At 40.9% G+C, this 124,981-nt stretch overlaps 2 protein-coding genes across 14 annotated transcripts; one reads left to right on the forward strand and one right to left on the reverse strand.

Annotated features, from left to right (window-relative positions):
* Positions 1–1,092: 1,092 nt before the first annotated feature.
* Positions 1,093–50,950, forward strand: CROT (carnitine O-octanoyltransferase). Of its 9 annotated transcripts, none has more exons than XM_080667052.1 (19): positions 1,109–1,163; positions 1,768–1,857; positions 5,075–5,170; positions 7,733–7,868; positions 22,475–22,599; positions 24,110–24,291; positions 24,452–24,576; positions 31,467–31,575; positions 34,121–34,214; positions 34,498–34,623; positions 37,308–37,409; positions 44,925–45,008; positions 45,087–45,194; positions 45,620–45,750; positions 46,781–46,904; positions 47,763–47,841; positions 47,929–48,022; positions 48,136–48,255; positions 49,544–50,950. In XM_080667052.1, exons 4-19 carry the CDS (start codon positions 7,754–7,756, stop codon positions 49,662–49,664), a joined length of 1,839 nt encoding a protein of 612 aa, XP_080523178.1. In that variant the 5' UTR covers positions 1,109–1,163; positions 1,768–1,857; positions 5,075–5,170; positions 7,733–7,753; the 3' UTR covers positions 49,665–50,950. The 9 variants fall into 9 exon arrangements, with proteins under 9 accessions (XP_080523174.1, XP_080523178.1, XP_080523177.1 ...); XM_080667051.1 differs by having other exon boundaries at positions 1,111–1,345; XM_080667054.1 differs by having other exon boundaries at positions 1,137–1,320.
* A 2,353-nt stretch (positions 50,951–53,303) lies between these two features.
* Positions 53,304–116,550, reverse strand: ABCB4 (ATP binding cassette subfamily B member 4). 5 transcript variants are annotated; one of them, XM_080667058.1, is made up of 28 exons: positions 116,376–116,550; positions 116,090–116,175; positions 112,476–112,530; positions 109,674–109,824; positions 103,447–103,504; positions 101,993–102,184; positions 100,740–100,911; positions 99,341–99,465; positions 95,999–96,170; positions 93,153–93,266; positions 91,981–92,091; positions 90,410–90,535; positions 87,007–87,210; positions 86,124–86,294; positions 81,074–81,235; positions 76,213–76,389; positions 73,380–73,526; positions 71,155–71,259; positions 69,490–69,567; positions 68,112–68,195; positions 66,938–67,141; positions 63,197–63,297; positions 61,303–61,443; positions 58,588–58,744; positions 57,388–57,585; positions 55,786–55,992; positions 54,114–54,260; positions 53,304–53,558 (listed from the first exon to the last, which is right to left on the reverse strand). In XM_080667058.1, exons 2-28 carry the CDS (start codon positions 116,167–116,169, stop codon positions 53,352–53,354), a joined length of 3,846 nt encoding a protein of 1,281 aa, XP_080523184.1. In that variant the 5' UTR covers positions 116,170–116,175; positions 116,376–116,550; the 3' UTR covers positions 53,304–53,351. The 5 variants fall into 5 exon arrangements, with proteins under 5 accessions (XP_080523184.1, XP_080523185.1, XP_080523186.1 ...); XM_080667059.1 differs by having other exon boundaries at positions 116,090–116,171; positions 116,376–116,438; XM_080667060.1 differs by lacking the exon at positions 103,447–103,504 and having other exon boundaries at positions 116,376–116,450.
* Between the last annotated feature and the right edge of the window lie 8,431 nt (positions 116,551–124,981).

The raw sequence follows: 124,981 nt of genomic DNA on the forward strand, positions 1-124,981 counted from the left end.
AAATGTAAAATAGATTAACCTGTGAAACTAAGTTAACTACATTATGATCTTCCTCTAGAATAGTGGTTCTCAACCTTTCTAATGCTGCGACCCTTTATACAGTTCCTCATGTTGTGGTGACCCCCAACCATAAAATTATTTTCATTGCTACTTCATAACTGTAATTTTGCTACTGTTAATGAATCGTAATGTAAATATCTGTGTTTTCCGATGGTCTTAGGCTCTACAGCAGCGGTTCTCAACCTGTGGGTCGCCTAAGACCATCGGAAAACACAGATATTTACATTACAATTCATAACAGTAGCAAAATTACAGTTATGAACTTGCCTAGAACTTGCCTAGCTCCACTCTGTTGAAAAAAACTTTGTTTTTTGGCGCGATCTCGTGAATGACTTCAAGCTTGCAGTGTGAGCATCCCTGGGGGCTCGGGGACCTTAGGCACCAGGAAGACCTGGAGAAGGGTAGGGAGGCGGGGATGCGCAAATGCTGCAGCACGTCTAGCTGGGCGAGCTTCCACCTCAGTGGGTGAAGGTTCAGAGAGGCAAGTAGGGACGCGTGGCTGTTCCCGCACAGGGTGAACAATGAGATTCCTTTAGAAGGCATTGGTATAACTTCTTGCTTTTGGGGTTGCGGAAAAAGTCGCTCTAGGAGGGGGAGGAGCGGCTGGTAAACCCGAGATGTGGCTACAAGAGGAAGGGAAACGGGGCCTCGAGTCTTGAACAAGTTGGGTAATAATGGGTCAGAGCCATCGTGTCCTGCGTCGGTCCCACAGGGTTAGGTACCTGTGTGGGCGGAGGATGGGGGGGCGAGACCCGCCGTGTCCGGGCCCGGGCGCTGTGCTCCGCCGGCAGCAAGTAACTAAGCGCTGCCAGGCCGGGTGGGGACCGTTCACCCGGCATTCTCCAGCCTTCCCCAGGCCCGCAGCCTGGAACCTGCCCCAGCTCCAGGCACCCGCGGGAGGCGGGGCCGGTCCCGGCAGAGCGCAGGCCCGGTCCCGCCTTCGAATAGGGGCGGGACCTTCTGGGTTTCCATCCAATCCTCCCTCCCCGGTGGCCGAGGGGGCGGACCCTCGCAGCTTTCCACCCAATCCCCGCTCCCCGGTGGCCTTAAGGGAGCGGGCTGGTGCAGCTGTCGGCTGCGGCGGAATGGGCGAAGGGCGCGGCGTGAGTGAGGCCCCCGAGACTGCGCTCCCCCTTCCCGAACCTGTCCGGGTGGGGGAAAGTTAAATGGTGTAGAACAGAGTGAAATAGTGTAGGACGGCGCCGGTGCTAGGACTGGGCCCGGTAGGGTCAACGGGCATCTCGTCTGCGGGGTCGGAAGGTACCCCTGATGTCGGGCCGCCACGGTACGGGTCCGTCGCGGTGCGGGGTTGGATTTCTCTCTCTCTCGGTGGCCTCCCGAGGGTGCAGAGCTGACCTTGGGTTGGGGGGCGGAGTCTCCGAGCTCGGGTCGCTCCCTGCGCCTCCGTCTCCAGAGCCCAGCCTTGAACTCTGTCGCCTAGTACCCTGTGGACCTAATGGAAGGCAGGGCGGTTGTTTGCAAACTAGTGAACCGTGTAGTAGTTTTTATCCAGTTCTCTAGCAGATGGACTTTTTGAGTATGTTTGCTGTGCTTTCCCCAAAAGTTTGAGTCTTGGGGCCTCCCAGCCTCTAGATTGTCTGTCTTCCACCTTCTTTCACCAGTTTTTGTTAATACCCGCCCCCTCCGCGCCACCCCCCCCCCCCACCCCCGTTCCGCAATTAGTAACTTGTTTCTTTCTTCCCACAGTCACCAGCCTAGTTCAGCCCCCTGTGATCTGAAAACAGAATTGTTGCAACAGGCTCCTGGAACTCCTAAACAACTCCTCTTGGTGTTCTGGTATGTGGCAATGAGATTGTTATGTTATTGTTATTATTTTTATTTCTTGTTTCTGGTTCTCTTTTCCACTTTGATTTTACATCTTTTGGCTCCCAGGAAGCCCACTATAATTAAATCCAGTGTCATCATTTTCTTATTGCATATCTAGGTTCTTCTGGAATTATGTTATTTAATTGAATCTTTATGGTTGAGAATTTAAAAAAAAATTCTTCATGAAAAAAATCTGATAATTCTTATTTTAATCTGTACCTCTTGGTTAGTTAAGACTCGAGTGGGTATGGAATTGGTATTCTTTTTTTTTTTTTTTTTTTTTTTCGGGATTGGGGGCCAGGCAGAAGCCCAAGAGAGGACTCCGCCTTACTGTGGCCTTGCCATCCTTTTTTTTTTTTTTTTTTTTTTTTTATAAATTTTATTGATTTTTTACAGAGAGGAAGGGAGAGGGATAGAGAGTTAGAAACATCGATGAGAGAGAAACATCGATCAGCTGCCTCCTGCACATTGCCTACTGGGGATGTGCCCGCAACCAAGGTACGTGCCCTTGGCCGAAATCGAACCTGGGACCCTTGAGTCCGAAGGCCGACGCTCTATCCACTGAGCCAAACCGGTCAGGGCTGGAATTGGTATTCTTGGTCTCAGTTTCCTAGAGTCTGAGGAATACAGAGAATAGCTTTTCTTTTCTTTCTTCTTTTTTTTTTAATATATCTTTATTGATTTCAGATAGGAAGGGACAGGGAAAGAGAGATAGAAACATCAATGATGAGAGAGAATCATTGATTGGCTGCCTCCTGCACGACCCCCAATGGGGATCAAGCCCGCAACCCAGGCATGTGCCCTTGACCGGAATCAAACCTGGGACCCTTCAGTCCGCAGGCTGATGCTCTATCCACTGAGCAAAACCAGCCAGGGCAAGAGAATAGCTTTTCTATATATGTGTATTAGGTTCCTATTGCTGCCATAACAATTTATCACAAACTTAATTAAAAAACACAAAATTATTATCTCACAGCTTCTATAGACCAGAAGCCTGGGTGGGTACTCTGCTTAGGATCTCACAAAGCTGAAACGAAGGTTTCCTTAGGTCTGGGTTGTTTTCTGGGGGCTCTGGGAGGGAATCCGCCCCCAGGAGGCTGGCTCATTGAGGTGGTTGGCAGGATTCATCTCCCTGCAGCTGTAGAACAAAGGTCCCCATTTCCTTCCTGGCTGTCAGCTGGGGCCTCTCTTCCTTCCATAAGACACCTGCCAGACAACACCTTTCGTGGTTGTAATCTGACTCTTCTGTCACCAGCTGGCGAAAGCTTCTTGCTCCTAAAGGCTCAAGTGATTAGAGGAGGCTCACCTGGGTAATCTCCCTATTTTAAGGTTAATTGTGCTGTGTGAAATAACAAAATCACAAGCAGGGAAGTGAAAAATCTCATAATCACAGGTTCTGTGGATTGGGGTGGGAGGGTGGGCATCCGGCGGGGGGGGGGGGCATTCATAGAAATTCTGCCTAGCTAGCATAATATGGTCATCTTAACCGGATTATTTTAATTTTGTGCAGTATTGAAAAAACAAAACCTAACAACAGCTTTGTTTGATTATATGATTACTAGAGGCCAGGTGCACGATATTGGTGCGTGGGGGGCGGGGGTGTCACTCAACCCGGTCTGCGTCCTCTCACAATCCAGGACCCCTCGGGTAGGGTCCCTAGGCCTGGCCGATGATCAGGGCCTATGGGACTTTCCTTCCCCTGGCTGCTGGCAGCTGGCCCCGCCCCCACCGCTGCCACTGCTTGCCATCTGTGCATGCTCCCCTCACACCACCCCCCCACTTCCCTCTGCCTGCAACAGGTGTGAGGTGCAATCGCTTGGCTTGCCTGGGCCTCCTTCTGTGGGGCAATCGATCACAGAGCCCCCCAATCGATCACCCTGCAGAGGGTGGCCTGGACCTCCTCCTGAGGGGTGATCATGGGGTCCCCCAACCAACTGCATTGCACCTGCCTTGGCTGGCCTGGTGTCAGTGCATGTCATAGCATGGTCATCCAGAAGGTCATCCGGACAGTTGTTCCGCTGTTCAGTCGTTCGGTCGATTTGCATATTACACTTTTATTATTATAGACTAGGGGCCTGGTACACAAAATTCATGCTCTGGGGAGGGGTCCCTCAGGCCAGCCTGCCCCCTCTCACATACTGGGAGCCCTCAGGGGATGTCCTACTGATGGCTTAGGCCTGCTCCCTGTTGGAGCAGTCTGTCTTCCCTTTGTGGGAGGCAATTGGGCTGATCAGGTGAAGGTGCCAGCCCCATCAACCCACTACTGCAGCCACTGCCAGTCACCACAGCCACCAAGGTATTTTCATCAACATGGACTCCAGTCCCTTCACCATGAAAAAATGACAACTTTCTTTAGGCATTTTCAAGATGTGCCTTTCATAAGATATGACATTTCTTTCTTTATTTTTCTTTTTATCCTCACCTAAGGATATGTTTCCATTAATTTTTTCCCCTTCCCTCCGATTCCAGGCTCGGCCACTTCCCAAGCCTACAGCCTCCACCCCAGGCTGTAGGTTTGGGAAGCGGGCACCCCCACCCCCCGCCCCTCCGATCCCAGTCTTGGCCCCTTCCCAAGCCTACAGCCTCTGCCCCTGTCCCCCAAGCCTAAAGACTCCACGGATGGCCGGCTGGGAGTGACCTGGGTGCCGAGGAGGTTCTGGGGACCCAGGTATGTATACAAATTAACCGCCATATTTATTGGGTTAATTTGCATACTCACTCTGATGGCTGTGGGCGTAGCGGTGGTACGGTCAATTTACATGTTTCTCATTATTAGGAAAGATGCTCTCTACAGTTACGGAAATGGAGTTAAAGTTAGTTGCCTAGACATTTGCCTAGAAAGTGGCAGAGTTGGTATTTGAACCCAGATCTACATTTCCATTAGGTCTAAAGCCATGTTTATGGGTAGTCAAAGTGAAGTGCAGCAAAAGTCATCAGACAGGAAGAGGCTGAGGAACTATGAGAGCTCTACTGTATCACATTTTTGGATTATATCTTTATATTAGTGGTATAGGCTAAGCTCTTCTACCCTAACAAAGGAAACCCAAAATACAATGGTATAAATAAGAGAAAAGGGTTTTTTTTGTTTTTGTTTTCTTTTCATAAATCTAGAGGGAGGAGTACGGGGCTAGTAGGAAGATTCTGATAGCCTCATTACAGGCATCCCTCGTTTTATTTCACTTCACAGATTTTTTACAAATTGAAGGCAAGACCCTCTACCAGCAAAAAGATTACAACTCACTTTATTGCCGTGGTCTGGAACCGAACCCACAATATCTCTGAGGTATGCCTGTACATTATGTCTGTACATGGCTTCCATAAATGGGCCCAAGGTGCTCTTTCAGTTGGGACTGCCTGCTAGGCAGTGAGGAGAGAAACCACATGTATCCCTTTAAAGGGGCATGACCTGGAGGTGACACACACATCACAAAGCCATGCTGAGCTTCAAGGGAGGGTGGGAGAGCTGTAGCTATGTAGCTGCCTGTCCAGCAAAAACTCGAGATTCTGTTAAGAAAGAAGGGGAAATTATATTGGCTGAAAAGAATCTCTACCATACCCTTGTTTTTGATGTTTTATTCTGTAACCTTCTATGAGTGGAATATTTTGTTTGTCTTTGGTATTAGTTTTAAAAGGTAGTATTTTAAAGGAGAGGGAATTCTTATTCCATATTAGTGTTCCTTGATTTCTCAATTGCTATTTTAATATATTTTATTGATATTTTACAGAGAGGAAGGGAGAGGGATAGAGAGCTAGAAACATCGATGAGAGAGAAACATCGATCAGCTGCCTCCTGCACACCCCCTACTGGGGATGTGCCCGCAACCAAGGTACATGCCCTTGACCGGAATCGAACCCGGGACCCTTCAGTCCGCAGGCCGACGCTCTATCCACTGAGCCAAACCGGTTTCGGCTCAATTGCTATTTTAATATATAATTACTTTATAAAGGCTTTTTTGAGAAATCTCATTTTTCACTTAGCACTTGTATGCCTCACTCACATTTTGGGTTAGTTTGAATTTTCTGATGAAAATTAGTACATTTGTGGAAAATGTTCAAGATTGCTTTGGGAAAGTTGAAACCATTCTGTGTAGGTCTCCTACCATCTGCACAATTAGATTACAGCAGTCTGTCATGTGATTTTATGTATTCTGTAATATTCTTATATATTTGCTCTCCAAAGTTTTCTCAGCCCATTATCCTCTTCTATACATCTGAATTCTACCTACTCACTTAGATCTACTGCAGGTCCCCTCCCCGACTATTATGTAGCATTATATAGGGGGAAGACTGTAGTCACAGATCTGGATTTGAGTTGTTGCTTTGATCTGAGGCAAGTTACCAAGTCTGTCTGAGCTTTGGTTTCTTCATTTGTAAAATGGCAGTGAATGCCACCTTTCAGAAATAATATGAAGATTAGGGAGATAACACATTTTCTGTAACACCTACTGCAATATTTGGGAAATAGAAGGTGCTCAGTAAATGATAATTTTCCTGGTCCTACTGCTTACTCCTTGACTTGTAGCAGTTTGAGTTGTGGGGTAGGAAAAATACTTTTCCTTCTACCATTCTAAATTCTTCGATTTGGTCCAATAATCAAATTGACATGAAACAGAGTAACAGGAGAAAGTAATCAGATTTGTTACGTATGTACATACTGAGGTTCTGTAAGAATGTGGGCCCCTGAGGACAGATCTGGCAGTTGAGGCTTATATGCCATCTTGAGCTAAAAAGAAGTGGGAGGTTGTGGCATGGGGCTTCCAAGGGCAGGGAGGCAATTCATGTGGAGATAGGAAAGCAAGTGTTTGGTAAATGAATGTTTGCTGGGCTATCTTTAGCAATGATCAGATGCCTTGCTAGGTTCCTCCCTGTATATCACACTTAACTTATATCTATATATATAAAAGGCTAAGTGACCGACAATTTGTCCATCCGACTGACCGGCTGGTACATATGACATGCATTGGCAATCCTATATAATAAAGAGCTAATATGCAAATAGACTGAACAGCAGAACGACCGGTTGCTATAATGTGCACTGACCACCAGGAGGCAGACACTCAATGCAGGAGCTGCCCCCTGGTGGTCAGTGCGCTCCCACAGGGGGAGCGCCGTCCAGCCACAAGCCGGGTTCACAGCTGGCAAGCACAGTGGAGGTGGTGGAAGCCTCTGCTGCCTCCATGGCAGTCGGACATCCCCCAAGGGCTCCCGAACTGTGAGAGGGCACAGGCTGGGCCAAGGGATCTCCCCCGCCCCTGAGTGCACAATTTTCGTGCTCTGGGCCTCTAGTTTAAAAATAAACGTTGACTCGCCCATGTGTGATACATATAAAGCTCTTGTTGGTGCCAATTGCACGCCTGTGTTTTGAACTGTCATTGTTGATTGTGAATTTGGTTGGCACTTCTATTATAGAGAAAGGGCAAATAGCGATATTAAAATATTTCTTCTAATCAATTTCCTTTCAATGTACATGAATCCGTGCACTGGGCCACTAGTTTAATTATAGTTATCTATTGCTTTCCTCCCTGAAGCAGGTCCTCTATCAAATTCTTTTAGGTTGTTTGATAACCTAAAAGTTTTTCCTGAGTCTTTTGTTTCTTAAAAATAATGAGCTTAAAATAATCAATATTCCAAAAAGGCATATTTTGGGGTGGCAAACTTGGCTTTCCTTCAGAGTCTATACTTTTTAAAAATGGGTTCTCTCACTGACAAGTTTATGAAGTTATTAAGTACGAGGACCAAGCTCTGAATATACTGTGGTACCTAAATACTGATTTAGTGAATTTGAGCTACCATATATAAGAATATTTATGAGGCTGAAGTTGTGAATGCTGTCTTTTTTCTTTAGTTTTCCTACTGTGATTGCATCATGGAAAATCAATTGGCTAAGTCAACTGAGGAACGAACATTTCAGTACCAGGATTCTCTTCCATCACTGCCTGTTCCTTCACTTGAAGAATCATTAAATAAATACCTTGAATCAGGTACGTTTGTAATCTTTTAGTATAACTGTTGTTAGCAACTTAAAAAACTATGAAAGTATTAGAAGTTGATGAAAATCTAATTGCTTTTTCTTTTGGACTCATGATAATTAAATATCCTTAAAATGTCCAAATTTTTCTCTTATGTTAATTTTTCCATAGTTTGAAAAGTCAGATAGTACCATTAGGCTTACAATAAAAAGTAGTAGTTCTCTGCTTCATCCCCCCACCCTCTGCAAATCCCACTCTCTCAAGCTAGCATTTTTTAAATATTTTATCTGTTTATTATGTTATCTCCAGGCTTAAACTTCTTATGCTACTATTTCATGGATTTTTTGGTTGTTGATATTATGAATTAGTTCCTAAAAATATGTGGATTTAGCTCTCTTACACCCCCTAACCTCTCCCCCACCCCAACATATATACAATCCAACATATCCATTTTCCCTCTCATTTTCTCAATATAGTTGTACAAATCACCAGTTGGGATTAAATTAGTATTCACCTGATTTAATTTAGGGTTTCACCTGATACAAATCAGTATTTACCTGAATTGATTTAGCTGACCATTTAGGGTTTATGGTTTTGCAGTTATTCACATGCGAACCATTTGGTGAACTTTGATTACCTTTTTGCTGCATTCTGCCCCCGCCCCTCCCCCCTCCGCGCCCCCCCCCCCCCCCCCCGGCCATTTTTCATTTGCTTAGTTTGGTTTGTATTCACAACTAATTCACTGCCAAACACTTTAATACACTGAGAATCTCTGAATATATTTAAATACATAAGATATTCTTTCAGTTTCACTTTTTTTTTTTTTTCAAATTTTTATTAAGGTATTATATGTGTACATATCTTACCATTGCCCCCCACCCCCACCCCACTCCCATACATGCCCTCACCCCCCAATGTTTTGCATCCGTTGGTTACTCTTATATACATGCATATAAGTCCTTCAGTTGATCTCTTATTTCCCCCACCTCTCCCTAACCTTCCCGCTGTAATTTGACAGTCTGTTTGATGCTTTACTGCCTCTGTAACTATCTTTTTGTTCATCAGTTTATAATGTTTTTCATTATCCCCAAATGAGTGGGATCATGTGGTATTTTTCTTTCATTGACTGGCTTATTTCACTTAGCATAATGTTCTCTAATTCCATCCAAGTGCCTACAAATGGTAGTAATTCCTTCTTTTTTACGGCAGCATAGTATTCCATTGTGTAGATGTACCATAGTTTTCTGATCCAGTCATCTGCTGATGGGCACCTAGGCTGTTTCCAAATCTTAGCTATTGTAAATTGTGCTGCTATGAACATAGGGGTGCATATATCCTTTCTGATTGGTGTTTCTGGTTTCTTAGGATATATTCCTAGGAGTGGGATTACTGGGTCAAATGGGAGTTCCATTTTCAGTTTTTTGAGGAAACTCCATACTGTTCTCCACAGTGGCTGCACCAGTCTGCATTCCCACCAGCAGTGCACGAGGGTTCCTTTTTCTCCGCATCCTCGCCAACACTTGTCGTTTGTTGATTTGTTGATGATAGCCATTCTGACAGGTGTGAGATGGTATCGCATTGTTGTTTTGATTTGCATCTCTCGGATAATTAGTGACTTTGAGCATGTTTTCATGTGTCTCTTGGCCTTCCTTCTGTCTTCTTTCGAAAAGCTTCTATTTAGATCCGTTGCCCATTTTTTTATTGGATCATTTATCTTCCTTTTATTAAGTTGTATAAGCTGCCTGTAGATGTTGGAAATTAAACCTTTATCAGTGATACCATTTGCAAATATGTTCTCCCATACAGTGGGGTTTCTTGTTGTTTTGTTGATGGTTTCTTTTGCTGTGCAAAAGCTTTTTATTTTGATGTAGTCCCATTTGTTTATTTTCTGTTTGGCTTCCATTGCCCTAGGGGCAGTATCACTGAAAAAGTTCTTTTGGCATATGTCTGAGATTTTGCTGCCTGTGGATTCCTCTAGTATTTTTATGGTTTCCCGTCTTATATTTAAGTCCTGTACCCATTTTGAGTTTATTTTTGTGTATGGTGTAAGTTGGTGATCTAGTTTCATTTTTTTGCATGTATCTGTCCAATTTTCCCAACACCATTTATTAAAGAGACTGTCTTGACTCCATTGTATGCTCATGCCTCCTTTGTCAAATATTAAATGCGCATATTGGTTTGGGTCGATATCTGGATTCTCTATTCTGTTCCATTGATCTATATGTCTGTTCTTGTGCCAGTACCAGGCTGTTTTGATGACAGTGGCTTTGTAATACAGCTTGAAATCTGGTATTGAGATCCCTCCTACTTTATTCTTCTTTCTCAGGATTGCTGTGGCTATTCGGGGTCTTTTTTTATTCCAGATGAATTTTTGGAGAGTTCTTTCTAGGTCTGTGAAATACGCCGTTGGTATTTTAATGGGGAGTGCATTGAATCTATAGATTGCTTTGGGTAGTATGGACATTTTAATGATGTTGATTCTGCCAATCCATGAACATGGTATGTTCTTCCATCTGTTTACATCTTCCTCTATCTCTTTTTTCAGTGTCCTGTAGTTTTCCGCATATAGGTCTTTTACCTCCTTGGTTAGGTTTATTCCTAAGTATCTTAATTTTTTTGGTGCGATGGAAAATGGGATTGCTTTTTTAGTCTCTCTTTCTGTAAGTTCATTGTTGGTGTATAGAAATGCCATAGATTTCTTGGCGTTAATTTTGTATCCTGCTACATTGCCGAATTCATTTATTAAGTCTGTCAGTTTTTTGATGGAGTCTTTCGGGTTTTTTATGTACAATATCATGTCATCTGCAAATAAGGACAGCTTTACTTCTTCTTTTCCAATTTGGATGCCTTTTATTTCTTCTTCTTGTCTAATTGCAGTGGCTAATACTTCCAGTACTATGTCAAACAGGAGTGGTGAGAGTGGGCATCCCTGTCTTGTTCCTGTTCTTAGGGGAAATGGTTTTAGTTTTTGCCCATTGAGTATGATGTTAGCTGTGGGTTTATCATATATAGCTTTTATGATGTTGAGGTATGATCCTTCTATTCCCACCTTGTTGAGAGTTTTTATCAAGAAAGGGTGTTGGATTTTGTCAAATGCTTTTTCTGCATCAATTGATATGACTATGTGATTTTTATCTCTCAATTTGTTTATGTGATGTATCACATTTATTGATTTGCGGATATTGAACCATCCTTGCATTCCTGGGATAAACCCTACTTGGTCATGGTGTATGATCTTTCTGATGTACTGCTGGATCCGATTTGCTAGAATTTTGTTGAGGATTTTGGCATCTACATTCATGAGGGATATTGGCCTGTAATTCTCTTTCATTGTGTTGTCTTTATCTGGTTTTGGTATTAGGGTGATGCTGGCTTCATAGAAGGAGCTTGGAAGTGTTCCTTCCTCTTGAATTTTTTGGAATAGTCTGAGGAGGATAGGTTTTAGTTCTTCCTTGAATGTTTGGTAGAACTCTCCTGTGAAGCCGTCTGGCCCCGGGCTTTTGTTTGCCGGAAGCTCTTTGATGACTGCTTCAATTTCTTCCATAGTTACTGGCATGTTGAGCTGTTTAGATTCTTCCTGATTGAGTTTTGGAAGGTTATATTTTTCTAGGAATATGTCCATTTCCTCCAGGTTGTCCAGTTTGTTGGAATAGAGTTGTTCGTAGTATTTTTTAACAATCCTTTGTATTTCGGCGGGATCTGTTGTTATTTCACCTCTTTCATTTCTGATCTTGTTTATTTGGGTCCTCTCCCTTTGCTTCTTGGTGAGCCTGGCTAGAGGTTCATCAATCTTGTTTATCCTTTCAAAGAACCAGCTCTTGGTTTTGTTGATCTTTTGTATTGTTTCTTTGGTCTCTATGTCGTTTATCTGTGCTCTGATCTTTATTATTTCCTTCCTTCTGCTTACACTGGGCTTTTCTTGTTGCTCTTTTTCTAACTCTTTGAGTTGTTGGGTTAGGTAATTTATTACCCCTGTTTCTTGTTTTTTGCAGTAGGCTTGTAGAGCTATGAACTTCCCTCTCAAGACTGCTTTCGCTGTGTCCCATAGATTTTGGATTGTAGTGTTTTCATTGTCATTTGTTGTCATGATGTTTTTTATTTCTTCTTTGATCTCTCTGGTAACCCAGTCATGGTTTAATAGCATGCTGTTTAGTCTCCATGTGTTTGATTTCTTTGGGTTGTTTTTATTGTAGTTGATTTCCAGTTTTATGCCACTGTGGTCTGAGAAGATGCTTGATATGATTTCTATCTTCTTGAATTTGAAGAGACTTTGCCTATGTCCCAACATATGGTCTATCTTTGAAAATGACCCATGTGCACTTGAGAAGAATGTATATTCTGTGGCTTTGGGGTGAAATGTTCTGAAGATGTCAATTAATTCCATCTGGTCTGGTGAGTCATTTAGGATTGATGTTTCTTTGCTGATGTTTTGTTTAGAGGATTTGTCCAATGGTGATAGTGGGGTATTAAAGTCTCCTACTATGATTGTATTGCTGTCAATGTCTCCCTTGATATCCTCCAGGAGTTTTTTTATGTATTTGGGTGCTCCTGTATTGGGTGCATATATGTTTACCAGAGTTATTTCTTCTTGTTGGATTGCTCCCTTTAGTATTATGAAATGGCCTTCCTTATCTCTTGTTATGTCCTTCAGTTTGAGATCTAATTTGTCAGAAATAAGTATTGCTACCCCAGCTTTTTTTTCAGTTCCATTTGCCTGGAAAACCTTTTTCCATCCCTTCACCCTCAGTCTGTGTGCGTCTTTTTTTCTGAGGTGGGTTTCTTGTAGACAGCAGATATATGGGTCGTGTTTTCTTATCCAATCTGTTACCCTATGTCTTTTGATTGGGGCATTTAATCCATTTACATTTAAAGTTATTATTGATAGGTACTTATTTGTCGCCATTCCTATTCTTTAGCCCTGTGTTACTTCTTCGCTTCCTGTTTCTTTCTTTCTTTCTTTCTTTTTTTTTTTTTTTTTTACAGTAGACCCTTTAGCATTTCTTGCATTGCTGGTTTGGTGGTAATAAATTCCCTTAGTCCTTTTTTGTCTGTGAAGCTCCTGATTTCACCTTCAATTTTGATTGACAGCCTTGCTGGGTACAGTATTCTTGGATTCAGCCCCTTCCTTTGCATGACTTTGTATATTTCATTCCATTCCCTTCTGGCCTGATGAGTTTCTGTTGAGAAATCAGTTGCTAGTCTGATGGGGGTTCCTTTGTATGTAACTTTCTGTCTCTCTCTTGCTGCTTTTAAGATTCTTACTTTGTCGTTGGTGTTTGCCAACTTAATTATAATGTGCCTTGGCGTCGGTCTTTTGGGGTTCATTTTGCTTGGGACTCTGTGAGCTTCTTGGATTTGTGTGGGTTTTTTCTTCCCTATATCTGGGAAATTTTCTGTCATTATTTCTTCAAAGAGGTTTTCTATTCCTTGCTCAGCTTCCTTTCCTTCTGGAACCCCTATTATGCGGATGTTGTTTTGTTTCGTGTTGTCCCAAAGTTCCCTTAGACTCTCCTCCTGCCTTTTAATTTTTTTTTCTAGAAGTTGCTTTTCTTGGGTATTTTTTTCCATCTTGTCTTCTAGCTCACTGATGCGGTCCTCTGCTTCTTCTAGTCTACTCTTGATGCTTTCTATTGAGTTCTTTACAGCAGCGATGTCATTTTTCATTTCTTCTTGGTTCTTCTTCATTTCCTCTTGGTTCTTGCTCATATTGTCGAATTTGTCTTCCATTCTTTTCAGCCACCTTATGACCATTTCTCTGAATTCTTTTTCTGGAAGGTTGCTTGCCTCCATTTCGTTTACTTCCTTTTCTGGTGATGCCTGCTTTTCTTTCATATGCGGGCTGCTTCTTTGTCTCCCCATGGTCTCTCTTCTCTGGGTGTCTGGTTATGTAGTTCTCTCTCTCCTGGGTTGATTTAAAGGCACAAAATACAGCACTACCAGGTACAACTCACAAGGCACTGAACAGGAATGTATTCACGATATTAATAACCTCCAATAAAGGTGACCACCAGAGAAAGGCAAATTAGGTGATAGGAGAGAAAGAAGAAGAGGAAAAAAGAAAGAAAGAAAGAAAAAAAGAAAAAAGGAGTGTGAAAATGAAATTGGGAAAAGGGAAAGTAAAGAGAAAAAAAAAAAAAGTAAGAGAGACAAGAAATTGACTAAGAGAGAAAGGGGAACAGACTATATATATTGGGGATAAAACTCCAATAGAACAATCACTAATCCCAGCAAATGCCAGCAACAAGTGCCTGGGGATTAGTACAAACTACAACACCAACTAATATGGAGTGAGGCAAGGGAAAGCTGAAGCACAAAACAAACAAAAAAATACACAAAAGAAGAATAAGCAAAACAATCTCACAAAAAAAGCATAAAAATTGGATATAATCTACATTCAAGCAAACAACAACAAAAGGACAGAGATAAGGACAAGTTTATGGATAACTCAGACAGCGAAGGGAGAGGTGTATGTGGACTTGGAGCAGGGGATTGGAGATTAGATACGTAAGTAGGGTGAAATTTTAACAAGGGGTAAACAGAAAGAATAGGGAAAATCTAAAGCAGTAAAAGGGTAAGACAAACAGGACACTGAAAAGGGGGAGGTTAGGAAGAGAGTGATGGCCTAAAGGTAGAGTTGAGATAGAGTAAAACGATGCTAAAGGAAAGATAAAAAATAGAATGTAGAACCCTAATTCCAAAATAAAATGAAGAGAAAATAAAATGACACTTTAAAAAAAAAAAAAAAAAAAAAAAAGATAAAATAGCAGTAGTAATAATACGGATTGAAAATAAAAATGTAATCATTAAAAAGGTAAAATCAAGTGATGAAAAAAGAAAAAAAAGTTTCTTGATTAAAAGATGCAAAAAATGAAAATTAAAAAAAAAATAAAAATAAAAAAAAAATAAAAGGTAAAAATAAAATGTGGAGTAGTGAAGGTCATTCACTTCCTCTGTTTTTCTGTTTGGCACGCCTGTTTCTCAGTCCAGACAGTATTGCAGTTCCCTGCGATCCACTGCTCTTCGGTGTTGTAAGCCAGTCCTGATTTTAAGCAGGCGGTGTGTCTTAATTTCTCGTATTCCTTTATTTTTGATTACACAAGAGTCAATTTGTGATTCAGCCCCTGGGTGGCAGTGTTTCTGGATTGACTTCCGGGTCTATCTATGGCCTCTCTAGGCAGTGTTAGAGCCTTCTTTCCCTGTGGCACTCGCCACGGGCCTGTGGGAGCGGTCTGCCTCAGAGCTGACTCTCTGATGGTCACTCCCCGCTCCGATCCCCAGGTTCCAGAAAAACAACCTTCCCCTGCAGTCTCCCAGGGTGTCCCCAACTGGGTGATCCTATGTATTGGGCTTAGTAATCAGAAGCAAGGATTTGAAGAGGAAAAAGCCCAAGTGTGCGAACTCCGGGACTGCGAGTAAGCCCAGGCACCCAGGGAGCGCACGGGCTGCGCGTAAGTCTGGACTGCCTGAAATTCTTAGGGTGTCCCTGCACTTCAGATCAAAATGGGTTGCTTTTTAGAGTGCCCTTCTCTTAGCAGCTCTGAGGACCCCTTTCCACAGTCACAGATCACGCCAGCCCCTACAGCCACGGATTTTTCTAGGCACAGACTTCCCTGGTCCTCCAGCTCCCGCAAAACGCGCGTTCCTCTCTCCTGCCGGGACCAGAGACCTCACCTTATCCCAGGCGAAATCTGACCTTTCCGTGGTGGAGTGTAGATCTTCTCGGAACCCGTGTGCTTGCGCCAGTTGGGGAGCGTTGTTCTGGGGCTCGCAGCTGTTCCTGGGGTGCCGCAGTTGTGGATTCTCAGGCTTCAGATAAGCTCCACTTTCCGGATCAAGATGGCGCAGACTCCGCGTCCAAGCCCGCAGCTCCGGGAGGGGACCCAGCCGCAGTTCGTGCTGCCAGGTCAGGGGAACCCCGTTCAGCAGTCCCCCACCTCCTTCTGGAATTCAGCTGTCTCCCAACCAGCCAACAAACACTCCTTGCGCGACCCTCAGCTGTTCTTTCTTTCTGCTCCGGGACAAGGCTCGGAACACGTCTGTCTATTCCGCCGCCATTATTCCCTCCTCCTCACTTTTTTCTTGAAGGCAACCCTGTTGACACCTCTACCCTCTTGCTCCAGTCAGCGTTTCTAGAGCTGGTGGCGCAGCTGTTATCCTAGGGCTTTCCTTTGGTCATCATCCCGGAAGCTCTCTTCCCTCCTCCTCTGTTGGTGTCCCTGGCTCTTGGATTCTATCTTCCTCTTTTTTCCCCTTTCTCTTCTCATATTGTAGTGCAGTACATCTTTAGTAGCCACTTGAGAAAGGTTATCTGGGAGGAAAATAATGTAGGACCTAAAAAACATTTCTTCTACCTTCATGCTTGATTGTTTGGCTGACTGTAGAATTCTTGGTTGGAAATGATACCTTTTTGTTGTTGTTGTTTTTGAGGTTTTATTTTATTATTATTTTTTAATTTAATAAATCTTTATTGTTCAGATTATTACAATTGTTTCTCCTTTTTCCCCCCATAGCTCCCCTCCACCCAGTTCCCACCCCACCCTTTGCCCTTACCTCCCCCCCACTGTCCTCATCCATAGGTGTACGATTTTTGTCCAGTCTCTTCCTGCACCCCCCCACACCCCTTTCCCCCTGAGAATTATCAGTCCACTCCCTTTCTATGCCCCTGATTCTATTATATTCACCAGTTTATTCTGTTCCTCAGATTTTTTAATTCACTTGATTTTTATTTTTTATTTTATTTTATTTTTTAAACATATTTTATTGATATTTTACAGAGAGGAAGGGAGAGGGATAGAGAGCTAGAAACATCGATGAGAGAGAAACATCGATCAGCTGCCTCCTGCACACCTCCCACTGGGGATGTGCCCGCAACCAAGGTACATGCCCCTGACCGGAATCGAACCCGGGACCCTCCAGTCGGCAGGCCGACGCTCTATCCACTGAGCCAAACCGGTTTCGGCTAATTCACTTGATTTTTAGGTTCACTTGTTGATAGATATGTATTTGTTGTTCATAATTTTTATCTTTACTTTTTTCTTCTTCCTCTTCTTTAAGAATACCTTTCAGCATTTCATATAATACTGGTTTGGTGGTGATAACTCCTTTAGCTTTTTCTTATCTGTGAAGCTCTTTATCTGACCTTCCATTCTGAATAATGGCTTTTCTGGTTAGAGTAATCTTGGTTGTAGGTTCTTGCTATTCATCACTTTGAGTATTTCTTGCCACTCCCATCTGGCCTGCATAGTTTCTGTTGAGAAGTCAGCTGACAATCATATGGGTGCTCCCTTGTAGGTAAGTTACTGTTTTTCTCTTGCTGCTTTTAATATTCTCTCTTTGTCTTTTGCTCTTGGCATTTTAATTATGATGTGTCTTGGTGTGGTCCTCTTTGGATTCCTTTTGTTTGAGGTTCTGTGTGCTTCCTGGACTTGTAAGTCTATTTCTTTCACCAGGTCAGGGAAGTTTACTGTCATTATTTCTTCCAATAGGTTTTCAGTATCTTGTTCTCTCTCTTCTTCTGGCACCCTCATAATTCTGATGTTGGTAAGCTTGAAGTTGTCCCAGAGGCTTCTTACACTATCTTCAACTTTTTAGATTCTTTTTCGCTTTTCTGGTTGAGTGTTTTTTGCTTCTTTGTATTTCAAATCTTTGACTTGATTCTTGCATTCCTCTAGTCTGCTGTTGGGTCTCTGTATAATATTTTTTACTTCAGTCAGTGTATATTTAATTTATATTTGGTCCTTTTTCAATCTTCGAGGGTCTCATTATATTTATCGGCCTTTTCTAGGATATTCTTGAAAAGCCTTATAACCGTGGTTTTGAATTCTATATCCAGTCGTTTGTTTTCCTCCATTTCTTTCATTTGTGATCTGTTTCTTCGTCCCCCCATTTTTCACTGCTTTCCTGAGTTGGTAGGGTATCTTTGTGTGCTAGGTTTCCTATATGGCCCAGTGGGTCGGCCTCCCCAGTTAACCTGAGGAGGACACTCTTGGTGCACCCCTTTGTGGACTGTGTGTACAGCCTTGTTGTAGTTAAGTCTTGATTGTTGTTGGTATCACTGGGAGGAATTGACCTGCAGGCCAGTTGGTTGTGAGGATCAGCTGTGTCTACACTGGGAGATTTTCGGTGCTGGAGACAGCCTTATAAGATTAGCCTTGCTAGATTGCAAAAGCCTCTGTGCTCAGCTTGGAAGGGGTGGAGTCTCAGGGCAGAGCAGACAGTCTTGGCTTCCCGTCAGCCCTGCCCTTGCGTGCGAGTCTCCAGACCTCTGCCTTCCATGGTTCCCGAGTTTCCGCCTTACAGTCCAGATTTCCCCCGAGAGTGTGGGTCCCCAGGGGCTCGCCCGGAACTGCGGTTCAGTGCAGTCAGGAGCTTCCGACTCCCTTCCGCTAGGGATAACCTGTGGTAACCTCCGCAGTCAGTCTTTGTGCGCACTTGCGCCTCCAGACCCCTGCTGCCGCAGCTCCCCTGAGTCTCCGAGTCTCCAAGTCTCCGTGTGCCTTTTTCTCTACCTGACAGTCCAAACTCCCCCTGTATGAGTCTGGGTCCTTGGGTTTTGCCCGGAACTGAGGTTCAGTGCAGTCGGAACTGGGGTTCAGTGCAGTCGGGGGCTTCCTTATGCCAGAGAAAGCCAGCCAGGCACTCCGCCGCCCTTTCTCTCTGCGCGTGCGTGTCTCTGTACCTCAGCTCTTTGCCGCTCCTTCTCCGTGAGCTTTCCTCTTTCCTTCTAGTTGTAGAATTTCCACTCAGCCAGCTTTCCTGTGGTTCTGGATGGTGTCCGTTCTGTCTTTTAGTTGTAGTTTTGATATTGTTGTGCGGGGCAGCAGTTTAGGTGCTTACCTATGCCGCCATCTTGGTTTCTCTGTAAATGATACTTTTAAAGCATTTTGAAGGCACTGTCTGTTCTTCTTGAGAAGTCTAATGCTGTTCTGATGTTCAGTCCTTTATTATGTGACCTGTTGTTTTTTACTGTCTGGCAACTTTTGTTTTTATTCCTACCATTCTGAATTTCTCAATGATGTCGCTTAGAGTGTAGGTTTCTTTCATTTATTTCTATGAATACCCAGTGGGTTCTTTTAGTTTAAAAAGTTAATATTCTTTAGTTCTAGGAAATTTTTGAAATATTTCTTTGGTAGTTTTTTCCTCACTTCTTTGCTTTCTATTTCTGGAGCTATTGCTGCTTGGATTTGGGTCCTTCTAGGCTAAGCTTTGAATTTTAAAATGTTTCCCTTTCGTTATTAGTGTACTAATTGCTGTTGAGTCAGCTTTGACTCCTGGCAATTCTGTGAATGAGTGATGTCCAGTGTCCAGTCCTCAGCAGCCCGGCTCAGCTCCTGTAGACTCATGCCTATGGCTTCTTTTCCGCAGTCAGTCCCCCTGGTCTTCCTCTTTTCCTGTTGTCTTCTATTTTACCCAGTTCTGTTGTCTTTTCCAAAGAACCCTGCCTTCTCCCAAAGTAGGGCAGCTTCAGTTTTGTCCTTTTTTCCTCCATTGATATTTCAGGCAAACTACCGGATCCACTCATTCTTCCTTTATGGTGGCCCAGAGTATCCATAGCGCTCTCCTCCAATACCATGTTTCAAATGAGTCCGTTTTTTTTCCTGTCAGCCTTCTTCACTGTCCAACTTGCACACCCATTTAAAGTTATTGGAATTACAAGGGTGTGGTTGATCTAAGTATTGGTCTCTAATGACACAGCTTTGCTTTTGGTGATCTTTTCTAATTCTTCCATTGCTGCCCTTCCGAGTCTCCATATTCTTTTGATTTCTTGGCTGCAGTCTCCATTTGAATTGCTGACTGAGCCAAGGTAAGCAAAACCTTAACAATGTCGATATCTTCATTGTCTTTATTAAAGTTGTGTATTTCTTCTGTAGTTATGATTTTTGCCTTGCTGGTCAAATATAGACCTACTTTGGCATTTTCTTCTTTCACTTTCATCAGAAGTCCTTTTAAATCATTGCAACTTTCTGCCAGTAAGATGATGTCATCTGCATATCTTAAATTATTGATAGTTCTTCCACCAATTTCACTCCTCCTTCCTTTGAGTCTAGTCCAGTCTTTTGTATGACATGTTCTGTGTACAGATTAAAGAATAGGGAGATAAAGTGCACCCCTGTCTGACACCTTTGCCTGTCTCTGTCTCTCCATATTCTGCCCTGACAGAGGCTTCCTGTCCACTATACAAGTTATGTGTCAGGATGATCAAATGCTGAGGCACGCCATTTATTTTAGAGCAACCAATAGCTTTTTACGATTGATGTAGTCTAAGGCTTTATTGTAGTCTATAACCCACAGACTAATCTTTTGAAATTCTTTGGAGCACTGCAGTATCCAACAAATGCCACATGCTTGCAATTAGAGTGCCTCTTCCTTTTCTGAGTCCAGCTTGAACATCCAGCATTTCCCAAAAGGTAAAAGCCTTTGCTGCTTCACCTTGAGCATCACTTCACTTGTGTGGGAAATTAGAGTAATGGTCTTCGAGTTACTGCACACCTTGGCATCTCCTTTCTTGAAAATTGGAATGTATATTCATTATTAATGCCTTCGCCTTTTTGGTCTGTTTACTCTTTGATATTACCAATCCTTTGTTAGTTCTGCTCTCTGACTCATGTGACTTTCCTCAAATATCTGCCAACACTTAGACATTATATTTGAGTCAGACCCTAAAAAACTGAGTAGGAGCTCTGTGTGCATGGGTTTAAGGGCTTGGTGACTAGTGAGCCTTAAGTGAGCCTTCTAGCGTAATAGGGCAGAGAACTAGCAGTTCTCTTAGGTCTCACCCAAATACCAGTACTCCTTTCTCTCATACTGATCAGTTTCACCAAAGAAGATCCTGTTACCATTTGTTTAGAAGGCATAAGCCTGACTGCTGGTGTCTGGGAGCTTAGAAGAGGGAGGGGTTGCAGGACTCATTGTTCCAGGTATGCACTTTCATCATAATCCATCCCTCTTTTTTCAGTTTGAGCTAGAACCCAGATATTCTGCTTGTCTGGTGTAACTTCTCCTGAGAGTAAACCTCCACATTTCTACTGGCATTGGAGGAAGTTTTCTGGCTTCCTATACAGATGCCAGTGTGGATAGGCCAATTGCCAGCTGCTTCTTTTTTTTTTTTCTCTCTTTTTTTTTTTTTTTTTTTTTTTTTTTAAAGCATTTTTATTGATGAGGAGAGAGAGAGAGAGAGAGAGATCCAACCAGCAACCTTGGCGCATTGGGTCGATGCTCCAATCAACTGAGCCTCCAGGGCTTATTTAGTTTTTTTTTTTTTTTTTTTAAATATATTTTATTGATATTTTACAGAGAGGAAAGGAGAGGGATAGAGAGCTAGAAACATCGATGAGAGAGAAACATCGATCAGCTGCCTCCTGCACACCTCCCACTGGGGATGTGCCCGCAACCAAGGTACATGCCCTTGACCGGAATCGAACCCGGGACCCTTCAGTCCGCAGGCCGACGCTCTATCCACTGAGCCAAACCGGTTTCGGCGCCAGCTGCTTCTAAAGACTGTTTTCAGCCTCAGTTTGCCCCCTGCCTTTGGAATTACGTGTGTCTGGAATTCCTGAGCCTTTCCAGGATTATATTGCAAGAATTAGCTTGCTTCTTGGTTTGCACCTAACTTGACCCTACCTCCTGCTTTAGAGACTTTGCTCCATTCTACAAAGTCAGTTGCCATTTTCCCATGTGTTCGGTAATTTGTAAAATGTTAGCTTGACGTATCTACTGTCCTCTCTTTTTTTTTGTCCTGACAGATTTATACCTTTTTAATTACTGTCATTTTAGTGAGTTTCTAGAAGTAGTGGAGGTAAATCTATGTATTTAGCTCACTTTAAATGGAAGCCATCTGGTTTTTATATGCTTTTTAAATTCTTTTTCTCTCTTCTTTTTTCTCATCTACTTTCATCTGGAAATTCTAGTATTTTTTTTAATTCATTGATTAATCACTGTTTTTGATTATTCACTTGTACTCTTTCTGAATACAGATATTTAAAATGATTTTAAGATACAATTTTGAAAAGGCAAAATAGGACAAAAGGTAAATATTAATGTCCCAAGATTTCTAAAATACTTGTAGTTATAGTTTAATTTTCAGAGCACTAGGTTTTGATGGATTAAGAACCATGTATCTTTTTTCTTTTTCTTTTTTCCCTGTCTCTCTCTCTCTCTTTTTGGTAAAAGAAACCATTATTGTCCACAGGGCACCAAGCACTATACTTGGGCAGGCATTATACTTGCACATTGCATTTACAATGCTCTGCTTGAACATTAGTGGAAAGATGCTTTAATTTCTCTTATTTGTGGCTAAACAGGATTTACTTTCCTATTGGACTGATACTACATGATAGCCTTTGTCATTTTAACTATCATCATCCATAATGATTTTAAAATAATTTTTCAGAAAATGGTTATTAGATTACATAATTTCCACTGTTTTGTTTTTTACAGTATTTTTATTGTTGCTCTTTAGCTATTTGCATGTTGTAAACTCTAATTTATTGGACTGCTGTGATAATTAATATTCCATAATTGTTTTACATAACTGAGTCTCAATATTCGTGTAAATAATAATGAGGAGAGTTTGTGGTACCTGAGGTCTAATTACTTTAATGCATATTTTTTCTTTATAGTAAAGCCATTTGCAAATGAAGAAGAATATAAGAAAACTGAAGAAATTGTCAAAAAATTTCAAAATGGTATTGGAGAAAAATTGCACCAGAAATTACTTGAAAGGGCAAAAGAAAAAAGAAATTGGGTATGTATGTTATTATACTTAAGATTAGAAAATTGATGATGCTTAAAAAATGAAAAATAAAAATGTACATAGCTTTCGTTTTAAAATTATTACCGTAAAAATTCTTGCAGTCACTATTGTCATGATCATCATTCAGAAGAATTAATGAACTGCTTAACCCTGGAGTTCTGAGTGTTGTGGGTGGGCTACTCTCTTGTTATATGGAAAACTTGTTAAAATGCAGATTTCCTGGGACCAGTCATTCTGACGCAGTATCTCTGGAATGAAACCCAGAAATCCTTATTTTTACAACTACTCCATGTGGTTTGTAGACCAGGCTCGAGAGAAACATTTTATCCAGGTGATCGTTGCCTAAAAAACATCAAAACGCTACTAAAATAGACATATCATATTGGTGGTGTACAAGTATTGAAACAATGCATGTGAGAAAAAGGGCCATTAAAAAATTGGAGTGGGAAATGGTTATGAGTATTCTGTGTGTCAATTAGATTAACGACACATTGCTATAATAATTATTAAGGATATCAGTTTTCTACAAGGAATCTTCTTCGACTACTTAACTACTCTACTTGTGTAGTGTAAACCGAAGGATTGAATTTAAAATTACTTTAATCTAGAAATAATGATTACAGTTATTTTAGTTTTAGAAATGAAAAAGCAAGCTTATCTTTTCATCAGCCATTGGTACCTATAATGAAATAATAAAATTTTATACTTCCAGATTACTTTATTTTCAATCTTGAGCCTTCAATGAATTTTTAAAAAATTAATCTGAGAGAGGAAGGGAGGGAGGGAGAGAGAGAAACATTGATAGATGGCCTCCTGCACGTGCCCCAATGGGATCGAACCCACAATCTGGGTATGTGTCCTGACCAGAAATCAAACTGCCATCTTCTGGTATATGGGACGATGCTCCAACCAACTGAGCCACACTGGCCAGGGCGAGCCTTGAATGATTTTAATTGAATTAGGGTAAAGGTAACAAGTTGTTTTGCCTGTATCCTTTTTATTTATATCTTTTTTTGAATGACTGATTATAATTGAGGACATCAGTTTCTTCAAAAATAACTCTAGGTAACTTGATAAGATCTGCTTCTGATGCATGAAATTAAAGTGCATATAGTGAAAGAGGGATTCAGAACACTGTCTGTGAAAAACCTAAGTTAGTTTTTTTAAACCTACTCAAAAAGTTTTTATATTTCTGATTTAGTATTTGTTTTTGCTCGGAAGAGGAAAATGGTAAATCCTTTAACTGAGGATTTATTGAGGAGCTATTGTACTCTGAAAAAACACACCTAAATACATTGTCAGGTATTTGTGACTTCCAACTTGATCTGCCTGAAAGTGCTTTTTGTTTAATGTTTTTGACAATGTAGTTAAACTCAATAGTATTTAAGACCCTACAGTTCCAAAGGAAAGAGAAAAAAAAAAACACACCAAGTAAACAGTAACTTATTTTTTACATATTCATGTATTATCAGTACCATTAGGCTGATGTTCTTTATTTTAGCTGGAGGAGTGGTGGTTGAATGTTGCCTACCTAGATGTCCGTATACCATCACAACTGAATGTCAACTTCGGGGGTCCGGCGTCCCATATGGAACACTACTGGCCTCCAAAGGAAGGCACGCAATTGGAAAGAGGAAGCATAAGTCTTTGGCATAACTTGAACTACTGGCAGCTGTTAAGAAAGTAAGGAAACTTATGTGAATTTAGTATGAAATTTACCCAAAGTCTCAGGTAAAGTTGAGAAGTTTAATTTACTTAGTTGGGGATGAAAATTACAGTTGTGACTATTTGGTTTATAAGTTTTATAATTAGTTCTTAAAGTACTTACTTTCTGTTTTAATAGAGAAAAATTGCCTGTTGATAAAGTTGGAAATACTCCTCTAGATATGAATCAATTCCGAATGCTATTTTCTACCTGTAAGATTCCAGGAATTTCTAGAGATTCAATTATGAATTATTTTAGGACTGGTAAGTAGAAAATGCGGGTACTTTCTTTGGGAAAGGTATTGGGATTTGGGTAGTTTTGCTGTAGTTTCTATGACACAGTGAAACATTTTAGAGAAGATTTCTGATTGGATTTTGACTAATCAAAGGCTTTCTATGAACCTTATCTTTCAGTCATTCAGATTACTTGAAAGTGATTTATGGGAATGGATTTCCTAAACTGTGTCTTACATGGTGTTATATAAACTTGATGCTTATGTTACATCATTTAAAAATTTAAATTTTAGTTAAAAGAGTAGAATTATGAAACAGAGTATTAGGAAATCTGGAGAATATAATTTGGGTCCTGTTTCTACCCTCATTACTTCTTACCTGAAGGCTCTTTTTGAGTGTTTGCTTGTATGGGCTCATCATGCCCCTCTTCATTGTGTATTTGCTTTTCTCCGTCGTCTATGAGGTGAGAGCCTGGTATCAATCTTCTTAAAGTCACATGAAGTCAGATTGACTCATCAAAGTCTTTGTTTTTACTGTCAGTTTAATGGCAGTGTCTGCTTGGTCTCCTAGCATATCTTGCAATGGAAAATTCTGTTGTAGCAACTGCTAGTTTTGTTACTTCAAGAATATTTATTTACTTATTTTTTGTTTATCAAAGGTGGGAATTTACTCAAGAACAAGTACAGACTTTCACATGGGGAGGGGGAAAGAGTCCCAGGAATTTTATTTTTTATAAATTTAATGACCATTTATAATTACTGCAGAATTTAATTATAAACGGATATTTTTCTTACATCCAATTTTATTTAAAAGTAAATTTTCTGTAGCCAACTTTCTTGTAGTGTGAGAAGTCTGAATTTATTTTCATGTAGAACTTAACTCCTTTTTGTAAACCTCTTTAGATGCTTGAGATAATGTCCTCAAGCCTGCACACATTTACCTTGAGGTTGCAAGTGAAAGCTTTAAAAGAAAGGATTAAGGAACCTGGTTATTTATGACATGAAGTTTAATGCCTAAATATGAGTGGAAAAGATGAACATGAGACTAGCGGTAGCAAAGAGAGATAATATATACATCAGGTAAGAACTAATATCAGTAGACCTGGTTTTGAATTAAATCTTTATCACCAAGTAGTTATGTCCTTCAATAAGGCAACTCCTTTAAGTTACAGTATGTAAAATGGGGATTCATTAATTTAATGATGTGCCTCTTGATACAGTGGCTTAAGCTGTCATGGTTAGTATGTTCTTGAACTTATGGCTATGTGAAGAGGTATAGATAGGGATAAAGCTGAGGTAATAAGTAAATAAGAAATTTACCAGGGAGTTGGTGACAAATACAAAATAGAAAATTCAAATAACGTGAGTAATTGGTGGCTGTTTTAGACCAGGTAGTTAGGGAAGACCTCTCTGAGGATCTGAATGATAAGATAATCCAGCACAATTTTTTGTTGTTTAGTTCATTTATTGTTGTTTTCATTTGTTTTGTTTGTGTTGTGGAGGAATCCCCTGGGCATATTAAACTTGGCATGTTTGAAGGGCATTGTGGATGGAGCAGAATAGGCAGGAAGGAGGAGCAGATTGGAAAGGTGACTAGAGACTAGGTCATATGCTACTTTGTAAGCCAACTAAGGATTTTGGCTTTTATTTTAAATGTGAATAGATACTATTAGTGGCTTTTGAGAAAGCATGATGTGATCAGGTTAATATTTTAAAGATAATTCTACCTGCTGTGTGAAGAAAAGATTTTTTAGGAGACAGACAAGTGTAGAAGCAGGGTCAGTTAGAAAGTTGATAGTCCACGTGGGCCATAATGATGATTTGTACTAGGGTGGCCGCATAGAGTGGTAAAAAGTTATTTGATTCTGGATATTTTTTGAATTGGGCTTAGCAGAATTATTCATAGATTGGTTATAATTTATGAGAAAAAACAGATGACTCCAAGATACTTGGCTTGCATAACTAATGGGGTAGGTAGGTGTGTTGGTTCATGAGGTAGGAAAAACGGAGACGAGATATTTGGGGGGAGGAAAATCAAAAGTCCTGTAGACTATGTTAAGTTTAAGATGCCTTTTAGATTTCTAAGTGGAAATGTTAAGTAGGCAGTTAGATGCAAAGTTTGGAGTTGTGGGAGAGAATTCAGGACTGCAGATAAAGATTTAGGGATCATTATTAGCAAGCATAGAAATCATTTTAAAGCCATAAGAGTAGCTGAGATTACTTTTGGAATACATAGATGAAGATGATTGATTCTTACCAGAATCAAATACAATATTTGGTGCTCAGAGGAGGAGGCGGCAGCAAAAAAGACCAAGGTGGGAAGAAAACAAGGACAGTGGTCTCCCAGAAGCCAAGAAAATGAAGTATTTTATATAACACCTTTGAAAGGTCAAATAAGATATAAAAATTAACAGTGACCATTGGATCTGTCAACAAGATGAGGACAAAGTCTGCCTTGACAAGAGCAGCATTGGTGGAAGTTGGAGAAGGGAGCTCAGGTGGAGGAAATGAAAGCAAGCGAGTGGTGACAACCTCTGGAAATAGTGCTTTGTGAAAAAAGGGTTTTGTTTTGTTTTTTTCACAAAAGTGAAAGTTTTGATGTGCAGTGGAATTTTTTGTTTGTTCATTTGTTTTAAAAGATGAGTAATATTATATCATAAGAATGACAGAGAGAAGGAGAAATAATTTTGCAGGGGAAGGGATAAGGTGCCAAGTACACTGGGAAGATAAGAGCTGAGAGGGTCAAGTACAGAAATGGTGGAGGGGTTGGTCTTTGGTCTTCAAGAGCAAGAATGAGAGGGAATGTGGAAAGTATGCATCTGGCTGCAGACAGATGAGCCAATTTTGTTGTAGGAAAATGAGGTCTTCTGTGTTCTTTGTGTTTTCCCTGATGAAACAGGAACTGAGGTGGAAGATTTAAGGAGAAAGGAGAAAGTTTGAAATAGTCCCTTTGGAAAGTGGGGAAAGCGCACATAACTGTAGAAACGTAGTGTAGCTGAGCAGGGTGGAGTGCCCATTTGAAATGTGTGTTTATGAATTTAAACTTAGACTGGATGGTATGTTGTGGTTTTTTCTTCAACAGTTAGAGGCAAGTGCAGAGGAGAGGGTGTGAAGGATTTAAGGTGTTTTTGCAAGGGGGAAATTATAATGCTGGATGCTAGAATCTTTCCTGGATAAGGTAAAGGTTGAAGAAAGTATGCGTGCGTGTGTGCGTGCGTGTGTGTGTGTGTGTGTGTGTGTGTGTGTGTGTGTGTGTGTAGAGGGCAGCATGCAAGCTGCTATGGCTACAAAGCTAGTCTCAATAAGGAGGCAATAGTTAGAACCAAGTTGTTGCTTTTTTTTTCTTTTTTTTTTGGCTTATCACCTAAGAGACATTAAGACTAATTCAATCTTACCTTTCATCCTGTTCACCTTATTTTGCCCAAGAAGTTCAAACTTCCTATGTCGTGTCTTGTCATTGGGATTCATGCATTTGTGCATATCCTAATTTGATCCAAGGTCCCCACTACTAATTTGACCCACCCCCAAACCCTTCCCCAAACCCTTTGCTGTACTTTATGGAGCTCGTGGTCAGCAAAATCCATTATATTCTTAACCTATTTCTGGAAAGTTTCTGTTCCTTCTGAAAGGTACTGGTGCTGAAACCTGGTTATGCTTTGAGTGAACTGCTTTCCTCGAGGAGGGATTTCCCTCTTATACTTTGGTACCACGGGGCACGTAGGAGATCGTTATGTCCTCTCTTTCCTATTGCCTTGTCCATTTTTTCTTCTTACAATTTGAGCTCTTGGAAAAATGCTCTCAGGTTGTATCACCACTGCTTGTCTCTGTTTAGTGACTTTCCTTTCGATCCTTCCACTTAATTCATGGGTTGTATTAGCACCAGTCTCACTGTCTTTCCATTATTACCTCAGTCACATTCTTGATGACTTGAGCTCCCAGTTGTAGATGATCTTGCCCTCTCCTTTCCTTCATTTTCTTCCTCCTTCCCAAGCAGCAACCCACTCCCATAGCAATGCCCTAAGCCTTGTTATTATCAAAAACTCCATCATCTCTAACATTACAGGTAAAAAGCATCTCAGTCTGATACCCACCTTCTCTTCACAACTCACTTCCTTTCGCAGTCTACCTCAGCTATTTTTTGACCACATTGTGACTTACAATTCAGTTACCCTACAGTTCTTCACAGTTCCCTCCCTCCCCCCAATCTTCACTTCTTTCTGTGGTTCTTCACTGTAATCACTCCGTAGCATATGCATTGAAATCTTTGCCTACCCGCTTCTTCCCCACTGAACCCCTGACATTCATAACACTGTTTAAATTTCAATTTTTAGTTTTACTTCTGCATATCCAAGATACCTATCCTAGCAATTTACTTGGCCAGAGAAAACCACAAAACCTCATTTACTTATTCTCTCTCTTTTCCTTTCTTTCTCCCTTTTTCCCCCCCACTTACTTTTCTCAGTTAAACCTTAACTGGACCCACATTACTATCTTGCCATATTCTTTTGTCAGGTTATTCTCCCAGAAAAGGCTGCTTCATGCCTTTCTCCTTCCTTATTTTCAGCTAATGAACTCTTTTCTTATTCTCAACAAACGTAAAGCAATCTTCCCATTTCCAAATTTACCAGCCTATCTGGTAGGCAGAATTTACACCATCCCCCCCGCCCCTCCCCCCCTAGAATGGAACCAGTTGAATGTGTTAGGTTACATGATAAAGAGGAATTAAGATTGTAGATGACATTAAGGTTGCTAATGAATTTAATAAATTGACCTTGAGATGGGGAGATTATCCTGGATTATTCAGGCAGGCCCAAAGCAATCACAAGAGTTCTTATAAGTGGAAGAAAGAGGCAGAAGAGAAAAACCAGAGATAGCAGCATGAGGAAGTCATGATTTCCCCTGGATGACTTCGAAGACGGAGGAAGGGGGGCAGAGCCCTGGAACGTGGGCAGTCTCCAGAAGCTAGAAGAGTGAAGGAGACATACTTGCTTAGTCTCCAGGAGGAACACAGATCTGCTGACACATTCATTTTAGCCCAGTAAGATACATTTCAGACTTATAAGGTAATACATTTGTGTTGTTAGTGGCACTTTCCACTAAGTTAGTGGGAATTTGTTACAGCAGTCATAGAAATAGACTCTTTTAAGCATTTGCCCATCCTACAACCCCCTTGCAATACATTATTGCACAGTCATATATTTCGCCTTCCCTTTTTAAAAATGAACAAACTGACTCCTTAGGACAATCCTTCTATGTGGTGCACTGGGCCCCTCCTTCTCTTGCCTAATCAAGGACCTCGCTTTGGATTATCTTTTCTCTCTTTGCTGTGTTATCAGTTTCCCCTTCTCAGTGGGTAGTTCCAATCTATAATATCTTCTCAAAGGAAAAAAAATTTTGACCTCTCGTCTCTTTCACGTGTCACACCCCAATCAAGGCCACCATCACCTTCCACTTAGATTATATCATCTGGACCCCTACAGTTACTTCCTAATTGATCTTGCTGTATATTCTCTTTCCTCTTATAATCTCCTCTCCATATATCTGCTGGAGTAACCTTTTTAAAGTATTAATTAGATCACATTATTATTCTCTTGCTTAAAACCACCATACTTAACATTGAAAGCCCTTTCGGAAGCCAGTATGATCTGGTCCCAACCATATCTGCCTGCTACAGCTGCACTGATCTTGCTTTCCTTTAAGCAAACCAGTTCATTTTTGTTCTAATGCCTTTGTACTTGCCGTTTCCTTTGCCTGGAACTCTCTTTCTGCAAATATTTTCATGGTTCACTCCTCTTCTTTTGCTCAAATATTCCCTCTTAGGCTCATCCTGAGGTAGCACCCTTCTGTCACCCTTCTTCCAAACATTTATTATTTTTGTATGAAGCTCATTTTATTTGTTCTTTTCCAGCCTTAAAATTTTGCCAGGTTGTAGTCAGTAGAAGACAATAATAAGAGATCGTGGTGGTAAATGTAAAAGAGAAAGGGGGAGGGTTGAAGGAGAAGAGAGGAGAAATGGGTTGGGATTAGCCATGAAGGACAAGGAAAATACATGCCTCACCTCTTAGGACTTGAAGAAATAGGATATAAGGGGAGAATTAGAAGTCCTATCAGGAGATGAATAGTTGATGAATAGATTTCATGAGATAATGTGTAAAGCATTTGGCACAGTTCCTTGTACATAATATCAACCAGTAAATTTCCTTCCAGAGGCAATATATGTCTTTTCTAACTGTTCTTTCACTCCCCCTCACCCCCCTTTCTTAGAGGGAAGGAGCAGGGGTCATACAAGAAGACCCTTGCTAAAGGGACTAGTACTTGAAAAAATGAGGCTAAATCAGAATAATCTGAGGTTTATAGCAAACTAGTTCTTGGGGAGCTAAGGTGTGCCAAAGGAAACACAGAATCGGATATCAGATACCAGTGGCTTACCGGGTATTATCAGAGCCTTAAATAAAACTACAGATTGGGCAGAATTCTTTTTCTTTGCCACTCAGGCATACAGTGCCCTTATTCTTCTGAAAACTATTTTATTGAGAAATAATAGCTAGATATTATTGCAATCAACATTAGAATAATACGAAAGAGAAACTTGCTAATTCAATAGCTCTCTTCCAGGGTCCCTCTGCTACCCTTTCTCCTTCCCACTCCTATCTGTAAATAAAACTAGAAAGCCCTGCAGTAGTTTGGAATTTGTATGATTTTCAAGGTGTACAAATATTTGAAACTCCCATGGGTTTCTATATGTTTCACATTGCCCGTTTTGGGAGCATGCTGGGATTCCATCACCTTATGAGTGTTTGGTTCATGTGACATATTGAATACTTGATAAATAAAATATTGGAGGAATGTATATGCATCTTTAGTCTTGTTTAACTTTGAAAGATTTGGTTTTGTGTTTTCTGTTGTTTTTTTCCCCCCCAGAAAGTGAAGGGTATTCCCCAAGTCACATTGTAGTGCTGTGCCGAGGCCGAGTTTTTGTCTTTGATGCAATTCATGAAGGATGTTTGATCACCCCGCCAGAGATTCTCAGGTTTTCAAACTACTTTCTTGAATCTCATTAGGTGTTAAGCTTTTGCATGAGTTAAAAATAAATTCAGAATTGCCTATTTATAAGGTGACAGAAAATTAAGAATTTTATATATGCTGAATTAAAAAAAATATTTTTATCTTTTTAATTTAAATTAATTTTTCATTTTACTAGGCATATATGAATATATTCTAGTTGGGGAAAAGGAGAACATTACAAATACTACCAATTTCATCTGGTGCCCCAGAATTAATCACTGTTATTAGTTTGTTGTATTCTAGCCTTACGTATCTACTTATATGTACATATAGATTTTTTTAAAATATATTTTTATTGATTTCAGAGAGAGAGAAACATCAATGATGAGAAAGAATCATTGATCGGCTACCTCCTACATGCCCCCCACTGGGGATCAAGCCCACAACCCAGGCATATGCCCTGACCGGGAATCAAACTGTGACCTCCTGGTTCATAGCTTGATGCTTAACCACTGAGCCACTCTGGCCGGGCAGGGTGAATAATTATTAAACAATTCTGGCTCTATTCTTAATTATTGCCCTTCCCCACTATCAGAAATACTTACCAAGGTTGTTAGAAGCTTCCCCCCGAAGTGTTCATCTAGGAGTTTTATTGTTAAGGTCTTGCGTTTATACCTTTAATCCATTTTGAATTGATTTTTGTGTATGGTATAAAATAGGGGTCCAGTTCCATTCTTTTGTGTGTGCAATCCAGTTTTCCCAGCACCATTTATGTAAGAGACTGTCTTTTTCCCATTGTGTATTCTTGGCACCTTTGGCAAACTCAGTGGACCAAATATATACAAGTAGATTTATTTGGGGGCTCTCTATTCTGTCCCACTGTGTATATATCCATTTTAAAAATATATATATTTCTTTATTGATTTCAGAGAGGAAGAGAGAAAGAGAGTGAGATAGAAACATGAATGATGAGAGAGAATCATTGATCGGTTGCCTCCTGCACGCCCCCTACTGGGGATTGAGCCTGCAACCCAGGCATGTGCCCTTGGCTGAAATCAAACCTGGGACCCTTCAGAGGCTGATGCTCTACCCACTGAGCCAAACTGGCTAGGGCATATATGTCCATTTTTATGCCAACACCATACTGTTTTGATTACTGTTGCTTTGTAATATATTTATTTTGAAATCAGGAAGTGTGATACCTCCAGTTTTTTTTCTTCTTGCTCAAAATTGCTTTGGCTATTCAGAGTTTTTTGTGGTTTCTTGTGAGTTCTAGGATTTTTTTTTTCTATTTCCTTTAAAAATACAATTGAGAAAAAAGAGGGAGGAGTTTATTTTTTCATCAGTATTACAGAAATAGTTAAGGAACAGAGGGAAATATGCAAATTGAAAGTTGTATTTTTTCCCAGTTTGGAATGAAAAAGTCACAAATAAGGGATGGCTACATGTGGTGCCTTTTGATCATATATTAAGCTACATTAGCTCACTTTCTGAGAAATGCTTGGAAGCTTTTAATTGAGGTAATTTCTTAACATGTGCCATGAGGAAGTAAGGCTGAAACTAAACCTCTGTAGATTTTTGACTGATAAAAATGTATTTCTTTATGGAAGAACCCTGTTATTTACCAGCCATTTGTTTAAAAATTACATTAAACTCACCAGACTGAGAATATAGAATGCTATGGGGTGAAATAATTTATTCTTAGCTAATAGAGTCTTTAAAATATAATGGTTGCCCTAGCTGGTTTGGTTCAATGGCTAGAGCTTCAGTCTGTGGACTGAAAGGTCCCAGGTTCGATTCCGGCCAAGGGTACATGCCTGGGTTGCAGGCTCAATCCCCAGTAATGGGCGTGCAAGAGGCAGCCAATCAATAATTCTCCCTTATCATTGTTGTTTCTCTCCCTCTCCCTTCATCTCTAAAATCAATAAAATATATTTAAAAATATATAAAATATAATGGTTGTAATTAATCATAACCTGGACTACATGGTACTTAATGTTTGTTGGGTTTAACACAAATATTAATTTGGTATAGAGTAAGTCCTCTATTAAATATAAGGTGTCCTAAAAATTGTATATGCACTTTGAATAATTATTAATTTTAATGGGTTAAATCTGAAAAGAAAGAATCAGCTGTTAAAGTGTGTATACATTTTTGGGGGGGACACCCTGTATATATGTACATAGTTTTCAGCTAGATAAGATGTGTATGATATTTGTGAGATTATTTACCAGAATATTATTCAAGTTCTCTGTTGTATAAGGGATATTTACTTAGACCCTGAAAGTACATGTACATTTTAAAAGTATAAATTATATCAGCCAAATACCAAATTTATTTACTTCAGTTTATTGTCAAATATACTTTTGGTGTTAATTGATCATGTAGTTCTTTTTTTAAAAAATGATGTGGTATTGGAAATAAATTACTGTTGAGATTATAATCCCTTTCTTTGGATAATATATCAAAGCATTTAAACACTGGTAAACATTATGACCTATTAAAGGACAAAGTAGCTAGTGATCCTGCCTATGTTCTTTTTGAATCCTCTTTCTTTCATCTTCCGTAAGGCAACTGACATACATCCACAAGAAGTGCCATAGCGAACCTGACGGACCTGGGGTGGCAGCATTAACTAGCGAGGAGCGAACTCAATGGGCAAAGGTTATAATTTACACTTTTATTTATTTATTTTTTAATTGAGCTATGATTGACATATAACATTACACTGTTATCAGGTGTATAACATAATGATTCGATATTTGTACATATTGTGAAATCATCACCACAGTGTCTAGTTAACGTGTCACCATAGTTACAAATTTATTTTCTTGCGATGAGAAATTTTAAGATCTACTCCCAGCAAGTTTCAAATATCTTATTGAACCTTTTCTCTCCTGGATATAGTATTACTTAATTTGTAATATTTAATCATTATCTCCTTTAGGCACGAGACTATTTGATTAGTCTTGATCCAGAGAACTTGACTAGGTTGGAAAAAATTCAGAGCAGTTTGCTGGTGTATTCCATAGAGGATGGCAGTCCATATGTAACACCAGAAGATTATTCGCAGGTACTTAACTATCTTGTTCTGTTATTTCTCTCCACAATTTTTTCTGGAGGACTCTTGTATGTATTGAACATGAGAAGATTATTTTGTTATATGCAGGCTCTTAAAATGTTTTCTTACCTATGACATATACATGTACCAAATTGAAGCTTATAATCTATACTAGAGGCCCAGTGCATGGATTCGTGCACTGGTGGGGTCCCTTGCAATCCAGGACCCCTCAGGGGATGTTGGATAGCCAGTTTCAGCCTAATCTCCGCAGGTTCGATCCAGACAGGAGGGAGCCCAATCCTGTGTGCTGAGCGTCTGTCCCCTCGTGGTCAGTGCACGTCATAGCGATTGGTCGTCCAGTCGTCCAGTCATTCGGTCGCTTAGGCTTTTATTGATGGATAGATAAATAGATAGATAGATAGATAGATAGGTCCTATATAATAAAAGCCTAATATGCTAAGTGTCCAGTCGACCTGTCGGCCGTTCAACCAATCAAAGTGTAATATGCTAATGATATACTAAGGCCGCTCAACTGCTCACTATCATGTGCACTGACCATCATGGGGCAGATGCTCTAACCAGTAGGTTAGCTTGCTGCTGGGGTCTGGCTGATCAGGACTGAGTGAGATAGGCTGGACACACCCTGAAGCCCTCCCACGGTCCCTCCCCAGCTGGCCAACCTCCCACATCTCTCCCCAGCCCCAGTTGTGCACCGGTGGGGTCCCTTGGCCTGGCTTGAGCCCTCTCGCAATTCTGGATCCCTCGGGGGATGTTGGAGAGCCAGTTTCGGCCTGATTTGGCAGGCCAGGCTGAGGGACCCCACTGGTGCTCGAATTCGTGCACCAGGCCTCTAGTAGATATATAAAAGCCTGCGTGACCATTACAACTGGACGACCAGACAACTGGACAACCAGCCAGTAGCTATGACGCACACTGACCACCAGGGAGCAAATGCTCAAGGCAGGAGCTGCCCTCTGGTGGTCAGTGCGCTCCCACTGCCAACCTCCCACAGCCGGCCAACCTCCTGTGGTCCCTCCCCCTGGCCAGCTGGTCCCTTTGGCTCTGCTCGTAGCAGGCTGAGGGACCCCACCCATACACAAATTTGTGCACCAGGCCTCTAGTAGATAAATAATGCTTTATGAATTCTTTTCACATTGTTTAGGTCCAGTTAGGTAAATCTTGTACGTTGTTTAAAGAAGTATAACTATTGTTTGCATATCCCATATCAGTGTTTCTCAACCCTTTTTATTGAATGCATATACAGATAATTTGCACAGGTCACTGGGCTAAATGAGCTTCTCGTGCCAATGGTGACATGAGAACCTACCTATGACCCACACCAGTGTGCCTGGAAACCTTAGTTGTTGAGGTCTATCCTAAGAATTATATCAAACTGTAAGTAATTTATTTTATCACTAGGTGTTATTGAACAAACTGACTGTAGTGAGTTTAAGGGTAAATGTGGCCTTACCTTTCCCCCCCGTGGGAAAATATCATTTCCTGGGAAATAATAAAAGATGGAAGTCCATTTTTAGAAGTCTCTCTTCAATTATTTCATAATGTATTCATCAATATGAAATGATAGCAATAAAATAATATAGAATTGAATAACCTTGTAGCTAGAAACCAACTTTTCCTCTTCTTTATTTTTACTTATTTATTTTTGGCAAAAGAATCACCAAACTTCGTGAGGAAGAATATGTTTTGTTTTTTTTTTGTTTTGTTTTTTTAAAATATATTTTATTGATTTTTTACAGAGAGGAAGAGAGAGGGATAGAAAGTTAGAAACATCGATGAGAGAGAGACATCGATCAGCTGCCTCCTGCACGCCCCCTACTGGGGATGTGCCCGCAACCCAGGTACATGCCCTTGACTGGAATCGAACCTGGGACCCTTTAGTCTGCAGGCCGACGCTCTATCCACTGAGCCAAACCAGTTAGGGCAAGAATATGTTTTAATGCAGTATTTTTTACTGCAGTCTACAGTTAGACATACATTTGGACTGCAGCTCACACATGAGAACCTACCTATGATCCACACATGTGTGCCTTGAAACCTTAGTTGTTGAGGTCTGTCCTAACAATATACACGTGCACACACACACACACACACACACACACATGCTTATGCACACACATGTATATAATAGAAGTTTCACAAAACAGTAATTACTTTTACTATCTGTGATGTACTCTGATATTTATGTTTTATTTGACTCTTTCTTTTTGTAAAGAATACATACTGTGATGCACTAAATACATTTCATGACTCAACTAGTGGACCAAAACCTACTGTTTGAGAAACAGGTGTGGTGGGATCTGAATTTTGAAATATTTTTCTTGTAACTAAATTTTAATTATTGAATTTATCAAGGCCTCTTAACACTATTCAAGTTGCAAAAGCATTGTCCTTTCAATTGTATGTTCTTTAAACATTTATGACTATTGTACCAGCATTCTCTTTTATAGAGGATTTCTCGAGATTTTTAAGAAATATCTAGAGGACCAGAATTATTATCACTTGAGTAAAACTGTTATCATTATTTAAATTTGGTTTACCTGAAGGGGAAAAGTGAGACTATATTTACATATATGTACCAGTATGTATGTGTGTGTGTGTTTGTGTGTGTTTAAGATATAAATACTTACAAACCAATATTAAAATCCTTTTAATTTGGAAATATTTAATTATTTTAGGTAATTGCAATGATCCTCACTGGAGATCCAACAGTACGCTGGGGTGACAAATCCTATAATTTGATTTCCTTTTCTAATGGAGTATTAGGCTGTAATTGTGATGTAAGTAACCTACTGTAGTTATTTTTTCTTTTTTATCTTTTAGGTTGGTTTAATGGCAATAAGCTATAATATTTATGCTATGGTGTGGTAGTATGAATAAACACTTCTTCATTTTTATGTCATTATCATAAAAGGTTTAGTTATGAATTCTGCTCAGTGAAAGTAGAGTGTAGGACAAGTTCTTTTCATCTGTAGTAAAGCTGGTAGTTTGGTGTATATGTGCAAAGTTGAATTTCTTTCACCAGTAGTGTAAGCACTTTAAAATTCACTGTTGAGAATTATAACCTATTTTAAAAGATATATAGTGTTATACATATGTTCTATGCACAGAGAAATATATGTGGATATTTCTAGATTTACCTAGTAATTTTGTAACTATTTTCCCAAAATGACACATGCTCTTTAGAACATTATTTATTTACACTATGGATATTAAAATGTCTGGTATTTAATACCATTTTTACCTTCTTTATATAAAAAAAAAATCTTTGCTTATTTCTCTTCTGTTTTCCCATGCTGTTCATTAGCTCTGCCTTGCCATCTTCTGGTAGATATTCAGGAGATCTATGAATCAAGAAAATTTAAAAATCAACCTTAGTCAGATTTGCAGTACACACTTATAATCTCATTGTAACACTTTTCATAAAGTATGTAATTTGGCATAGAGTATAGTATGAGGTAGATTTTTTGTTAGTTTTTTTAATTTAAATACTTTATTTTTTAATGTATTACATATGTCTCCTTTTTCCCCCATTGTCCTCTCCCCGGCTGTTCCCACCCCCCAGCACATGCCCTCACCCCCCTACTGTCTGTGTTCGTGGGTTATGTTTACATGCATGCATACAAGTCCTTTGGTTGATCTCTCTCTCTTTTTTTTTTTTTTAATCTTTATTCAGATTATTACAATTGTTTCTCCTTTTTCCCCCCATAGCTCCCCTCCACCCGGTTCCCACCACACCTTCTGCCCTTACCTCCCCCCCACTGTCCTCATCCATAGGTGTATGATTTTTGTCCAGTCTCTTCCTGAACCCCTCATACCCCTTTCCCCCTGAGAATTATCAGTCCACTCCCTTTCTATGCCCCTGATTCTATTATATTCACCAGATTATTCTGTTCCTCAGGTTTTTAATTCACTTGATTTTTAGGTTCACTTCTTGATAGATATGTATTTGTTGTTCATAATTTTTATCTTTACTTTTTTCTTCTTCCTCTTCTTTAAGAATACCTTTCAGCATTTCATATAATACTGGTTTGGTGGTGATGAACTCCTTTAGCTTTTTCTTATCTGTGAAGCTCTTTATCTGACCTTCAATTCTGAATGATAGCTTTGCTAGGTAGAGCAATCTTGGTTGTAGGTTCTTGCTATTCATCACTTTGAATATTTCTTGCCACTCCCATCTGGCCTGCATAGTTTCTGTTGAGAAATCAGCTGACAGTCGTATGGGTGCTCCCTTGTAGGTAATTAACTGTTTTTCTCTTGCTGCTTTTAATATTCTCTCTTTGTCTTTTGCTCTTGGCATTTTAATTATGATGTGTCTTGGTGTGGTCCTCTTTGGATTCCTTTTGTTTGGGGTTCTGTGCGCTTCCTGGACTTGTAAGTCTATTTCTTTCACCAGGTGGGGGAAGTTTTCTGTCATTATTTCTTCCAGTAGGTTTTCAGTATCTTGCTCTCTCTCTTCTTTTGGCACCCCCATAATTCTGATGTTGGTACACTTGAAGTTTCCCAGAGGCTTCTTACACTATCTTCAACTTTTTGGATTTTTTTTTGCTTTTTGCTTTTTTGGTTGAGTGTTTTTTGCTTCTTTGTATTTCAATTCTTTGACTTGATTTTTGTGTTCCTCTAGTCTGTTTTTGGGTCTCTGTATAATATTTTTTATTTCAGTCAGTGTATGTTTAATTTCTAGTTGGTCCTTTTTCATATCTTCGAGGGTCTCGTTATATTTATCGGCCTTTTCTAGGATATTCTTGAAAAGCCTTATAACTGTGGTTTTGAATTCTATATCCAGTCGTTTGTTTTCCTCCATTTCTTTCGTTTATGATCTGTTTCGTTGATGCCGCATTTTCACTGCTTCCCTGAGTTGGTAGGGTAGATTTGTGTGCTAGGTTTCCTATATGGCCCAGTGGGCCGGCCTCCCCAGTTAGCCTGAGGTGGACACTCTTGGTGCACCCCTTTGTGGACTGTGTGTACAGCCTTGTTGTAATTAAGTCTTGATTGTTGTTGGTATCACTGGGAGGAATTGACCTCCAGGCCAGTTGGCTGTAAGGATCAGCTGTGTCTACACTGGGAGAAGTTCGGTGCTGGAGACAGCCTTATAGGATTAGACTTGCCAAATTGCAATAGCCTCTGTGCTCAGCTTGGATGGTGTGGAGTCTCAGGGCGGAGCAGACAGTCTTGGCTTCCCATCAGCCTTGCCCTTGCGCGCACGCGCGCGCCTTCAGACCTCTGCCTTCCCCGGCTCCCGAGTCTTCGCCCGAGAGTCCAGACTCCCCCCACAAGAGCGTGGGTCCCCAGAGGCTCGCCTGGAACTGGGGTTCAGTGCAGTCAGAACTGGGACTCAGTGCAGTCAGGAGCTTCTGACTCCCTTCCACTAGGGAAAGCTGTGGCAACCTCCGCAGCCTTTGTGCGTACTGGCACGCACGCGCCTTCAGACCTCTGCCTTCCCCGGCTCCCGAGTCTCCGCCTGAGAGTCCAGATTCCCCCCGTAAGAGCGTGGGTCCCCAGGGGCTCGCCTGGAACTGGGGTTCAGTGCAGTCAGAACTGGGGTTCAGTGCGGTCGGGGGCTTCCTTCCCCCTTCCTCCAGAGAAAGTCAGCCAGGCTCTCAGCCACCCTTCCTCTCTGCGCGCACAAAGACCCTTTGCCGTACCTCCAATTCTCTGTGAGCTTTTCTCTTTCCTTCTAGTTGTAGAATTTTCACTCAGCCAGCTTTCCTGTGGTTCTGGATGGTGTCCGTTCTGTCTTTTAGTTGTAGTTTTGAAATTGTTGTGCGAGGCAGCAGTTTAGGTGCTTACCTATGCCGCCATCTTGGTTTCTCTGCCCTTTGGTTGATCTCTTACCCCTCCTCCTCTGCCTTTTCTCTGAGGTTAGACAGTCTGTTCGATGCTTCTACATTTCTGGATCTATTTTTGTTCATCAGTTTATGTTGTTCATTATATTCCACAAATGAGTGAGATCATGTGATATTTATCTTTCTCTGACTGGCTTATTTCACTTAGCATAATGTTCTCCAGGTCCATCCATGCTGTTGCAGATGGTAAGAGTTCCTTCTTTTTTACAGCAGCGTAGAATTCCATTGTGTAGATGTACCACTGTTTTTTAATCCACTCATCTGCTGATGGGCCCTTAGGCTGTTTCCAAATCTTAGCTATTGTAAATTGTGCTGCTATGGAATATAAAAAGACCCCAAATAGTCGAAGCAATCCTGAGAAAGAAGAACAAAGTTGGAGGGATCACAATACCAGGTATCAAGCTGTATTACAAAGCCACTGTTCTCAAAACTGCCTGGTACTGGCACAAGAACAGACATATAGACCAATGGAACAGAACAGAGAACTCAGAAATTGACCCAAGCCATTATGCTCAATTAATATTTGACAAAGGAGGCGAGAGCATTCAATGGAGTCAAGACAGTCTCTTCAATAAATGGTGCTGGGAAAATTGGTCAGATACATGCAAAAAAATGAAACTAGATCACCCACTTACACTATACACAAAAATAATCTCAAAATGGATAAAGGACTTAACCGTAAGATGGGAAACCATAAAAATCTTAGAAGACTCCATAGGCACCAGAATATCAGACATGTGTTGTAACAATATCTTTACTGATACAGCTCCTAGAACAATGGAAGCTAAGGAGAAAATAAGCAAATGGGACTTCTGTTAGTTTTTGATGGCCTTCCTCTAAAAGCATTTAGTGACTGCAAAATACTAAAAAAACCTATTACATTCAGTGATTGTATTAATCAGTATTTATTCAGTTTTAGGTGATACATACCTAAATCAAACTGGCATTAGCTTAAGAAGATATTTTTTGGCATCGGTATGCAGCTAAATTTGGGTGAAGCTGACTTCCAGTGTCCCAACACTTTCATTAGAAATTCCTCTTTCCAGTTTTTGGTACTACTTTCCTATGTTTGGCTTTATATTTAGGTAGACTATCCCATTTGATTGTTGTATCCACAATCTCATGTCTTCTCAGCTCTTTTCACAGATTAGATCTATTCCCTATGGAAATAGCTATTTCCCCCCAGTGCTACCAGCAGAAGTCCTGGGTATAACGCTCGTGTGATTGTCGAGTGTGAACCTGTGCCCATTCCAGGGAATCAGGTACTCTGACTCACCTGGTCTGGGTCACATGCCAAACCTTGGAACCTAGGGGTAGAATCACTCTTATTCAAAACACCACAAAGACATGTGGTGGTTGGCTAAAAGAAAATAAAGTTGTCATTAGCACATAAAAAGGTGGAGCGACTAATGAGTAGGTAATGAAATTAGGTGTCTATTGTAGTAGCTCATCAGAGTGAAAGGCTGCCATGAGTCATTTTGAAGTTTTGTTGTCTTTGCTCTTCCTTGGAGTCCAGTGTTGACAAAATATTTCTTGTTAATTGCCTCAGTTTTCTACTCTTCAGCTCCTCTTTGATTCTTGTTCATCTGCTCTGTCTGGTTTCTATCCCCACTAGTCCCTGGAAACTGTCCTTGGTAAAGGAGCTGACTGCCGCCTGGCTTTTGCCTCCATTTCTCTTTGCCCTGTCTGCTGCAGCTGACACCCCTTCCTCATGGGGTTCTGGCACTGCCTCTTCCCAGTCCTTCCCTGTTTGTTTGTTCTCTAACTGACCTTAATAGTCATGGTTTCCCCCGTGCCTGCTGTCTTCCCTGGTTTAATGATTTCAATGGCCTTTTTTATACAGGTGCCTTGCAATTCTACTTTTCCAGTTTTACCTATTCTCATTTTTAGAGTTTTGCTTCACTGTATGTTATATTGTTACATGGGGCTGAGTTGCTCTCATCATCAAGAAGAACTCATCATCTTGCTTTCCTCCTTCATTCCCAATCCCCACCCCCCAAAAAACAACACCTTGAACTATTTTACTAATAGCACCAACATCCTGCTGTTTGCTCAAATTCAGAATGAAAAGAAATTTCATGATCTTTTCTATCTCTGAATAAAAAATATTGGTCCTATTAAGAGTGTACTAGTACATCTCAACACAACTGAGATGCTTTCGTGTAGTAATAGTAAGTATATGGACATGTTTTATGTGTATTCATTAACACCCATATATTCATAAAATTAGTCTGATTATCTCCACATGTAATCTGCTTTTAAAATTCCAGGTAGGTTTCCCTTATAACCTAAGATGTTACAGAAAATGCAATTTAACCTATGTGAAACAGCATTAGTAAGTATATACATACTGTAAAGTAAAACTGTTCTTAATTCAAGGCCCTGTTGCTGTTCTCACCCATTGGTTCTTGAATATGTGCTTTTGTGATTACGCTAATTAATCACATTTCCCTCTTGGGATTTAAAACCCTGGGGTCAATGAGCTTGTTTTCTCTACATAGGCTTTGTTGTGGGGCTTTGTGAAGGGCACATAGATGCATGTAGTAAACATTAGTTGTTAATAGTCACAGTAGTTACTGATGATTGCTGTGAGCCAGGTTCTGTAGGAAGCACTGTATAAGCATTATTAAAATCATTTTCCACAGCAGCTGTATGAGACTAGGCATTACTAGCCGATAGTGGGGTGTGGACTCAGAACCAACTTTATTTGTTATTTGTTATTTATTATTTAAAGTATGTTTTTATTGATTTTAGAAAGAGGAAGGGAGAGGGAGAGAAAAACATCAACCAGCTGTCTCCTGCATGCCCCCTACTGGGAATCCAGCCCGAAACATGAAAAAAAGTGCAGAATTCTCAAATGCCCGTATCATCTAGTGATCAAAATATGGATATCGTAAAGTATAGTAATTGTCACTTTATTTCCTGAGAAAGAACAGATATTTAAAGTTGGAAGCACCTCATTAGGTAATGGGGAGGGTGTGCAGTAAACATGAACCATCTAAAGAAAACAATTGCTCTTTGTACTGGAAGTCAGAGCAGGCATGTGGATGCAATGCGAAGGTGTTCTGGAATTGCTAAGAGCACTGTGCCAAAGCATATGGGATGGCAGACTCTCTGAAGGCTAAATAGAGGATGGCTGTGAACTTTAGGTAAAGACATAGGCCCACTAGATGAGTCAAAAAGCATAATCATTTTATTCACATATCTACAAGAGTGCTCTAAAGTGGCAGAAATAATGTTCAATGTTTAAGGACTGTGGGAAAGATGGGCTGGGTAACACGGTGTTCCAGGTTTGAAAGCTGTATCTGGAGAAAGGAATTCCAGCTAGTGAATTTTTCCATCGTTTATTTTGAAGGATAAACTTTTTGCCTCATTTTCTCCACATTCCTTTGATGGCAATTACATCAGACAGCATTTTTCTCTGTGCTGCTGCTACCACTTTACATTACATACAGTCACCATTCATGAACTGAATGTGACACTGCTAGCCTGGGGGAGGAGGAAGGGAGGCTTAACTTACAAACAGCCCACAGGGGCGGCCCAGGTTCAGAAGGAGAAACTAGGTGTCTAACATGTCACCCTAACGCGGCATAGCTCTGCTGCCCTGGACCGTGGCCATGGAGCTTAGGAGCACAGTGTACTGTTGCCAAATAGGTAGCAGCCCAACATCAGGAAGGCTCATGAGGGAGGTCAGTACACGATGCTCAAGCAGCTGAGGCCACCTGTCAGTAACAGCCACCTAACAAGACTCCCAGGTACCTGGCAAACCCCTTTTCCAACCGCGTCTCACAACCGTGTGGTGCTTTATAGATTTACAAAGAATTTTCACAGATATCACATACATTGTTTCATTTAAGATAATGGTACTAATCTCTAACTCTTACTGGAACCAGTTACAAAGAGTAAGACTAATGGATATACATCTGTTCAACTTATAATTCTACCAATCCATCTCCTGGTGGAAAGCTAATAATCACTTTCAAAAAAATTAGAAAATGTGAAAAATTCTAATGCTTTCCTGATGCTTTATTTGTTCACCTAAGTTTGACCATTTTTATTTCACTTATATGAAGGCAATGTGTGTAACATACTGTTTACAAATGAGTGCATGGGTTTGGATTGATGGCAAGCCCGTCCCCCTGGGTCTCTCATGTGCCCCATGCCAGAGCAAGCTGTAGCCTTGAACCATTGCCCGGCCTCTGCTCATAGGCGGCTGCAGGCACTGAAGCAGGTTGCACAGTGGAAAAGAAAAAGGAAAAAAAAATAGTGGACATTGCCCTGGCTGGTGTGGTTCAGTTGGTTGAGCATAGTCCCATGTACCAAGAGGTTGCTGGTTCAATTCCTGGTCAGGGCACATGTGTTAAAGAATGGAGAAAGAGTGAAAATAAAATACTGGTCAAGTTTCATCTTGATATAATGTCTTCAAAATATTGTATATTTTCATTTCAGCATGCTCCTTATGATGCAATGGTTATGGTGAGCATCAGCTATTACGTTGATGAGAAGATTTTGGAGAATGAAGGAAGATGGAAGGTATGTTAGAAAAAATATTTTAGCTTTCTTTCTCCTCATATTTTTATAAGTATATTCTTAATTCCTCCCTACTTTCAGGGTTCAGAGAAAGTACGGGATATACCACTTCCAGAGGAGCTTGTTTTCACTGTGGATGAGAAAGTATTAAATGACATCAATCAAGCGAAAGCCCAGCATCTCAAGCAGGTAGATTTTTTTTACTTTTCTTTTAGATAGTAATGCCGTCTCTTTTTTTTTACCCTATATTTTTTGTTACATTTTTTTTTTTTTTGAGAGAGAGAGAGAGAGAGAAAGAGAAACATCAATTGGTTGCCTCTCATACACACCCTGACCAGGATAGAACCCGCAACCTTTTGGTGTACTGGACAACACTCCAACCAGCTGAGCCACCTGGCCAGAGCATGCTGTCTCTTTTAACTACTGTATATAAAAATAAGTGCATACTTGGCTAGCATCTAAGTATGACAGTATGACAGTGTGAAACACTTAAATTGTAGCTCTAATGCCTTTAACTATGTCTGAATTACTGTAATGCAAATGATAATCTGACTATCTTTGGGATGTTCTCCTTCGATGATTATTCACTGTTCCCATTCAATTCTTTTTGTTAGGCATCTGATCTGCAGATTGTGGCGTATGCCTTTACACATTTTGGCAAAAAGCTAACCAAGAAGAAGATGCTTCACCCTGATACATTTATTCAGCTTGCACTTCAGCTGGCCTATTACAGACTTCATGGACGGTGAGGGACATTCATTTTCCATCTTCAGACTCTTGAACTCCAAGGATATATCTTTTCCATAGCTACTTCATTCCAATTCCCAGTGTTTTTTTTCCTACCTTTTTTCCCGAGTGTGTGTGTGTGTGTGTGTGTGTGTGTGTGTGAGAGAGAGAGAGAGAGAGAGAGAGAGAGAGAGAGAGAGAGAGAGAGAGAGAGATTGATAGACTGCTTCCTGCATGCACCCTGACTGGGATTAAGCTCGCAACCTAGGCAGGTGCCCTGACCAAAAACTGAACTGGCAACCTTTCTGTACAAGGGACGATGCTCAACCAACTGAGCCACACCAGCCAGGGCATGTCATCTCAGGTTTTCTGTCGTCAGCAATCCAGTTGCAGCTTAGCTCGGTGCCTCTGACTTCGGCTCTGTTGTGAGGTTACAGTCAGGGTGTCAGCGAGGGCTGTGTTCTCAACTGCAGGTTCTTTCAGAGAGGATCTGCTTCCGGTTCACTCACGTGGTGATTCATGGGGTTTAGTTCCTCCCAGGCTGTTGTCCAGAGGCCTCCCTCAGTTTCTCGCCACCTGGGCCTCTGCAGGGCAGCTCCCAGCATGGCAGCTGGCTTTCCTCAGAGCAAGTAGGTGAGAGCAAGAGTGAGCTCTCTGTAACCTAATCTCAGAAGTGACATCCCACCATTTGGCATGTACTTTTCATTAGAAGTAAGGCACTAAGTCCATCCCACTTCAAAGTGAAGGGCATGAATAGCAAGAGGCAGGGATCACTGCGGGGCAGGCGGCATACAGGCCACCGACCATGGACTCCAGTGTACACACCCGGACAGCGGCCAACCCTTTGAAACATTCCAGATCACACCAGGCCCTGCGTGCCAGAGTAGTTTTTATTCTTTGATATTGGAATCAGCATCTTCGTTGTTGAGAGTTTCAACTGTAGTCTTGTGTTACTAGAACTTAGTCTCTGACCAAAGCCAGCGTCATTAGATAATAACAGCATTTTCGTTAGAATAATACATTCTCTTCTTTCATTTTTTTTCTTCCAGCCCTGGTTGCTGCTATGAAACAGCCATGACAAGGTTTTTTTATCATGGCCGTACGGAGACTGTGCGATCGTGTACAGTGGAAGCCGTCAGGTGGTGCCAATCCATGCAGGATCCTTCTGCCAGTGTGAGTATTTGAAAAGAAGAGTTAACAGAATTTCTTTGTTCTCAGGGAACCTTGGTCCTTTAAGAACTAGCTTCTTTCCCTCAATTCCCCCGGGTCAATAAAATACTTTCAGACTTTTTTCGCCTGAAGTTTTCAAAACATCTGTTTCTCCATTTGCCAGGGAAGGATGTATGTGGAAAGAATAGGAAACAGGGAGCCCCTCAGAAGAAGCCCTTGGTGCCTCTTCTAGGCAAAGCATCTTCAGTACCTTGAGTATTGCACTACGATTGCTCTACCTTTAGCATCACACCAGTGAGAGGCAGACACTCCCAAGGTGCTTTTGAGAGGACGTTTTTCTTAATGTGGTGGAATGTTTCTGAAATCACAGGTTCTTGTTTTCTTATGTGAGAACCAGAACAGTTTTCTTTGTTTTATACCTTTGGAGGCATTTAGACAACGGGATAGTTCCTTCCCAGTGCTACTTTGGCATTGTATGTGTTTCTTTACTTTTGATAGACATAGTATATGTTACTTGGTGTTAATTTCATAGAACTGCATCATTATCATTTTGTATGACTATTCTTTAGTTTGAAATCAGAGTCGCTTCTTTCCTTACACTTGATAGATAATGCCGCTTCAGTGCTGCCCATAAGTTCCTGCTTTCCTGTCTCTGGAAATAAATAACAGAGATGCAGGGCACATAGGAAAGGAGAAGCAGCAGAACTGTGAGGAAGACACCGCAGCAGGTGTCTCAAGGTCTTCCTAGAAAACCCTTTCTCCTCCCCATTATCCGCAGCCTCATTTCTCTGAGCTCAGGTTTCTTCTTGTTTGGTTTCTGTACCGTTTGTTAGTGAAGTATCTCTTGATTTTTTAACACAGGTCCTTGAGAGGCAGCAAAAGATGTTACAAGCTTTTGCAAAACATAATAAAATGATGAAAGATTGTTCAACTGGAAAAGGTACTCACATTGTAATTATTCTAACTTCAACAAAATTCTCTCATGTTGCAAGTTTTTTCTAACTTCAGGTTTGGGGTTTCGTTGTAGGATTTGACCGTCATCTTTTAGGTCTTTCACTCATAGCAAAAGAGGAAGGTCTCCCTGTCCCAGAGCTCTTTACAGACCCACTCTTCTCCAGAAGGTAATAGAATGTAGTGTTTTATGTTTACTAGTTACCCACCCCCATGTTAAAAGCTCTTCAGAAACAATGCAAGCTTCTGTAAGCCTCACGTAATCTCTTTCCTTTGTGCGCAGTGGAGGAGGTGGAAACTTTGTTCTCTCGACAAGTCTGGTTGGCTATTTAAGGGTCCAGGGAGTGGTGGTGCCCATGGTACACAGCGGCTACGGGGTTTTCTACCACATCAGAGACGACAGGTGAGGCCGCTCTGCTGACCCTTCCGGAGCTGTAGAGCAAGAAAGCGATCCCTTTTGTTGTTTGTCTTTCCTACACTGTGATTCCGATTGTTTCATCATCTGCTACTTGTTAAGGGGTAATTTTTTTTTTTTAACACCACTGATTGTGTATTTCATTTGGGTTTCTGGAGTTTGAGTTAAGTTTGTGGAAAGAATAAGAAAGAAAATATTAAAGCCTGGTAGGGGAGAGAGAGGTGGGAAAGAAGATCACATGGAATTGACAGAAAGGCTTGAAGGCCCTGTTCACAGTCTGGCAGGCTCTTCACAGGGACCTTTCAGAGCCTGGGAAGCTTTATAAAAACTATTTTTTTATAAAGCTTCCCAGGCTCAGAAAATTGCGTGGTTGTCCACGGCTTTACATTGTACAACATTTTGGTTTTAACTTGAACTTAATGTATGTTTTGCTAGAATAAATTTAGTGTCTGGAAAGGAGAAGGCCAATTCCAAGAGAGTCGGCAGTCCGGTTTCTGCCCTGAGCCCATTTCCTATGTCCTTGAGCTTCCAGGGCCACTTTACCACCTGCCAGACCGGGGATTTTTTCATCAGGAGGACTGGGGAGATATGTGGAAGATGGTCCCAAGAGAGTTTCTCTCTGGCTTTCCTAGAGTAGATTTTCCCCCTCTTATATTTCTCTTATTTTATTTTATTTATCTTTTTATTCTTTTCAAGTCCTATATTCTTCTTTAAAATAGTTCAGGTTTACCCTAACTGGTTTGGCTCAGTGGATAGAGCGTTGGCCTGCGGACCGAAGGGTGCCAGGTTCGATTCCGGTCAAGGGCATGTACCTTGGTTGTGGGCACATCCCCAGTAGGAGGTGTGCAGAAGGCAGCTGATTGATGTTTCTCTCTCTCCCTCTCCCTTCCTCTCTGTAAAAAATCAATAAAATATATATTTTTCAAAAGTTCAGGTTTTATTGCAAACAATGGCATGGATTCGTATTCCACCTCATTCCATTCAGAGCACGTGCAGGAAGGTCTGTGTTAGGGGAGAGGTGGGTGTTTCTGTAATACAGCAAGGCCTTGCTCCAAGCACTGGGAGCTCTGGCCTTTGTCCTTAGTCTCCAGTCACGTGGCGCATTCGGTGTTCCCAGCATTATGTATGACGATGCCTGTACTTCCCATGCGTCAGGTTCCATTTACCTCATGCCAGGAGGAAGTCACGCTTCATATGCTCGCAGCCAGCCATGTGGAGCTGTGCGGTGTTGTGATTTTCGCCTTGCACTCAGTCGTTCATTACTTGTTCTTTGCAGGTTTGTTGTGGCCTGTTCAGCCTGGAAATCCTGTGCAGAGACTGATGCAGAAAAGCTGGTTCAGCTCATGTTCCATGCGTTCCAGGATATGATGCAGTTGATGAACACTGCTCATCTCTAGAAACTCATTATGCGTTAAGCATTTACCAATTAGACCGTGTAAACTGGGTGCTGGGAGTGGGTTGCTGAGGTGAGATAAGAAGGAGTGTCAACTTGAAGGAAATGTAGAAATTAATAGAATCATGCTCTCTAAACCTATACTGACATACTAAGTAGAAATACTATTTTTAAGCTTCCTCTGATGCAGCAACAATGCAAATTTTGATATAGAGACTATAGAACTATGCAAAGTTTAAGATAAGCCTCAACAATGCAATTCTACAAAATTTAACAATGCAAGTCTAATTTTAACTTTCAAATATTTTTATTGATACCTGTGTAGGTTATAAATTCCCTCTCTGAACATCATAGTAGAGCAGTGATTTTCAACTTTTTTCATCTCATGGCACATCAAAAAATATATTTTTTGCCAATATGACCAAAAAATAGTATAATTTTGATTCATTCACCCTGGATAGCTATTGTTCTGTTTGCTGTTGTCATTTTTTTTTTTTTGACAATCTAAGGGAAAAGACGTCAGTGTCCCTGACTAGTCAGTCATTAAAAATGCCACGGCACACTGGTTGGAAATCACTGTCATAGAGTCTATCTTTCAGGCACTTTAACCTTTTCTAATTGCCAAAGGGTATGAGATACCCGGTTGGATGCTAATTTCCCTGGAATCATTGTCTTTCACATTCGCCACGGGGATGCAAGCTTACCATGTTTGGGAAAGACCACTACAAGCTAATGGCGATTAACAAAAATAGTTCCCGCTGGCCTGGCGGGGTGGCTCGGTTGGTTGGATTGTCATCCCATGCACTGAAAAGCTGTGGGTTCAATTCCCGGGCAGAGCGCATACCTAGGTTTTGGGTTTGATCCCCGATCGGGACATGTATGCAAGGCAGCCCATTGATGTTCTCTGACATCAGTATTTCTCTCTCCCCAATTCTCTCCCTTCCGCCCTCTCCCTCTCTCTGAAATCAATGAGCATATCTCCTGATGAGGATTTAAAAAAAAAGGTTCTGTTGAACAGACAAAAAGTAAGTTGTAGTAGGGAGGTTTATACCCTCTGACACACATTTAAGAAAAAACCCTAACAAAATTCATTTTAGTATATTTTGTAATTAGTTTGTGAATATAAAATTAAAGCACTTATATTTAAAATTAGTTATCAGAATTAATGACTACAAGGATTAAATATTGAATCAGATTCTCAGGATTTTAGTGGTTGTTTTTTTTTTTTTTCTCTTCTGTTCAATTTTGTAGTTTCTACTCTCTGAAAATAAAACTCAAAATCATATAGCTTCTTGTGTTTGAATAAGTGATTCATTCCTGTTTGACCTTACACTTTCTGACCTGTTATATATTGTTGTGTAATAATCCACCCGAACTTTTTGCTTCCGACAACGTATTATTCCTCATAACTGTGTCAGTTGACGGTGCCTGTTTAGAGGTCTGCTTCTGTCTTGCCTGAGTCATGGATGCAGCTGCTGGCTGTGGCTGGTAAGTCTGAGATGGCTTTGCCCAGTCTGGGGACTGGTGGCTGAGGCTCTCTCTCCACGTGCTTCCTGACCATTCGGTGTTTTAACTGGATTTCTGCACTTGGCAGTGGGTGTTCTAAAGGGGAAAGGCAGAAGTCACAGGGCCTCTTAAGGCCTAGGCTCTGAAGTCACATTGAAGTCGCATGATGTCACATCTTTTGCATTCTATTGATTAAAACAAGTTACAAGGGCAGTCCAGATTTAAGGGGTCAGGGGAAAAGTCTCACCTTTGGATTGAGAGGAGCAGCAAAGTCAATTTCATAAATGACTTTAAAAATGTAAATAAAGCCCTAGCTGGTTTGGCTCAGTGGATAGAGCATCGGCCTGCAGACTGACGGGTCCCAGGTTCGATGTCATGGATGCAGCTGCTGGCTATGGCTGGGAAGTCTGAAATGGCTTTACCCACTGTCTGGGGACTGGTGGCCAGGACTCCCTCTTCACATGCTGTCTGACCATTCAGTATTTTAACTGGATTTCTATACTTGGCAGTGGGTGTTCTAAAGGGGAAAGGTAGAAGTTGCAGGGTCCGAGGTTCTATTCTGGTCAAGGGCACATGCCCGGGTTGCAGGTGCGATCCCCAGTAGGGGGCGTGCAGGAGGCAGCTGATCAATGATTCTCTCTCGTCATTGATGTTTCTCTCTCCCTTCCTCTCTGAAATCAATAAAAATATTAAAAAATAAAATGAGACCCTCTTATAAAAAATGTAAATAGACACAAGAGGGGACATGATAATTGTAGCAATCTGTCACATAAAAATGACAATAGATTTAATAATATTGGTTGGATGTCCTTTTTGTTCTTACATTTTCATATGTTCTGAATTTGGTAAGTCTGGTGTATTTCTTTGTGAAAACATTCAGAGTTGGCTTCTATGAACTCTGGACCTTTTCCTCACTAGTACAATTTTGTAGACTAAATTTCCAGGCACTTTACAGTCATTTGGTGTATTGTTTTTAAATATTATCTAAAGAGTTGAGTATTTTAGCAATGGGTCACCTCCTGGAAAGGAGCCTCTTCTTACTCCTGCTTTAACACGTTTCCCTACATTGCCTCAAATTAAACGTCACCCAGAATGCTCTCTACAGAGAGATTCTTGGGCCTCAACCCAGACCTACTGAGTCAATTTCCAGGGCAGACGCCCCATGATCCTCATCAGGCAACTTTGGGAACAATTACACAAGAGTAAGTTGAATTCTGCTCACGTTGAGTCACTGTGCTAATGCCCCTTGCCCCGTTTTCCTCTTGGTTAATCTGAAATTGTCTACTGATACACATGGTCACATTTGAAACATCTTTGGTAACACAGTATATGGTTTATTACAGGTAGAAGAACTTGCTTTGAATACCAACCTAAATAATTAATTTTGCTGAGGTAAACTGGGGAAAAAAACATTTCAATGTGGTTAGTTTCCAAGGGTTGCCTGGAATATTTCTTTTTGCCCTTCATCTAAATATATTTCCTTCTTGTTAGGAGAAGTGGGTTCACATCCTTGGAATATTAGTATTATTTGGAAAAAGTAATACAGTTGTTATAGAAAAAGAAATTTTTATTGGTATTTCCAGTGTTACAAATTATACTGATATATGTACAATAACTATTCATGAGTTTAAACATTTCTTTAAAAGAAATACTTAATGATATCTCTCTTTTTGCTTTACAGAATGAATGTGTGCCTGCAGAGTTACCTTGTCTAAGGGAAATTGTAATTTCTCTTGGACTATCCTAAAGCTGGGGATACATTTTTAAAAATCAATGCCCAGTAGAATAATTTGGAAACCTACCAAGGGAGAGAGTAGGCTTTTGAACAATTTATACTTTCTTTGAACTTGGGGAAAATATTCTCAAAACATCCATCTACCCAACTGTTCAGGACCATAATAACTGTCCCCATGTCTGTGGCTTCTACTAATTGTACAGCTTTATATGCCTGAAATTCGCTCTTTTCCCCCCGTATGTTTCTGAAAACTCAGGAAGAGCTAAGCTGTTTTCATATTTCATTAAGAAATGTGTCTTGATTTATAACTCCAAAATTTCAAATGTTGTAATAGCAAACCCCAGATTGGATGTACCTGTATTTTACGATGACTTATAAACTTCTTTTACAAGTCAGCAAAAGTTGTAGAATGCTTTGAGTTTATTTTTTAAGATATGCGAAAACAAGAGTTCATGAGTTCTGCGCCCCAGCCTGGACGCTGACCATGGAGAAGTAGATGCCCTTCTGCGCTAGCAGCTGCTGATGGGTGCCGTGCTCCCTGATCTTGCCATTCTGGAACACCACTATTAGGTCTGCGTTCTGGATGGTGGACAGGCGGTGAGCGATCACAATGCAGGTGCGGCCTTCTCTGGCTTTGTCCAGGGCTTCTTGGACAATCTATTAATAAATCAGATCAGAAGCCTTACCTTAATTATATAAATAGGTTTTAGCATTAAAGGAAATTTAAAAATGTTACCATCCAAGCAAGAAAATTTCTTTCATTTCTTATCTCTTTGAATATTTGCCTCTATGCCTGTGTATTAATATAATTTGACATCACATACAGTTATGTTCTTTTTAATTATAATAAAAATGGATTGTCACTATAATCTTCACAAGTAGTTACAATTTCTAACTAGTCACAAAATATTTGACTTAACTAGTTCCCTTTTATTGAGTATTGTTTTCCATGAGAATTAATATGCTAAAATGATTTATGCAGCCTTTTCTTTTGAATGCTTCACTTTTAGTGTGTTTCTAAAAGTAATACATGATCATTTTAGAAAAATTGGAAAATACTGAAAGGAATAAGAAAATATTCTACCTCAAAATAACCACTGCCTAAACTTCTATTTACTTTTTTCCGTGCTTACGTATTTTTTTTTTCATGGCTGATAGCACAAAACCCTTCTGTTTTACAGATTAAATAGGATGTGAGGTGGAAGGCCATACTTTTTCACTTTCAGTGTCCAGAGCGGATGTAGCTTCATCCAGCAGCAGGATTCGAGGTTGTCTGATGAGGGCTCGGGCGATCGCAATCCTCTGTTTTTGACCTCCTGAGAGTTGAGTCCCCTTATCTCCCACTTTTGTGTCATATTTCTGTAAGTCAGTCAACAAAAGTAATTAAGGTCCTAACCCAGCAAAATTACTAATGTTATAATGATTAAACTTTTACTTAACATAATGACAGTACTACTTACAAGAAAAAAAATTTGGAATCAAAAGTTTCTGTAACAGCTACATAGTTGTCCATTTAATGTGTTTTTTTTTACATTTAACAAAAAATTTTTCAAAATCCAAATAGAAAATGAGTGACCTTAATTCTCAATGGTATTCTGCAACAAATTCTCGAATTCCTACCATTATCATAATGTCATCTGATGTCACTGGAGTCCTAAAAAGGTTAAATGTTAATGTTTAAGGCTTAAAATTCTTTAAAAATCAATATAATTAGATGACTGATAAGGAACCCAGTTTATTCTTTTTTAAACTCATTCACTCACTTAAATATTTCCTGAGTACCTGTTATGTCCAGAACTGTGGGAAGTGTGTAAAAATGAATTCAGCTTTATTCCTATCCCGAAGGAATTAAAATCTAAAGAGAAATGCATATTCAGCATTCAATACAATTTAAGTAGCAAATGAGTAGTATAGGCAACACTATGAAAGATCACAGAGGGAAATAGAAATTGTGGAGATAAGGTGGGAGAAGGAGAAAGGGGAGGTAAATTATAGATACTTTAGTAGTTGGTAAGCTCGATATTGAGAGGACATTCTAAGCCAAAAACGCACAGAATGGATAAAAGTACAAATTGAGTTGGTTCAATTTATAGTGAACTGAATACTACTCAGCAATAAAAAGGGATGAACACATACCTTCAGGGAATTAGGCTAAGAAAAGCTCATCTCAAATGGTTATATACTGTAAGTTTATATAATGTTCTAAAAGTGGAGAGTTACAGAAATGAACAGTCAGTGGTTGCAGAGGTTGGGGGAGTGAGAGTGGGAAGGAGGGGTATGTGCTATAAAAGAACAACATGAGGGATCTCTGTGGTGATAGAATGTTCTGTGCCTTGACTGTGATGGTGGATACATGAATCTACAATGCAGTAAAATTGCACAGAACTAAATACACACATATACAAATGTGTACACGTAAGACGAAGTGTGAATGAGATCCGGGGATTGTATCAATGTCAATATCATGGTGGTGTTTTGCCATTTTGTCATTGGAGGAAACTAGGTAAAAGGTACATAAGATCCCCCTATTCCTTAACAACTGCATGCAAATCTATACTTACCTCAAAATAAAGTGTTTAATTAAAAAAAAAAGTATCACCAGGGATACTTGGCCTCAGTCTGAATGCAGCCCACCAGTTCGCAACCTGCGATACGGTGTGTTAACTTAATATCACCTTATTTGTTCTCACTACATTTGTATGAGGTAGACGTGACATAAGGACACTTGGTATCATGAAGTTCCGTGTCTTGTCCAAGGTCAGAGAGCTAGTAGATAGACACCTTCTGTTACCAGATGTTGGCGTGTGGCTTTGGGAACTGTGTGGGGCAGGAAACAGTGTGCAGTTGATCCTGATTTCACCCAAAGAAGTACCAGTTAACTTACATGGGGTAAGGTCTCGATGAAAGGATGTATGTTGGCTGCTTTGGCTGCACTCTCAATCTCATCCTGGGATACGACCCGGCTGTTGTCTCCATAAGCGATGTTCTCGGCAATGCTGTAGTCGAACAGGATGGGCTCCTGGGACACAATCCCAAGCTGGGCTCTGAGCCATTGGAGGTTGAGTTTCTTTGCCTCTTGACCGTCCAGCAGCTGAAAACCAAAGTCCACGAATTATAAGAAGGGCTTGAAAAGAAAAAACCAAGCGGATGTGGGTGCATACGGGCATCAGCAGTTTGTGAAATACCAAGCCTCATAGCCCCTACACACTTACACTGTTGGAGGCCAACATAGCCAACGGTCTTTATGATGATCATGCTGTCCCTTTCTTGGCCTAACTGGCAAAATGACAGAATATTTGGTCCTGTCTTCATATTCCTCTCTTTGTCCCTCCCTATCTGCCCTCTTCAGGCAAGGGTACCATCCCCTGCCTTTAGGAAGCCCGGAATTAGGTGTTCTACTCATACCTGCTGTCCCCAGAATGACTCCAACCTCTCAACTTGACTTTGTCCCCCTCCCGCAGGCATACCAGAACAAAATGCAGATTCTGAAGCTGGTTACCTCTGACCTACTTCTACTTCTTTCCCCTGAGATCTACCAGCTCTGACTGTTCTCTCTCTAACAGCACCAAGGACAAAAGTTCAAGGGGAAGTGTGCAAGGTCAAGAGGCAGTGTCCTTGGGAGAATGGTTTGGTTGGTGGAAGTTTTGTTTTTTGTTTGCTGTAAGCAGGAGGCATGATGCTTCCAGAGCAGCCTTGTGATGTAGTGACCGTAACGCAGCTTCCTGCAAGGTTAGAGTCACCAGAGAAGAAACAGACACAGGTTCAATTAGTCTTGACCTCTCAATCGAGAGATCCCCGCCATAGTATTAGCTCAGCATATCCACAGTGCTGAGCTGGTTTGCCCGTGTTCATAACTACCGAGTGACTGAAATGGTGGAAGCATAAGGTTTTCCAAAAAGAAACAACAAGGTTTAACACTTTGGTGACTGTCTACATAGGGGTGAGCTCCCAGGGCTAGGTCGGTGGGTGCTACCTAAGGTGATGGAAGAGGCAGGCAGTATCAGAGCCGAGGCTTCACTTATGGAAGAGAGCCAGAGCTAGATCCCAGGAAATCAATGATGAAAGCCAAACGTGAATGGACTGAAGGTGAGGGTCAAAGTCAGAGAGCCTGGAGTTCAGGGTTGGAGAAGGCAAAGCAGAAGGGGGTGGGGAGGGCACAAGCAGGCACTAGCCTGTCCTGGCAGCCTACTTAACACTCTGGCAGGAGTTTGTGCTTTCCTTTATAAACCAGGAACCGAGGGTTGACTTAGGAGGATAAGGCTGGCTCAAAAGGCCCATGGTAGATAGAGGTCAACTTCAGATTCACTATTTCCTGAACTAAATTCCAGATGTTCTACCTGACTGTTCCAATATCTGTCTGACCCTGGGTGCCAGTTTAGGGTTTGTAGAATGTGGTCATTCTATCAAATAGGATTGTGGGAATATTGGTTTAACCGCTTGAGATACTGCCTTCAGTCAGGTTACTGACGGAAGAAAGTGCACGTACCACGGTGCCGGCCGTCGGGTCATAGAAGCGCTCCAGCAGCTGGACCACTGTGCTCTTCCCACAGCCGCTGCTGCCCACCAGGGCCAGCGTCTGGCCCTTCTTCACCTCCAGGCTCAGCCCCTGCAGCACGGGCACGTCGGGCCGGGTCGGGTAGTTGAACACGACTTCATTAAATGTCACATTTCCTTCAAACTTATCCTAAAAAAAAAAAAAAAATTGTTTTAATGTTGCTATTGTAATCGGTCTGATCCTTATTGTAATAAACAGTATTATTTCAAGAAAACTTTACCAAAGACTGTAGTAAAAAGACATAAAGGTCATATTCATTGCAAGGGCTAACACTCGTTAATATGGACAGAAAACTGTTCTATAAAATGAAGATGGGAGATAGGTAACAGGTTATATTAAATAGTCGTATCATAGATAATGGTTAGGTAACCTCGATTTCTGGTTCATTTAAGACAAATATTTAGCGTTCTCAAAGGACAATCGGGAGCCTAGAGCCAAGCCAGTAGCTAAAGATTCAAAGGTGTGGGAATGTAGGGCCGTTCCCACCCGCAGGCTCAGTGGGCAGCCCCGTCCCAGGCCCTGGCAGCCTCTTTCTCTCACTCTCTTCATCTCACTCACCAACACAGCAAATTTCTCAGAACATGAGTACCTGGGAAAGTCCCAGAAAGATAGCCTCTCTCTTTACCCACACTGCTTCTTGTGCAGTAAAATGTACAGGAGCTTGTGTGGTGCAAAGAACCCTCCATCCAAGCTTGAGTTAACTTTGGAAATAGTAAAGTATACTATTACTCACTGTGAATACAGTGGCCTTCTTACCAATTGTAATTCAGTCATTACAAGGATGTAATTAAAGCCAAATTGCTCATTGCATTTACATACAGAATTACATGCATATACCTTCATGCAGTAATGACTAACAGTTTTCATAAAAATTAGCCAGTTCCAGTACATCTGGACTTTATCCTGTTTGTTCTTTTTTTACTTTTGATGTGCTAAACCTCAGAATCCTTGAAACTCCCTATGGAATTTTAAAATGCCAGGAAAGTTGGCCAAATCCTAGATCTGTAAATATCACCAAGATGAATAAATGTCAGTATAATCACTATAGACTTATCCTGGGGTCACAGCTGAGCAGACAGCAGACCTTTGGAAACAATGAACCAAGCACGCAGAAGGCAGCAGAGAACTCACAGGCCTCAGGCCTTCCTCGCTGTAGCTGTCAATCAAAGGTTGTCTTTCAAACAGCATGAACAAGTGGGCTGCCGACAGCTTGGCTTTGGCATAGTCTGGAGCAAAGGAGCTAGCGTGTCCTAGCGCCACGGCGCCAAACACGATTGCTGAAAACACCCTAGAGACCGGAAGAAGAGGGATTAAAATGTTAGCCTGCATGATTAGCTCCATGATGTTTAAAAGTCCACAGACATACTGCCCACCAGCACTGATATTTTTTTACTCCCTTAGCCATGCCCCCACCCCACCTCACCCCACATTCCTATGAAATTCCAGTAACGAAGGAGCGAAATCCACAGGCGAGGCAGGTCACCATGGAGGGTTTCTTTATTCCTTAGGTGCTTCTACTTGGAGTTCCTGTAACTTTCCACAGTTCTTGTTTTGGAAGTGGCTTATAACTGAATCTGATTTGTAATCTCAAGGAATTTTAGTAACTACAGATACCCGTTTTAGAGCTGAGGGAACTGAAGTAGAGAGCGTAAGGGGCTTGGTCAGCGCCAGACAAGAAGTCATGTTTCCTCTTGCATATACAGCCCTGACTGCCAGTGTGTGGTTTCTGCTAGACTCCCGCACAAACAACAATGACCACTGGGGTTAAAGAGCTTTGATTAGGAAAAATGAGCCTTTACCAGAAATAGCTTTTCTCTTAGAATTAAAATAATTATTGACACTACCCTGAAACAATCGTCCTAAGCTAAAGGTCTCCTTTCTAATTAAATAGTCTTTAGAGGACAGATATGGTTTATAACTGCGTTTATGAAGGGCCAAAGATTCCCAGGACCTTCATCTCCACAAAGCCATTTACTTCTGGCACCAGAGCTCCCCCAGAGAAAGGGGAGAGGGAGAAAACCTTTGTCTAGTAATAATGGAAACTTAAAACCTTTTTGCTTCTACCAAGCTTCTACATCTAGGATATTAAAATGTGTTTTAATTACATGGGGACAGGAATGGTGGGTATAGTAAGGCTCTCAAATACTTGGTAAGTTTGGTTACCAAAAATTAAATTGTCAAATAGTGATGAACCCACATGTAGTTGCCTAGCTTTCCTATACCAATCTAGCTTTAGCATGGAAGATTAAAAAACTGGCTTCCAATTATCCAGAATTTAACATGTTGATGGTAAAAATGAAACAAAAAAAGACCAATTTCCTCAGTGATATTTTTCTAGACAGTAGAAATACTCCAAGTTGTCAGTCCCCAAGCTGAGCGGCATATTTCCATTTGATCTTCCAAAACCACTTTCTACTCTCTACCCATCTCTATGTTGTACCTTCCCCGTCTGTCAGAGGCTGACCCTTCATGGACTGCTCCAACAGCTTTTTTTGTCCTCTGGCGTCTGATGGAGTTTGGCAATGAAGGGGACTGCTGGGGGTGGGAGGGCTGGAGGAGAGGGAGCCCAGGGTATTTGGTTTCTTTCTTGTTGGCTTGTTGTGTTGTTGGTATCCCTCCACCAAAGAGGACAGAAGGCACTTATTTTTTTCATAGTTATTTCAATTTCGGATGAAAAGAAAAGAACAGCTTTTAAATACTTCACCTTCCTTGTTTTGACTTTTTTTTAAATATATATTTTATTGCTTTTTTTACAGAGAGGAAGGAAGAGGGATAGAGAGTTAGAAACATCGATGAGAGAGAAACATCGATCAGCTGCCTCCTGCACACCTCCTACTGGGGATGTGCCCGCAACCAAGTTATGTGCCCTTGACCGGAATCGAACCTGGGACCTTTCAGTCCACAGGCCGACGCTCTATCCACTGAGCCAAACCAGTTTTGGCGACTTTTTTTTTTTTTTTTTTAATGGTTCCTCACTAGTGCTTCAAAATTCATCCCATCAGAGCAGAAATATGACAAATGATCTTAAAGAAAGAATGGCTTCCCTTTGGCAAGACTAGACTGCAACTTAATTGAATGTATTTAGCATATTTTGAAAAGAGGAATGTATCAATTAGAAAGACCACTGGTTAGTCTTGGAAACTAAGAAAATGGGAGAGAGACTAAGGCAAATATTGGCAAGGTCATCCAAAGTCTGATTAGGGGACAGAGCTTTTGCCAGACATCAGGCAAGCATTCCCTTCTCCTTGACAAGGCCATCTCTGGTTGCCCATAAAGAGCAAGCTATTTAACCCTCTGTTTTCAGTCTATGGTCATCAGCAACTTTCTAATTATGATTTCTATCTGCCTACATTATACAATAAGAAAATTTGCGCTCTAGCCAGTTTGGACGAGTGGATAGAGCATCCGCCTGCGGACTGAGGGGTCCCAGGTACAATTCCGGTCAAGGGCACATGCCCAGGTTGTGGGCTCGATCCCCAGTAGGGGGCGTGTATGAGGCAGCCAATCAATGATTCTCTCTCATTATTGATATTTCTATCTCTCTCTCCCTCTTCCTTCCTCTCTGAAATCAACAAAAATATATTAAAAAAAGAAAGAAAATTTGCTATCCTCGTATCTGGAGTTCTATCTAGTCCTAAAATTCTGGTTTATGATGAGCTTGGTTAGTTTTTGACACTCCAGTTATTAAACTGTCCTTGTAGTATTGATTAGATCAGCTTTCTGTAGTTGATTCAACTCTCTAAACTTATCTTAGAACAAGAGAGGAGTTTTTTCTACTCTAAAATTTTGCATAGACGTATTGAAATCTTACTATAGAATATTCTTAATATTTTAAGAATTACTTACAGAATAACATCTCTGAAGAGCATATGTCCATTCACGATGAGATAGGCACCAAATCGAAAACAACCGGCATAGGAAAAATACATAAATGCTTGTGAAATACTAAAAGTAATTCCATAGATGTGTGCCTTCCGTACAGAATTTCTGAAAAGCAAATTAGAGCATTCATAACCATCTCTTCAACTACTCCTAGCACTTTGCAGTGGAAAGAGCACAGCTTCTAAGTCTAGTTGACCTGGGTTTAACTTCTGCCCCCAGTTACATTAGTTTAAGTAAGTGACTTAACCTTTCTATGTAGCAGTTTTCTGATTTGTACAATGGGGATAACCAATATGATGCAGAATTGTTTTGAGAACTAAATAAACAATATATATAAATCTCTAGCATAGAACCTAGCTCTTAGCGGTTGCTCAAATGATAGTTGCTGACACAGATAGTCAACCCCTATGATGTAAACATGATTATTGTGTTAAAAATATTGAGGGTGGGGCTGGCCTTAGCTCAGCGGTTCCTTCGACTACAAAAATATTGAGGGTGTCCAAGTTAGCACTAAACTTTGAGTTGTCTGAATGTGATTTCTTTAATATCATTATCTTGTCTTCTATGACTAGTTATCATCTCTTATGTCAAAACTCATCTTTCTGATTCAGAAAAGTAGTGTCACTGAGGTTTACATAGAAACACATTGGGCAGTCTTTCCTCAGCTAGATCCCATCAGCCCCAATAAGTTTTTAGTATTATTTCTAATTAGATCCCATCCTTGGTATAGCTAATTATTATTCTAAATCCTCTAAAAGAACAATAATTTACTTTTAGATTAGGACGATTAGGAGGAAGGCATTTGCCAAGAGAGAAAAGTCAAAGTATTACTGATTTGGATAACTTTTAAGTTATGTACTATGATTAGTATTACAATATTAATATTACTGAAAAATTTACAATGATATTGAATCCTTAAATCACAATCAAATTAGAAATTAGCTCCAGCGTTCTATTATTCCTTAATTCCCTTGCAGTTTCAAATAAACCACAAGGTCATAAATAATGCCACATGTATATGTCAAATACCAAGTGGACAGAAAAATGTAGCTGCATGAAGTATACATAAAAAGGAGATAGAATAAATTGAGAATTTCAGATATCCATTTTCAAATCTGTAAGTGTTCAAACTATTCTAGTCTACAGAATTGTAATCTAAGTTGTATTCAGTTTTGTTAGTGTTAAAATATATTCACAACACCTGACTTAGAAAACCAATGGGGCTGATGTTGATATCTGAGGTACGCAAAATACGGTGACAGAAGGTAACTAGACTTATGACGATCATTTCATTATATATGTAAGTATTAAACCACTAAGTTTTACAACTGAAATTAATATAACATTGTAAGTCAATTATGCTTCAATAAAAAATAAAATAAAACTTATGAATTGTTTATTTCTGGAATTTTCCATGTAATATTTCAACCGGGGTTGACTAGGTTACTGAAACTATGGAAGGTGAGACCGTGGATAAGCCTCTTCTTTGGCTCAGTCCACACAATCCAAAGAAAATAAAGGTTTAAAGCAGTTCCCCAAAAACAATGTTTATCCTGACTCAGCCAGATGGGTTGTCTCTGTTGCCTGCACTGATGAACAAAAACTTGCACAGTCTTCTGGACTGCCCGATTCTTGGAGACCCAATCTATTGTTTTTAAAAGAGATAGGAAAATCTGATCCTATGGCCCAGTCGCATCAAAAAGCTACTTATTTTCAGTAAGATAATTAGCAAAAAATAAAAATGTGATCCTTACAGTTGCATTAGTGCTTGGAGCAGCAGAGGTTTATTATCTTTTGGGGACAATAACTCAGCCTTGGGCCGGCACTTGGTTCTTAGTAACAACCATATGTTCATTACCTGTAAGGTCCGTACAATTTTTCCACATACATTGATTCAAATTTTTTTTCCTGGGTCAAGGACACAACTGTCCTAATATTTTCTATCGCCTCTGTTGCAATCTGTAATGTAGAACAGATCTTGATTAGACATGGGGCTTTTCCTTCTGAAACAATGAAAAATATAAACCTTGGGGCACTCTGAAAAGAATCCTGAAGGGTTTGAAGTTCCTTCATTTTGAACGCAAAGACATAACACTGTGTTCTTTAAGGCAAGCTGTATGACACAACTGGCAATCCGAAAAGCACTTGTGGTTGTGCCAAGTACAGTGGACAAGCTTTTGTATTCCGGGGAGACCGACAAGCTTAGGCAAGAATGGTAGCCTGAGCACGAGAGCCCGATTCTGTTCCAGCCCTGCCACCAGGCAGGTACTGGACTGGCTTTAGTCACAGCCCCACATGGCTTGCTTTCTTCAGAGGGTGGAGTTCCAGAGAGTTAGGCTAAGTGATTTCTAAGGGCCCACGAGAAGTGTCCATCATTCCTCCATGAGCACATCCCTACGTAGAGGAACTGTGCACCGAGAGTTGGAAAGAAGATCCAAACTGTAAATAACATGACCCTGCCACAAATCCCTGATTGAACCGGGGACAGACCCCTGACTGATGCAGGCCAATCAGATTATTTCCTGGACCTGGAGGCAACTGCTTGAACTGAGAAGTCCTTGGATTGGGAGGTTTAGGTCACCAGGGTGTATGTGGGAAGCTGGTCTGAATACGCAACAACGGAGGAATGGAACAAATGTACAGAGGGCCTCAAAGACAACAGAGCCTATGGCTCTAAAGGAGGAGCCAGGACTTTCCAGTAACATAAGCCATGGGTGTTCCCTGCACTTCTGTGTGTCCTTACATTACACCCTTTTTACCCAGACCAGCCAGAACAGTTCTCAGATGACAGCCAAACCTCCCCTTGACTGATGTTCACTTGTCTGTGACAGCTTACCAGCCTAAATCATAGATCTGCAGCTGCCGTCTAAACCATTAGCACAAGGGACTTCAGGTTTTAATTTTAGGTTATCAGCTTTATGACTTCTACCTTAGCTCTCAGCTTCTGTAGGCAGGAAAAAGCAAGATATTTGATACTTCAGGCTGAATAGCCTTATATCTCTATTATAAATGAAAAAAACCTAACAGTAGTAATAGCTGGAGTAGAGAACACTTATTGAGCTTTTACTATGTGCCAGGTATTACCTCATTTAACTGACATGATGTTATTTAGTCTCACAATAACCCTGTGAGGTAAATATTATTCCTGCTTTCACAGGCGAGGAACTGATGCACAGAGAAGTTATGTGGCTTGCTTAAAGCTCTTGAGTTAGGGAGTAGGCAAGCAAAGACAGTCTACCTAAGACCAAGTCCAGGTTCTTAACTCATTATGCCATTCTGCTCTCCATGCTTTGTCATTTACACAAGGAGGAACTGGTACACTCAACTCTTGATTTTCTGGTCGTGGATTAACTGCTTGGAGGGTTAATTCTGATTCAGCAGGACCTTAAATTCAGTAATTAGGCAGGACCCAAGTCAAGAGGGAGGGTTACTATTCATCCTTCTCCACCCCCCTTCCCAGCAATCAACACCCTCACTACCAAGCCCTTTTTTAAAAAATGAAAATGGGAAGATATCCCGAATCCCAATGTACTTTACCCATGAATAATCCACCAGATAAATGAGAACATTTCATTTTGAGAAAAAAAAAATACAGTGATGTGGGTAGTTTTCAGAGACTTCTTTCTAACCCTCATTCTGTGTTAATCAAGAGTTGACTAAATAAACAAACTTGAACTGTGATTAAATTGCTGGTAATGAACATTTAAAATTTCCAATCTCATATTTTCTTAAAAATCACCTCGCCAGGTTAAAGTAGCTGCTAAAAATAGTTTCAGAGTGGTCAGTCTGAGTTACCCACTCTCTGATCCCTAGAATGGCAGAGTATGTATTAGCTGAAAGGACATGGGACGTTATCTGGTACAATTCCTCATTCCACAAAAGCGGAAAGTGAGGACCAGACCTCCTCTAGTATCACACACTGTGAGTAGCAAAGCCACGATTCTAACCCAAGCTTCCGTGTTCGTTTGCCATACTGCTCAGTTCTAACTGCCTTCCTCCTGCCCCAATTCTGGCAAATTTCAGTGTTCTTTAGCCATTTATAGTACAGTTCAGATTCTATTGTCTTCACTAGGTTCAAGATGTTTTCTTTCATGTCACTAGTCTAAGAAAAATGTATCTTCATTCTATCTACTGACAGTTCTCGCTTCTGAAATGGGAAAGGACACGGAGTACAAAGGAGAAAGGAAACAACACCACGTACAGGATGTTTTCTCAGCAGTGAGCTGTGACAAACAGAAGTCAAGGACATGATGCCCTGAAGTCCCACAGCCAGGAGCCCAGAGGCTCTTCAAGCACATAGGGCATCCAGGGCTTCCTGAGTTTGGGCACCATGCACCGTGCTAGTGCTCTGACTCGGGCAAGGCTGCAGGACCCACACGAGAAGGAAGGGAAGGAAGCGTTCTGATGGGAACCTGGCGGTGAGACGGACGCTGCTCTGAACTCAGCTGATGCCGTTGAGAGAGAAGGGGCAAGGCTCTCATTGGCTATCACTGGCTTAGTGGCCACAGGCTTGTTGGGATTCTACTCTCACCCCTTGCATGCCCGCGCTCTGGAGCAGGTCACTCGCCCGCTTCTGAATGCTTTCTTCCCTGTGAGTGGGAACACGGTCAGTCCCTCCTCACTTAGCTGCAGCAAAGGCCGGTTGCAGTCATGTTTGTGAAAGGGCTTTGTAAAGTCTCATGCTGTAGGAACTATCACACTACATATTCATGAATTGCTTCACCTCCTAATGTTTCAATAAAGGATAATATTTACATAAGTAAGAGTAAAAAATACCCTGGCTGTAACCTACACTTAAATTTTTAAATGCATGCACATGTAAATAACATATTTATGTGTAGGCTTAGACACATTTAAACACGTATAAAGGGGCTGTGTAATAAAGAGCTTCAAAATTAGGCCGGATTTGAATTCCAGGCATGCCTTTCACTTGTTTGATTCTCAGGTTCCACGTCGGTAAAACTGGGGTAACACAAATGCCTGCCTCATAGGGTTGTTGTGAGGATATAATGAGTTGGTGCACATAAGTACATACTTAGAACAATAATTGGCATAGTAAAGACGAAGTGTTTGCCCAATTGCCAGTATAGTTAGAATCACAAATCGAAGCGTTACTGCCCTCTGGTGGCGGTCCACCTCAATTACAGAAATCACTGCCAAGAAGCAAAGAACTTTTAAGAATCAGCAAGTTCCCTACCTTGAACAATTCACTTACATTCTCTGTTTTAAGGACTCCTCATCTGTAAAATAGGGGTGATATTTGTCCTAACAATGGCATCAGAGTATGAAGTAAAAGGTAAAATCAGCTTTGGAAATTCAGAAATTCTTTATAATGACCCCAGGTAAAGTGTTTTCTACAGGCTAAATGCTTTCCATTATTCCATGTTCAAGTTCTAGGCATTCTTAATACATGTACAGTGCTGGCAATTATTAGCTGTAGTGAGCACAAACGTTTAATCATTAAAACATTAATTCTTAAAACATTCGTGTTGCAATAAATGATTCCAATAAAACATGCCAAAAAACAATGCTCACACTAACACATAAAACACATGGCCACACACAATGCTCATGCCAACGGAAGCCCGATGTGACCCACCTTTCCAGCAGCTTCCAGTTCCTTTTTATCTCTTTTGGCATTTCCAGCCAACATTTTCATTTCAACAATTCCTGACACAGCGATAATTGGAACAACCGATAACAGCAAAAGAGTTAACTGCCAACCGTAGATAAACGATATGATAATGCCAGTCCCAAGGTTGGCTGTATTCTGTGCCATTAAAGCCAACCTGGTCCCCGTGGCCTGGAAGAGCGAGAGAGAAAGGGGGTTTAGGCTTCCTGGGTGGCAGGGTTTTGCACCTGTGCTGACATTTGCTCCCTTTCACTACAATAAATCCAAGACCCCTGTGCTTAACGCACGAGGCTCTGCACGTTTTTTTCACCTCTCACTCCCGTCCTGCCCACGTGAGCTCAGCATTGCAGCACCGAGGAAGCAGCGTCTCTGCTTGGGGACAGGCTTTGGGGCACGCACACTTTTTTGTGAAGGCAACGTTCACAAGGAAACTCCCCCCGGTGTTCTCTGGTCATGTTAAAGACTATTTGCTTTAAACGTGCAAGGGGGAAATGTAATACTTCAAGAGACCACCTGTTACAACGTGTGCACGCCCTAAGCCCGTCCACCGTGGGGCACACGTGGACGTGAGTTACTGTTGGTACCTCTCAGAAAGCAGGGCCGATGCAGCGGATGCTGCAGCAGACTCTCCCCCCTCCCCTGAGCCGTGCGGACACAGAGGGCTTCACAGCGGCAGACCTCAGCTCCGGGGGTGGGGACCCAAGCCAGGGAGAGCATGGCGTTTCCCAGAGACACAGTTACTGGTTCAGGGCCTGGCATATGACCCAAATGAGCTCAAATCAGAGTTAAGGGGAGGGTGCTCCTCTGGTGTGCGCTTTCGCTGGGTGGGGAACAAGGAAGCTGTAGCTCTGGTGACTCCTGGCAGCCGTCCGAGGGCCTGGAGGCACGGAGGCAGAGGGTGAAGCCAATGCTCCGGACTGAAAGCCACTCAGAGCCACACAGACAGAGGGCACCTGGGTCCTTCGTGACATTTTTGAGCCAGTGGACCCATTGACCCTGAAGTCTAACCTTCGTCTTTATTGTTTAGGCCTGTTTGAGTTTTGTTATTTCCAGCTGAAAGCAACTTAACAGGTGCAGCTATGCCCTATGTCTATTCAAAGCCACGTTAAAGGAAAGCAGGAGTAGAGTGCAGTCTACATACCCCTTGGACTTGGGAGGCGTCCGTTGCGAGTCTTGTAGAAAGTGCGCCAGTGCTGTTTTTGTGATCATCAAACCAGCTCATGTCCTACGACACAAAATAACCTTCCAATCAGTTCAAGAGGAAAACAAGGAAATCAGATGCAACCATGCAAACCTTCAATGCTGAGGCACGATCCACACTGACTTGGGAACTGGGGTTCCGGGGACCCTCACATGCAGCATAGAGCCCTGGTCCCTGCCCTGGGCACACGCCCTCAGAGTCCACCAGGGTCCGAGCCCGAGGTGGCTCTGCTGGGCCAGGGATGGCACCGCCGATGGGGCAGGTGTGTGTGTGGACTCATCAGAGGGCAGCTTCCTGCCAGCGTCCCCTGAGGTGCAGGTGCTGTGGGCGTTCCATCACCCAATGCTGACCACTAGCCCCACGGACACTTCCTCCTGGCCTGGCATGGTGGTGTCCCTCATAAAGGCGGGGAAGCTCTGGGCTGGACATGGCTTCCTGTAAATCCTAGGCATGAGAACATCAGCCCTGGTTTCTCACCATGTTTGTTTTCTTAAACACTAAAGAGTGTCTCTTAGGGATGATTTTAAGTATAAGCTACTCATCCGCAGCATCTTTTAGTTTCGTATCAAATAATTTCCCTACATAGCACAGTTTCAAAGATACTGAAAAAGGGTTGTAAACTCAGATTTACTAAAATACGATTCGTGCGGTGTGCCCTTTTATGAACAGGAAGGTAATCACTTCCTGTCAATCGGGTGAATATTCTGGCCCTCTCCTAAAACTTCTTTATAGAACTAAAGGGTTCGTGTTCCCACTTTCCCACCTGTCCGGCCCTGGGCTGTGAGCTTCCCCGGAGGGCAGGCAATGCTTGTCGTCCCAGCTACCAGCACACTGCCCGGGACAGGGCAGGAAACAGTTTAGTGAGTGAATAAGCGAACTAATGTGAAAACAGAGCTCAAATAAGACAGAAACCAAATAAATCACCCACATTTGGGGAAACCTATAGCTAGTATGGCCGATTGCGGTGCATGAATCCTATCAACCTCTTTTCCCTTTGTTTAGAGGCCGCCCGGAGTCTCACATGACTCGCCGGCTCGTGTAGAATACAGAGGCGAGATACGGGTCCCTGAAATGATCGTGTCCACACGGACAGAGGTAGTTGTGAAATGAACCCCCAAGCCCCCTAGATTAAGCCTAGTCCAACGAGAACCCTGCGAGGTCTCTGGATAATTGACGGACCAGGACAATTTGCAGGGCCCCGCCCAGTGCTTGTATGAACACCCAGTGGGGTGGGGAGGGGGGGCAACATGAAATAGGAACAGAAGAAGAGGCTGAAAGTGGGAAACCTGGGCAGAAGGCATCCGGTGCACACACCCACCTGTCTCAGCATCGCTTTAAAAGCCATTGACCGGAGCCTGGTGGTGAGGATCTCGCCAGCTTTCCCAAACGTGAAGCCCTGGTTGAGAAAGGAAAACAAAAGCTCCTGTGCCCTTTGCTCATCACTGCTGTTCTGACGCAAGTGGGTACTTGCACGCTGATTTTTTACATGACTTACATATTAGAGCCAACGAGTCAAGTAACACATGTCTGTGACCAAACATTCATTCAAAGTCCCAACTTAAAATTCACGTGCTGCCGAATCATGAGTATGCAATCGAGATGAGAAGCCTTAAAACTGTCCAGTTCTGGCTTCTGAACCATTCTAAATAGGTTTCCTTCTCAAAACGTTCAAGAACATCTCAGGGAGGACAATACTGTGCTTAGTCACAACTTTCAGTGTGTTCCTATTACTTTAAACAAAACAGTGAAAAGAGGAGTAACAAAATTCTATGCGGGAACGCATCTGGATCACGTGGGGAGGGAGGGAGGCAGCCTGGAGTAAGAAGCTGCAGGCAAGTTTGCTGGTTCCCAGCCACAGCTCCACCTGCTCTCAGATTGGGAACCAGGCCCCTCTCCCTCCCCAAGCATGCTTTCCAGGCAGTGTCCCTCTTTCTAATCAGATCCTGTTCACATGTCCCTAGCTGGGCCGTGTTCTGGGGCAGGTGGGAGCCTCCAGGCTCACGGAGCATTGATGCAGGTGTGTGCAGGCCACGCCTGGGAGGACACTAAGCCAGGGGGATGGTGCCCAGGGGATGGTGCCCAGGGGGATGGTGCCTGGGACTAGACCACCCTGCTCTCCTCCTGGCAGATTGCTCAAACCCAGTGTGGGCACCACAGTTCTATCCATGAGCCCACTGCTGGTGCAGCCTCCAAAACACATTTATGTACCTAGCAGCTAGGTCCGAGCTCCACGCCCTCACACACCAGGGCTAGCAACTGGGTGGGATCACTGAGATCTAAATAAATGATTTCCACATAAAAATCTTGTCTTACTTTTACTATTGGTTCAACAATAAGGGAGAAGCGGGCTGGGCCTGACTAGGTAACATTTTGCTGAATTAATGGATTGTATTGGAAGGGCCTGCATGGTGTTCACTGAGTTAACGAGACAAAAGGTATTTGGTAAAAATCTAGGTAGAAAAGTACAATTGGAGTAGGTATGCTAGTTCACTCTGGCCAGGTCTATAATATCTAAATGCAATACAACATACATGTTCTTTCAAAGAGTTCACTGATTAAGGAGGAAACACTCAGAGAAGTTGTTGATATTGTGTAGAGAGTAACAACAAAAAAAGAGGATGCTATTGTACTGTTCCCTCCCCACCCCCCACCCCCCCAGTTTTTAACTAGTTGAGTTTAACTGGTTCTTATATTCTCCTGGGGACTTGGGTCTCTTTTTCTCTTGCTAAGAGAAAACCTATGACGTGCCATGATTTAGCACACACAGGGAAGTCACAATTACTCCTGCTAAGGCCTGTCCTCTATAAACGTCCTCTGTCAACTGTGTTTGCCATTTATTTCAGTCTCAGACTCAGAAACTCCACTAGGTCTTGATTAATTGATAGTTAATCAATCTATATTAATAAGTAGTTAAAATCTAATAACAAGTCTATATCCTCATTGAATCTAGACTCCACGAGAAGACCAAACCGTAGGCACCTACCTGAAGGAAGAAAGTAAAGAAAGAAGTAATCCCCAGACCCAAGAACAGCAATGAAATCATGTTGCACTTCTGTTGCTTCACGGCATCATCCCCTGGCCCAAAAATCTACAAAAGAACACACAGAGGGCCCACCTCATAACAGGTCCCTTGCTTATTCCTCCCACAAACAGTGGCTGGAGCGTCGCATTTGAAAGACGGGGCTTTGAGATATGTGGGTTTTTATTGTGGTAAATATGCATCACATACAAGTTACCATTTTAATCATTTTTTAAAAATATATATTTTATTGATATTTTACAGAGAGGAAGGGAGAGGGATAGAGAGCTAGAAACATCGATGAGAGAGAAACATCGATCAGCTGCCTCCTGCACCCCTCCCACTGGGGATGTGCCCGCAACCAAGGTACATGCCCTTGACCGGAATCAAACCCGGGACCCTTCAGTCCACAAGCTGACGCTCTATCCACTGAGCCAAACCGGTTTCGGCCATTTTAATCATTTTTAAGTGTACAATTCAGTGGCATTTGGTACATGCACAGTGTGGTGCAAACTTCGCCACTATCCGTCTCCAGAACTTTCTCATCATCCCAAATGGAAACTCTATACCCACCAAATAGTAAACCTCTTTTTCCCCTACCTAGCCCTCTGGGAACCACATGCTAGATCCTGCCTATGAATTGAGGAATGTGTGGTTATTAGCATGGATTGTGTGTGGTTGCACACTTTGGTGTTTGTTCCTCTTCCCCTGCACTTGCTGTTCCCTCTGCCCCAGCCTGTTCCCTCCACCCCTCACTTCACAGGGCCTTTGCCCAGAGAGGCCTCCCCTGACCAACCTACGGGAATAGAAACCTCACCTCCAGCCCCTCCACTGCCAGATCCTGCTTTTAAAATGCTTGTTATCCCTTGACACATTATGTAGTTTGTTTTGTTTTGCATGGATAGTAACCTGTTTGAGAGCAGGACTCAGTTTATTCTGTTTCCTGATGTATCTCCAGTGCCTAGAGCAGTGTTTGGCACATAGGAGATGCCCCAAAATATAGATACAGTCCACATAGCTCTTAAATTGCAAGAGAGTTAGGAATTGATTTTTAATATAAAAGCATTCTAATTCATTTATTTTTTGGCTTGAGGTCTTAATTGTAGACCAGTGTCTAATGTCACAAGCATAACGAACTCAACATGATGGAGAATAAGTCATCTTTAACAAAAAAGTCTCTCCAAAAATGTAAGTGGCTGGCTAAGGTTATACAACATAAATACTGGATTTTATGGAGCCTTAGGCGTTTCTGACAACGTCCTATAAATATCCCCTCCATGAATTTAACAATTGGATTGCATGAGTTTTCTTTCTTAGTCTCAGACTCCCCAAGCCTTGGAAGGATTGCTGAAATAATGGTGTGGTGGCTTCACTTATTTAAAATTGATTTTAGGAAGAGAGAGAAAGGGAGGGAGAGGAAGAGGGAAAGAGAGGGAGAGAGAGAGGAATACAGGTTGTTGTTCCACTTATTTATGTGTCCATTGGTTGATTCCTGTATGTGCCCTGACCAGAGGATCAAACCCACAATGTTGGCATATCAGGATGATGCTGTAACCAACTGAGCTACCTGGCCAGGGCTGGTGGATATCACTTTTTGAATACTTACTATGAAGCAGACAGTCTTAAATGCTTTCCATATAGTTACCCATATAATCTCTTTTCACCCTCAGCTAGCCTATGGTGCATTTATTTTACGGATGAAGAAACTGAGGTACCAAGAGGAAACACATCTTGCCCAAGTTTGCACGGCTTTTATGTGGTGAGGCCAGTCTGTGCCCAGAGCCTGGCCTCTTAAACGCTATGACCTGAACTCTTCCCTCCTGCGCACACTCCTCTCCCCACCCCCGTGCCCGCCTCCAACCCAAGCCTTCCTGTGAGCCCTGCATCTCCTCTCCACAGATGGGATGGACATCACTGCCTGACACTGGTTGGACCCACATGAAGAGAGCTCATTAGAATGCCTCCTTCATGGATTTTACAGTTTATAATTTCATTAATATCATAACCTGGAATGGTTCATACTTTTTCTTTGGCCTCACATGGTTCCTCAAAAGGGTATTAAAAACTTTAGCTTAGTTTAATTTGAGGCTGCTTTACTCCAAAATGAACCCAGTGGCAAAGTTGGCGTGAGCACTGATTTAATGATGACGCGATTTAATTCAAGTTATTCAGCAATGCTTCAAACTTACCGTTATCATCTCTGAGAAGATGACTGAAAATGCCGGCTGAAGCGCCCCGTTAGCAATGGCACATACCGTTCCCACCACGAAGTAGGGCCATTCTGTTTTATTCAGTCTCAGCACCTTCAGAAAAGACACCGGTGGCACATTTTCATCCTAGAATACATCAGGATAGACAGGTGACCACACAGCAGCTACCAGAGCTTGCTGGCAGGATAAAGACACTGCGTCAAGGCACTTGCACACGGGGTGCCGAGAACGACCGTCCAGCCAACTGTGTCCTAGAGAGCAGGACAGTGTGTTGCGCATGTCCACAGTGTCCATGATTACACAGCTTCAGCTGAGTCCGAGCTGTCCACCCAAGAAGCGACCTTCATGGCGTGATCAGTTCATTTCTGTCCCAGCCTCAGCACAGTGAGCAGAAGCAGGGTCTGTGCACAAAACGCCCTAGAATTCAAGTCCCAGCTCAACTCCGGGATGATGTTGGGGCCAAATGAAACAATACCCGTAAGCAGAAGGATGAACGCCCTCACAAGTGTAGGGTACCGTGATGAACTTGAGAACATGGGCCTGGTCTCCTCACCCCCAGAACCCAGCCCGGCACTGCCTCTTCTGTGACAGGTTCCCAACTCACTAAACCAGCTTCACGCTGCCCCTTCCTCTTACCACTGTTCCCTGTGCAGACTTCTCTCCTCAGGGCTCAGCTTGTTTTCTTTTCTGTTGTTGCGTTTCTTTTGTTAGTTTTCATGTCTGCTTTCCTATGTGGGCTTTTTAAAGGTGAAGACTACATCCTCATATCCCTAGAAACTAGTCCCATGCCTGGCACATATCACATTCACTGTCTGGTCAAGCAGGAAGGATTTAGGTCACAAAAACGAGACTATTCTGCCTACAGAGGAAGTTTAACATTAAGCTAGATACTAAAACTGCCTATGGAATGCTCAGCCTTATGGTCGTTTAAACGGGTCATGCTTGTCTCTGTGAAACAGAACACAGAAGCAGGTTCCACTCGGCCCCTTTTTTTTCCAGACCACCCATTTTCTCATTTTCGTGTTTAGTTTTTCTCCCTGTTTAACATTATCTTCAAGTCCTGGTCTCCAGCCTGATAAACGGGCCATTTTCTCAGGTCTTCCAAGATCCCTCTAATCAGACTTAACTTCTCCCTCCCTTGGACACACTGTTTATCTCACAATGATGGTACTTGTGAAAATCTTGTCAACTGTGGCATTTTATCTTCCCTCTGAGCATTTTCCCAAGAGAGGTTCTTGTCTAAAATACCAGACTCCAAAGACTTAGCAGCATGACTCTCAGGACAAATGAGAAATAGAAAGTGAATACTTCCACAGCCCAAAAGGGGGAAATTGTTTATCTTACTAGTGATAGCTCAGGTCTACAATAGCTCGAGTATTATCCTTCTTTCTATAAATACACCAAGATTAAGATCTAGAGAGCCCTTGTAACGTCTGCAGTAAATAATATTGTGGGCAGAGAAAGCCAGATGCCAAGAGCTCTCTGTAGGCTTAATTTCTTCAGGCCAACACAAGAGTAAAAATAAACTCATCCATTATCAATAAATAACACCAAAATGTATTCTCAAACCATTTCTTGAAATATGAAAGAAATACATCTTTCTTAGGAATGGATTCCCTCGCTATTATAAAAGTTTCTGTTAACTTGAATAAATAATTTGCCAAGTCTTGCCAGGCCAGTGTGGCTCAGTGGTTGAACATTGACCTATGAACCAGGAGGTCACAGTTTGAATCCCAGTCAGGGCACATGTCCAGGATGCAGGCTCAATCCCCAGTGCGGGGGTGGCGGTGGGGGGAGAGGGGGATGACGGTGTGTGCAGGAGGCAGCTGATCAATGAGTCTCTGTCATCATTGATGTTTCTGTCTCTCTTCCTCTCCCTTCCTCTCTGAAATCAATAAAAATATGTTAAAAAGTAATATCCCAAGTCTTCAGGTGAGAAATGTTAAAGAATGCACAATTTTGCTATTCCTGGCCATGCTCCCCTTTTTCTCAGGAAGAGAAATCAAATCTAATTCAGAGTGGCAATACATGCATCAAAAAGACTCCATTCTCTACCCTTCCTTGTAGCTAGATTTGGCCACGTAATTAAATGGCTGCCAATGGCGTGTAAGTAAAGTATTGTATTATATTCTAGAAAATCTTTGTTTCTTCCTGCTGCTTGGGACACAGATGTGATGGCTGGAGCTCCAGGAGCCACATCATTGGAGAGGGAAGCCACATGCCAGGACAGCGATGATAGAGATGAAAGGAGCCTGCAGCCATGGTAACTGTGCTGCCACCATTCTAGCCCTGGGTTTCCTAGTAGAGGTAATCCAACATGATCCCATCTAACAGAGAATGCAACTACCAGGGCCTCTGACGTTAGACGAGCCTTGCGGGCATACTTCATTTTATTACACTTTGCTGTACTGCACTTCACAGATGTTGTATTTTTTTTTTCTTTTTACAATTGAAGGCAAGACCCTCCACCCCCAAAAGATTACTACTCGCTTTATTGCGGTGATCTGGAACCAAACGTGCAATATCTCTGAGGGATGCCTGTATTTATCTCTGTGTCTCAAAGATGAATGGGATATCTAATTTTAATTTAAGTATTTAAGCACAAAGACTAAGTTGTTTCCACTGGAAATTCATTTTTGATTATAATTGATTTCAAGTCATTGTCAAATACATTTAACATCTGAAGTTTCCTTTTCTCAAGAAGAGCATGGCTCATAATAGGAGTCACCTATGCTTGCAGTGTACTAGCAAGGCTAAGAAACAACAGCAAAAACACACAATAAAAGATTTAACTTAAGTGTAAACAACTTACAAGTTCACTGGTTTCCACATCAAGGCCATTCTGATACCTTCGTGAATTTCTAAGGCTTTTATGAGTAGAATTCCTAAATATGCGAGATTTCCAGCCATTTGGGGCCATACCCGGGGCAGCCTTTTCATCATTTAGTTCAACTTCAAATTCTTCTGACTGGATCTGGCTTCCTGATGTCTGAAAGAAGAACAAAATGTTAAATAGTGTGTGTGTGTGTGTGTGTGTGTGTGTGTGTGTGTGTGTCCAGACATATGTAACATACAAATTTAGAACCATAAAGACATTTTCAATATTACATGTGTGAAGACAGATTCCATAACAGCACTGCAATTAGCTGGAAAACTGTAAAGAAGTGTATCAACACATGGAAGTTAAAAAGGTTAAAAAGGAAGCTTCAATTCGATTTGACCAATATGAAAATTGGAGTATAAAGTATTTTCTAAGAACTAAAAGGCAAATGTGTCATCATCTAGCAGGTATGTAGGAATTTCCTCAATATGTTAAAAGTCCAGAAAACAAGGCATGGCCACCATGAAAGGGAAGAAAACAAAGAAACATTACCAAGGGCTCACTTTTAAAGCTACGGACAAGGAAAAGCTAGTCACTCCCTCACATGACGCAATGAAGCTGCTTTCCTTGACTGTCTGAGTGCAATCAGCTTTCTTCCTCGCAGTCCTGCTCAGCATCACACCTCACCCCAGGTGACCCAACCTGCAGGCTCACCCTCATTGTAGGCTTTGGGATTAATTCTCTCCTTAAAGGTGCAGGGGTGGGTAATTGAAGGACCTCTATCTAGCTTAATGCCAGGTGAGAGAACATCAAGCCAACCTTGCTGGAGTCTGACTTTGGTCTGGTTCCCTGTTTGTTTCCTCCATGTCCGAGAACACATCTTCGTGGTTTGTCCAGGACCCCAGTCCCTGTAGTACTGACTTGTTCTTGCTCTTGCCCTTCAGGTTCTGGCCCCAACCCAATCCTATGGCTAGTGCCTTACTGCACCTATGGTACCCTGTCTATCTTGATCTCTGCACATTATCTGATCCTAGCTTTGCACTTGTGTTTTCAACACCTAACAGAATATTGCCCCTGTGCCTTGAACCACACTACGAAGGTATGTTTTGCTAGGTGGACTTCCTTACTTGCTTATAACTGGAAGATAGTTTTATACCATCTCCCCCAAAAAATCCAATCTACACTCAAGACGTAGTCTTGTAACTGACCCCTGCACCCTCACTTCTCCCCACTCACACACTACTACCAGACTCATTTTCATAAAAGGGTGCTCTGCTCAAATTGTACCCCAGCTCAAAAGCCTTCCACAGCTCTCCACCACATACTCAAGCCTGGCTCCCCCCAAATTCAGTTCATGGGAATTCACACTGGACCACCTCTCAGGAATGCCTCCCCTTATCTTTTCCTCCTTTTGTAATCTCACCCATGCTATCAAGGACAGTTCTTCCATTAAGCCCATTCTGAATTTAGCCTCCTCTTATAATCAAATGAACACTACCCACCCATACTATTTATTTGGGGCATTGCTCAAAGCCCTCATCTACTGGGTGCTGAGGTCTACATTGGGCTACAAAGCCAAGATGGCCTTTTCACTAGCTCAGTGGTCGGCAAACTCATTAGTCAACAGAGCCAAATATCAACAGTACAACGATTGAAATTTCTTTTGAGAGCCAAATTTTTTAAACTTAAACTTCTTCTAATGCCACTTCTTCAAAATAGACTCGCCCAGGCCGTGGTATTTTGTGGAAGAGCCACACTCAAGGGGCCAAAGAGCCGCATGTGGCTCACGAGCCGCGGTTTGCCGCCCACTGTACTAGGTAATAAAAAGTATATTTAAAACCAATAGCCTTCATTTCTTACAGCCTGAATATACTTCAGCTGTCTCAAATATTTAATTGTAAAAAGGTAAAACAATAGGCCTGGCTGGGTGGTTCAGTTGGTTGGAGCATCATCCTGTACACCAAAAGGTTGCAGGTTTGATTCCGGTCAGGACACATACCTAGGTTACAGGTTCAATCCCAGGTTGAAGTGTGTATGGAAGGCAACCAATCAATGTCTCTCTCTCTCTCTTTCTTTTTCTCTCTTTCTCCCTCTCTCTCCCCTCTTCCTCTCTCTCTAATTAATAAAAACATATCCTGTGGTGAGGATTGAAAAAAAAACAAGTAAAACAATAAATGTTGATAGGAAATATGGGTGAATATCTTTTCAAAGAACAACCCCAAATCCTGAAGACGTGGGAGAAAAAAACCTAATTACGTACCATTTAAACACTTCTTATGGCAGCCAAACAAACAATAATGTGAAATTGAAAGCACAAAGTAGGAAAAAATATTTTTAATAAGTGCAAGACAAAAGCACATTTCCTTTTTCCTTTTAATGCAAGGTTTTCTTATAAATGAGTAAGAATATTATAAACAACCCAAAAAACAGCCTAATACAGGAGAAGATCCTTTCACAGAGGAAAAAATACAGATGGCCAATGAATATGTGAAAACATGCTCAATCTCATGAATAACTGAGGAAATATGGAGTTACTATTTAGTTCTTTTAGGCTATGAAGATGAAAAATAAATATTAAATAGCTGTCAGCAGAAGTTTTGGTTATGGGGGAATCTCACATTTCTAAGATACTCAAATTTGAATTTTTAAAAAATGCTTGGATTTTAAAAAATAGAACGGTCCTAGCTGGTTTGGCTCAGTGGATAGAAAGGTCCGGGTTTAATTCCGGTCAAGGGCACATGCCCAGGTTGGGGGCTCGATCCCCAGTAGGAGATGTGCAGGGGGAGCCAATCAATGATTCTCTCTCATCATTGATGTTCTATCTCTCTCTCCCTCTCCATTCCTCTCTGAAATAAATAAAAATATCTTTAAAAAAGAGAAAGAAAATCTATCAAAATTCTAAAATAAAATAAGAATGCATTCCATTTATAATCTGAAAAAAATTAAGTTATAGTTAAAAGAAACAACTAAGAACCAACAGTCTACCTAGAGATTGTTCTGCTTAGAAACAAAACCAAGACAAGGATCTATTGACTCGATGTTGGTCTTTGGAATTTGAGGAAAAGAAAGCAGCGTTAGCGGGAGCCTTTCGTAAACCTTCAGGCCTCCTGTGGCTCTTTCCCCCATCTCTCCCACAGCACCAGCAAGTCAAAGGTAAGGCAAACTCAAGTCAGAAGTGGGAAAGGTGTAGGCACCAAAACCCAAGGACTTGCCCAAGCCACCGCTTAGCGGGCGGCCGGCCTTTTCAGGCACACCAGGCTACTGTTCAGGCTTTAATCACGCAGCTCTTCCTAGGAAAGAGAGCTGAGGAAAGAGGCCATAGGAAGGTCAGAGCGGTCCTGCCCCCTCGGCAGTCTCCCAGCCTAAGTACTGGTGGGAGTGCAAGGTCATTCCCTCAGGCACACAGAAATAGGCCAGCCAGGGGAAAAAGTGGTTACCTCATTCGAGTACCCAACAGCAAATAGGAGACACCATGATTCATCCCCTCCTGCTAAAGAACATTCTCTGGCAAAATGAAGCATGCGTTATAACACTTTCTATCATTTCACTGGATATTTTCACTTCGGGAACTTTGTAAATTTCAATAACTATCATGTCTCATGCATCTATTTTGTGTCAGGTGCTAAAAATTAAATAACAGCCTTATTGAGACATAATTCACATACCATAAAATTTACCCCTTTAAAATTTTTTTGTGTGTGTATGTGTGTGTGTTTTTTAGTATATTCAGGTGCTTATTTCTTAACCTTATAACAACGTTGTATGGTAGGTTTAGTGTTTCAAATGTGGAAACTAAGGGTTAGAGAAGTTGATTTACTTGTCAGAAAATAAAGCAAATTTTTTACTTAACCTTTTTGACCCACATGCTTCAAGGGTAATATTTAGAACAGAGAAATACTGGGAACAAAGCATGTATCTAGCTTTAGAGAAACGACTAAGCAATTAATTACATTTTAATGTAATGGATGCTAAGTATGCATTAAACTCATAGCATTTGAATGTTGTATATCTGAAAAAGAACAAAATACATATGTACATACTTATGTCACAGTTATAGCAAAGCAAATGCACATACTTTTATAACTATAAGAATCCTGTTTATAGGATAAAATATTTTTAGGGTATTTATTTTGCAAAGTTGCTCAAGCGAGTAAGCACAATAAAATGTCTTGTTCAGTAAGACAAACCTATAATTCCCAATATCACCTGTTTTAGGAATTAGAGTGAATCATTTTTTAACAAAAACAAGCTACAGGCATACCTCACTTTATCACACTTCACTTTATTGTGCTGCACAGATGGTGCATTTTTTACAAATTGAGAGTAAGACCCTCTGCCAGCAAAAATATTACGACTGCTTCCTTGTGATACTCTCTCTCGGGGATCTGGAACTAAACCCTCCAATCTCTGAGGTATGCCTGTATCCACTTCCTAGAGATATGAATCTTGCTATTGGTTTTATTAGGATCATCTGGGAAGCATTTTAAAATCACATAAAACCTCCCCCCACCACTAGAGATCCTGGCCTTGCCCTCCTACTCCTACCACCACTCTAGCATCCCTAATCTTATGGTGGAAAGGACCTGTTTGTTTGAACACGCTCCCCAGGCAATTAAGAATCTCTGACCTAAGGAATAAGTTCAGAATGTTTTGGGCATTTTCATCCTCTCTGCCAGGACTGTGGTACTGATTCTGAATTTAAGTCTCAAATGCATACTTTTAGGACTCTCCCTGAATACTGCTTACTCTTCATTCAGTATGGCATTAGCTGTCTGATATTTTAATCGATTCATGTACAAATACTATCTATATCGAGGATCCAACAGCAGCACACTTCCTGGGAGGTAGATACCTGCATGTTAACCAGCTTGAAGTACAGCCCTTCCTTCTTCATCAGTTCGCTGTGGCTCCCATGCTCCACGATGACTCCATCCTTGAAGCCGGCGATGACATCTGCATTTCGGATTGTAGACAACCGGTGTGCGATCACAATGGTGGTCCGGCCTTCTCTGGCCTAAAGGGGAAAAGGACAAACACATGGGGCAGCAGGTTTACAAAGTCGACACATTGCCCATTAGCATGCACAGTTAAGCACTGGGATGGACGTGTTTGCCGTTGGTGAGACAGGAGCTCACCCCATCCCCACGCCGTGTGATTAGGGCACAAAGGCATCACTCATCTATACACAGCAAAGGTTAAAGTGAGACTGGAGGTCTGGACCAGACAGGAAGCCAATCCTTTCAGTATTGGGGTGGGTAACTGGAAGCCTAAGGAGTGTCAGTCTTGACTTAAGAAACAGGAGGAAAGGTTTGACCCTTCTCAAGTGTGGTCATACCTGCCCGAGGAGCCCTCGTTCTGAGCTATATGGCATGCTACAGACTTCTGTTAGGGGAGTGGTTGCCACATACGCCTTCTCCAGAGACTTCTGCAGGGTTTCTTCTGAAGTTGCCTGATTTTACCTGTAATTCTCATGGACTGCATGTAGGCAGTTTAGGCAAAAATGTACCTTGGGGTCTAGATGGTTCAAAACATGGTTCAAAGTCCATCTGAATCACAACCTCTGGAATATGGCTAGTAACTTTGATTTAACAAGGGCCCAGGTGATTTTTAAATGCATGTTAAAATCTACAAATCATTCCTCTAAGTCAGTGGTAGGCAAATTCATTAGTCAACAGAGCCAAATATCAACAGTATGGAGATTGAAATTTCTTTTGAGAGCCAAATTTTTTAAACTTAAACTTCTTCTAACGCCACTTCTTCAAAATAGACTCGCCCAGGCCATGGTATTTTGTGGAAGAGCCACACTCAAGGGGCCAAAGAGCCACATGTGGCTCGCGAGCCGCAGTTTGCTGACCACGGCTCTAAGTAGTTTTATGAATGGGCATGCTGGCTTGGTGGGTTTATTCATGGGAATTTAAAACCTGAAAAATGCTCATCAAATTATTCATGCTATGTCATTTATAATCGTTACTCTTCTTGATACTCTAGTGACTATCAAGAATTAGGTTAATGGTTTCTTTTCCCCCCTATGTGATTTATTTTATTTTTAATAAGGTTTATTTTGCTTAGTCCCTTCACCTTTTTCACCTAGTACCCCAAACTCCCTCCCCTCTGACAGCTGTCAATCTGTTCTCTGTATCCATGTCTGTTTCTATTTTCTTTGTTAGTTTATTTTGTTTATTAAGTTCCACATATAAGTGAAAACATATGGCATTTGTCTTTCTCTGACTGGCTTATTTTACTTAGCCTAATATTCTCCAGGTCCATCCATGCTGTTGCAAAGGGTAAGATTTCCTTCGTTTTCATGGCTGAGTAGCATTCCATCGTGTAAATGTACCACAGCTTTTTTATCCACTCATCAACTGATAGGCACTTGGGCTGCTTCTAATCTTGGCTATTGTACATAACACTGCAATGAACATAGGGGTGCATATATTCTTCCTGATTAGTGTTTCAGGCTATTTCAGATATATTCCCAGAAGTGGAATCGCTGGGTCAAATGGCAGTTTCATATTTAATTTTTTGAGGTAACTCCATACTGTTTTCCATAGGGGCTGCACCAGTTTGCATCCCCACCAGCAGTGCACTAGGGTTCCCTTTTCTCCGCATCCTCACCAGCACTTGTTTGTTGATTTATTGATGGTACCATCCTGACAGGTGTGACTACTTCTACTCTGAGGCAATAAAACCTCATTAGGATGGTTAGTAGAGTATAACCTAATTCAGCTAAGAAGATTAAAACATAAATTAAAAACAAGAGGCTAGATTTATAATAGCCAAAAAAGTGGGACTAATCCACATGTTCATCAGCTGATCAAAGAATAAATGAAATGTGTGTGTCCATACAAGAGAATATTATTGCACTGTAAGAGGGAACGATACTCTGATGCATGTTTCAACAGGAATGGCCTTGAAAACATGATGCTAAGTGAAAAGAGCGAGTCAAAAAGACCATACATTGTATGATTCCATTTATTTATTTATTTTTTAAAAATATATTTTATTGATTTTCCACAGAGAGGAAGAGAGAGAGAGTTAGAAACATCGATGAGAGAGAAACATCAATCAGCTGCCTCCTGCACACCTCCTACTGGGTATGTGCCCGCAATCAAGGTACATGCCCTTGACTGGAATCGAAACTGGGACCCTTGAGTCCGCAGGCCGACATGCTATATGATTCCATTTATATGGAATGTCCAGAATAGGCAAATCCATAGAGACAGAAAGTAGATTAAAGGTTGCTACGGCTAGGGTGAGTGTAGAATGGTGAGTGACAGCTGGTGGGTACCAGGTTTCCTTTTGGGATGATGAAATATTCTAAAATTATATAGTGGTGATGGTTGCAAAATCTTGTGAAAATACTAAAAACCAATAAATTGTTCATATTAAGAGGGTGAACTTTATGGTATATAAATTATATCTCAATTTTTTTGAAAAGAGCAGCCATGAGCCCTAGGTATGGCTTAATTGGTTGGGTGTCGTCCTGGTTTGAGTCCCTGTCAGGCCACATGCCTGGGTTGCAGGCTCGATCCCCGGTAGGGTTTGTGCAGGAGCCAGCCAATGGATGTCCCGCTCTCACATCAATGTTTCTTTCTCTATCTCCCTCTCCCTTCCTCTCTCTCTAAACATTAATAAAAATATTTTTTAAAAAGAGCAGTCATGAAAATTATAAAAATTTTTCATGAGAAGGGAATATCTCTACCAGCTAAAAGCTACAGCAATTAAAACAGTAAAATGCAGGGGAAGCTATCACATGAATAGGCAATTTGACCAATAGAGCAAAATAGAGTCCAGAAATAAATAGAAAACATTTAAGAATTAGTATAGGATAGATATGGCATTCTCTATTAATAGAGAAGAGATGGATTATATAATAAATGGTATTGAGCCAATTGTATAGCCCCAGGGGAAAAAATAATGCTATCTTTCTACGTCAATCCTTACTCGAAAATTTTAAACTAGATGAATCAACGATGCTTAACTAAATGCAAAAGAGTTAAACCATAAAAAGAGAGACTAGAGCACAGGTCTACTGAACAACGCTTTTAAGAGGATTCTTTGATTTTTAGTATATCGCTTCCAAAGAAGCATCTATAAATATTTACTAATGTGGAAGTTGCATGGCTTGCTCCATGCATGATAAGGCACATAGGAAATAATTTGATCATTCTAATTATACTCATGATACTAATAGTGATGACTAAATTTCTAACAAAGGCTATGCTATCATTCTGATAATAATAGATTGATGCTATGTCAATACAAAACAAAACAAAACAGAGAAGTTGGAATATAAATTGTGAGTGACTGGCTGGTATCCAGGAGAAACAAAGCATATATTTGTGAATTTAAAAGTCAGCAACTGTCGCCCTGACCGGTTTGGCTCAGTGGATAGAGCGTCGGCCTGCAGACTGGGGGGTCCCAGGTTTGATTCCGATCAAGGGCATGTACTTTGGTTGCGGGCACATCCCCAGTGGGGGGTGTGCAGGAGGCAGCTGATCGATGTTTCTCTCTCATCGATGTTACTAACGCTCTATCCCTCTCCCTTCCTCTCTGTAAAAAATCAATAAAATATATTAAAAAAAAAAAAGTCAGCAACTGTCACCCTTGACCAAGAAATTTTGGCCAGAACGGAGATCTGACACAAAGTGATGTTTTTTCAGACCTCTCAGACACACAAATGATGACAAGACATTGGCAAATAAACATCCTAGATTCAAAGACACTAACTATTAAGACATTTGGACCCTGTACTAGTTTGGGATATGCAGGGGTGAAAGGCAGGCCCACACAAAGGGGCCTTTCTGGAACTTCTGGAAAAATAGTATAAAATGAAACCTTTTGGAATCATTTCATAAAATCACCATGGAGGCTTTTCATTCTTTCCTTACCCCTTCTGATAATAACACTAGGAATAGGAGAATGCATGTGGGTATGAACCTTTGTGGTTATTGACTTACCTTAAAATTTCAAATCCACTTTTATATTCTTTAAGATCTTATATTGAAAAACCTATTATTTATTTTGACAAATAGTTGCTATCTATTGAGTCAAAAGCTAATATGGTCATTATTATTATTATTTTTTTTTACTGTAAACATGTATTGTCTCAATGAGTTGGACCATGATAATATTTATTTAGGCTCTACTATGTGCAAGGCACTGGATTATGTGTTACAGAGATACAAATATGAAACATTTATTAATGTTGCCTCTTAAGGGGTTTATTCTTTCTGGGAGAGAGAAAGCAAATAAATAGCTAACCACAGTAAGTTGGTGTCACACGAATCTGGTTTTTACACTCTGTTGTTATTACAGATGACATCAGCACTGATGTCCAAAGAGTCCTAAGATAAGATTCTTCTTGTGAAGCTTCAGCTTAAATTTGATAGAAAGATTTAGAATATCTGCCCCAGGAACGTGAGCTCAGCATCCTTAAAACGTGCTGCTTATTTATTTGCTTAGACAAATACAAACTGAACTTTATTTCCAGAAAATCATGCATCCGCCTTCGTGAATAGATAAAAATGATGTTACTGCCTAAAAAATAAGGCAAGGATTTTGATTTGTTTTTCAGCTGGACCAGTGTCCAGGTAACCATATTTTTTTGGTAGACTTTTACACAACTACTTTGGATCAAGCAATGGCCTACCTGCAAGGGCAAATCAAAGATGAGTGGCTCAGTGCCTAGGCCTGGATTCCAGCTCACTGTACCTTGTCAGCAAGCCAGCTCATGGGCCATCCACCTGCCTGCAATGTGTCCTGACACAGGGGAAATCGATAAAACTCCATGAGAGAGCTTCGTTTGCTCTTATGTTTTTCAATCTGGACTTGCAAAGCATTAGCAAGAATTTTCACAAGTTTCATTTTGTTGGTCCTTCAGGCGTTTAGTGTCTACCCACCTTATCCAGAGCCGCCTGTACCTCAGCTTCACTTTCAGTGTCCAAGGCTGACGTGGCCTCATCCAGCAGCAGGATCTTGGGGTTGCGAACCAGGGCCCGAGCGATGGCGATTCTCTGTTTCTGTCCCCCACTCAGCTGTGCCCCTCTGTCTCCAACCAGGGTGTCAAATTTCTATAACAGAAAACATGGAAGAGCTGTTTAAGTTTTTTCTTTTTTTAAGAGAAATTTTATAAGAGTTTATTTGAGCTAAACTGACATGTGCTGCCCTAACTGGTTTGGCTCAGTGGATAGAGCGTCAGCCTGCGGACTCAAGGGTCCCAGGTTCGATTCTGGTCAAGGGCATGTACCTTGGTTGCGGGCACATCCCCAGTGGGGGGTCTGCAGGAGGCAGCTGATCGATGTTCCTCTCTCATCGATGTTTCTACCTCTCTATCCCTCTCCCTTCCTCTCTGTAAAAAATCAATAAAATATATATTAAAAAAAAAAAGCCAAAAAAACAAAACAAAACAAAAAAAACTGACATGTGCTGGGGAGCAAGATCTCAAATGTTCCCTAAAATATTTTAAATAGAAAAGGCTACAGAGTTTAGAAATTCATGAAGACAACATGGAGCATCATTTTGACCATCACAGTGAGTAATTATAATAAAATAAATGAATACTAAATCATAAAAACTACTAATACATACTCTGTATAAAATTTTATGTGATTTAGGTACCAGGCTCTATTCCTTAAACCTCCAACTGAATAATTCAAGGGACTTACCTAGCAAAGTTGGACAACCTGTATGTCAAACATTATTAGCTTAATCTTAGAAGAAAGAACTCGGTTGCATGAGGTGATATTCTAACTTTGAGGGCAACTACATTAACAAAGCTGTTACCTGTGGTAATTTCATGATAAACTCATAGGCATTGGCTTCTTTGACAGCTTTCTTTATGTCATCCATGGTAACATTTCCACGGCCATAGCGAATATTTTCAGCAATTGTGGTAGAAAATAGCACTGGCTCCTGACTCACCACTCCAATGATTTCCCTCAAATACCTTACGTTAAAGGTCCTAATATCCTGGCCATCTATGCTAATCTGAAAAAAAAAAAAAAAAAAAAAAGAGGAATATTTTCATTAAATATTTTGAACCATTTGATATCTAAAGCAACAAGACTGTTTTTTTTTTAATCTTTATTATTGAAAGTATTACATATGTCCTCTTTTTCCCCCCATTGACCCCTTCTAGACCACCCCTAACCCCCACCCCAGGCCTTCACCACCCTATTGTTTGTGTCCATGGGTTATGCATATATATGTGCCTACAAGTTCTTTGGTTGATCTCTTCCTGCCCACCCACCCCTGCCTTCCCTCTGAGAGTCCACAGTCTATTCCATGCTTTATGTCTTGGAATGTATTTTGTTCATCAGTTTATTTTGTTCATTTGCTTCCACATATGAGTGAGATATGTGATACTTGTCTTTCTCTGACTGGCTTATTTCAATTAGCATAATACTCTTTCATTTGTTATGAAAAAAGTCTTAGTTAATATTGAACTTATTTCAGTGGTTAGAATGAGAATAGAAATAAAGAACTATGTGCAAGAATAACAATAAAAAGTATATGTTCTCTTGATATTTTCCCCTTACACATACAGTTTTTTCATGGATAGATAATTCTCCATAAACATTTTGGGTTATATAGTTTTGGCATACTATTATTTTTGCTTACCATTAGTAAATGTGAATAAAAATGTCCACTTTCTACCTAGTCTGCATATCATTTTGATGGCATTATGATGTTTTACTATATGTAATACACCACAATTTTCTTTAGCATTTCCCACCTGCTGGACATTTTATTTCCTTCAGGAAACACTGTAGGACAGTCATTGTAGAAGAAGAGAATTACCAGGCTGAGGAATATGACTTACTTTTTCTTCTCTAATAAAACGCTGTACAGTTAGTGATAGATGTTGGGCGTTTATTTGCTGAATAAAGGTTGAATAAACAATCCTCTAAGAAGATTTTAGAAGAAGGATGGCTACTGAGGTGCAGAAGAGTGACTCAGCCCAGGGGTCTGGGCAGCTGTCCCCTGGGCTCCCTTCCCAGAGCCACAGGCCCCAGTCTCTCCTCACAGGACTCCAGGCCGCTCTGCCCTCCTTCCACCGGAGCCCAGGGTATTAACAGCTGAAGGTCAATCTTTCTCCAAGGCTTCTGCAGTTCCCTGAGACCTCATTTGAAACCATACGTGTAACTTGATAACAGATTCAGCCCCACAGCCTCCACATGAGCAAGCGGAGTAGCAGTTCATGCTGAGAGCAATGAGAAACTTTCTAATCTGATCAAAACATTCATTCTCTAGGCTTGCAAACAAGACCATGTACTAAAAAGTCGAATGAAGTTGAGTATAGAATGAGTATGTGGTAGTGGTGAAGAGCGTTTAAAGACAGGAACAACGAACCTGATTTAAACTTGATGAATCTCTAACTTTCTAATTTCAAAAGAGGAAAGTTTAGTAAATGGAGGATAAAGATTATAGTGCCTAATGAATTCTAAAGCGAATATTAATTGAACTATCTCTATTGTTATCTAGATATTACTTGCTAGATAATGTTGCTACAGTTAAATATATTTTCAAATACTGGAATAAATATTTGCTAAAACTTTCCTTTTTCAAATTGTTAAGTTGTTGGTATAAAAAAGGTAAATGAATACAAAGATCTGCCCCAGTATGGCACATTAATAAAGGAAATTAAAGAAGACAGATAAATGAAAAGGTATTCTTGTTCATGGCATGGAGGAATTAATACTGTTAACATATCTATACTATTCAACATGATCTACAAATTCAATGAAATCCCTGTTAAAATTCCAATGGCATTTTTCACAAAAATAGAAAGAAAATACATTCATATGGAATCATAAAAGACCCCGAATAGCCAAAGCAATCTTGAGAAATACAAGCAACACTGAAGGCATTACATTTCCTGACTTCAAAGGATACCATTGTAATGGACTTGGTTATTAATAACAGGAAAGGAGCAAAGGAAAGGCCAAATATTAGAGGCATGCCATTTGGGCAGCTTCACCAGGAAGCTAAAGCTTTGCACTCCCCAGGGAGCCACCTGCCTATTCCCTGCAGACTGCTAGGGGAAGCAGGGAGGTAGATGCAGGCCCGGTAAAGTTAGGGGGGCTAGTAAAGGTGCTTGCTCGCAGTCACGCCTGAGAACAGAGGTCATTGGCCAGAAAGGGCATGGCCACTGCAAGCGTGGGAAGATCTGGGATATTTAATTCCCTGAATGTACGAATGAATTCACGCTCTTGGTGCCCCTTGGTTGACTCCTGGCTTGCGGACTCTTGCTCCTGCTTCCCTGCCTTCGTCCACGTAGTGGCCTAATGGACTGCAACTAGCCTGATGCTGAACATGGAACGTTGGCTGACTCCTGGCTGCAAAATGGAATGGAAACTCTGGACACTGGCTTTGCTTTTAGCTTTACTGAATCCCCAGCTCCCTTCTTCCAGGACTAGGCTAAGGGGAATGGGACTTGGGAAACCCAGGGATGTAATTCCACACACAAAAAATCATTCATCCTCCCATGCTAGTCTCAGAAAGTTCTTTTTCTTGAGATATTGTAAGGACTCCAGCCCCAGCACTCAGTGGGGAAAGGGATTTTGAAGAAGTGGCGTTAGAAGAAGTTTAAGTTTAAAAAATTTGGCTCTCAAAAGAAATTTCAATCGTTGTACTGTTGATATTTGGCTCTGTTGACTAATGAGTTTGCCGACCACTGCCCTAGGCTATTACTGTCCCTCATATCCCCAGAAGTTTCTTAGGAGACTATCCCATTTTCCCCTTCAGATATTCCAACATTTAAGAAAACTGAACTGTCTCTGATGAATTTAATTACTGTCCAAAGATTTATCGTGACCCTGATTACCAAATTGTCAGCAACTGAGATATGAAATAATTTTGACCAAACCCAATCACTCATCGAATACAATTCTCTTAGTGGTTTGGATGACTGTTTCTGGTGATGTAGTGGGTTATGAGGCGCTAAGTGGGAACTGAAAAGAGTGTTGTCTAGCTTCTTTGGCTTTTAACATTTTGAATACCTTTGTGAAACCAGCCCAGGGGTTTGAATGCATTTTCCAGATACAATGCAATTCCATACCCCCTTTACCAAAATTACATTAACATGCAAATTTGTTATTAAAAAAACACACACAACAAAAACCATTTCAAAGGGCTAATTGGTACCCAGTTTCCCAATTTGGAGAACTTGGTTCTTCCCACTTACCATACCCTCATCAGGGTCATAGAGCCGCTGCATCAGCTGGACCGTCGTGCTTTTCCCACAGCCGCTGTTCCCAACCAGGGCCACCGTCTGCCCACTCCGGACCTGCAGGTTGAGGCCCTTCAAGATCTGGGAGGAAAAGAGCAAAAAAAAAAACAAAAGAAAAAAAAACACACTTCATAACAAAATCCTAAAAGGGGAGTAATTTGATTCAATGTTAAATTCGAAAAACTATGAAATAGGCCCTGCTCCCATGGGCCAGCATGACTGAGGAGTTGGGTTTCCATCCGCAGGCCACACACTCCTGTAACGGGTGCTCTGGGGTGCTGGGAGCAGCACAGAGGCTAAAGGGTGTGTGGCATCAGGAGGCAGGGCACCAGCCCCAATCTGCTCTCATTGAGTAGCAGCAATGGGTAACAACAGAAAACAGGATTGGAATAGTGAGAATCTGCAATTTTGCATAGGAAGCTTTGGGAGGCGTTGTTTACTGTAGTCTGTCTTAAATTGGGACAAAATTGAACAAACAAGATGAATTTGGTACTTAGAAAATTGTGAAAGCTGCTAGTGATCTCTATTCTCCTCTATCAGGAGAAGTGACTGAAATTAATGAAGCTCAAGCAGAAAATCCAGGACTTGTCAGCACATCTTGTCATGAAGATGGTTGGCTGACCCAGATGACACTGAGTAACCCTGCAGAACTGGATGGACCAATGAGTGAAGAAGCATATGAGAAATACATAAAATCTATTGGGGAGTGAAAATGGAAACCCCCTCCATTAAATAAAGCATAGTTGGCTTAAATTAGTGGTGGATAAAAGATTTAGCAACTTTTAGCAGTAACAATGGAAAAAGTAACTACAATGCTACTGGAAGAAAAAAAATACCCCTTAACTTTCTAATAATTGCAGATAAACACAATATGTACCTCCTCCCAACACCCTATAATTTTTAGACTAGGCTACAAGGTATAATATTCAGAATTTATAAAAGATTTGTGGTAAAATCTAGCCATAAAAATTATATAATTCAAAGATAACGTTGTTACCTTAAGCCTTATATAACACAGGGTGGGGCAAAAATAGGCTCAGAATTGTTCATATGGAAAATAATACCATAATTAATAAATAATAGTAATACAAGAATACACTCTGTGTTTTGCATGCTCACAACTGTAATCATACTTTTGTCCCACCTTGTATTATAACTTGCTTACATCTGTCTCAGAATTGAGTCAAAATACTGAATGATCTTTCCACTGGAAATAACTGGCAGCGGAGAAAAGCTTTTGTTAGTTGTTACAGTGTCAGATGATGAACAACACTATCTTAATTTTGTAGTAAATTGTGTTTGCTGGTGCTGTTCTTAGACAGTGAAGCAACAGCCTTGCAGGAAAACAAGAAACAGTTTAATAATAAAACTTTCAACTTTTTTTCATTAAAAAACTATCAAATAAAGGAATATAACCCCAAAAAGAAAAAACACATAAATATCAAAAGATTAGAGGCTTTAGATTCTTTAAGATGATTAAACATTCAACCTGTGTTAGGAATTCCTATAGATACTATTTACAGTACCTTGACATTAGCTCGAGCTGGATAAGAAAAATGAACATCATTGAACTCCAAATTCCCTTTGATGTTGTCTGGTTTGTGTCCTCTCTCTGAAAAACTGTCAATTTTAGGATTCTAAATAAAACAAAATTCAATGACTATTCTATCATACAATAAACAATTGCATTTTTAAGGAATATGATACAGCAAATTCCAAAAATAACACCTGGAATGGCACACTCTCCCTCCCATAAGATAGAACCCTAGGTAGAGATTGTGTGTGTGTGTTTAAGGAAATGTTCATTCTCAGAAAACAGGCATTTCTTTAAAAGATCATAGTGACGTAATAATTTTATTTTGTACAATATTTTGCTTTAAGATTTTGGCATATCATTATAAAATTTCTAAGTGGTCAGATATTCATGTTTATACAACAAAACATACTATAACAGATATAGCCAGGTATTTCATCATTTAGAGAAAATTCGTTTATTTCCAAATAATAAATGTAATGGATTGGGTTAAGAAGACTGACTAAACAACTAGTTAAAACAAGTTATTTAGGGCCAATGTAAACTTTCAATAAATTTGGAAGCTGAACAATTTTCTCATGACTTCGATCAATGAAACAGGAGGAATTGCTTGGATTAAATGATCAAATTTCAGTTATCCTCTTTGTGGGTTTATCTGTGTATAAACAGTGACATATTTTAATATGTCAAAACTATTTTCTTTATTCCACTGCAATCAGTACAAATTATTCAATCAACATAGTTAATTCAAAATGATATCAAACATGCAGTGATCATTTTTTTTTTTTTTGAAGGGGGCAACCTAGTAAAACATACTGTCAATTTTGGCTCCACCAATAATTTTTCCACCCTGTATAGAAATCATATTATTCTTAGTCTGGCCACAAAGTGAAAGAGAAAAGGGAAAAAAACTAGGAAGACAAACATCTTTGCTCTGAACTCTAATAATTACACAAGTGCAGACGTACCTTTCCAAAATGAGATCAGGGTTATTATATGAAAGATAAACTTTTAGACATATTAATAAGAGGCATTTTGCTTCATTCATTGCTAACAAGAGGTTGTTGATTTCCCATAATTCATGTTCACATGACATTTAACCTAAAGACAGACTTAATTACCCAAGCCTCAAGGAACTGTTCAGCATCACAATAATTGACTCACCTTATCTATAATACTGAAGATCACGTATGCTGCTCCTCTTGCATTGGCAAAAGCATCAATACATGGAGCAGCCTGCCCAACGCTGAAAGCTCCGATCAGAATTGAAAAGAAGACCTGAACAAAAGAACGTGAGACAGAGTTAGAAGCTCCACTCTGGGGTCCAGGATCGCAAACATGATTTATGTGAAATACACAATACAAAGGGTTGAGTTTAAGTTTATCCTTTAAAATTGTTTTAGCAAAAGAGCAAAACTTACAAGGTTACTATACCATTTCATTGCACAAATGGGTTTCTTCAACCTCAAAAATATTTGTCTAGCTTGGGAAAACTATCTATTGCTCTTCTGAACTCATACAGAGTCAGAAAGATTTTTCAAACCTACTTCCTTGACTCTGAAGCTAATACCACCAGAGGGAAGCATTTTCCATCGCTATTATTATTCTCATTTTCTCTAACTATGTATTTATATGATATACAGAATGTTCAAGAGGAAACATGGGCTCGAATGGTGTGGCTCAGTGGTTGAGCATCGCCTATGAACCAGGAGGTCATGGTTCGATCCCGTCAGGGCACATGCCCGGTTGCAGGCTCAATCCCCAGTGTGGGATGTGCAGGAGGCAGCTGATCAATGATTCTCTCTCATCATGGATGTTTCTTTCTCTCTCTGGCTCTTCTCCCTTCCTGAAATCAATAAAAATATATATTTTTTAAAAAGGATGAAACATGGTAGGTTTGGGCTCCATGGAATTTTCCTTAAAAAGTACCATTTTACATACATATTTTAATAAGATTTTAATATAAGAATTAGTTCACACATTATACTAGCAAAACACAATCACATCTGTGTGCACTGATTAATAATTCCTTTGTATAATCATTCTGTACTACACCACACAAAACTTAACACTTTTTCCTTTATATTTTTTTAACTAGGAAAATAAATTGATACAGAAAAGCCAAAAATATAGCTTCAGGAATCCAGATTATTAGCCTAACTCAACTGAGGAAAACATAAATGAAGAGAAATTACTCCTTTCTCTCTTGGTATGGTGAAACTTCTACATATAGTTTGGCTTTTCTCAGAAGACAGGAACAATAACACTTCACACAGCCAGAACTCAAATATCCCTCATTATCTCTCCACTGTCTGCAATAAGGTAAGGGCCAGCAGGAAAGCAAAAAGTCTACCAAAATAGTAGTTATAAGTTAATGCACTAGAGCCCTTTACCCAGAGGGTGTTGCTGGCTCCCTGCACTGTGAGCGGATATCACCCTCCAGCCCCACAGGGGAACTGTCGCTGTCCACGTACTACCAATGAGGAGACAAGGCCAGAGAGGACATTCCCCCTCCACCCGCAACAAAAAGTGAACAGCAAAGTCAGGATTCAGTCTCCTTCCTTCATAAAATTTAGCAAGCAAGGAACTGAAGCAAGGTGGAGAGCTTCTAAGCTAACAATCAGAAGACCAAAATGGGAGAAAAAAGAAAAGGCACAGCAATTATGAAAGTTCATCCAGCCAAATAGCCCTCAACACCTCAGTGGAGTCTGAAGATAGCACTCTAGAAAACAGCTTGAAGTGATTAATTTTCATAATGGCCCTACATCATCAGCAAAGGGACAGACTGTGTTCAGTATCCTTTGTTGGAAAATATAGGGAAGTTCAGGTTTTTTTGTTTTTTAATTAAGGTATTATATGTGTACATATCTTACTATTGCCACCCCCCACCCCACTCCCATACTTGCCCTCACCCCCCAATGTTTTGCATCCGTTGGTTACTCTTATATGCATGCATATAAGTCCTTCGGTTGATCTCTTATTTCCCCCACCTCTCCCTAACAAAAAGTTCAGGTTTTAAAAGATCACTGTTTGAATGGTTACATGTTGTTCTGTCACTGACATGGAAAGATGGTCATAAAATTATTTCTAGTTTACAAAAAAATATTACAGAATGATATAATACAATCCCAGTTTTGAAAGGAAAAAATACATGTATACTGTATATAGAAAATATATATACTTGGAAGATATATACTTTTGGAAGATACATGCCCAAAGTTCTCATTAAATGTATATGGGTTATTAGATTATGAGTAATTCTAATGTAAGTAATTCCTGATTTTTAAAATTCTAATCCTTTTAATAACTAGAATATATTATTTTTATAATCTTAAAATAAATCTATCTTCATTGTGAAAAAGAAAAGGAAACTAAAATAACTTTTCATTTCCTATTTCAGATAGCTGATGTTTTATAATATATAAATTTAACATTCCATCACTATGTAATGTTTAATTTCTTAGGTAATGGAAATCGGGGGCAGAATGAGGATGGCTCCAATCCATATTTGTCTATTCACAAAGTCATTCAATTTTTATTTCCTTTACATATTGTATATGTTTCTTACTACATGCTATTTTTAAAAAATATATTTTATTGATTTTTTACAGAGAGGAAGGGAGAGGGATAGAGAGTTAGAAACATCGATGAAAGAGAAACATCAATCAGCCACCTCCTGCACACTCCCCACTGGGTATGTGCCCGCAACCAAGGCACATGCCCTTGACCGGAATCGAACCTGGGACCCTTGAGTCCGCAGGCCAATGCTCTATCCACGAGCCAAACTGGTTAGGGCACTACATGCTATTTTCTTGTCCCTACTCATAATTACACCTTGTGTAGTCTAGAAGGCCAACTCTGCCCACAGGACAGAGCAAAGATTCACCCAAAGAAAAAAGCCTAAAATCATGGCTCATCCTTTGAAAAGGAGGAATATGAAAGTAAAGACAAGGAAGATGGGTAAATACTATTTTTAGATTCCTCATAAATATATTAGGAAAAATACTCACTGTCATTGCATTTCCCAGAGTATATTCTTTTGATATGACCAGAGTGGATCCATACCAGAAGGCCAGAGCATATGATGCATATATTAACAGGAAGGCAATGCCCATGGAAATGTTTGCTGAAATAGCTTTTTTAATTCCAATCTTTTTGGCAACTTCTAGATGTTTCTGATACCTACCAGAAAATTAGGGGAAAACGTTATAGTAAGTAAACAATTCATAATCTGAGCCATATTCACCTCCTGTGTAGCTGGAGGTTTTAGAAACAAAGCCATCAAAGTAAGAAATCCCCTGGGGGGCCCAGCTTCCTGGAAACTGAACTAATTCAGGATCAGCCAGATAGGGCTCGAGAAGGCTAGAACCTATCTGAGCCTTCTCTTCACTGGCCTGGACCCCTCTCCCTTGGGCCTCACCAGTCCAACCAATGTTCCTGTAGCTATTCCAGAACTGAGCTCTCATCCCTGAGATATGGAAGAGCTTCATCACCCCCTCCATGGTCAGCATCACAAGTCAAGGTCAAGGAGGAAGGAGAGAAACCAAGCCAACCAAGAATGACACCAAAAAGTAAATACTATTCAGGACTCTTAATATAGATTCTTAACACAGCATAATTTCTCTTCTCTAGAGAAAAGAAAATCCTTCCTTTGTTGCCCCACTGGGTGAGGGACAGGAATTTTATATGTTCTTATACTTAGGACTTTGCTTTTTTGTTATTATTGGTTTGCTTTTTGATCAATTGACCTTCAACTGTCAAGCCAGGGGACACAGTTATTAAGTGGTCACTACTTGTGGGATTTGGGTTCTTACTCAATTTTTTTAGACTTTTGTCTCATCATCTGTACAATGAAGCGAATAATGCCTACCTTCCAGGTAATTCTGAGGCCGACAGAAGTTATAGAGAGTAGTTAGTACAGGGCTGGCGCAAAGTTGGCAAAACCTGACACTTCCTATTCCCACTATTACTATTACAGCTGTTCTCAAAGGTAATCTCTTTCTGAACATTGCCCATTCTATTATTATCATATTTCTAAATAGTAATTAAAATTCATACTACTGGCTTCTAGGATTTGATACAAAGGCACAAATATCTAGAATGGTTCTATTAAATTACAATGTTGTTGTTGTTTTGTACATCAATTTAAATTAAATCTACCTTTCCACGCTAGACACAGAGAGCATAAAAATGTTTATTTCAGCTCTCTAACTTCAGAAAAAAAATTCAATGAATATACAATGAGATTTTGGGGGGAAAAACATATAAAGTGTGTGTTTCTGTTTCTAACAAAAAACCAACATATTTTTTTTTTTTAGGTTAACCCAATGAGGTGTTGAGAACTTATTAGTTTGCAAAGAATGCATACTGCCACCAAAAAGTGTTTGTCCTTTTAATTACTTGAAGCACTCAGCTCTCCAGTGTATTTTTCTATGTTGGGCACTGCACTCCCTTAGCAGAGCTGCGTCCCTGGGGAGACAGCCGGAAGGCCAGGTCCAGTCCTGGGCTGGGCCCTGAGCCAGCCGTGTGCAGGGAGATTTGTATCGGCCCCAATGTGACACATAGCTCCGGTGACAGTGGTGGACATGCTGTAGTTACCTTCGCTTAGGCGGCTTGCTTACTGCAGCTAATGGAGCGGCACTGATTACATTCACATCCTGAGGTCCAACTGAGGGTTAGTGTGGTCTGTGTGGGCTATTGTGTACAGGAAGCAGCAGTAAGAGAGAAAAAGGGAGAGGTTAGAGAACCAGAAACGTGGTGGTTTTGAAGAGGGTTTAAGGAATAGAAAAATAGAAAAGGAAATGGAGGAAATTAGGAAAACTTGGCTTTTAATGCTGGAGAATTTCCAAGAATTTCTATTTCAGAGTTGTGGGTATCAGGAGTTCCACAGAATAGCAAAAGAAAATACTTTACACAGAATTATGCTTTGGCTATATTAGGGGGTGTTATTATTTAGAGAAAACTGGTGGAGGGAGTACCCTTCATCAGTAGGCTTTGTTCTGACATTTAGATTTTTTATATATCAAGTTCCTTTAGAGCAGAGATAGTTGACCTGGGATCCAAGATCAAGGAACTTGAATGGGGAAAAAAAAATTACATATTTATTTTCATTAACCTCTAACTGAAATTTAGCATTTCCTTTCATGATCAATGCCGGCAACAAACCACAGTAGTATGAGCAGTAACTCTGACTCTGTTGCCAGTAGAAATCCCAGATCATTTTCATATCATGTTACAATTGCTACAAATATCTTTAAATATATTTTACTCACACTCTGACTTCAGAACTACAGCACCTGTCAGACCAATGGTTAGCTCTTATTATTTAACTAGTGGCCTGGTGCACAGATTTGTGCACATTAAAAGGAAATTAATTAGAAGAAAGACTTGTGCAGTAATTACATTACTGCAAAAAATTACATGTCAAAATAGTATATATAATACAGTATTATAAAATTAAAACATGTGTGCAATTGGCACCAGTGAGAGCTTTGTATGTATTGCAAGAGCATGGGTCAATGTTTATTTTTAAATTGCCAGTGCGTGTCATATGTACCGGCCGGTCAGTCGGTTGGACGATCTATGAATAAATCACAATGTGGTTCACGTTGAATGTCAATAAATACAACCAAATTCATGATTGACAATGACAGATAGAAACATATGCATACGATTGGCGCCAGTGAGAGCTTTATATGTATCATGCATGTGCGAGTCAATGTTTATTTTTAAATTGCCAGCATGTGTCATATGTACCGGCTGGTTGGTCAGATGGTCAGACCGACGTACGGTCAGTCACTTAGCCTTTTATATATATATATTAGAGGCCCAATGCATGAAATTCGTGCAAGAGTAGGCCTTCCTTCCCCCAGCTGTCGGCACCGGCTTCCCTCTGGCACCCGGGACCCAGGCTTCCCTTACAGCCCTGGCTTCATCCAGAAGGTTGTCTGGAAGGATGTCTGGTCTAATTAGCATATTATGCTTTTATTATTATAGATTATTATAGATAGATATGTTAACCAAAGAGACATATTCATTAGATTACAATTTAAAAATATTTTGATAATGGGACTTCAATATAATTGGTTTCCTTTGTAATCCTATTTTGTTTTATGCATCTGAAACCATTATTTTAAGGAGGGAGTCCATGGGCTTCATCAGACTGCCCAAGGAGTCCATGGGACATAGAAGGGTCAGAACCCTGTTTTAGAGTCTGCCGTTAAACTCTAGCCATTAGTGAAGGTGCCTGTCTCCTGTGGGGGAGTATTAATATGAGGAAAAGGAAAGTGGTGAACACATACCACAAAAGAATGAACAACAAAATGTAAAAGTGTGCAAAGAACCCTCCTGACCTTTCCAGCTCTTTGTTCTGGCCCCCAAACGCTATCACGGTCCGGATGGCGCCCAGAGCCTCTTCCGCCACAGCGCCTGCTTTCGCATATGCAGCTAGTTCCTTGTCACTAAATGCCGAGAGTATCTGGACAGGAGAGAAACGTTCATGACTTTTGTATGGGAGGGAAGTTAAAAAGCTAGCCCTTAAAGTTACTCTTTCTCCCCAACCCTTCCTCTACTAAACACGCAAGTCACGAAGCAAACGCGCTCCGCGTGCCAGCAGCGGCTTCCTCCACGCTACACAGGCCGCTGGGTCCACCCTCCTGACATGCTCCCCAGGAGCAGTCAGGAAAAGGAAATCCACATGTTATTCTCTAGAAAGCGTTTTTGGGAACAGTTCAAGTTCCACATCTATTTCTTTTTTTTTTTTTTTTCCTCTGTTGATTACAAAATAAATGAAAATAAAACTTCACTGCTTTGAAAGGATTGCCCATCTTTTTCTTAATTTTGTCATGATTTTTAATGACTATAACCAGATGTACTCCTGGGCATTCTACTGAATAATAAGATGGCTAACAAGATACTGTGGGAGAAAGATAAAGGAAGAATAAAAACAAAATAGATACCAGTAGTTTATTAACACATTGCGGACGGATCACGAGAATTTGCCAGCTTTGTTCAGTTCCACTTCATATTACACAGTGTTTTACAAAGAATCATACTTTAAAAAGATATTAGCTTGTAAGAACATGTAATAAATAACTTCAAAATGCAATGGGTATTTAATTGTAAAGCGTGCCTTTAACATTTATGTAGAGCGTTTTTTGTACTCGTTCAATAGAAACTTATCTGGCCACTGGGTAAAGCTAGCAATAAAACTACTGGTCTGCAATGTGTTAAGTAAATCATCAATTCCAGGGTGAGCAAAAAATGCCAGTAAAATTTCTCACCTCTGCAGTGTTGGCTGAAGTAGAACGGGTTATGTGTATTTTACTGTAAGGCAAATTTGGCAGAGTGCCACTCAATTGTCAAGGTAACAAAATAAATAAAATAAATCCAAACTTTATTTAAAATTTTTATATTCACAGAGTAGTTTAGAGGTACGTTATATTTTAAAATTGTGTTTCCTCAAATAAGGACACAAACCTTATATGTAATTTAAGCTATTGTGCCAGAAAATTTACCAAAGAAATAACAGCAGTGTCAAAAGTCTATAACTAAGGTAAAAATTGTGACATTTTGAATCACATTTGAAATAAATTTCCTTATTAAAGCACCAAATTAACAACATGCTTCTAAATGTGGTTTCAACTGACAATTTAACACCGATTTGCACAATTACAAGCACTGGAATCCTGCATCTTTCACATAACTACAGATGTGGGTTAACACACATGAAAATGTCCCTGTTTCACGTACCTTTGCCCAAACAGCTGCGGAGAGTCCCAGGATAGGGCTGATGGCCATTATCACAAGGGTGAGCTTCCATCCTCTCATGAACCCCACTATGAATCCTGCAAAAAACGTGGCTATTGCTTGAAAGAACATTCCAACCTTGTCACCAATTCCTTCACTGATTTTGGAGATGTCACTAAAAAAGATCACACCTAAGTGGTTACAGGCAGGAGGTCTTCAGTTAGAAAGGTGAAGCAGACATCTAACAAACACAGATAGGTCAGACTCGTTCAGACACTGCAAGCCTCTTTCAGAGTCTTAACCTCTTGAATGATATTTTCCCCATCTAAATACTGTACAAAGGAAGAAATCCAGGATTAGTTCATGCTTCTAAGATGTTAACATCATTACAGTGGATGCTATTAAACTCATAAATCCTATAAGAGAAGCATTAACATTTTGAAGATGAGCCAACCTGACTAAAAGCAGAAGTTAGGAAGGGCATTACGGTAATAGGGAAGTGCTCCTTCCTTCTACCGTTGGCCCTATTTTCCATCCACTCGGTTCTCAATACAGCAGCCAGTGTGAGCCTTTGAAAATGGAAGTCTGAACAGGCTCCTCCTCAGATCCAAACATGTGCCATCGCTGCCATTTCACTCAGAGTGAACAATGAAGTCCTTACTGAGGTCAACCAGGTCCCCAATGCCTTGACCTTCACGCCATTTTGACCACATTTTCTCACTACACTCTGGCCAGGACCTCCAGTAAGAAATGTTTATCATCTATCTCCCTCTATTGGAATGTAAGCCATAAGATGGCAGAGGTCTTTGGGTCACGGGTACATCACAAATATCTCATGTTTGGCACATAATATATAGGCCCTCAAATTGATGAGTAAGTCAAGAGTCAGCAATGACTAAGAAGAGCCTCTTTGTGAATTCATTCAATCATGAATTCATTCATTCAACCATCTAAATTGAGTATGTAACGTCTGCCAGGCCGTGTGGTAAGCTCCATGAGAGATAAACAAGTATACAAGATGTGAGCTCAGTCCTCAAATACACTTACTCTATAACTAAGGAGAAAAACTAACACATAAGGAAAATATGCTGTGGCATAGGCTGTAAGTGCTAGAAATCGCTGTCAGATCATCTATCTTGGTATTATATCAAATACTTAATCTAGTAACTTTTTCCATTTAAAAATCCTCCCATGACAAATGTTCACAGTTAGTGGTTAATCTCTTCACACAGGTATGACATTAACTATACACTTACTCTGTTAGCCGTGTATTGAGTTCAGTGGTGTCGTTGATGTCAAACCAGCCTATTTCTTGTCGGAGAACAGCATGAAAAAACTCTTTCCTAATTTTCCTAATCTGTCGGCCGGCTGCCAAAGTCCAAAATGAAACTTGTATATAGGCAGCAATGAGAACTGCAGCACCTAGTCCTGAGTAATAATATGCATATCTGGAAAATAATTAGAAAGTTTCTTTTATATACTGTTCTTTATTCATCTCTTTCAGGAGTAATCTTCAGAATTGGGAATAAATAAGATTATGTAGGCCATTATAACAAATATACATTAAAGTTTCTTTTTCTTTTCTTAAATTATAAGAAGACAAAGGCAAATTGATTTACACGAATTATCAGCCAAAGAAACCAGATAAATTTTTTTGGCTAACTGCAAAAAATAGTGGTGTTAATGAATAATTTTAACTGATATTGACAATTTATAGATACAATATGATCCTTCTTTTACAATTACTATTCTAGACTTGCATATCTTGTACTGAAAAAGTTCACTACTGTTCAACATATTGCAAGTAAAGGAATAAACAGATTGACCATGTTAAATGTTTCCTATATTGTTTACACAAAGAAACAAACAAAAAAAACGCCTTTCTATTTGGCAGAATTTAAGGGGGGGAGGTATTTAATAGTGTGCTAAAATTTTATATTAATTTGGAGTGAGGGCTTAACTAAATTAGAGGAAAGTTAGTATCTTTTTTTAATAATATATTTTTATTGATTTCAGATAGAAAAGGAATGGGAGATGGAAACATCAATGATGAGAGAGAATCATTGATAGGCTGCCTCCTGCACGCCCCACTATGGGGATCGAGCCCACAACCCAGGCATGTGCCCTAATTGAACACGGGACCCTTCAGTCCTCAGGCTGATGCTCTATCCACTGAGCCAAACCAGCTAGGGCAAAAGTTAGTATCTTTAAAAATAATAAATTCAGTTTGAATAATTTCAAGTATACCTTTTATATAATCTTACAAACATCTTCCAGATAGAGCCTTTCAGTCCTGCTATCGCATACAGATAGTATTCATTTATAGCAGCAACTTTAATTGATATGTTAAACACACAAACATTATGTTACAGGCTTTTGAGATTTCCACTAAGAAGGCTAAAGTAGGGGGGAAATGCCATAAATGACATTACTGGATCAGCTAACAAAGTTGGAATGCAGGTGGTGGATTAGATCAAAGTAGAGTATCAATATTAAACTTACTGAAGTTGATAACTGTACTGTGGTTATGAAGAAAACATCCTATTCTTAAGAACCACACTGAAGTATTTATTAGTAAAGGGCCATGATGTATGCAACTTACTTCAAATGGTGGGATTGGGGTTGGGGGTGGTATAAATGATAATAATAGGTTAAAGAGTATAACAAAAGGTAAAGAGTATATATATATATATATATATTAGCCAATTACCTAGTCATTTCTTCTTCCAGAATTCTGCCTGGATTTAACATTGACAATGAAAAATTCACTAAATAAAAACAAAACGAAACAAAAATGAGACATTTTTGAAAGGTTGAATTATTAATAGATATTGCTGGGTTTTAAAAATCTTTTTTCTTTTCACTTTCAAGTGCACTCTTCACTTTACTCAAGGAAACAACCCAAGGGTTTAGGTGCTGGACATGGAGGCTCCAGATGGAGGAGATAAGCCCTCGCAGGTTCTTCCCCCATCCTACGGGAATGTGGCCTTCAGCAGAGCAGCTTCCTAAGGCAGTAGAGAGGAGCCACAGAAGGCAGAGGAGGAAGAAAGAAACGGTCCAAACAGAAAATACAGGATTTAAGGGGCCCTCTTTTCTAACTGGCTCAAAGGACTTGACAGATACTTGCTGCCGTAAATTTTATTTTAATATAAGTGTGTTTCCCCTGAGATGCTTCTTCACGACCTAAGTAATAGAAAGGCTGAATTGCTTGCATTGTAGAGGAAGAAAACCTAAAAACGAGACCTTAATGATCATTGGCAATGAGTCATCATCCTGCGTTCCATGTCTTGTTTGCTAGCAAAACTGTATTCTGGTATTTTTAAAGCAGTATTAATTAGAAGGAAATATACTATCCAGTAATTTGAGCTAATTTGATAAAAATGTCAGTGTGCTTTCCTGGTTTTCATTATAGCTAGCATTTATTAAAAACAGTTTACATATATTAATTCACTTAATTTTCACAACAACCCTCTGAGGTAGGACTGTTTTAGAAATCCCCATTGTACAGATGAGGAAATTGAGGCACAGAGAGATAAAGCAACTTACCCAAAGTCACAGAGCCAGCAAAAGGCTGAGAGTCCTAACAGTGTACTGTATAGCTCCTAACTGATTGATTCATGTGGTAATCACTTATTGTCACTTTTTAAAAAAACACGAAGTGGGGTGGGGTAGGGGGGGAGAAAGGAAACAGACTATATCTACTGTATCCACAAAATAATAGGATAAAGTATCATCTCTATGGTATTGGTGAGAAAACATACCAGGGTAGGTATTTCCCATCCCCCATGATGCTAGGAGAGAAACTAGTTAATCTTTGTTCCTTTATCATGTGTAAACAACCCAGAGGTCATGTTTTCTGGGTTCTGTGTATCCTCCTTATCTTCTTCCAAAGGGAGATAAGGTTGAAATTTACTTAAAACTTAAACTATTATAAGGATCAATTACCAGGCATAATTTTTCCCTTTGGGATTATAAATTCTACTGATGTTCACAGCAAAGTGCTTATTACTGTAACTCTCCCTCAGCTCTTAGGTCCTGGAGGAAGCATGCCCTATTTTACTCCCGTTCTTATCAGTTCAGTTCTGTGTGTTCATTTCCTTCTGAGTTCTTAAATAGGTACCTTTGATATGCCAAATTGAAGCTGTGTTTGGAATGAGAGGCAGACAAGCTATCCTAAAGCTGTGGTGCTTGTAAAATCATTGTTCAAAACCTTGGGAAACCTTCAGGTATATGAATACAGGGCTAATTTTTTGAAATATATTTTTATTGATTTCAGAGAGGAAGGGAGAGGGAGAAATAGAAACATCAATGAGAGAATCATTGATTGGCTGTCTCCTGCACACCTCCTACTGGGGATTGAGCCTGCAACCCAGACATGTGCCCTTGACTGGAATCAAACCTGGGGCCCTTCAGTCTGCAGGCCAATGGGCTATCTACTGAACCAAACCAGCTAGGGCTGTAAATAGGGCTAATTTTTTCCTTGAACTTAGAAATCTTAAATGAGTTTTACTCTCCTCCAACACCTATCTCAAACTTTTAAATTCTCTCAGTGAGGATATTATAATTCAAATTGACCCTACCTCCTAGGAAATAAGAATTTATGGGCATTCCAAATTTGACCTGCTTCTTTCTCAAGTCCCAGGCCAAGAACGGCAATCTAGTTCTGTGTTAGTAATCCGAGGAGCTCCAGAACCTCAGAAAACCAAGAGTTTCTGCTGCCTGGGGACAAAGGTGAGACAAATGAGTGTTGCTGTGTTCCTAGAAGAGTCATGGGATTCTAGATCTGGAATTCTTAATCTGGAAATAGGGAGTTCTAGAACTGAAATTAGCGGTTTCATATCTGGTGTTCTAGATCTAGAAATTTCATGGGATTCTAGATCTGGATAGGGCGTAGAAGTCTTCTCTCAGATGCTACCTGTTAAGCTTCTGTCTCATAAACAATCTCCAAATAGTTATCTGGTTTGGAATTTCTTAACACTATCTGCCTGTTAAAGTGACATGGGGAGCTTGCAATATTACAGATGTCCAGGCACCACCAAACACCATAAGTCAGAACCTTTGACTGAGTCTAGAGATCATGTTTCTAAAACTACCTCCACTTGATTCTAATGCATCCACATGGAGAACTCTCCCTCTCATCTTCCTGAATGCCTCCCATGACAAGGGAATGGGGAATTCTTTGAAGCTGCCTATTCAGTTTTGAGAGCTCCCAGAGCATTCATCCATTTTACAGATGAATAAACAGAATTTTAGAGTAGTTATTTCATTTCCAACTTCCCACAGCTAGTTTTCCCCAATATTAATTGATCATTTACTATGTTCCAGGCACTTTACATAAATCATCTCATTTAACTCTTTACATAAAACAACTCATTTAATTCTATGATTACCTTCAAAGATGAGAACAGTGAGAACTATAGAGGTTAAGTAACTTCCCCAAGGTCATGCAGCTGGTGAGTGAAGGGCCTAAATAATAACCGTATACTTTAAGGATTACTTAAGGAGACATTGCATAGTCCTGACTGTCACTTTTGAGTCTTAAAGTAAATCAATGTCTGTCTTCTTCAATTCTACCTAAAATTTCTTTTATCATGTAGAAATATTCAGCACAAAACAAAGAGATGGTGTTTGTCCAGGTAGCTTAGGCAGCATAGGCAGTTAGTTAAGGTAACAAGGGGCTCAAAATGCATTTCCTCTTTTTTTTAAAAAAAAATATATTTTTATTGATTTCAGAGAGGAAGAGGAAAGTCGAGAGATAGAAACATCAATGATGAGAGAGAATCATCGATTGGCCACCTCCTGCACGCCCCCCTATTGGGGATCGAGCCCGCAACCTGGGCATGTGCCCCTGACCAGAATCGAACCCGGGACCCTTCAGTCCACAGGCGGATGCTCTATCCACTGAGCCAAACCAGCCAGGGCTGCATTTTTCTCTTAATCCCAGGGCAATGCAAGGACATGCAGGGCATATTGATCTCCCCACAGAATATCCTAGCTTATTACAGTCGCATAGACTTGGGATAAAATATATCAAGTTCTTGATACTCTGCAGAAAAACTGTTTCTTATGACTCTGTCCTTAAGGTTTTGGATGCAGGATGTTTTATGCATAGTTTCTGCACAACTGAGTCATTGTGAGGGAATGACCTTGTCACGGAGTGACTTTATTCAGTTGACAGGGACGGGTTCTGCTCACAATAAATCATTGTCAGACCCTCTTGTACTTTAAACTGTTTTTTCTCCTAATATTTCCTTCTCATGTATGTGTCCAAGAATCCAACAATTCTAAAGAATGGACTCTAAATAAACATGATCTCTATGAGATAAGCTAGGGGGCTCAGCTAAGTACTCTATCTTCTCCCAAGGGTGTTAAACTCTACAACTCTAAACATGTCAATGATCTCTCTGGATCTAGAGTGAGTATGAAATGTAAAGATTTTGTTTTCTCCAAAGAGATATGAGGATATTATTTTTACAAACTACAAAAAGAGTGGACTTTAAAAACACTGGAGGAACTTCCCCTTCCGAGTCCCCTAAGACAGCCAATAGGCCTACTGACCAACGTGGCTGTGGAAGACCAAGGGTCATAGCATTTGGAGGCTACTGAAAATAAGCTGGCAACTCTGCTGAGTTTAGCACTCCAGCAGTCACAGGTCTGTAAGCCACTGGCTTGTGCCATTCTCCAGAGAGACCTTGAATTTGGTCCTGGGCACCTGTCTGCCATGTTCAGCTTCAAAGCAATTCAGTTGCATAATTAGAAACAAGTAAAAAAACACAAGCAAACTGCTCCAAATAAGAAAGTTGAAGAAGTATCCTGGTATTCTAAAAACAAGACTAATAAGACTAGTACAAATGCTAACTTATCTGTGATGAATGTGTTGCATTGCTTTAATTTGATACTTTTTTAAAAGTTTAATTGTGATAAAAATATACATCACATAAAATTAACCATCTTTAAGTGTACAGGTCAATAGTGTTCAATATACTCACATTGTTGTATAACCAATCTCCAGAACTTTTTGTTCCAAAATGAAACTCAATGCATTAAACAACAACTTCTCATTTCCACCTCCCTCCAGTGTCTGGTAGCCACTATTGCAGTTTTTGTTTCAGTGAATTTGACTACTCTGTATACCTCATGTAAGTGAAATCATACAGTATTTGTATTTTTGTTACTGGCTTATTTCACTTAGCATAATGTCCTCCAGGCTTATTCATGTTGTAGTGTGTGTCGGGATTTCCTTCCTTTTGAAGGCTATTATTCCATTGTCTGGCATACCACATTTTGTTTAACCATTCATCTATTAATCTGAATTTTTTAAACCCTGAATTGAAACCAATTTTGGATTAATTTGCCTGAATGTGGACATCATCCTGCTTTATACATCTACATAATCAATGCATAATAGGTCTATAGAATTTCTAAAAAGTCAATAGAAAACTCCTACCCCTCATTTCCTTAAAGATTTTTTAAACTATCCTAAATTAATTCCAATTTTACCTTTCTGGTATTTATGCTACAATTTTAGTCACTGGTTAAACATAGGTAATCTATTTAACTTTATCAAACACATTTCTTTTTAAAAGAGAAAGCAAAATTATTTACATTGGTGGTATACTGTATTTACATGATTGGTCATATGAGCATGGTTTGGATGGCAGAGAGACCTGGATTTGAATTCCGTCCTCATGCTCGCCAACTGTGTAACTTTGGACAAGTTTTTTATCCTCTCCTAGCCTCATCTGTCACAGAGGATAATATTACCCACTGTGTAGGGTTGTTCTTGTGAGGGTTAAGTGAAACAGGACCTAGCAGATAAAAAAAATACAATAAAAGATTGCTATTACTGTGGTTATTTTTATTATAAGAGGGTCTTCTCAGAGGCAACAGTACTTGAGAATAAAAAAACTGGTTTTGTAGGAGCTTTCCTTAAAATTCAAAGGATGCTTTTACTTTCTAAAAGGCATTAATGTTTATCACTATTAATGTAAATAGCCCCTCTCTTAGGTGTTCACACTTACATCCTACTGTGCTAAACAAATATTATAGTGCTCAGTCAGTGAACCCTGAAAACTCTTACTGGATGTTCTCTAAATGATGGGGGTCCACTTTTTCTTAGGTTCTTTGCTATGAAAGCTACCTTTCCTTTATCAGTGTTTTGTCCTTATGTTCTACCGTGTGTACCAATAAAGCTCCATTCAGTCTTCTCCAGTCTAATGCTCACACGGAGGAACGAAGTCTTAGGGTTGGTACAAAGCATGGAACTCTTCCTTCCTATGTGGAATTTGACTAATGTGAAAAATAGCTATGTCCATCGGAACCTCACTTGCATGCTGTTGCCATAGTCCCTCTTTAGATGACCTTAACTTCTGGGACTCCTCTGGCCCTTCTGTAATGATAGTCTTTTTGTTGTGTCCGCATCCTTCTCCTATTGAATCCATTCACCCTTTAGTGAAGTGCTACATCAAGTTCCAGCCAACCTGGCTGATCCAAATGTAGACACAAAAAATGGCTATAATTTTAACAAAAAGGGTGGGAAGAGAAAAAAGAAAAGCAGAAACATATCTACAAGCTGAGCACAGCTAGGAAGCACTGCCGGTAACTGGTGTATTCTGGAATTCACCAGGGATCACTGATGGGATGGATACTGTTACAGCTCCCCCGTCCTAAAATAGAGTGACTGCCCGACTTTATTTAGAGGCAAAGCATTCTGTATATTTCCTCATCCTTTCAAGCAGCATACACCTATTTCTTAAAATTTAAAGGACTATTTGAGGAATTTTCTGAGAATTTTATAACTTCCATGATATCTAAAGTCACCCAGATGGCTAAATCATTACAAAAGTACACAATGAAGAACAAAGTCTATTTCTAATCCTTCATGTACTTAAAAGGAGTACTGCGCATTAAAAAAGAAAAAGGTAGAGAAATGCTTACCTGGAAAGGAGAAGTTTCCTGCAGTAATAACAAATCTGTCGGTCATTTCTCCAAATACTATCATCATGAGGGGGAGACCTGATCCGTGAGCTATGGCCATGATTGTGCCCAGGGACATAAATAATTTATCCTGCCAATCGGAGTATCGAAACTAAAAAATGGAAATAAAATAATACTTATTTTACCTTGTGGGATAGAATTTCCCTTTTCCACAATTACATGTTCTTTGGATTTTTATTTAAGGTCAGCACATTTGTAATAGTTGTGTAAAATTCTCAGTGTTGTGTTCAAGTCAGCTTATTTTACTTAATAATGGCCCCAAGTGCAAGAGTAGTGATGCAGCAGGCTTAGAACACTGGGGTGACTAGAAACTGCATGAAGTGCTCAGGTAGCTCCATAGTGTAGACGTCCTGAAGTGCTCAGTGCAAAGTGTGGGAGAGGACATTAGAGAGAGGGAGAAAGGCCGTGGGCCACACCAAGGACCTTGGTCTTAGTACTACCCATGTACAATGTACTCGGTACTACCCATGTACAATGTACTCGGTACTACCCATGTACAATGTACTCGGTACTATGCATGTACAATGTACTCGGTACTACCCTTGTACAATGTACTCGGTACTACCCATGTACAATGTACTCGGTACTACCCATGTACAATGTACTCGGTACTACCCATGTACAATGTACTCGGTACTACCCATGTACAATGTACTTGGTACTACCACTTAGCGGGGGACACAGTGGAGTGCACAACACCCAAGAACCACGCAGCGGATCAGTGTCCCCACACTCCCAAGACATTTCCCTCACTGTCTTTAGTCCTCTCCCGTTTCTCACTTTCCGCATTTTAGATCAGTGGTTCCATGGCTCTTTCTTTATTCTTCTTTCCTCTTCTGCCTTCCAGACTGCATCTTCATTCTCTTAATTTTCCACTTCTATACCTTCCCTCTGTCCCTTGCATCTCTCCCCCCTTTTTCATATTTTCCTCACCCCACCTATCCCCCTTTTGGGGACAAGGAACCGTCATTGGGAGAATGGATGATGAGTCAGACTTGGCAGCCTGGGATCCTTGAGAGCGAAAGTGGGGGTCAGACAGGGCCAATATGATGGGCAGGCTGAGGTTAGACACCCATGGTGGGGAGGGGGGGACGTGTGCAAACTGTTCTCAGAGAGTTCCCAAAGTTCCGTATGGGAAGGCCAAATTCCATCATCAAACACACAGGGCACGCCAGAGTGCCAACAGAGACAAAGGGTCAGAGCCAGGTGGCGCTTGGGACGAAACCAGGGGAGGAGGTAAAGTCAAGAGCAAATGGAGAAGGGTCCCTATAATTGCTACAAAAGGGAACTGTGTCCCCGAGGTTCGATTTAGTGGCCCCTGGGAAGGGAGATAGAGCACTTGGGTCTGTGGGCTACAGTTACAAACACAGGATCGGTTGTGGTGTAATGTTCTCTTTACTGAACATTTACATGGCATTGAAGAATGTTTTAAGTGCTTTTCAAATTACTAAATAAAAATTTTTGTATTTAAGCTTAAGTTTAAAAATACATGAATTTCATAGCAATATCCTAAGTAAACCTAGATATTTTTCAGTGATTTTCAACAAAACAATGCATTGCAAACTCCTTTACAGTACAGTTTTGTAAATGTCTAATCACTATGTTGTATACCTGAAACTAATATAATATTGTATGTCAACTGTCATTGAAAAATAAAAAAGGGAGAAAAAGTAGGGGAGAAAAAGAGTACCATTCTGTCCTGAACCTCTTTCAGGACACAAAAAAAATATCTATTCAGAGTTTGAAAAAGATTACATTTAAACTTAATTTAAATTTTAACTTTTAAATTCAGATGAAATTTTCCATGTTTCTACTTTAAGGTTGGGGATATTTTATTTTATGTAAGAGGCAGATTTAAAATCGGTGCATTAAAACCAGAACTAGTTTTACTATTTATTCTCTAAAGCATTCAATTAAAAAACAACAACAACACCTCTTACCAAGACAAAAACATCAGGAGAAAAAGGGAGAGAGAATGAATAGGGGCTTTGTGACATGGGAAATCTTCAATGAGGCTCGAAACCTAAGATATTTTGCTGTCTTTTCACCCATTTACTTATTATGGTGGGGAATTCAACTGATGCCACTTAATAACCAGCTTCTTTTGAGTAATGGCTGTCGTCACTTGAAACACATATTTATCAAAAGTGGGCAAACATTTTCTTGGGCTGCCTCTCTGAGACATATTACAAATGAAAAACAGATTAGACTTCTTCCAAAAACATGTTGGCTTGCCTTGTACCGGCAGATACCACTGAGAATTGTGTTGCACATAATGTAAATCCCTAGTAGTTACTCTGTATTTAATGTTTTCTTGGATGCCAAATGTGAACACAGATTTCTTGATTATTTTAAATTTTCTATGATTAATGATCATGCTATATGCAATCTTATTTTAAGCTGAATTTGTGGGGTTTTGTGAAACGAATGCAGAGATTTTTTTTTTTTTCTGAAATGGGTTAGTTTGTTTGGTGCTACAAACACAAGTCCTATTTTCAATTTCCCTGTGGACCAGTCAGCTCTGCTCTGTTTCACAGCCAGCTTACCCCTGCCTCTTTTATCATCCACCTTGAGAATGTGAGCCGTGACTGCAATGAGCCAACCTTAGACAGCGCTGGTGCAGCGGGGAAAATCTATCGCTGCCTGCAGACAGTCTTAAAGTCCTGGCTCAGTAACTATCGATTCAAGACACCAAATCTGAACGAAGGAATGAATGATCACATTTACTATTTCATAGCTTACCAATGTTAATGGTCCGATTAAATTCACTTTCTTCGTTTTTTTCCTGTCTTGGTTGCTGAAAAAAAAATATGTAATTGCTTTAATTTAAAACTGTTACAAATATTTCACAGTCAATTGAATATAAATTTCAGTAGTTGTCATGTTCAACTTCTATAATATTTCAAATATAAAACAGCGATGGCCACAAATTGTCAAAATTATCTGGTTTAACCTACTTCAAGGCAATCAATCCCCTTTTAACTAAGGTAACTGTCCAAGGTACTACAGGACTCTGGGTAAGCAGAAACGGTCACCTGCCTTACAGAGCTCACGCACAGAAGGAAGATGAACATGTTAACAGTGCCTGACAAATGGATTGCAGTTTCAGTTACAGCCAACTGTGGACTGAGAATATTAAATGGGAAACTCCGGAAATAAACAATTCATAAGTTTTAAATTGTATGCGGTTCTGAGTAGTGTGATGAAATCTCACTGTCCTGCTGCATCCTGCCCAGGACGTGAATCATCACTCTGTCCAGTGTATCTATGCTGTAGATGCTACCCTCCTGTCAGTCACTTAGTAGTCAGTTTGTCAGTTATCAGATTGACTGTCGTGCTAGCACAGTGTTGTGTTCAAGTCCGCTTATTTTACTTAATAATGGCCCCAAGTGCAAGAGTAGTGATGCTGGCAATTTGGATATGCCAAAGAGAAGCCATAACGTGCTTTCTTTAAGTGAAAAGGTGAAAGTTCTTGACTTAATTAGGCATTTTATCATATCACAAGAAGAGGAAGGGTGAGTACAGTATGATAAGATATTTTGACAGAAAAGAGAGAGAGAGAGAGAGAGAGAGAGAGAGAGAGAGAGAGAGAGATCATACTGTGGGGAGCAAAAGCAGGTTTACTGTTGTGAGTACTCGAAACTCAGTGTTTATTCTTATTTATTATTTATTAATTATTGTTATTTTCCATATGAACAACTGTAAACCTACTTTTGCCCCACCCTGTATAACTTTTATTACAGTATGTTGTTATAATTGCTCTATTTTATTTAGTTATTATTGTTCATCTCTTACTGTGCTTAATTTATAAATTAAACTTTATCATAGGTATGTATGAATAGAAAAAACCTAATATATAGGGTTTAGTACTATCTGAAGTTTCAAGCACCCACTGGAGGGTCTTGGAAGATATTCCCCATGGACAAAGGGGGACTACTGTAAATTCTTCTTTGGCTAAAAAAATAAATAAATAAATACTGTTCTAAAAATAGTAAAGGCCACTCTTCTGAAGGGTGTGGGGAGTGGTGTCAGGAAATCTTGTTTGCTCTACATTCAAAACACATCCAGAATTCAACCACTGCTCACCACTTTCACTGCTATCCCACTAGCCCAGGAGAATACCTGCCTCGTCTCTCTACTTCCACTTACTAGTATGCTCACTTTAATGTACCTCGACACAGCAGCCAGTGCAATTCATTTAAAAACTCAAGTCAGTCTATGCTGCTCATCTGCTCAAAAGCCTACAATGGCTCCCACTTTTCTCAGGCGTAAAATCCAAAACCCCTGCATTGGCCACTAGGGCCCCACACAATCTGTTTCCTTGTGACCTCTCCAACCATACTTCCCACTGCCACCTCTGCTTCCTCTGCTCCCGCCACCCTGGCCTCTCTGCTGTCCTGTGAACTCAGCCAGCATCCTCCCCTCGCAGGGTCTTCACCTCTCAGATGCCTCTGCCAGGAAAGCTCTCTTCAGACACCCACACTCGCTTTCCTCTCCTTTCTTTCAAATCTGTGCTCAAATACTGCCTCCTCAATAAGACCTACCTTAACCTCCCTGTTTAAAATTACTGACTACTTCCTTGTCGCCCTCTTGATGTCCTTACTCTTGACTAATGTTTTTCCACAGCATTCATTATCTTCTAACATTTACTGTAGTTTACTTATTTAGCCTGTGTATTATTTATGTCCGTCTGACATACAATAATGCAAATTCATTCCATGAGGGCAGAATTGTGTGTGTGTGTGTTTACCTAAAATTCATTTATTTGGCTTAAATTTCCTGGTAGGTGATAAAGTTAACTCATAAAACTTGATCCCAAATTATTTAGAACATTTGCTAAAATCAAAGGGCAGACATCTGCCACAAAATATGTTTATACGAACGTGCCACAGGCAATAGCAGCATGATTGGAATAAGCATATAACGTTTCCATTTTCCCTAGATGACTGAGGTGAGCTTAACTCCCTTCGAATGCAGAAGCTTTTTATAAAACTTAGCCTCATTACATTTAATTTCATAATCTTACAGGCTTATTGTTTTCTTAACTTCCTGCATTCTCTTTTGGACTGTTTTCTTCTTTCCAGCACAAGGCTGTGAGCTCCCTTTTCTGAGAATCTCCTTAGGTTCTGGAGTGTTACTGCATTTTTTTTTTTCCTTCTTCAGGGATAGCTCCTTTGTACACTTATCAAATGTTCAGCCAAGGCAATACATAAATAGCCTTCCTGGTGAAAATGCCACCTATTTATAGAGTCACAGTCAATCCCAGACTAAACTGCCAACTGATGAATACCGTGTCTTTCCGGCAGAAATTCCACCATACATCCGTTTTCCAATTCTACGGGGCAAACGAAACTTTCCATGAATGGGTGTCATGGTACTCAGAAGGAACAGAGCCCTATCACTGGAAGAAGTCAACAGACTAACATAATGCTTCGGTTTCAACATCAGATAGGCATATTTCAGTTGGCTAATCAGGCCCCTTGCAGCTTGAGGACACACTAGGGAACTTGATAAATGTGTCTCTCCGGGTGATGACGCCGCGACACGGGCCATTTAGTTCTGGATGGCCTGGTGTGAACTCAGAGACCATAACTGCCTCATAAACTATTTGAGGCTAAAGGCGAAAATGATTCACTATTCCCACAGCGAAAGAGGAAACAAAGACAGCACTCTATGGACCGGCCGCTTCTGCTCCTGCGAAGGCCTGTGAAGTGCACTAAACAAGGGTCCCCGGGAACCAAAGAGCCTGCACGGGGAGCAGACGCGCAAGCAGAGGAAGCCCCGAGGGTTCCCCTTGCATTGGAACAAAAACTGATCTGGGAGCGCGGGGTACGGAGAATGAGGCTGCCCACGGCCCCCCTCCCCACCTCCAGGCCCAGGGCTGAGAAATACGGAACCCGCCTGGCTCTGGGGGGAGGGGGAAGGGGGAGACGAGGAGGAAGAGCAATAAGGAGGGGGAGGAGGGAGACTTGCTTCCCGGCCCTTGTTCTAAAAGCACACCCATCAACAGCTAATGCCTGATGCTCTATAAGCATGAAAAATCAGATGATGTTTATGAAAGTTGTTTGCAAAAGTTTTGAGTTATATAACACAAGGAATGTTACACAACAGATACTCATCGAATTGCCCTGACAAAGGGGAGCGGGCGCCTCTGAAGACAGCCTCTTGCCGAGCCCGCGACCCCGGGAGCCGCAGGGACCCTCCCTGGGAAAGGTCGGAAGCGCAGCCGAGACCCCCCAGAGCAGCGCCAGCACAGAGGCCCCGGCATCGAGCAGGTTTGGTTCGCTTCTACCCGGGGCCGAATTCGGCGCGGCCGACTGGCGCGCAACGGGACAGCGGAGCCCGCGGGGAGGTACCTGCTGCTGCTCAGTTCCAAGTCGCCTTCTGCTCTCCTGGGGCGCCGGGCCGTCCCGTTCCTTCCCGCCTCCACATCCATCGCTGCCTGGGGAGAAAGCACAGCTTCAGGTCCCCGTGCGCCCGCCCCGGCTCGGCGAGGGCAGCCGGCTTCCTCGCGGCCCCCGCCCGAGGGTCCAGCCGAGCGCAGGGGCGCGGGGCCGGGGGGCCGGGGCGCCGGGGGAGGGTCCCGCTGTCCTCGCCTCCCGCCCGCCGCCCCGGGTCCCCGGCGCGCGGGGACTCCCTCACCTCGGACCTCCCGCGCCTCTGGCCGAGCCGCCGGGCGCCGGGCGCTGCGACCAGGGGCCTGGACTTTGCTCGCGCGACTTCGCCCCCGCCCCCCGCGCGTCGGGGCCCAGCGACGCCTCCCGCTGCCGCCGGGGCTCAGGCCCCGGCCCGCGGAGCAGCCCCCGCCGCCCGCCACGCTCGCCCCGCCGGCCAGGCGCGGGTGAGGGGCCCAGCGCGCCGCCCTCGCCGCCGGGGGCGCCCTCCGCGGCCGCCGCCCACCTGGGCCAGCCGCCAGCCCGGCCCCGCCGCGCCAGCTGTGGGCGATAAGCCCGCGCTCAGCCGGGGGCCGCCGGGTGCTCGGAGCCGCGCCTGCGGGCCACCGGAGCCCCCCAGATCACACTCTCCGGGCGCTCAGTTGTCTCGTTAAACCCTTGCGGGGACACGTCCAAGGAGGCTCAACCATCATGGGGGGCGGGGGTGGGGTGGGAGGAGAACGGGGACCCACAGAGAGCACAGACTCGCCTCCCATTTCTGCATCCCTAGGTCTGGTCCTGCTGGCACCGGACCCAGCCACCTCCAGGGCCCCGAAGCACCACGTTATGCTCCTGGAGAAGAGGCACGTTGCCGGTGCCCTCTTGCTACTGGGAGACAGAACTTGAGGGTTGGAAGGACTTTAGAGATCACCTGATTCAAAACCCGCATTCTTTGCGAAAAGAAACTGATGCCCAGAGAGGTTAGTCCTGCCCGAGGCTGCATCAGCGGGACCAGGGTCCAGTCTCCAGTGCCTCCCGGCTCCCTGCTCTCTGACCTTGGACTTCCTATACTAAACTGTCATACACCTAGCACCCACTTGAGTCCCCTGTATGGTTTTCTTATCCCTTCTGATTAATTTCTCGTACTCATCCAAAGAGGAAGGGTAAAACATCAAGCGGTAAGTTATGGAGGCTCTGAAGCCAGTGGGATTCAAACTCAGACCTTCACATCTTTTTTTAAAAAATATGTTTTTATTGATTTCAGAGAGGAAGGAAGAGGGAGAGAGAGAGATGGAAACACCAATGATGAGAGAGAATCATTGATCAGCTGCCTCCTGCAAGCCTCCCACCGGGGATCGAGCCCACAGCCCCCGCATATGCCCTTGACTGGAATCGAACCTGGGACCCTTCAGTCCTCAGGCCCCACGCTCTATCCATTGAGCCAAACCGGCTAGGGCAGACCTTCACATCTTATTAGCTATGTGACCTTGGACACTTCGCTGACTTCTGAAGGCCTCAGTTTCCTCATATGTAAGCAGAGGACAGAAACATCTCCCTTATTAGGTTACTGTGAGGAATAAGTGAATTAAGAAGGTAAAAGGACCTAGTATCATGCCTAAAACATCGTAGGTGCTCAATAAATATGGCTTTCCTTCCTAATCAGGCGGCAGGACTGCTGGCTGGTCCTCGCTCCTGCTGTGTCTTACTAACAGAAACGTCATCCCAGGGTTTTCTTGGGTTTCCAGAGAACCTTAGGTGGAGCATGGTACAAGAGCAGGTGTTGTTGGGCAGACCCAGGTATGACTCTCACCGCTGCCATTTGGGCAGTTTATTTAATTCTTGGCTGAGTCTCCTGAAAACGGGGATATTATTAGGATTAGATATAATGTCTGTAAAGTGCCTGGCATAGGAGGCACCTCATAAATGATACCTAGAATTATAGTTAAAAGATCAGAAGAGGCTGATGAGGAAAGACTGGAATAGGAGCCAGCAGCTCTACCACCCACTCTTAAATGTGCCACTTACCTCCATCTGCTTTGCCCCTTACCTTGAGCTAGAACTTGACTTGAAGACTATGCTGGGAGTTGATTGAGATTATGGTACGACCTGGAATTACGTGATAGAAATAAATTTACTTAAGTATTTTTTCCTCAAAATGTTTTTCTTCTCATCTTGTCTGCCATAACCATGAAGATTCTCCCCTTTGATCAACCAGAATTCCTCCTCTTCGTGAGTCTTAACGGGTGGTCAGGTCACGAGTGACTAAAGATACTCTGGGACTAAAGCAATTGGAATTGTTTAGTTTGAAAGAAGACGTGGTGGTGACTGGAGGACATTAGCCTATAAGGAAATGACAGCCTCTACAGTTTCTATCAAAGAAACTTTGGGGGAGTAAAAAAAGACAGATAGTTGAGAAAGTAGCAAGTTCTAAACTGAAAAAAAAAAAGCGAACAAAAAGTATCCTGGATATAGGACACGTTTACCTATCTGTCTGTCTAAGTCAATTCGCAGAGATGTCCCTCTGGCAAATGCTCGTGTTTTCTGCATCTGGGAGCAGAAGTAAGACCGTGGGACAAGCAGGTGCGTGTGGAGAGCGAGGAGCCCATGCCTACGTAAGTGTATGTCTCCTCGTGTGGGAGACAAATCACAGGGACCTTTTATATCTCTTTGACAGCAATGAAACAACTCTACGTGGTGCATCTGGCCGGTTATTTCTTCATTCATGAATTATATTTAAGCCACACTGGATTCCTTGATGACATTCAGGCTGTAAGAAATCTTAACTTTCTCTTTGTGGCAGGATTCTGAGATACTTCTTTATTCTCACGGACATAGAGTTAATGCCTTTCCACCATTGTGTTATCTCAATTTTTCTATTTCTTCATTTTCTTCTATCTTTCCATTTTAATTTTAACTTTGCGTTTTTTGGCTCAATTGAATATTTTTAATATTTAGGTTTCTTTCTCTTAACTTACTAAGTATACATTCTTTTACTACCTAACGCCTTCCCAGAGATTATGACATGTATCTGACTAATCACTGGTAATTTTTCTTCTTCCAGGACAATGCAAGGATTTTAGAACTCTCAAACCTCATTAATCCACCTGGCTTATATATTATTGTTGTCATGCACAGTGCTTTAATTTTTTCAATTTATGACCCTTATGATAATATTATAACTTTGTAAAGTCGATGTTTGTTTAGATTTATCTCTACATTTATCCTTTTCTTGTCCTTTATGTTCTCCTACATATCAGAGCCACCGACTCGGATCATTTTCCTTGTACAGGAGGACCACTCTTTCTCGTTTCCTTTAGTTGGTGATGAATCATCTCACCTTTTCCCCCTGAAAATTTATTTCATCTTAATTTTGAAAAATTACTTGGGGATTTGCCTTATTTGGTATCAAGAATTTTATTATGAAACTATAGTAATTAAGGGAATGTGTTTTGGACAGGGATAAACAAAATTAAAGTGGAACGGAATAGAGATCTTGGAATGGACACAGCTGGAATTCTAATGCAAGCAATGTACTTTGCCACAACCTTAAATAGGACAGGAAGTAGGGATGGAAAAGAGGGGTCAAATGTATCAGATGGTGAAATACATTCATCCCCAGTCGATTGATCTTACCACCTTTTAACTGTTCTCGATGTGCTCTCTTCCTTCATAACCCATCTTGCAAGCATCTGCAGCCCCCTTACCCTCTCTCTTTATCAGGATCCCTTGGTAAAACCACAACCCTGGCTAATCTAAATTACCCAGCTACCGCAAGCTTCCACCTTGTTACAGAGCATGGCTGAAGGAAAACACGAAACCATCTGACTGGTCTCACCATGAAATTAATGGCCCTTGACATATATACTTCATGTAATAAGTATGCTTGTTATTTATTGTCTGCTATGTGGGATACAAGACTCATAAAGCATATTTAAAGCGAACAAGCAAGGAGCTAGTCTCAGTTGAAAGGTGTGGAAATGGATTCCTGAAGAGTCAGTGAATTTCCATAAACCTGAGACACAGTGGAATCAGGGCTCCCACCCTGGCTGTGTGACTCCCAGCTGCTCCTTCAGTATCCCTGGGGAAGACTAGAGGCCATGCCTACCTATATTTCTAGTCCCCACAGCACTAGAAGACTCATTAAATGTATATTGAATAGATCAATATTTGTAATCTATAGTATAAAAAATTTATATTGTAAAAAGTTTACTATAAGGAAGGGCCAAAAGAAAGGGCCAAAAGGAAGAACAAACTCCAGCTACCAACGTATTTAAAAATATAGTATATATCCATAATAATCTATAATAATAAAAGCATAATATGCTAATTAGACCGGACAGCTGAATGACCTTCCAGAAGAAGCAGGGGCTGCAAGGGCCAAGCCCCTTGCATGAATTTTGTGCATCACGCCTCTAGTTTAAATATAATACTACAATTAATATATTATATATTATTTATATTGTAGTACGTATGTTAATATCACATTTAATATATATAATTATATTTTAATATAAATTAATTTGCAGCAGTTTTCTCTGAAGAGAGTTTAATGGACTCATCTCTCCCTCCAGCTGAATTTAGCTTGATGATCATATGTTTTGTGGTCATTATATTGTATTTGTGGCTGTCTAACAATTCTCCAACTTTTTATCTCTGAAGATCAGTGGTTAGAGGCTATCTTCCACAGTTATATTTGTGCATGGCCATACCTACATTCTGTTTCCAAATTTTCTGCTACCAATACTTTTCAACCTCTGCCTAAATCTTCCATCTTCTCAGAGGATAAATCTCGATTTCTCTTGTCTTTATTTCCTTCAAGTCATGTTATCTCTTAAACTTTTCTCACAAAAAATTTTTTTAAATGCTTCTCACTGCTTGAAAAACAAAACAAAAATCCCTCTTCACCTTGGACCTCTTTCCTCCTAAAAATCGTTTCCTGTAGTCTCCCTCCTCTTTTGCTCATGATAAAATTCATGTAACTAATTTAGCCCCGGCATTTAGAAGGCATTCATAAATCATTGAAAATGAGGGAGGTGCTAATTCAGCACTCTCTTTTCCAATGATCTCGTTCTTACAGCCTCTTAAACCAGGATGGACTGGCAAAGGGGCCATGACCAAAATTAAAGAACCAGTTGGGAAGAATTTGCTATCAATCACAGTGTCATATCATTTCCACCAGCATAGAGTAATGACACACTGAGAGTTCAAAGGTCACATTGCCTAATGGAATTTTTGTGTTCGGTGAGGGTTAAGGGAACTGTTGGGTGGACAGGAAGGGCTGCAGGGTGCCAAGGTCAGAGACTAAATGAATAAGTATGAGCTAGGGTTACTATGCTTTAGGTCATTTATGTTGACTTACTCTTAAGGTCATTCTAATGTTTTTTTCAAATTAGAATGTTAGTTTTATTCAATTTTTAACTTTGGTTGATTGCAGAAACCACTCTTTTTTCCCCATTTTATTTAGTGTTGGTTTCAGGTGTATAGCATAGTGGTTAGATAATCATACACTTTACATAGTGTTCCCTCGATATATCCAGTACCCCACCTGGCACCATACATAGTTATAACAATATTACTGACTATATTCCCTATGCTTTACTTACGTCCCTGTGACTATTTTGTACCTACCAATCCATGCTTCTTAGTCCCTTCACCTGAAGGCTATTCTAAAATCATAACTTTTCAAAATATTGTAAAAGTTATTAATATTACTTTGCTACAAATTTAAATATTTGCTAACACCATATCAAATATCTATAAATAGCCCTAGCTGGTTTGGCTCAGTGGATAGAGAATTGGCCTGCGGACTGAAGGGTCCCAGGTTCAATTCCGGTCAAGGACACATGCCTGGGTTGTGGGCTCAATCCCCAGTGGGGGGCGTACAGGAGGCAGCCAATCAATGATTCTCTCTCATCATTGATGTTTCTACCTCTCTCTCCCTCTCCGTTGCTCTCTGAAATCAAGTAAAATATATTTTAAAAATATCTATAAATAATATAACAAAAAAGAACAGTAACTTCAGATTTGCATTTGATGTTAGTTCTCAATTACTCACAGCACATTTTCTTAGCCCTGAAATTGTGGCATCCCAAGAGTTCTTCAACCTCTTTAAAGGGTGTTGTGAAATGTTCAGGAATCTACTGAAGCAAAATTAACCTGGGTTTGTAATAATCTGTGTATCAGTTTGGGAACCTTCCTAATACAAGTAAAATCTATGATTCTCTTTCCCCCCTTCTTTGCTATCTTTTTAAAAAATTAAACATTTTATTTTGAGACACATAATTTATATAACAGTTGCAAGAGTAACACAGGGAGAGTGCCTGTATCCTTTATTTAGCTTCCCCAATGGTAATAGATTGTATTTTGTCTAATTCTGGTTCGTTTGCCTTTCCACATAAACTTTAGAATCAGTTATCTACATCTGTGGAATAACTTGTTTACTGCCTGTTACTGCCATGTAGTTACTGCCAGGATTTTAATTGGCATTGCATTGAATCTATTGATCAAGCTGGGAAAAGCTGACATCTTGACAATATTGAATCTTTTTATCTGAACATGTACTATCTCTCCATTTATTTAGTTATTTGATTCATTCACCAAAATGTTATCATTTTTCTCATATAGACGTTGTATATATTTTGTTAGATTTATATCTAAATATTTCATTTTGCAGGGTGCTAATGTATATGTTACTATTTTTTATTTCAAATTTCATTTGTTCATTCTGCTATATTAACCTTGTGTCCTCCAATCTTGTTAAAATCACTTATTAGCTCTAGGAGTTTGGTTTTTGTGTGTGTGTGTGTGTGTGTGTGTGTGTGTGTGTGTGTGTGTGTGGTTTCTTTAGGATTTTCTACATAGATCATCTTAACATCTGTGAACAAAAGCAGTGTATTTCTTCTTTCCAAATTTGTCTTCCTTTTTAAATCTTATTTAATTAGCTAGGACTTCCAGCACAATGTTAAAAAGGAGTGGTGAGAGGGGACATTTTTGCCTTGTTCCTGAAACTTAAAAGCTTTGAGCTTCTCACCATTAAGTATGATGTTAGCTGTAGGGTTTCTTTTTTTGTAGATATTCGTTATCAAATTGAGGGTATTCCCTTCTATTCCTGGGTTATTGAGAGTTTTTATCATGAATGGGTGTTGGATTTTGTCAGATGCTTTTTCTACATCCATTGATCTGATCATATATGACTTTTTGTTTTTATCATATGTAATGGATCACATTAATTGATTTTTTAATGTTGAAACAGCCTTACATACTTGGGAAAATTTCCACTTGGTCATAGTGTATAATTCTTTATCACAATGTTGGATTTGATTTGCTAATATTTTGCTGAGGACTTTTGCATTTATTTCATGAGAGATATTGACCTGTAGTTTTCTTTTCCAGTAATGTTTCTGTCCAGTTTTGGTATTAGAGTAATACTACCCTCATAGAATGAGTTAGGAAGAATTCCTTCTGCTTCTATTCTCTGAAAGAGATTGTAGAGAGTTGATATAATTTTTTTTTCTTAAATGTTTGGTAGAATTCACCAGTGAACCCAACTGGGCCTGGTGCTGTTTTAAGTTACTACTTATTGATTCAATGTTTTTGTATTTAGTTTTCAGAAGTCTGGTTATGATGTGTCTCGGCATGGATTTCTTTAGGTTGATTCTGTTTGGGGTTTGCTTATCTTGAATGCATGACTTTGTGGGTTTTGCCAAACTTAAGACATTTTCAGCCAGTATTTCTTCAAACACTTTTTCAGATCTACTCTCTTTCTCCTCTCCTTATGGGACTCTGGTGACGCTAGTGTTAAATCTTTGTCATAGTTCCACAGATCCCTGAGGCTCTGTGATTTTTTTTTTCCAGTCTGTTATCCTCACTGTTGCACAGATTGGGTATTTTCAATTGCTCTATCTCCCATTCTGCTGGTGAGCCCATTCATTGAATTCATTTCAGTAACTGTATTTTTTAGTTCAAAAATTTGCATTTGATCCATCTTTATAAATTCTATTTATTTGCTAAGATTTTCTATGTTTTCCAATTGTTTCTAGCATGTTTGTAATTGCTCTTTGAAGCATTTTACGATGGTAGTTTTTAAATTTTTGTCAGATAATTCTAACATCTCTATCATCTTAGTTCTAGCATCTGTTAATTGCCCCTTTTCCCATTCAATTTGATATCTTCCCAGTTCTTGGTGTATTGAGTGATATTTGGCTGAAAATTGGACATTTGAGGTGTTATGTTATGAGATTCTGGATCTTAATTTAAACCTTGGTTTTCTTGATTTTTGGACATTGCTTTAGCAGGGAAATGGGGTGTCATTATTGACTCATTACTGAGAGTGGGGATAGAAGTCCAGGTTCCCCATTTGGTCTCTACTGACACCTGAGGTAGGAGGGGTCCTTCTTGCTGCTCCCCACTAAGCTTCCACTGACACCCTCCTGGCTGGGAGGAGTATTCTTACAGCTCTCCACATGGTCTCCATGGACACCACAGGGTGGGGAGGTGGCCCTGTTACAGCTGTGCAGTGGTGGAAGTCCTGATTCTCCATAAGCCCCCTAGAGGGGAGGGAGAGAGCTGCTCATTCCTAACGGGGGTGGGGGGGAAGTGGGGGGGGGGCGGGGAGATGGAAAGACAGCCCCTCCTTAGCCTCCTCTGACACCACAGGGGCGGGAGGCAGGCAGTGAGGTTGGGGTGCCTCGGTACAGCCTAGCAAAGGTTTAAGTCGAGGCTTGCCATGCAGCCTTTTGTGCATGGGCATGGGTGGTGCCACCGTTTTTTTCTGTGATGTTTGGCTAGAGTAGAGGAGCTATTTTCTAAACATATTCTGTCTTGCGAGGCTGTCCCTTCCTGTTTTGTTGTGTTTTTGGCTAGAGAGAACAGGCT

The sequence above is a fragment of the Plecotus auritus genome, assembly GCF_963455305.1.
Source record: "Plecotus auritus genome assembly, chromosome: 4".
NCBI classification, from domain to species: Eukaryota; Metazoa; Chordata; class Mammalia; order Chiroptera; family Vespertilionidae; genus Plecotus; species Plecotus auritus.

Bases quoted from the DNA above. Each gene is read 5' to 3' on its own strand.
- CROT (XM_080667048.1), top strand. From the start codon at position 7,754: ATGGAAAATCAATTGGCTAAGTCAACTGAGGAACGAACATTTCAGTAC. The intron at 22,600-24,109 runs GTATGTATGTTA...TCTTTATTTTAG, and splicing joins CAAAAGAAAAAAGAAATTGG to CTGGAGGAGTGGTGGTTGAA. The intron at 45,009-45,086 runs GTATGTTAGAAA...CCCTACTTTCAG, and splicing joins AGAATGAAGGAAGATGGAAG to GGTTCAGAGAAAGTACGGGA.
- ABCB4 (XM_080667058.1), bottom strand. From the start codon at position 116,169: ATGGATGTGGAGGCGGGAAGGAACGGGACGGCCCGGCGCCCCAGGAGA. The intron at 112,531-116,089 runs GTACCTCCCCGC...TTTTTTTTTCAG, and splicing joins TTGGAACTGAGCAGCAGCAG to CAACCAAGACAGGAAAAAAA. The intron at 71,260-73,379 runs GTAAGTTTGAAG...GTTCTTTTGTAG, and splicing joins TCTTCTCAGAGATGATAACG to ATTTTTGGGCCAGGGGATGA.